Source organism: Haliotis rubra, unplaced genomic scaffold (genome assembly GCF_003918875.1).
Source record: "Haliotis rubra isolate DU_JTF1 unplaced genomic scaffold, ASM391887v1 Scf742, whole genome shotgun sequence".
NCBI lineage: Eukaryota > Metazoa > Mollusca > Gastropoda > Lepetellida > Haliotidae > Haliotis > Haliotis rubra.
Genome location: NW_025767460.1, coordinates 291,546 through 435,724, shown reverse-complemented (window position 1 = coordinate 435,724; position 144,179 = coordinate 291,546). Strand labels below are relative to the sequence as shown.

General features: G+C 43.1%; 3 protein-coding genes and 2 long non-coding RNA genes across 6 annotated transcripts; 3 read left to right on the top strand and 2 right to left on the bottom strand.

Annotated features, from left to right (window-relative positions):
• Window positions 1–34,008: 34,008 nt before the first annotated feature.
• Window positions 34,009–45,873, bottom strand: LOC124259929 (CDP-diacylglycerol--inositol 3-phosphatidyltransferase 1-like). Its single transcript, XM_046694156.1, has 7 exons — window positions 45,682–45,873; window positions 43,614–43,709; window positions 38,812–38,867; window positions 38,428–38,484; window positions 37,605–37,725; window positions 36,719–36,891; window positions 34,009–34,818 (listed from the first exon to the last, which is right to left on the bottom strand). The coding sequence occupies exons 1-7, from the start codon at window positions 45,719–45,721 to the stop codon at window positions 34,765–34,767; spliced, it is 597 nt and encodes a 198-aa protein (XP_046550112.1). The 5' UTR covers window positions 45,722–45,873; the 3' UTR covers window positions 34,009–34,764.
• Window positions 45,874–45,968: 95 nt separating this feature from the next.
• LOC124259925 (carboxypeptidase D-like) lies at window positions 45,969–103,707 on the top strand. The gene is made up of 26 exons (XM_046694152.1): window positions 45,969–46,785; window positions 49,116–49,258; window positions 60,433–60,602; window positions 61,194–61,277; window positions 61,934–62,217; window positions 62,630–62,821; window positions 63,575–63,861; window positions 64,018–64,117; window positions 65,865–66,007; window positions 66,750–66,919; window positions 73,860–74,242; window positions 74,396–74,556; window positions 74,839–74,927; window positions 76,008–76,274; window positions 76,683–76,792; window positions 86,674–87,135; window positions 87,668–87,836; window positions 87,946–88,132; window positions 88,515–88,647; window positions 88,757–88,894; window positions 90,546–90,653; window positions 92,191–92,252; window positions 92,480–92,611; window positions 96,839–97,027; window positions 99,043–99,136; window positions 99,915–103,707. Exons 1-26 carry the CDS (start codon window positions 46,359–46,361, stop codon window positions 100,142–100,144), a joined length of 4,914 nt encoding a protein of 1,637 aa, XP_046550108.1. The 5' UTR covers window positions 45,969–46,358; the 3' UTR covers window positions 100,145–103,707.
• Window positions 103,708–104,769: 1,062 nt separating this feature from the next.
• LOC124259931 lies at window positions 104,770–105,008 on the bottom strand. Its single transcript, XR_006893963.1, has 2 exons — window positions 104,911–105,008; window positions 104,770–104,826 (listed from the first exon to the last, which is right to left on the bottom strand). It is a non-coding gene; the product is annotated as an uncharacterized LOC124259931 (long non-coding RNA).
• Window positions 104,972–106,250, top strand: LOC124259930. Of its 2 annotated transcripts, none has more exons than XR_006893962.1 (2): window positions 104,972–105,054; window positions 105,237–106,250. It is a non-coding gene; the product is annotated as an uncharacterized LOC124259930 (long non-coding RNA). The 2 variants fall into 2 exon arrangements; XR_006893961.1 differs by having other exon boundaries at window positions 105,154–106,250.
• Window positions 106,251–109,365: 3,115 nt separating this feature from the next.
• Window positions 109,366–119,692, top strand: LOC124259933 (solute carrier family 13 member 5-like). The gene is made up of 14 exons (XM_046694157.1): window positions 109,366–109,693; window positions 110,050–110,199; window positions 110,348–110,463; window positions 112,341–112,495; window positions 112,619–112,706; window positions 113,460–113,627; window positions 114,599–114,718; window positions 114,881–114,976; window positions 116,566–116,670; window positions 116,990–117,087; window positions 117,306–117,424; window positions 118,340–118,501; window positions 118,765–118,902; window positions 119,392–119,692. Exons 1-14 carry the CDS (start codon window positions 109,595–109,597, stop codon window positions 119,578–119,580), a joined length of 1,803 nt encoding a protein of 600 aa, XP_046550113.1. The 5' UTR covers window positions 109,366–109,594; the 3' UTR covers window positions 119,581–119,692.
• Window positions 119,693–144,179: the final 24,487 nt, after the last annotated feature.

Genomic DNA, 144,179 nt, shown 5'->3' with positions numbered 1-144,179 from the left:
TACCGCTAACTTGTAAGATCGTCCTGACAGTAAACTTCAGGCAGGTGTACCGCTAACTTGTAAGATCGTCCTGACAGTAAACTTCAGGCAGGTGTAAACTTGTAAGATCGTCCTGAGTAAACTCTGCAGGCAGGCGTACCGCTAACTTGTAAGATCGTCCTGACAGTAAACTTCAGGCAGGTGTACCGCTAACTTGTAAGATCGTCCTGACAGTAAACTTCAGGCAGGTGTACCGCTAACTTGTAAGATCGTCCTGACAGTAAACTTCAGGCAGGTGTACCGCTAACTTGTAAGATCGTCCTGACAGTAAACTTCAGGCAGGTGTACCGCTAACTTGTAAGATCGTCCTGACAGTAAACTTCAGGCAGGTGTACCGCTAACTTGTAAGATCGTCCTGACAGTAAACTTCAGGCAGGTGTACCGCTAACTTGTAAGATCGTCCTGACAGTAAACTTCAGGCAGGTGTACCGCTAACTTGTAAGATCGTCCTGACAGTAAACTTCAGGCAGGTGTACCGCTAACTTGTAAGATCATCCTGACAGTAAACTTCAGGCAGGTGTACCGCTAACTTGTAAGATCGTCCTGACAGTAAACTTCAGGCAGGTGTACCGCTAACTTGTAAGATCATCCTGACAGTAAACTTCAGGCAGGTGTACCGCTAACTTGTAAGATCGTCCTGACAGTAAACTTCCAGGTAAGTGTACCGCTAACTTGTAAGATCATCCTGACAGTAAACTTCAGGCAGGTGTACCGCTAACTTGTAAGATCGTCCTGACAGTAAACTTCAGGCAGGTGTACCGCTAACTTGTAAGATCGTCCTGACAGTAAACTTCAGGCAGGTGTACCGCTAACTTGTAAGATCGTCCTGACAGTAAACTTCAGGCAGGTGTACCGCTAACTTGTAAGATCGTCCTGACAGTAAACTTCAGGCAGGTGTACCGCTTAACTTGTAAGATCGTCCTGACAGTAAACTTCAGGCAGGTGTACCGCTAACTTGTAAGATCGTCCTGACAGTAAACTTCGGGCAGTGTACCGCTAACTTGTAAGATCGTCCCGACAGTAAACTTCAGGCAGGTGTACCGCTAACTTGTAAGATCGTCCTGACAGTAAACTTCAGGCAGGTGTACCGCTAACTTGTAAGATCGTCCTGACAGTAAACTTCAGGCAGGTGTACCGCTAACTTGTAAGATCATCCTGACAGTAAACTTCAGGCAGGTGTACCGCTAACTTGTAAGATCGTCCTGACAGTAAACTTCCAGGCAGGTGTACCGCTAACTTGTAAAGATCGTCCTGACAGTAAACTTCAGGCAGGTGTACCGCTAACTTGTAAGATCGTCCCTGACAGTAAACTTCAGGCAGGTGTACCGCTAACTTGTAAGATCGTCCTGACAGTAAACTTCCAGGCAGGTGTACCGCTAACTTGTAAGATCGTCCTGACAGTAAACTTCAGGCAGGTGTACCGCTAACTTGTAAGATCGTCCTGACAGTAAACTTCAGGCAGCAGGTGGCGGTACCGCTAACTTGTCCTGACAGTAAACTTCGGCAGGTGTACCGCTAACTTGTAAGATCATCCTGACAGTAAACTTCAGGCAGGTGTACCGCTAACTTGTAAGATCGTCCTGACAGTAAACTTCAGGCAGGTGTACCGCTAACTTGTAAGATCGTCCTGACAGTAAAACTTCAGGCAGGTGTACCGCTAACTTGTAAGATCGTCCTGACAGTAAACTTCAGGCAGGTGTACCGCTTAACTTGTAAGATCGTCCTGACAGTAAACTTCAGGCAGGTGTACCGCTAACTTGTAAGATCGTCCTGACAGTAAACTTCAGGCAGGTGTACCGCTAACTTGTAAGATCGTCCTGACAGTAAACTTCAGGCAGGTGTACCGCTTAACTTGTAAGATCGTCCTGACAGTAAACTTCCAGGTAGGTACAACTTGTAAGATCATCCTGACAGTAAACTTCAGGCAGGTGTAACTAACTTGTAAGATCGTCCTGACAGTAAACTTCAGGCAGGTGTACCGCTAACTTGTAAGATCGTCCTGACAGTAAACTTCAGGCAGGTGTACCGCTAACTTGTAAGATCGTCCTGACAGTAAACTTCAGGCAGGTGTACCGCTAACTTGTAAAATCGTCCTGACAGTAAACTTCAGGCAGGTGTACCGCTAACTTGTAAGATCGTCCTGACAGTAAACTTCAGGCAGGTGTACCGCTAACTTGTAAGATCGTCCTGACAGTAAACTTCAGGCAGGTGTACCGCTAACTTGTAAGATCGTCCTGACAGTAAACTTCAGGGCAGGTGTACCGCTAACTTGTAAGATCGTCCTGACAGTAAACTTCAGGCAGGTGTACCGCTAACTTGTAAGATCGTCCTGACAGTAAACTTCAGGCAGGTGTACCGCTAACTTGTAAGATCGTCCTGACAGTAAACTTCAGGCAAGGTGTACCGCTAACTTGTAAGATCGTCCTGACAGTAAACTTCAGGCAGGTGTACCGCTAACTTGTAAGATCGTCCTGACAGTAAACTTCAGGCAGGTGTACCGCTAACTTGTAAGATCGTCCTGACAGTAAACTTCAGGCAGGTGTACCGCTAACTTGTAAGATCGTCCTGACAGTAAACTTCAGGCAAGGTGTACCACTAACTTGTAAGATCGTCCTGACAGTAAACTTCAGGCAGGTGTACCGCTAACTTGTAAGATCGTCCTGACAGTAAACTTCAGGCAGGTGTACCGCTAACTTGTAAGATCGTCCTGACGAGTAAACTTCAGGCAGGTGTACCGCTAACTTGTAAGATCGTCCTGACAGTAAACTTCCAGGCAGGTGTACCGCTAACTTGTAAGATCATCCTGACAGTAAACTTCAGGCAGGTGTACCGCTAACTTGTAAAATCGTCCTGACAGTAAACTTCCAGGTAACTTGTAAGATCGTCCTGACAGTAAACTTCAGGCAGGTGTACCGCTAACTTGTAAGATCGTCCTGACAGTAAACTTCAGGCAGGTGTACCGCTAACTTGTAAGATCGTCCTGACAGTAAACTTCCAGGCAGGTGTACCGCTAACTTGTAAGATGATCGTCCTGACAGTAAACTTCAGGCAGGTGTACCGCTAACTTGTAAGATCGTCCTGACAGTAAACTTCCAGGTAAGTGTACCGCTAACTTGTAAGATCGTCCTGACAGTAAACTTCAGGCAGGTGCTTAACTTGGCAAGATCGTCCTGACAGTAAACTTCCAGGCAGGTGTACCGGTATTAACTTGTAACTTGTAGGTGATCGTCCTGACAGTAAACTTCAGGCAGGTGTACCGCGAACTTGTAAGATCGTCCCGACTAACTTGTAAGATCGTCCTGACAGTAAACTTCCAGGCAGGTGTACCGCTAACTTGTAAGATCGTCCCGACAGTAAACTCTTCAGGCAAGTGTACAATCGCTTAACTTGTAAGATCGTCCTGACAGTAAACTTCAGGCAGGTGTACCGCTAACTTGTAAGATCGTCCTGACAGTAAACTTCTTGTGGTGGTGTACCGCTAACTTGTAAGATCGTCCTGACAGTAAACTTCAGGCAGGTGTACCGCTAACTTGTAAGATCGTCCTGACAGTAAACTTCGTGTACCGGGTAACTTGTAAGATCGTCTGACAGTAAACTTCAGGCAAGTGTACCGCTAACTTGTAAGATCATCCTGACAGTAAACTTCAGGCAGGTGTACCGCTAACTTGTAAGATCGTCCTGACAGTAAACTTCAGGCAGGTGTACCGCTAACTTGTAAGATCGTCCTGACAGTAAACTTCAGGCAGGTGTACCGCTAACTTGTAAGATCGTCCCTGACAGTAAACTTCAGGCAGGTGTACCGCTAACTTGTAAGATCGTCCTGACAGTAAACTTCAGGCAGGTGTACCGCTAACTTGTAAGATCGTCCTGACAGTAAACTTCAGGCAAAAATACCGCTAACTTGTAAGATCGTCCTGACAGTAAACTTCAGGCAGGTGTACCGCTAACTTGTAAGATCGTCCTGACAGTAAACTTCAGGCAGGTGTACCGCTAACTTGTAAGATCGTCCTGACAGTAAACTTCAGGCAGGTGTACCGCTAACTTGTAAGATCGTCCTGACAGTAAACTTCAGGCAGGTGTACCGCTAACTTGTAAAATCGTCCTGACAGTAAACTTCAGGCAGGTGTACCGCTAACTTGTAAGATCGTCCTGACAGTAAACTTCAGGCAAGTGTACCGCTAACTTGTAAGATCGTCCTGACAGTAAACTTCCAGGTAAGTGTACCGCTAACTTGTAAGATCATCCTGACAGTAAACTTCAGGCAGGTGTACCGCTAACTTGTAAGATCGTCCTGACAGTAAACTTCAGGCAGGTGTCGTAACTGACATCCTGACGAAGTAAACTTCCAGGTAAGTGTACCGCTTCTTGTAAGATCATCCTGACAGTAAACTTCAGGCAGGTGTACCGCTAACTTGTAAGATCGTCCTGACAGTAAACTTCAGGCAGGTGTACCGCTAACTTGTAAGATCGTCCTGACAGTAAACTTCAGGCAGGTGTACCGCTAACTTGTAAGATCGTCCTGACAGTAAACTTCAGGCAGGTGTACCGCTAACTTGTAAGATCGTCCTGACAGTAAACTTCCAGGCAGGTGTACCGCTAACTTGTAAGATCATCCTGACAGTAAACTTCAGGCAGGTGTACCGCTAACTTGCCAAGATCTCCCAAGTAACTTGTAAACTTGTATCGTCCTGACAGTAAACTTCAGGCAAGTGTACCGCTAACTTGTAAGATCATCCTGACAGTAAACTTCAGGCAGGTGTACCGCTAACTTGTAAGATCGTCCTGACAGTAAACTTCAGGCAGGTGTACCGCTAACTTGTAAGATCGTCCTGACAGTAAACTTCAGGCAGGTGTACCGCTTAACTTGTAAGATCGTCCTGACAGTAAACTTCAGGCAGGTGTACCGCTAACTTGTAAGATCGTCCTGACAGTAAACTTCAGGCAGGTGTACCGCTAACTTGTAAGATCGTCCTGACAGTAAACTTCAGGCAGGTGTACCGCTAACTTGTAAAGATCGTCCTGACAGTAAACTTCAGGCAAGTGTACCCGCTAACTTGTAAGATCATCCTGACAGTAAACTTCAGGCAGGTGTACCGCTAACTTGTAAGATCGTCCTGACAGTAAACTTCAGGTACGCAGGTGTACCGCTAACTTGTAAGATCGTCCTGACAGTAAACTTCAGGCAGGTGTACCGCTAACTTGTAAGATCGTCCTGACAGTAAACTTCAGGCAGGTGTACCGCTAACTTGTAAGATCGTCCTGACAGTAAACTTCCCAGGCAGGTGTACGTAGCTAACTTGTAAGATCGTCCTGACAGTAAACTTCAGGCAGGTGTACCGCTAACTTGTAAGATCGTCCTGACAGTAAACTTCAGGCAGGTGTACCGCTTAACTTGTAAGATCGTGACAGTAAACTTCAGGCAGGTGTACCTGCTAACTTGTAACGTCCTGACAGTAAACTTCAGGCAGGTGTACCCGCTAACTTGTAAGATCGTCCTGACAGTAAACTTCAGGGCAGGTGTACCGCTAACTTGTAAGATCGTCCTGACAGTAAACTTCAGGCAGGTGTACCGCTAACTTGTAAGATCGTCCTGACAGTAAACTTCAGGCAGGTGTACCGCTTAACTTGTAAGATCGTCCTGACAGTAAACTTCAGGCAGGTGTACCGCTAACTTGTAAGATCGTCCTGACAGTAAACTTCAGGCAGGTGTACCGCTAACTTGTAAGATCGTCCTGACAGTAAACTTCAGGCAGGTGTACCGCTAACTTGTAAGATCGTCCTGACAGTAAACTTCCAGGCAGGTGTACCGCTAACTTGTAAGATCGTCCCTGACAGTAAACTTCAGGCAGGTGTACCGCTAACTTGTAAGATCGTCCCTGACAGTAAACTTCAGGCAGGTGTACCGCTAACTTGTAAGATCGTCCTGACAGTAAACTTCAGGCAGGTGTACCGCTAACTTGTAAGATCGTCCTGACAGTAAACTTCCAGGCAGGTGTACCGCTAACTTGTAAGATCGTCCTGACAGTAAACTTCAGGCAGGTGTACCGCTAACTTGTAAGATCGTCCTGACAGTAAACTTCAGGCAGGTGTACCGCTAACTTGTAAGATCGTCCTGACAGTAAACTTCAGGCAGGTGTACCGCTAACTTGTAAGATCGTCCTGACAGTAAACTTCAGGCAGGTGTACCGCTAACTTGTAAGATCGTCCTGACAGTAAACTTCAGGCAGGTGTACCGCTAACTTGTAAGATCGTCCTGACAGTAAACTTCAGGCAGGTGTACCGCTAACTTGTAAGATCGTCCTGACAGTAAACTTCAGGCAGGTGTACCGCTAACTTGTAAGATCGTCCTGACAGTAAACTTCCAGGTAAGTGTACCGCTAACTTGTAAGATCATCCTGACAGTAAACTTCAGGCAGGTGTACCGCTAACTTGTAAGATCGTCCTGACAGTAAACTTCAGGCAGGTGTACCGCTAACTTGTAAGATCGTCCTGACAGTAAACTTCAGGCAGGTGTACCGCTAACTTGTAAGATCGTCCTGACAGTAAACTTCAGGCAGGTGTACCGCTAACTTGTAAGATCGTCCTGACAGTAAACTTCAGGCAGGTGTACCGCTAACTTGTAAGATCGTCCTGACAGTAAACTTCAGGCAGGTGTACCGCTAACTTGTAAGATCGTCCTGACAGTAAACTTCAGGCAGGTGTACCGCTAACTTGTAAGATCGTCCTGACAGTAAACTTCAGGCAGGTGTACCGCTAACTTGTAAGATCGTCCTGACAGTAAACTTCAGGCAGGTGTACCGCTAACTTGTAAGATCGTCCTGACAGTAAACTTCAGGCAGGTGTACCGCTAACTTGTAAGATCGTCCTGACAGTAAACTTCAGGCAAGTGTACCGCTAACTTGTAAGATCGTCCTGACAGTAAACTTCAGGCAGGTGTACCGCTAACTTGTAAGATCGTCCTGACAGTAAACTTCAGGCAGGTGTACCGCTAACTTGTAAGATCGTCCTGACAGTAAACTTCAGGCAGGTGTACCGCTAACTTGTAAGATCGTCCTGACAGTAAACTTCAGGCAGGTGTACCGCTAACTTGTAAGATCGTCCTGACAGTAAACTTCAGGCAGGTGTACCGCTAACTTGTAAGATCGTCCTGACAGTAAACTTCAGGCAGGTGTACCGCTAACTTGTAAGATCGTCCTGACAGTAAACTTCAGGCAGGTGTACCGCTAACTTGTAAGATCGTCCTGACAGTAAACTTCAGGCAGGTGTACCGCTAACTTGTAAGATCGTCCTGACAGTAAACTTCAGGCAGGTGTACCGCTAACTTGTAAGATCGTCCTGACAGTCCTGACAGTAAACTCCTGACAGTAAACTTCAGCAGGTGTACCGCTAACTTGTAAGATCGTCCTGACAGTAAACTTCAGGCAGGTGTACCGCTAACTTGTAAGATCGTCCTGACAGTAAACTTCAGGCAGGTGTACCGCTAACTTGTAAGATCGTCCTGACAGTAAACTTCAGGCAGGTGTACCGCTAACTTGTAAGATCGTCCTGACAGTAAACTTCAGGCAGGTGTACCGCTAACTTGTAAGATCGTCCTGACAGTAAACTTCAGGCAGGTGTACCGCTAACTTGTAAGATCGTCCTGACAGTAAACTTCAGGCAGGTGTACCGCTAACTTGTAAGATCGTCCTGACAGTAAACTTCAGGCAGGTGTACCGCTAACTTGTAAGATCGTCCTGACAGTAAACTTCAGGCAGGTGTACCGCTAACTTGTAAGATCGTCCTGACAGTAAACTTCCAGGTAAGTGTACCGCTAACTTGTAAGATCATCCTGACAGTAAACTTCAGGCAGGTGTACCGCTAACTTGTAAGATCGTCCTGACAGTAAACTTCCAGGCAAGTGTACCGCTAACTTGTAAGATCATCCTGACAGTAAACTTCAGGCAGGTGTACCGCTAACTTGTAAGATCGTCCTGACAGTAAACTTCAGGCAGGTGTACCGCTAACTTGTAAGATCGTCCTGACAGTAAACTTCAGGCAGGTGTACCGCTAACTTGTAAGATCGTCCTGACAGTAAACTTCAGGCAGGTGTACCGCTTAACTTGTAAGATCGTCCTGACAGTAAACTTCAGGCAGGTGTACCGCTAACTTGTAAGATCGTCCTGACAGTAAACTTCAGGCAGGTGTACCGCTAACTTGTAAGATCGTCCTGACAGTAAACTTCAGGCAGGTGTACCGCTAACTTGTAAGATCGTCCTGACAGTAAACTTCAGGCAGGTGTACCGCTTAACTTGTAAGATCGTCCTGACAGTAAACTTCAGGCAGGTGTACCTGACTTGTAAGTCGTCCTGACAGTAAACTTCAGGCAGGTGTACCGCTAACTTGTAAGATCGTCCTGACAGTAAACTTCAGGCAGGTGTACCGCTAACTTGTAAGATCGTCCTGACAGTAAACTTCAGGCAGGTGTACCACTAACTTGTAAGATCGTCCTGACAGTAAACTTCAGGCAGGTGTACCGCTAACTTGTAAGATCGTCCTGACAGTAAACTTCAGGCAGGTGTACCGCTAACTTGTAAGATCGTCCTGACAGTAAACTTCAGGCAGGTGTACCGCTAACTTGTAAGATCGTCCTGACAGTAAACTTCAGGCAGGTGTACCGCTAACTTGTAAGATCGTCCTGACAGTAAACTTCAGGCAGGTGTACCGCTAACTTGTAAGATCGTCCTGACAGTAAACTTCAGGCAGGTGTACCGCTAACTTGTAAGATCGTCCTGACAGTAAACTTCAGGCAGGTGTACCGCTAACTTGTAAGATCGTCCTGACAGTAAACTTCAGGCAGGTGTACCGCTAACTTGTAAGATCGTCCTGACAGTAAACTTCAGGCAGGTGTACCGCTAACTTGTAAGATCGTCCTGACAGTAAACTTCCAGGCAGGTGTACCGCTAACTTGTAAGATCGTCCTGACAGTAAACTTCAGGCAGGTGTACCGCTAACTTGTAAGATCGTCCTGACAGTAAACTTCAGGCAGGTGTACCGCTAACTTGTAAGATCGTCCTGACAGTAAACTTCAGGCAGGTGTACCGCTAACTTGTAAGATCGTCCTGACAGTAAACTTCAGGCAGGTGTACCGCTAACTTGTAAGATCGTCCTGACAGTAAACTTCAGGCAGGTGTACCGCTAACTTGTAAGATCGTCCTGACAGTAAACTTCAGGCAGGTGTACCGCTAACTTGTAAGATCGTCCTGACAGTAAACTTCAGGCAGGTGTACCGCTAACTTGTAAGATCGTCCTGACAGTAAACTTCAGGCAGGTGTACCGCTAACTTGTAAGATCGTCCTGACAGTAAACTTCAGGCAGGTGTACCGCTAACTTGTAAGATCATCCTGACAGTAAACTTCAGGCAGGTGTACCGCTAACTTGTAAGATCGTCCTGACAGTAAACTTCAGGCAGGTGTACCACTAACTTGTAAGATCGTCCTGACAGTAAACTTCAGGCAGGTGTACCGCTAACTTGTAAGATCGTCCTGACAGTAAACTTCAGGCAGGTGTACCGCTAACTTGTAAGATCGTCCTGACAGTAAACTTCAGGCAGGTGTACCGCTAACTTGTAAGATCGTCCTGACAGTAAACTTCAGGCAGGTGTACCGCTAACTTGTAAGATCGTCCTGACAGTAAACTTCAGGCAGGTGTACCGCTAACTTGTAAGATCGTCCTGACAGTAAACTTCAGGCAGGTGTACCGCTAACTTGTAAGATCGTCCTGACAGTAAACTTCAGGCAGGTGTACCGCTAACTTGTAAAATCGTCCTGACAGTAAACTTCAGGCAGGTGTACCGCTAACTTGTAAGATCGTCCTGACAGTAAACTTCAGGCAGGTGTACCGCTAACTTGTAAGATCGTCCTGACAGTAAACTTCCAGGCAAGTGTACCGCTAACTTGTAAGATCATCCTGACAGTAAACTTCAGGCAGGTGTACCGCTAACTTGTAAGATCGTCCTGACAGTAAACTTCAGGCAGGTGTACCGCTAACTTGTAAGATCGTCCTGACAGTAAACTTCAGGCAGGTGTACCGCTAACTTGTAAGATCGTCCTGACAGTAAACTTCAGGCAGGTGTACCGCTAACTTGTAAGATCGTCCTGACAGTAAACTTCAGGCAGGTGTACCGCTAACTTGTAAGATCGTCCTGACAGTAAACTTCAGGCAGGTGTACCGCTAACTTGTAAGATCGTCCTGACAGTAAACTTCAGGCAGGTGTACCGCTAACTTGTAAGATCGTCCTGACAGTAAACTTCAGGCAGGTGTACCACTAACTTGTAAGGTCGTCCTGACAGTAAACTTCAGGCAGGTGTACCGCTAACTTGTAAGATCGTCCTGACAGTAAACTTCAGGCAGGTGTACCGCTAACTTGTAAGATCGTCCTGACAGTAAACTTCAGGCAGGTGTACCGCTAACTTGTAAGATCGTCCTGACAGTAAACTTCCAGGTAAGGTGTACCGCTAACTTGTAAGATCATCCTGACAGTAAACTTCAGGCAGGTGTACCGCTAACTTGTAAGATCGTCCTGACAGTAAACTTCAGGCAGGTGTACCGCTAACTTGTAAGATCGTCCTGACAGTAAACTTCAGGCAGGTGTACCGCTAACTTGTAAGATCGTCCTGACAGTAAACTTCAGGCAGGTGTACCGCTAACTTGTAAAATCGTCCTGACAGTAAACTTCAGGCAGGTGTACCGCTAACTTGTAAGATCGTCCTGACAGTAAACTTCAGGCAGGTGTGTACCGCTAACTTGTAAGATCGTCCTGACAGTAAACTTCCAGGTAAGTGTACCGCTAACTTGTAAGATCATCCTGACAGTAAACTTCAGGCAGGTGTACCGCTAACTTGTAAGATCGTCCTGACAGTAAACTTCAGGCAGGTGTACCGCTAACTTGTAAGATCGTCCTGACAGTAAACTTCAGGCAGGTGTACCGCTAACTTGTAAGATCGTCCTGACAGTAAACTTCAGGCAGGTGTACCGCTAACTTGTAAGATCGTCCTGACAGTAAACTTCAGGCAGGTGTACCGCTAACTTGTAAGATCGTCCTGACAGTAAACTTCAGGCAGGTGTACCGCTAACTTGTAAGATCGTCCTGACAGTAAACTTCAGGCAGGTGTACCGCTAACTTGTAAGATCGTCCTGACAGTAAACTTCAGGCAGGTGTACCACTAACTTGTAAGATCGTCCTGACAGTAAACTTCAGGCAGGTGTACCGCTAACTTGTAAGATCGTCCTGACAGTAAACTTCAGGCAGGTGTACCACTAACTTGTAAGATCGTCCTGACAGTAAACTTCAGGCAGGTGTACCGCTAACTTGTAAGATCGTCCTGACAGTAAACTTCAGGCAGGTGTACCGCTAACTTGTAAGATCGTCCTGACAGTAAACTTCAGGCAGGTGTACCTTGTAAGATCGTCTTGTAAGATCGTCCTGACAGTAAACTTCCAGGCAGGTGTACCGCTAACTTGTAAGATCATCCTGACAGTAAACTTCAGGCAGGTGTACCGCTAACTTGTAAGATCGTCCTGACAGTAAACTTCAGGCAGGTGTACCGCTAACTTGTAAGATCGTCCTGACAGTAAACTTCAGGCAGGTGTACCGCTAACTTGTAAGATCGTCCTGACAGTAAACTTCAGGCAGGTGTACCGCTAACTTGTAAGATCGTCCTGACAGTAAACTTCAGGCAGGTGTACCGCTAACTTGTAAGATCGTCCTGACAGTAAACTTCAGGCAGGTGTACCGCTAACTTGTAAAATCGTCCTGACAGTAAACTTCAGGCAGGTGTACCGCTAACTTGTAAGATCATCCTGACAGTAAACTTCAGGCAGGTGTACCGCTAACTTGTAAGATCGTCCTGACAGTAAACTTCAGGCAGGTGTACCGCTAACTTGTAAGATCGTCCTGACAGTAAACTTCAGGCAGGTGTACCGCTAACTTGTAAGATCGTCCTGACAGTAAACTTCAGGCAGGTGTACCGCTAACTTGTAAGATCGTCCTGACAGTAAACTTCAGGCAGGTGTACCGCTAACTTGTAAGATCGTCCTGACAGTAAACTTCAGGCAGGTGTACCGCTAACTTGTAAGATCGTCCTGACAGTAAACTTCAGGCAGGTGTACCGCTAACTTGTAAGATCGTCCTGACAGTAAACTTCAGGCAGGTGTACCGCTAACTTGTAAGATCGTCCTGACAGTAAACTTCAGGCAGGTGTACCGCTAACTTGTAAGATCGTCCTGACAGTAAACTTCAGGCAGGTGTACCGCTAACTTGTAAGATCGTCCTGACAGTAAACTTCAGGCAGGTGTACCGCTAACTTGTAAGATCGTCCTGACAGTAAACTTCAGGCAGGTGTACCGCTAACTTGTAAGATCGTCCTGACAGTAAACTTCAGGCAGGTGTACCGCTAACTTGTAAGATCGTCCTGACAGTAAACTTCAGGCAGGTGTACCGCTAACTTGTAAGATCGTCCTGACAGTAAACTTCAGGCAGGTGTACCGCTAACTTGTAAGATCGTCCTGACAGTAAACTTCAGGCAGGTGTACCGCTAACTTGTAAAATCGTCCTGACAGTAAACTTCCAGGCAGGTGTACCGCTAACTTGTAAGATCGTCCTGACAGTAAACTTCAGGCAGGTGTACCGCTAACTTGTAAGATCGTCCTGACAGTAAACTTCAGGCAGGTGTACCGCTAACTTGTAAGATCGTCCTGACAGTAAACTTCAGGCAGGTGTACCGCTAACTTGTAAGATCGTCCTGACAGTAAACTTCAGGCAGGTGTACCGCTAACTTGTAAGATCGTCCTGACAGTAAACTTCAGGCAGGTGTACCGCTAACTTGTAAGATCGTCCTGACAGTAAACTTCAGGCAGGTGTACCGTGTACCGCTAACTTGTAAGATCGTCCTCGTCCTGACAGTAAACTTCAGGCAGGTGTACCGCTAACTTGTAAGATCGTCCTGACAGTAAACTTCAGGCAGGTGTACCGCTAACTTGTAAGATCGTCCTGACAGTAAACTTCAGGCAGGTGTACCGCTAACTTGTAAGATCGTCCTGACAGTAAACTTCCAGGCAGGTGTACCGCTAACTTGTAAGATCGTCCTGACAGTAAACTTCAGGCAGGTGTACCGCTAACTTGTAAGGTCATCCTGACAGTAAACTTCAGGCAGGTGTACCGCTAACTTGTAAGATCGTCCTGACAGTAAACTTCAGGCAGGTGTACCGCTAACTTGTAAGATCATCCTGACAGTAAACTTCAGGCAGGTGTACCGCTAACTTGTAAGATCGTCCTGACAGTAAACTTCAGGCAGGTGTACCACTAACTTGTAAGATCGTCCTGACAGTAAACTTCAGGCAGGTGTACCGCTAACTTGTAAGATCGTCCTGACAGTAAACTTCAGGCAGGTGTACCGCTAACTTGTAAGATCGTCCTGACAGTAAACTTCAGGCAGGTGTACCGCTAACTTGTAAGATCGTCCTGACAGTAAACTTCAGGCAGGTGTACCGCTAACTTGTAAGATCGTCCTGACAGTAAACTTCAGGCAGGTGTACCGCTAACTTGTAAGATCGTCCTGACAGTAAACTTCAGGCAGGTGTACCGCTAACTTGTAAGATCGTCCTGACAGTAAACTTCAGGCAGGTGTACCGCTAACTTGTAAGATCGTCCTGACAGTAAACTTCAGGCAGGTGTACCGCTAACTTGTAAGATCGTCCTGACAGTAAACTTCAGGCAGGTGTACCGCTAACTTGTAAGATCGTCCTGACAGTAAACTTCAGGCAGGTGTACCGCTAACTTGTAAGATCGTCCTGACAGTAAACTTCAGGCAAGTGTACCTCTAACTTGTAAGATCGTCCTGACAGTAAACTTCCAGGTAAGTGTACCGCTAACTTGTAAGATCGTCCTGACAGTAAACTTCAGGCAGGTGTACCGCTAACTTGTAAGATCATCCTGACAGTAAACTTCAGGCAGGTGTACCGCTAACTTGTAAGATCGTCCTGACAGTAAACTTCAGGCAAGTGTACCGCTAACTTGTAAGATCGTCCTGACAGTAAACTTCAGGCAGGTGTACCGCTAACTTGTAAGATCGTCCTGACAGTAAACTTCAGGCAGGTGTACCGCTAACTTGTAAGATCGTCCTGACAGTAAACTTCAGGCAGGTGTACCGCTAACTTGTAAGATCGTCCTGACAGTAAACTTCCAGGCAGGTGTACCGCTAACTTGTAAGATCATCCTGACAGTAAACTTCAGGCAGGTGTACCGCTAACTTGTAAGATCGTCCTGACAGTAAACTTCAGGCAGGTGTACCGCTAACTTGTAAGATCGTCCTGACAGTAAACTTCAGGCAGGTGTACCACTAACTTGTAAGATCGTCCTGACAGTAAACTTCAGGCAGGTGTACCGCTAACTTGTAAGATCGTCCTGACAGTAAACTTCAGGCAGGTGTACCGCTAACTTGTAAGATCGTCCTGACAGTAAACTTCAGGCAGGTGTACCGCTAACTTGTAAGATCGTCCTGACAGTAAACTTCAGGCAGGTGTACCGCTAACTTGTAAAATCGTCCTGACAGTAAACTTCCAGGCAAGGTGTACCGCTAACTTGTAAGATCATCCTGACAGTAAACTTCAGGCAGGTGTACCGCTAACTTGTAAGATCGTCCTGACAGTAAACTTCAGGCAGGTGTACCGCTAACTTGTAAGATCGTCCTGACAGTAAACTTCAGGCAAGTGTACCGCTAACTTGTAAGATCGTCCTGACAGTAAACTTCAGGCAGGTGTACCGCTAACTTGTAAGATCGTCCTGACAGTAAACTTCAGGCAGGTGTACCGCTAACTTGTAAGATCATCCTGACAGTAAACTTCAGGCAGGTGTACCGCTAACTTGTAAGATCGTCCTGACAGTAAACTTCAGGCAGGTGTACCGCTAACTTGTAAGATCGTCCTGACAGTAAACTTCAGGCAGGTGTACCGCTAACTTGTAAGATCGTCCTGACAGTAAACTTCAGGCAGGTGTACCGCTAACTTGTAAGATCGTCCTGACAGTAAACTTCAGGCAGGTGTACCGCTAACTTGTAAGATCGTCCTGACAGTAAACTTCAGGCAGGTGTACCGCTAACTTGTAAGATCGTCCTGACAGTAAACTTCCAGGTAAGTGTACCGCTAACTTGTAAGATCATCCTGACAGTAAACTTCAGGCAGGTGTACCGCTAACTTGTAACTTGTAAGATCGTCCTGACAGTAAACTTCAGGCAGGTGTACCGCTAACTTGTAAGATCGTCCTGACAGTAAACTTCAGGCAGGTGTACCGCTAACTTGTAAGATCGTCCTGACAGTAAACTTCAGGCAGGTGTACCGCTAACTTGTAAGATCGTCCTGACAGTAAACTTCCAGGTAAGTGTACCGCTAACTTGTAAGATCGTCCTGACAGTAAACTTCAGGCAGGTGTACCGCTAACTTGTAAGATCGTCCTGACAGTAAACTTCAGGCAGGTGTACCGCTAACTTGTAAGATCGTCCTGACAGTAAACTTCAGGCAGGTGTACCGCTAACTTGTAAGATCGTCCTGACAGTAAACTTCAGGCAGGTGTACCGCTAACTTGTAAAATCGTCCTGACAGTAAACTTCAGGCAGGTGTACCGCTAACTTGTAAGATCGTCCTGACAGTAAACTTCAGGCAGGTGTACCGCTAACTTGTAAGATCGTCCTGACAGTAAACTTCAGGCAGGTGTACCGCTAACTTGTAAGATCGTCCTGACAGTAAACTTCAGGCAGGTGTACCGCTAACTTGTAAGATCGTCCTGACAGTAAACTTCAGGCAGGTGTACCGCTAACTTGTAAGATCGTCCTGACAGTAAACTTCAGGCAGGTGTACCGCTAACTTGTAAGATCGTCCTGACAGTAAACTTCAGGCAGGTGTACCGCTAACTTGTAAGATCGTCCTGACAGTAAACTTCAGGCAGGTGTACCGCTAACTTGTAAAGATCGTCCTGACAGTAAACTTCCAGGTAAGTGTACCGCTAACTTGTAAGATCATCCTGACAGTAAACTTCAGGCAGGTGTACCGCTAACTTGTAAGATCGTCCTGACAGTAAACTTCCAGGCAGGTGTACCGCTAACTTGTAAGATCATCCTGACAGTAAACTTCAGGCAGGTGTACCGCTAACTTGTAAGATCGTCCTGACAGTAAACTTCAGGCAGGTGTACCGCTAACTTGTAAGATCGTCCTGACAGTAAACTTCAGGCAGGTGTACCGCTAACTTGTAAGATCGTCCTGACAGTAAACTTCAGGCAGGTGTACCGCTAACTTGTAAAATCGTCCTGACAGTAAACTTCAGGCAGGTGTACCGCTAACTTGTAAGATCGTCCTGACAGTAAACTTCAGGCAAGTGTACCGCTAACTTGTAAGATCGTCCTGACAGTAAACTTCAGGCAGGTGTACCGCTAACTTGTAAGATCATCCTGACAGTAAACTTCAGGCAGGTGTACCGCTAACTTGTAAGATCGTCCTGACAGTAAACTTCCAGGTAAGTGTACCGCTAACTTGTAAGATCATCCTGACAGTAAACTTCAGGCAGGTGTACCGCTAACTTGTAAGATCGTCCTGACAGTAAACTTCAGGCAGGTGTACCGCTAACTTGTAAGATCGTCCTGACAGTAAACTTCAGGCAGGTGTACCGCTAACTTGTAAGATCGTCCTGACAGTAAACTTCAGGCAGGTGTACCGCTAACTTGTAAGATCGTCCTGACAGTAAACTTCAGGCAGGTGTACCGCTAACTTGTAAGATCGTCCTGACAGTAAACTTCAGGCAGGTGTACCGCTAACTTGTAAGATCGTCCTGACAGTAAACTTCAGGCAGGTGTACCGCTAACTTGTAAGATCGTCCTGACAGTAAACTTCAGGCAGGTGTACCGCTAACTTGTAAGATCGTCCTGACAGTAAACTTCAGGCAGGTGTACCGCTAACTTGTAAGATCGTCCTGACAGTAAACTTCAGGCAGGTGTACCGCTAACTTGTAAGATCGTCCTGACAGTAAACTTCAGGCAGGTGTACCGCTAACTTGTAAGATCGTCCTGACAGTAAACTTCAGGCAGGTGTACCGCTAACTTGTAAGATCGTCCTGACAGTAAACTTCAGGCAGGTGTACCACTAACTTGTAAGATCGTCCTGACAGTAAACTTCAGGCAGGTGTACCGCTAACTTGTAAGATCGTCCTGACAGTAAACTTCAGGCAGGTGTACCGCTAACTTGTAAGATCGTCCTGACAGTAAACTTCAGGCAGGTGTACCGCTAACTTGTAAGATCGTCCTGACAGTAAACTTCAGGCAGGTGTACCGCTAACTTGTAAGATCGTCCTGACAGTAAACTTCAGGCAGGTGTACCGCTAACTTGTAAGATCGTCCTGACAGTAAACTTCAGGCAGGTGTACCGCTAACTTGTAAGATCGTCCTGACAGTAAACTTCAGGCAGGTGTACCGCTAACTTGTAAGATCGTCCTGACAGTAAACTTCAGGCAGGTGTACCGCTAACTTGTAAGATCGTCCTGACAGTAAACTTCCAGGTAAGTGTACCGCTAACTTGTAAGATCGTCCTGACAGTAAACTTCAGGCAGGTGTACCGCTAACTTGTAAGATCGTCCTGACAGTAAACTTCCAGGTAAGTGTACCGCTAACTTGTAAGATCATCCTGACAGTAAACTTCAGGCAGGTGTACCGCTAACTTGTAAGATCGTCCTGACAGTAAACTTCAGGCAAGTGTACCGCTAACTTGTAAGATCGTCCTGACAGTAAACTTCAGGCAGGTGTACCGCTAACTTGTAAGATCGTCCTGACAGTAAACTTCAGGCAGGTGTACCGCTAACTTGTAAGATCGTCCTGACAGTAAACTTCAGGCAGGTGTACCGCTAACTTGTAAGATCGTCCTGACAGTAAACTTCCAGGCAAGTGTACCGCTAACTTGTAAGATCCTCCTGACAGTAAACTTCAGGCAGGTGTACCGCTAACTTGTAAGGTCGTCCTGACAGTAAACTTCAGGCAGGTGTACCGCTAACTTGTAAGATCGTCCTGACAGTAAACTTCAGGCAGGTGTACCGCTAACTTGTAAGGTCGTCCTGACAGTAAACTTCAGGCAGGTGTACCGCTAACTTGTAAGATCGTCCTGACAGTAAACTTCAGGCAGGTGTACCACTAACTTGTAAGATCGTCCTGACAGTAAACTTCAGGCAGGTGTACCGCTAACTTGTAAGGTCGTCCTGACAGTAAACTTCAGGCAGGTGTACCGCTAACTTGTAAGATCGTCCTGACAGTAAACTTCAGGCAGGTGTACCGCTAACTTGTAAAATCGTCCTGACAGTAAACTTCCAGGTAAGTGTACCTCTAACTTGTAAGATCATCCTGACAGTAAACTTCAGGCAGGTGTACCGCTAACTTGTAAGATCGTCCTGACAGTAAACTTCAGGCAGGTGTACCGCTAACTTGTAAGATCGTCCTGACAGTAAACTTCAGGCAGGTGTACCGCTAACTTGTAAGATCGTCCTGACAGTAAACTTCAGGCAGGTGTACCGCTAACTTGTAAGATCGTCCTGACAGTAAACTTCAGGCAGGTGTACCGCTAACTTGTAAGATCGTCCTGACAGTAAACTTCAGGCAGGTGTACCGCTAACTTGTAAGATCGTCCTGACAGTAAACTTCAGGCAGGTGTACCGCTAACTTGTAAGATCGTCCTGACAGTAAACTTCAGGGTAGGTGTACCGTGTACCGCATCCTGACAGTAAACTTCAGGCAGGTGTACCGCTAACTTGTAAGATCGTCCTGACAGTAAACTTCAGGCAGGTGTACCGCTAACTTGTAAGATCATCCTGACAGTAAACTTCAGGCAGGTGTACCGCTAACTTGTAAGATCGTCCTGACAGTAAACTTCAGGCAGGTGTACCGCTAACTTGTAAGATCGTCCTGACAGTAAACTTCAGGCAGGTGTACCGCTAACTTGTAAGATCGTCCTGACAGTAAACTTCAGGCAGGTGTACCGCTAACTTGTAAGATCGTCCTGACAGTAAACTTCAGGCAGGTGTACCGCTAACTTGTAAGATCGTCCTGACAGTAAACTTCAGGCAGGTGTACCGCTAACTTGTAAGATCGTCCTGACAGTAAACTTCAGGCAGGTGTACCTCTAACTTGTAAGATCGTCCTGACAGTAAACTTCCAGGCAAGTGTACCGCTAACTTGTAAGATCGTCCTGACAGTAAACTTCAGGCAGGTGTACCGCTAACTTGTAAGGTCGTCCTGACAGTAAACTTCAGGCAGGTGTACCGCTAACTTGTAAGATCGTCCTGACAGTAAACTTCAGGCAGGTGTACCGCTAACTTGTAAGATCGTCCTGACAGTAAACTTCAGGCAGGTGTACCGCTAACTTGTAAGATCGTCCTGACAGTAAACTTCAGGCAGGTGTACCGCTAACTTGTAAGATCGTCCTGACAGTAAACTTCAGGCAGGTGTACCGCTAACTTGTAAGGTCGTCCTGACAGTAAACTTCAGGCAGGTGTACCACTAACTTGTAAGATCGTCCTGACAGTAAACTTCAGGCAGGTGTACCGCTAACTTGTAAGATCGTCCTGACAGTAAACTTCAGGCAGGTGTACCGCTAACTTGTAAGATCATCCTGACAGTAAACTTCAGGCAGGTGTACCGCTAACTTGTAAGATCGTCCTGACAGTAAACTTCAGGCAGGTGTACCGCTAACTTGTAAGATCGTCCTGACAGTAAACTTCAGGCAGGTGTACCGCTAACTTGTAAGATCGTCCTGACAGTAAACTTCAGGCAGGTGTACCGCTAACTTGTAAGATCGTCCTGACAGTAAACTTCAGGCAGGTGTACCGCTAACTTGTAAGATCGTCCTGACAGTAAACTTCAGGCAAGTGTACCTCTAACTTGTAAGATCGTCCTGACAGTAAACTTCAGGCAAGTGTACCGCTAACTTGTAAGATCGTCCTGACAGTAAACTTCAGGCAGGTGTACCGCTAACTTGTAAGATCGTCCTGACAGTAAACTTCAGGCAAGTGTACCGCTAACTTGTAAGATCATCCTGACAGTAAACTTCAGGCAGGTGTACCGCTAACTTGTAAGATCGTCCTGACAGTAAACTTCAGGCAAGTGTACCGCTAACTTGTAAGATCGTCCTGACAGTAAACTTCAGGCAGGTGTACCGCTAACTTGTAAGATCGTCCTGACAGTAAACTTCAGGCAGGTGTACCGCTAACTTGTAAGATCGTCCTGACAGTAAACTTCAGGCAGGTGTACCGCTAACTTGTAAGATCGTCCTGACAGTAAACTTCCAGGCAAGTGTACCGCTAACTTGTAAGATCGTCCTGACAGTAAACTTCAGGCAGGTGTACCGCTAACTTGTAAGGTCGTCCTGACAGTAAACTTCAGGCAGGTGTACCACTAACTTGTAAGGTCGTCCTGACAGTAAACTTCAGGCAGGTGTACCGCTAACTTGTAAGATCGTCCTGACAGTAAACTTCAGGCAGGTGTACCCGCTAACTTGTAAGATCGTCCTGACAGTAAACTTCAGGCAGGTGTACCACTAACTTGTAAGATCGTCCTGACAGTAAACTTCAGGCAGGTGTACCGCTAACTTGTAAGGTCGTCCTGACAGTAAACTTCAGGCAGGTGTACCGCTAACTTGTAAGATCGTCCTGACAGTAAACTTCAGGCAGGTGTACCGCTAACTTGTAAGATCGTCCTGACAGTAAACTTCCAGGTAAGTGTACCTCTAACTTGTAAGATCATCTTGACAGTAAACTTCAGGCAGGTGTACCGCTAACTTGTAAGATCGTCCTGACAGTAAACTTCAGGCAGGTGTACCACTAACTTGTAAGATCGTCCTGACAGTAAACTTCAGGCAGGTGTACCGCTAACTTGTAAGATCGTCCTGACAGTAAACTTCAGGCAGGTGTACCGCTAACTTGTAAGATCGTCCTGACAGTAAACTTCAGGCAGGTGTACCGCTAACTTGTAAGATCGTCCTGACAGTAAACTTCAGGCAGGTGTACCGCTAACTTGTAAGATCGTCCTGACAGTAAACTTCAGGCAGGTGTACCGCTAACTTGTAAGATCGTCCTGACAGTAAACTTCCAGGTAAGTGTACCGCTAACTTGTAAGATCATCCTGACAGTAAACTTCAGGCAGGTGTACCGCTAACTTGTAAGATCGTCCTGACAGTAAACTTCAGGCAGGTGTACCGCTAACTTGTAAGGTCATCCTGACAGTAAACTTCAGGCAGGTGTACCGCTAACTTGTAAGATCGTCCTGACAGTAAACTTCAGGCAGGTGTACCGCTAACTTGTAAGATCGTCCTGACAGTAAACTTCAGGCAGGTGTACCGCTAACTTGTAAGATCGTCCTGACAGTAAACTTCAGGCAGGTGTACCGCTAACTTGTAAGATCGTCCTGACAGTAAACTTCAGGCAGGTGTACCGCTAACTTGTAAAATCGTCCTGACAGTAAACTTCAGGCAGGTGTACCGCTAACTTGTAAGATCGTCCTGACAGTAAACTTCAGGCAAGGTGTACCTCTAACTTGTAAGATCGTCCTGACAGTAAACTTCCAGGCAGGTGTACCGCTAACTTGTAAGATCGTCCTGACAGTAAACTTCAGGCAGGTGTACCGCTAACTTGTAAGATCGTCCTGACAGTAAACTTCCAGGCAAGTGTACCGCTAACTTGTAAGATCATCCTGACAGTAAACTTCAGGCAGGTGTACCGCTAACTTGTAAGATCGTCCTGACAGTAAACTTCAGGCAGGTGTACCGCTAACTTGTAAGATCGTCCTGACAGTAAACTTCCAGGTAAGTGTACCGCTAACTTGTAAGATCATCCTGACAGTAAACTTCAGGCAGGTGTACCGCTAACTTGTAAGATCGTCCTGACAGTAAACTTCAGGCAGGTGTACCGCTAACTTGTAAGATCATCCTGACAGTAAACTTCAGGCAGGTGTACCGCTAACTTGTAAGATCGTCCTGACAGTAAACTTCAGGCAGGTGTACCACTAACTTGTAAGGTCGTCCTGACAGTAAACTTCAGGCAGGTGTACCGCTAACTTGTAAGGTCGTCCTGACAGTAAACTTCAGGCAGGTGTACCCCTAACTTGTAAGATCGTCCTGACAGTAAACTTCCAGGTAAGTGTACCGCTAACTTGTAAGATCGTCCTGACAGTAAACTTCAGGCAGGTGTACCGCTAACTTGTAAGATCGTCCTGACAGTAAACTTCCAGGCAGGTGTACCGCTAACTTGTAAGATCATCCTGACAGTAAACTTCAGGCAGGTGTACCGCTAACTTGTAAGATCGTCCTGACAGTAAACTTCAGGCAGGTGTACCGCTAACTTGTAAGATCGTCCTGACAGTAAACTTCAGGCAGGTGTACCGCTAACTTGTAAGATCGTCCTGACAGTAAACTTCAGGCAGGTGTACCGCTAACTTGTAAGATCGTCCTGACAGTAAACTTCAGGCAGGTGTACCGCTAACTTGTAAGATCGTCCTGACAGTAAACTTCAGGCAGGTGTACCGCTAACTTGTAAGATCGTCCTGACAGTAAACTTCCAGGTAAGTGTACCTCTAACTTGTAAGATCATCCTGACAGTAAACTTCAGGCAGGTGTACCGCTAACTTGTAAGATCGTCCTGACAGTAAACTTCAGGCAGGTGTACCGCTAACTTGTAAGGTCGTCCTGACAGTAAACTTCAGGCAGGTGTACCGCTAACTTGTAAGATCGTCCTGACAGTAAACTTCAGGCAGGTGTACCGCTAACTTGTAAGATCATCCTGACAGTAAACTTCAGGCAGGTGTACCGCTAACTTGTAAGATCGTCCTGACAGTAAACTTCAGGCAGGTGTACCGCTAACTTGTAAGATCATCCTGACAGTAAACTTCAGGCAGGTGTACCGCTAACTTGTAAGATCGTCCTGACAGTAAACTTCAGGCAGGTGTACCTCTAACTTGTAAGATCGTCCTGACAGTAAACTTCAGGCAGGTGTACCGCTAACTTGTAAGATCGTCCTGACAGTAAACTTCAGGCAGGTGTACCGCTAACTTGTAAAATCGTCCTGACAGTAAACTTCAGGCAGGTGTACCGCTAACTTGTAAGATCGTCCTGACAGTAAACTTCAGGCAGGTGTACCTCTAACTTGTAAGATCGTCCTGACAGTAAACTTCCAGGTAAGTGTACCGCTAACTTGTAAGATCATCCTGACAGTAAACTTCAGGCAGGTGTACCGCTAACTTGTAAGATCGTCCTGACAGTAAACTTCCAGGTAAGTGTACCGCTAACTTGTAAGATCATCCTGACAGTAAACTTCAGGCAGGTGTACCGCTAACTTGTAAGATCGTCCTGACAGTAAACTTCAGGCAAGTGTACCGCTAACTTGTAAGATCGTCCTGACAGTAAACTTCAGGCAGGTGTACCGCTAACTTGTAAGATCGTCCTGACAGTAAACTTCAGGCAGGTGTACCGCTAACTTGTAAGATCGTCCTGACAGTAAACTTCAGGCAGGTGTACCGCTAACTTGTAAGGTCGTCCTGACAGTAAACTTCAGGCAGGTGTACCGCTAACTTGTAAGATCGTCCTGACAGTAAACTTCAGGCAGGTGTACCGCTAACTTGTAAGATCATCCTGACAGTAAACTTCAGGCAGGTGTACCGCTAACTTGTAAGATCGTCCTGACAGTAAACTTCCAGGTAAGTGTACCGCTAACTTGTAAGATCATCCTGACAGTAAACTTCAGGCAGGTGTACCGCTAACTTGTAAGATCGTCCTGACAGTAAACTTCAGGCAAGTGTACCGCTAACTTGTAAGATCGTCCTGACAGTAAACTTCAGGCAGGTGTACCGCTAACTTGTAAGATCGTCCTGACAGTAAACTTCAGGCAGGTGTACCTCTAACTTGTAAGATCGTCCTGACAGTAAACTTCAGGCAGGTGTACCGCTAACTTGTAAGATCGTCCTGACAGTAAACTTCAGGCAGGTGTACCGCTAACTTGTAAGATCGTCCTGACAGTAAACTTCAGGCAGGTGTACCGCTAACTTGTAAGGTCGTCCTGACAGTAAACTTCAGGCAGGTGTACCGCTAACTTGTAAGATCGTCCTGACAGTAAACTTCAGGCAGGTGTACCGCTAACTTGTAAGGTCGTCCTGACAGTAAACTTCAGGCAGGTGTACCGCTAACTTGTAAGATCGTCCTGACAGTAAACTTCAGGCAGGTGTACCGCTAACTTGTAAGATCGTCCTGACAGTAAACTTCAGGCAGGTGTACCGCTAACTTGTAAGATCGTCCTGACAGTAAACTTCAGGCAGGTGTACCACTAACTTGTAAGGTCGTCCTGACAGTAAACTTCAGGCAGGTGTACCGCTAACTTGTAAGATCGTCCTGACAGTAAACTTCAGGCAGGTGTACCGCTAACTTGTAAGATCGTCCTGACAGTAAACTTCAGGCAGGTGTACCGCTAACTTGTAAGATCGTCCTGACAGTAAACTTCAGGCAGGTGTACCACTAACTTGTAAGATCGTCCTGACAGTAAACTTCAGGCAGGTGTACCGCTAACTTGTAAGATCGTCCTGACAGTAAACTTCAGGCAGGTGTACCGCTAACTTGTAAGATCGTCCTGACAGTAAACTTCAGGCAGGTGTACCGCTAACTTGTAAAATCGTCCTGACAGTAAACTTCCAGGTAAGTGTACCGCTAACTTGTAAGATCATCCTGACAGTAAACTTCAGGCAGGTGTACCGCTAACTTGTAAGATCGTCCTGACAGTAAACTTCCAGGCAAGTGTACCGCTAACTTGTAAGATCATCCTGACAGTAAACTTCAGGCAGGTGTACCGCTAACTTGTAAGATCGTCCTGACAGTAAACTTCAGGCAGGTGTACCACTAACTTGTAAGATCGTCCTGACAGTAAACTTCAGGCAGGTGTACCGCTAACTTGTAAGATCGTCCTGACAGTAAACTTCAGGCAGGTGTACTGCTAACTTGTAAGATCGTCCTGACAGTAAACTTCAGGCAGGTGTACCGCTAACTTGTAAGATCGTCCTGACAGTAAACTTCCAGGTAAGTGTACCGCTAACTTGTAAGATCATCCTGACAGTAAACTTCAGGCAGGTGTACCGCTAACTTGTAAGATCATCCTGACAGTAAACTTCAGGCAGGTGTACCGCTAACTTGTAAGATCATCCTGACAGTAAACTTCAGGCAGGTGTACCGCTAACTTGTAAGATCGTCCTGACAGTAAACTTCAGGCAGGTGTACCGCTAACTTGTAAGATCGTCCTGACAGTAAACTTCCAGGCAGGTGTACCGCTAACTTGTAAGATCGTCCTGACAGTAAACTTCAGGCAGGTGTACCGCTAACTTGTAAGATCGTCCTGACAGTAAACTTCAGGCAGGTGTACCGCTAACTTGTAAGATCGTCCTGACAGTAAACTTCCAGGCAGGTGTACCGCTAACTTGTAAGATCATCCTGACAGTAAACTTCAGGCAGGTGTACCGCTAACTTGTAAGATCGTCCTGACAGTAAACTTCAGGCAAGTGTACCGCTAACTTGTAAGATCGTCCTGACAGTAAACTTCAGGCAGGTGTACCGCTAACTTGTAAGATCGTCCTGACAGTAAACTTCAGGCAGGTGTACCGCTAACTTGTAAGATCGTCCTGACAGTAAACTTCAGGCAGGTGTACCGCTAACTTGTAAGATCGTCCTGACAGTAAACTTCAGGCAGGTGTACCGCTAACTTGTAAGATCATCCTGACAGTAAACTTCAGGCAGGTGTACCGCTAACTTGTAAGATCGTCCTGACAGTAAACTTCAGGCAGGTGTACCACTAACTTGTAAGGTCGTCCTGACAGTAAACTTCAGGCAGGTGTACCGCTAACTTGTAAGGTCGTCCTGACAGTAAACTTCAGGCAGGTGTACCGCTAACTTGTAAGATCGTCCTGACAGTAAACTTCAGGCAGGTGTACCACTAACTTGTAAGGTCGTCCTGACAGTAAACTTCAGGCAGGTGTACCGCTAACTTGTAAGGTCGTCCTGACAGTAAACTTCAGGCAGGTGTACCGCTAACTTGTAAGGTCATCCTGACAGTAAACTTCAGGCAGGTGTACCGCTAACTTGTAAGGTCGTCCTGACAGTAAACTTCAGGCAGGTGTACCGCTAACTTGTAAGATCGTCCTGACAGTAAACTTCAGGCAGGTGTACCACTAACTTGTAAGATCGTCCTGACAGTAAACTTCAGGCAGGTGTACCGCTAACTTGTAAGATCGTCCTGACAGTAAACTTCAGGCAGGTGTACCGCTAACTTGTAAGATCGTCCTGACAGTAAACTTCAGGCAGGTGTACCGCTAACTTGTAAGATCGTCCTGACAGTAAACTTCAGGCAGGTGTACCGCTAACTTGTAAAATCGTCCTGACAGTAAACTTCCAGGTAAGTGTACCGCTAACTTGTAAGATCATCCTGACAGTAAACTTCAGGCAGGTGTACCGCTAACTTGTAAGATCGTCCTGACAGTAAACTTCCAGGTAAGTGTACCGCTAACTTGTAAGATCATCCTGACAGTAAAATTCAGGCAGGTGTACCGCTAACTTGTAAGATCGTCCTGACAGTAAACTTCAGGCAAGTGTACCACTAACTTGTAAGATCGTCCTGACAGTAAACTTCAGGCAGGTGTACCGCTAACTTGTAAGATCGTCCTGACAGTAAACTTCAGGCAGGTGTACTGCTAACTTGTAAGATCGTCCTGACAGTAAACTTCAGGCAGGTGTACCGCTAACTTGTAAGATCGTCCTGACAGTAAACTTCCAGGTAAGTGTACCGCTAACTTGTAAGATCATCCTGACAGTAAACTTCAGGCAGGTGTACCGCTAACTTGTAAGAGATCATCCTGACAGTAAACTTCAGGCAGGTGTACCGCTAACTTGTAAGGTCATCCTGACAGTAAACTTCAGGCAGGTGTACCACTAACTTGTAAGATCGTCCTGACAGTAAACTTCAGGCAGGTGTACCGCTAACTTGTAAGATCGTCCTGACAGTAAACTTCAGGCAGGTGTACCGCTAACTTGTAAGATCGTCCTGACAGTAAACTTCAGGCAGGTGTACCGCTAACTTGTAAGATCGTCCTGACAGTAAACTTCAGGCAGGTGTACCGCTAACTTGTAAGATCGTCCTGACAGTAAACTTCAGGCAGGTGTACCGCTAACTTGTAAGATCATCCTGACAGTAAACTTCAGGCAGGTGTACCGCTAACTTGTAAGATCGTCCTGACAGTAAACTTCAGGCAGGTGTACCGCTAACTTGTAAGATCGTCCTGACAGTAAACTTCAGGCAGGTGTACCGCTAACTTGTAAGATCGTCCTGACAGTAAACTTCAGGCAGGTGTACCGCTAACTTGTAAGATCGTCCTGACAGTAAACTTCAGGCAGGTGTACCGCTAACTTGTAAGATCGTCCTGACAGTAAACTTCAGGCAGGTGTACCGCTAACTTGTAAGATCGTCCTGACAGTAAACTTCAGGCAGGTGTACCGCTAACTTGTAAGATCATCCTGACAGTAAACTTCAGGCAGGTGTACCGCTAACTTGTAAGATCGTCCTGACAGTAAACTTCAGGCAGGTGTACCGCTAACTTGTAAGATCGTCCTGACAGTAAACTTCAGGCAGGTGTACCGCTAACTTGTAAGATCGTCCTGACAGTAAACTTCAGGCAGGTGTACCGCTAACTTGTAAGATCGTCCTGACAGTAAACTTCAGGCAGGTGTACCGCTAACTTGTAAGATCGTCCTGACAGTAAACTTCAGGCAGGTGTACCGCTAACTTGTAAGATCATCCTGACAGTAAACTTCAGGCAGGTGTACCGCTAACTTGTAAGATCGTCCTGACAGTAAACTTCAGGCAGGTGTACCGCTAACTTGTAAGATCGTCCTGACAGTAAACTTCAGGCAGGTGTACCGCTAACTTGTAAGATCGTCCTGACAGTAAACTTCAGGCAGGTGTACCGCTAACTTGTAAGATCGTCCTGACAGTAAACTTCAGGCAGGTGTACCGCTAACTTGTAAGATCGTCCTGACAGTAAACTTCAGGCAGGTGTACCGCTAACTTGTAAGATCGTCCTGACAGTAAACTTCAGGCAGGTGTACCGCTAACTTGTAAGATCGTCCTGACAGTAAACTTCCAGGCAAGTGTACCGCTAACTTGTAAGATCATCCTGACAGTAAACTTCCAGGCAGGTGTACCGCTAACTTGTAAGATCATCCTGACAGTAAACTTCAGGCAGGTGTACCGCTAACTTGTAAGATCATCCTGACAGTAAACTTCAGGCAGGTGTACCTCTAACTTGTAAGATCGTCCTGACAGTAAACTTCAGGCAGGTGTACCGCTAACTTGTAAGATCGTCCTGACAGTAAACTTCAGGCAGGTGTACCGCTAACTTGTAAAATCGTCCTGACAGAAAACTTCAGGCAGGTGTACCGCTAACTTGTAAGATCGTCCTGACAGTAAACTTCAGGCAGGTGTACCGCTAACTTGTAAGATCGTCCTGACAGTAAACTTCCAGGTAAGTGTACCGCTAACTTGTAAGATCATCCTGACAGTAAACTTCAGGCAGGTGTACCGCTAACTTGTAAGATCGTCCTGACAGTAAACTTCCAGGCAAGTGTACCGCTAACTTGTAAGATCGTCCTGACAGTAAACTTCAGGCAGGTGTACCGCTAACTTGTAAGATCGTCCTGACAGTAAACTTCAGGCAAGTGTACGTACCGCTAACTTGTAAGATCGTCCTGACAGTAAACTTCAGGCAGGTGTACCGCTAACTTGTAAGATCGTCCTGACAGTAAACTTCAGGCAAGTGTACCGCTAACTTGTAAGTAAACTTCAGGCAGGTCCGCTAACTGACACAGTAAACTTCAGGCAGGTGTACCACTAACTTGTAAAGATCGTCCTGACAGTAAACTTCAGGCAAGTGTACCGCTAACTTGTAAGATCGTCCTGACAGTAAACTTCAGGCAGGTGTACCGCTAACTTGTAAGATCGTCCTGACAGTAAACTTCAGGCAGGTGTACCACTAACTTGTAAGGTCGTCCTGACAGTAAACTTCAGGCAGGTGTACCGCTTAACTTGTAAGGTCGTCCTGACAGTAAACTTCAGGCAGGTGTACCACTAACTTGTAAGGTCGTCCTGACAGTAAACTTCAGGCAGGTGTACGCTAACTTGTAAGTCGTCCTGACAGTAAACTTCAGGCAGGTGTACCCTAACTTGTAAGATCGTCCTGACAGTAAACTTCAGGCAGGTGTACCACTAACTTGTAAGGTCGTCCTGACAGTAAACTTCAGGCAGGTGTACCGCTAACTTGTAAGATCGTCCTGACAGTAAACTTCAGGCAGGTGTACCGCTAACTTGTAAGATCGTCCTGACAGTAAACTTCAGGCAGGTGTACCGCTAACTTGTAAGATCGTCCTGACAGTAAACTTCAGGCAGGTGTACCGCTAACTTGTAAAATCGTCCTGACAGTAAACTTCCAGGTAAGTGTACCGCTAACTTGTAAGATCATCCTGACAGTAAACTTCAGGCAGGTGTACCGCTAACTTGTAAGATCGTCCTGACAGTAAACTTCCAGGTTAGTGTACCGCTAACTTGTAAGATCATCCTGACAGTAAAATTCAGGCAGGTGTACCGCTAACTTGTAAGATCGTCCTGACAGTAAACTTCAGGCAAGTGTACCACTAACTTGTAAGATCGTCCTGACAGTAAACTTCAGGCAGGTGTACCGCTAACTTGTAAGATCGTCCTGACAGTAAACTTCAGGCAGGTGTACTGCTAACTTGTAAGATCATCCTGACAGTAAACTTCAGGCAGGTGTACCGCTAACTTGTAAAATCGTCCTGACAGTAAACTTCCAGGTAAGTGTACCGCTAACTTGTAAGATCATCCTGACAGTAAACTTCAGGCAGGTGTACCGCTAACTTGTAAGATCATCCTGACAGTAAACTTCAGGCAGGTGTACCACTAACTTGTAAGGTCATCCTGACAGTAAACTTCAGGCAGGTGTACCACTAACTTGTAAGATCGTCCTGACAGTAAACTTCAGGCAGGTGTACCGCTAACTTGTAAGATCGTCCTGACAGTAAACTTCCATTCAGGTGTACCGCTAACTTGTAAGATCATCCTGACAGTAAACTTCAGGCAGGTGTTCCGCTAACTTGTAAGATCGTCCTGACAGTAAACTTCCAGGCAGGTGTTGATGGCTGCCATAGCCCATAGTACTGGTAAGATATACAGTTTTGCTGGATAAAAACCCCAAGATCATTCCATGATTTTTTCATGATTTCATACAATTGTTTTCAATTTCCATGATTTTTCCAAGACTGGAAAATGGTGTGTGAAAGTTCCAGGTTTTCCAGGTCTTGTGGGAACCCTGATGTCAATACAACTTGGTATGTATTTGACTTTCAATCAGGGGAGGTGAAAATCTGATGTGATTATTTGACTGACAATCATGTTGATTATGTCACAGAAATACAAGTCAGAAAGATACTGATAAAAAATATTTATTAAAAAGGAATAAAAATACAAAACATTGTTACATGTTTCTAAAAAAATATATTCAAAATGTAATGTAGCCCGGTTAAAATAAGGGTCTTGCTTACCCACTGCCAGTCTAACTGGCATTTGTTCTTATTATGCAAAACTCTCAGCCGACTTTCCAGGTTGTAATGGACATCCCAGAAACTACGCTGCAACCAGATGAGCAACAGACAGTCAGATTGCACATTTCACATAGCGCCCCATACAGCTGATGTTGGGTGTGTCACGTCCTATCAGTTCATAATTCCTTAACATGAGTGACAGTGTTGATAAATATATTAAAAGTGATCTCATATCACCATATCACAATAAGTGGTAGATACAGAACACAATAAATATCATGTTCTGAACTTGAGGATAACATTCGATGTGAAACCATTAAGCACATGTACAATGCCATAATTCAGTATGCATAACTCAGTTGACTTCAAGAATGTCCCTCTTGTGAATGAATACACTACTCCTGCATGTCACAAGAAGATTTTGGTACATAAAGAAAAATCATTTGACACTTTCTGTGTTCTAATTGCTTGTATGGTAATGGTTAGGCCACATACAAAAATATTCTTGTTTCTCATCCCTTTTTCCAAAATAAATATCAGCTGGGCAGGTGGGTGAATTTATTTTTACATTTTAATTTATTTTTTGTCCAAAAACCCCTTGACTTCTGTGGAAATTTACACCTTTTCTCCAACAAAAAATCAAAACTTAAAAGGGTAATAAAATCCATGCACATTTTCAAAGTCAAAGATGCTTTTTTTTCTAGTGTAAATTTTTTTTAAATATCTCGGGTCGGACGAATTTTTGGTCGAGCGATAATGAAAAACTTGAATATTTGTATATATGGCCTCTCTGGTCCCAATGGATCTCAGACAGTACAGACACTGTACTGTGTGATCTTACTGATTACATGTGATCATGGACATTGTTCATCAACCACTGGTATGTAGAGCCCTGATTGGATTAGCCACACTGAGATATGTGATCACTGCCCCTGCCAGCTGTAGAGGGGACACACAGGAGGGAGCCAACCCCCTCCTTTAGGCACCTGGATGATACTTGTCCAGAAGTGTACACAGCTACCACAGGTATATTGGACTGGACCTTTCCACACAGAATGCATAACCATGCAAGTTCATGATAATTTACAGATTTGTTGCACTTTGGAATAATAAACACAAAATATTTCTGAACATTGAAATACACCTGTACATGTGGGAGGTATGTAATCTCTTTGACTGCATACCAACAAGACCATGGTAAACATGTCAAATACAGGGATGAGAGCATTGTAAAACAGCTCTCCCATAGGGATGAGAGCATGGTAAAGCGACTATCCTATAGGGATGAGAGCATGGTAAAGCAACTCTCCTATAGGGATGAGACACAGGTCAGGATTGTATAACTATTAAAATATACATATAATATAATATGGATTTCTTAAATCTGAAATTACTGCTGTAAAAAAAAATTGTTTTGAAATAATAATGATTGTAAATACTGTACGATACACGAAAGCTATCATGTATTATTTCATTATGAAAATCAATGTCTGTGTAGTTAACTTGAATCAACAGTGTCATTTCCACACACTTTAAAACACAGCATTTCATTTAAATCTGTGGCGCACATTCTCATCAATTCATGTCACACACACAAATGCCCAAATTAAGGCCACTCTCTCTTAAAGGTCAGTTAAACTTGAGGTGAGTGATTCAAAATGACATGTGACTCTGCAACAACTACTTGTGTCTGGGACACAATGTCAGCGACACATGCTTGTGTCTGAGACACAATGTCAGTGACACATGCTTGTGTCTGAGACACAATGTCAGCAACACATGCTTGTGTCTGAGACACAATGTCAGTGACACATGCTTGTGTCTGAGACACAATGTCAGTGACACATGCTTGTGTCTCAGACACAATGTCAGTAACACATGCTTGTGTCTGAGACACAATGTCAGTAAAACATGCTTGAGTCTGAGACACACTGTGTGTGTTATTAGAACCAACCTTTTTAAAAAGGTCCATCTACATGAAAGTTGTTACCACCAATCAACAATCAGCATTATTCTGTATCATCAAAGATGATTTCATATCACAGATAATGGTCGCTAGTCAGACTACACTCTAGAAATAAATACTACTAATTGACAGCATTCTCAACCACGTCTTGCCTGGCTGCTACATCTCTTGACTCTACTTAGTGATCAACAACTTTTCATCTTGAGTACTGAAAATGTGTTAAAAGAATCATAACTATCTGACTGCATCCTACATCAGTAACCGCACATGCTGGTGAGATCAGCCACTGTTCTCACTTCTCTCCGTCCAGATGAATAAGCCATGTATGTTTTCTAAACTCCTATTTGGCAATACTCACACTCACTGTGCCTTTTACAATTGTGTACAAATTATGAGGTGAGGTGAAATTGAATTTAACGTCGTGCTTAAGAATATTTCGCTCATATGACGACGTGCATGCGTGTGTATGTGTATGTGCGGCTGCTTGTACTAGCCTAGACTGAAGCTGGTTTTATAGTACTAGCCCACTGAGATACCATGCCGCAGTGAAGCATGAATACCCCACACAGACACATTATACGCACTCCGAGCCGACCAGTCCTTGTTGTACCCATTAATGCCGAGCGCCAGGCAGGGACCAACAAGTACCATATTTTAACGTCTTTTGGTATGACGCGGTCAGGGATCGAACCCTCAACCTTCCGCTCTCCGAGCGGACGCTCCAACCACTACACCACGGAGGTGGTCGTAAAAACTATGAAAGGATGAGGTATGGTATAGGGAATCAAAATATGCATCATTTAAGAAATTAACAAAGCATTTAGAAATGAAAGTTTCCTGACACACATATATATACATGAATGAGTATTAGACTTTGATAATGTCACCACATGTATATTTTGGAGAGCACTAAGGACAAATGTAACAAAAGGTTGATCTCATGCGTTTTCCAGTATAGTTTATAAATATACACAAAGAACTTAGTTAAGCTCCCCCTGACATAGCTCACGATTGAATGAGCCTTGATCTTAACCCTTTGGACTGCATATCTGGGCCATGACTGGTCGTTGTGTGCAACAAAGGGATCCTCCTGTACAGAACCTGGCCAAATTGGAAGCTGCTTTCAGAATGCCCCTTCAGAGGAACAGGAGGCTGACAGGGGGTATGTGGAGGAGAGTGCTGGCTGTCATACAGTCACATGGAGATTACACTCATATTGACCTTGAATCATGTAAGATATGCAAAATGACATTTCGAATGTTCACATTCACCAATAAATTCAACATTAAACATTCCAGGATCATACTTGTACATACATGCTTTTGAAAATCAGTGTTGTTGTTTTTAAAATGAGCAATTATCATCATAAAATCAACATGGATTGCAATCACTTTGTCATTTTTGATGAGTCGAAGGATCATACGGGTGAAAACAAACTCCTGTTTTTCCATTGTGGTCACCATGAGAAGTTTTGTGTAGGTGTTGAAAACCTATCTTTGCAAAAATACAGGGGGTGCTTAATTAAGTACTTTGTGTATATATGAACACGAGCTAGTTTTTAATCCATGCTGATATTCTTAGGAAATGTGTGGAGAGATAAACCATGCTGGATTCTTTACTTGTTCATAGTTTGACTTAGTCATCTATTCATGTGAACTTGAACAAGCCAGTTGAATACCCACTTGGAGTGTTTAAGGAAGAAAAGGTTGGTATCCACCACTTTACCATACATACATTAGTAGGAAGTGTTCCACAAAAACTAACTGTAACTATACCACATGAGCCCTTGTCTACCTCACACTAACATTGGGGATATACTTCTCAAATAAAATAAACGTTTGCATCAGAACACATCTGGAATGTCAATATAAACATGATGTAAAATAACAAATATATATCATGCCTTGTGCCTGCTAAAGTATAAGGTCAACAAATTATAAAACAGTCATAATATTTTCTTGTTTCTACATCGAGTGAGTAAAGTAACTTCTGTTTATGTTGCATGGCAACATTTCAGTTCGTTTTCTTGTTGCTATGGATGTTGATTGAAGTTTCTAAATGCAGCTGTTCAGCTACTTCTCATGGCAGTCGACCAGGTGTTTGATGTAGTGGTACACATAGAACACCTGAAACACACAACAGTGACATATACAGACATACATCGCCAAACTATAACAGTGAGTGAGTATGGTTTTACACCGATTTTATCAATATTCCAGCGATATCACGGCGGGGGACACCAGAAATGGGCTTCACACATTCTGCCTATGTGAAGAATCGAACCCGGGTCTTCGGCATGACAAGCTTAAGCTTTAACCACTAAGCTACCCCTTCCCATGAACTATACATTCATTTGGGAAATGACCTTCAATTGAGACAATTCAAGGAGAAAGAAAATATTGCAATGGTATTGCAATAGTTGGTCTCAATATCACAATAGCAATGTAGTATGTTGCAATAGTTGGTCACAATATCACAATAGTAACGTAGTATGTTGCAATAGTTGGTCACAATATCACAATAGCAATGTAGTATGTTGCAATAGTTGGTCACAATATCACAATAGTAATGTAGTATGTTGCAATAGTTGGTCACAATATCACAATAGTAACGTAGTATGTTGCAATAGTTGGTCACAATATCACAATAGCAATGTAGTATGTTGCAATAGTTGGTCACAATATCACAATAGCAATGTAGTATGTTGCAATAGTTGGTCACAATATCACAATAGTAACGTAGTATGTTGTAATAGTTGGTCACAATATCACAATAGAAATGTAGTATGTTGCAATAGTTGGTCACAATATCACAATAGTAACGTAGTATGTTGCAATAGTTGGTCACAATATCACAATAGCAATGTAGTATGTTGCAATAGTTGGTCACAATATCACAATAGCAATGTAGTATGTTGCAATAGTTGGTCACAATATCACAATAGCAATGTAGTATGTTGCAATAGTTGGTCACAATATCACAATAGCAACGTAGTATGTTGCAATAGTTGGTCACAATATCACAATAGCAATGTAGTATGTTGCAATAGTTGGTCACAATATCACAATAGTAACGTAGTATGTTGCAATAGTTGGTCACAATATCACAATAGTAATGTAGTATGTTGCAATAGTTGGTCACAATATCACAATAGCAATGTAGTATGTTGCAATAGTTGGTCACAATATCACAATAGCAATGTAGTATGTTGCAATAGTTGGTCACAATATCACAATAGTAACGTGAGTATGTTGTAATAGTTGGTCACAATATCACAATAGCAATGTAGTATGTTGCAATAGTTGGTCACAATATCACAATAGTAACGTGAGTATGTTGCAATAGTTGGTCACAATATCACAATAGTAACGTAGTATGTTGCAATAGTTGGTCACAATATCACAATAGTAATGTAGTATGTTGCAATAGTTGGTCACAATATCACAATAGTAACGTAGTATGTTGCAAAAGTTGGTCACAATATCACAATAGCAATGTAGTATGTTGCAATAGTTGGTCACAATATCACAATAGCAATGTAGTATGTTGCAATAGTTGGTCACAATATCACAATAGTAATGTAGTATGTTGCAATAGTTGGTCACAATATCGCAATAGTAATGTAGTATGTTGCAATAGTTGGTCACAATATCGCAACAGTACAGCAGTGTAACGAATAATACTGAGCCTAAGTTTACTTAGACTGTAAAATAAATCAGCTGCCTGCTGATAACCCGTTGACTTGAGAGAGTGAGTTAGTGAGTTAAAATTTAACATCACCTCGGCAATATTTCAGCCATATAGTGATGACTTGAGAGATGACAAATAGTGCACTTCAAAACGAGGGAGAGATATTACTCCGCATGTGCAATAATTTGGGTACCCTGCATTGAGTAACACATTTTACACAAAGTATTGCAGTTATTATTTTTGCCACATAAACAAAATTTGTTTGAAGGAAACAAATGACATGCAATAACATGTGCTATTTGCTAGAGATAATACAATGAATTGCAGACTTCTTACCTCTACACTTAAGCAGATAGTTCGTCCTATGGTGAAGACTGCGATGCCCACGTAAACGAAGACATCTGGTACCCCTAGTGTGAGACTCAGCACCCCCATCTCATACATGTACATCCATATGGGCAGGATGTGCAGGCTCCCGACTGCATAGCATCCCAGGGGGCTCTTGAAGCCTGCAATACAGAGTTATACTTTGTAGCACACCCACATACATTCCTCTAGTACACTTTGTTCAAGTTGGACGAGTGTGCGGAACTCACCATTAGCCATGACCAGTTGGACGAGGGTAGGGAACTCACCATTAGCCATGACAGTTTGACAAGAGTAGGGAACTCACTATTAGCCATAACCAGTTGGACGAGGGTAGTGAACTCACCATTAGCCATGACAGTTAAACGAGAGTAGGGCACTCACCATTAGCCATGACCAGATGGACAGTAGTAGGGAACTCACCATTAGCCATAACCAGTTGGACGAGGGTAGTGAACTCACCATTAGCCATGACAGTTACAAGAGAGTAGGGCACTCACCATTAGCCATGACCTGACCAGTTGGATGAGGGAAGGGAGCTCACCATTAGCCATGACCAGATGGACAGTAGTAGGGAACTCATCGTTAGCCATGACCAGTTGGACAAGGGTAGGTAACTCACCATTAGCCATGACCAGTTGGACAAGGGTAGGGAACTCACCATTAGCCATGACCAGTTGGATGAGGGTAGGGAACTCACCATTAGCCATGACCAGTTGGACAGTAGTAGGGAACTCACCATTAGCCATGACCAGTTGGACAAGGGTAGAGAACTCACCATTAACCATGACCAGTTGGACGAGGGTAGGGAACTGACCATTAGTCATGACCAGTTGGACAAGGGTAGGGAACTCACCATTAGCCATGACCAGTTGGACGAGGGTAGGGAAATGCTCCTCTGTCACCTTCCAGTTGGAGCCCCTGCTGTGTGTGCTCATGAATGTAATCCATTCTACAAACACCACCAGGTAGCCCCACTGAAACACATGAAGCACTCCACATCAGTGTACCAGCTTCATACACAGCTGATCAACATACAGGGCAGGCTCCACAATGTCCAGTAGGTCAGTCGCTAGAGCAACATAATCTACTAGGAGATTCTCATTTAGCCATATCTCATCAAGATAAACAATCTGATATACTATATATTGGTTATACAGATGACTATGAACATCTTCCTCAACACTTGCCACTTTGTGAAAAAATCCCATTTCCGCAGGTGCAACAGTGAGTGAGTTTAGATTTAAGCTGCTTTCAGCAATATTCCAGCAATATCATGGTGGGTGACACCAGAAATGGGCTTCACACATTGTACCCAAGTTTGGAAATGAACCAAGGTCTTCATCGTGACAAGCAAACACTTGAACCACTAGGCTACCAAGACATACCTCCAACAGTAAGAGTTATTGTATCTGTGATCTCTACTCAGATGGTGATCATATTGTAGTTTCTTACAGGTAGTCCAGGATCATTCTGTTACTTACAACAATCATACCATTGGGATATGTGATTGACTGACTTACTTTGTTTGAAAATTTCAATATGACAAAAAACACATTTTGTTCTGGTCTGATTCCCTGTGATGGCTGTGACCAGTAATCCAACCCTATTTTCACCTCATACACACAAAATGGCCACACTTTGAGGGCCCCGACTGCTATACCACCGTGTCCCCATACCTTGTACAGTGAACACCAGAGCAGGCCTCGGCTGAAGTTGTCAATCACAATGTCAAACTGGAAATAAAGAGACCAGAATGCACAACAAAGCTACATAAGTTGTGTAAGTGTCACCCAGCAAGTGATATCATGAAGGCACAACAAGAGTCTATCATTTAGAATTACCTCTCTGCTGAATCAATGTCATTTGACCAATTCTAATTACTTACTTCGACATTATATACAGTGAAGTTCTGTTAGACCAGAAACCAACAAACCAAGGGAGATTACTCTGTGCCCATTGAACTTTATGACCGGGCCCTTGTTTATCAGGACACTCACTGGGCAGAGTAGCATATGGATTAAAAGGGTGTCACTGTTTTATATAATGAATGTTGCTATTACCCATGCTCCGAAGATCGACGTCTGGTTTAGTTTCCTTGCTGCATACCCATCAATTCCTAGGAGAAAAACACAAAATGATTGTTATTATATTTGGCAAACATGGATGCAATTTCTGTGTAACTTCTTTAACTTCCTTCAGGCCTAACTATTTTACTTCCTGCTGGTGAGCGAGTTGGTATAAGCAGAGCAAGGCTCTTACAAACACTGAATCATAAGATTGGGGGGAAGGGGGGAGAATTTCTACTGACATAAGATTTCATTTTCTTCCAAAACTGTCTTGAATTGTTCCAGTTTAATGTCAACATCGCCTTAGAATCATTCTTCATTTGAATTGACATTCTTTTCTACATCTATTTCTGCAATCATTAATCAATGATTGACCAATGGAATTTGTCCTTGGTGACCTTGAACTCTGACCTATGCCTGTCACACAGGAGGTCATCAGCCTTCAGTTGACTAGTGAGGCTCTCAGTCAATCACACAACAGAGTAGGGGTGAAACGGTATACCGCGGTATTAGTAGAACCGCGGTATTTTGCCTTTTGTTCAGTATATCGTAATGCAATCCGAAAATTCGGTATTTTCAGTTTTCGTACCGTCATTTTATTAACCTTTTTAAACCTTTTCAAAAATCAAATCATTTTGTCAAAATCTATGCATTTCTTTGCTAGATGGCCGCTATTTTCCCGGAAGTAATTTCTCATACACCGAACCGAAACGGACCGAACCAATGGCCTTGTACCACAATATGTACCATACCGTGGTAAGAGCGCACCGTTTCACCCCTACAACTGAGCTGTTTTAATACAAATAGACACCTGTTCGTTTACAGTAGTACACAGGTTTATTTGTGTTTGTTTTTGTTTTGTTTTTAAATTGCTTTATTGCTGTTGAGTACATGAACTTAAAAAACTGTACAACATTATGAGATATCTTGGTACACAAGCTATGGTGGATTTGAGATACCCATGATCACCTCAATGAACACACACTGTGCAAAGATGGCATTGGTAATGGTCGACAACACTAATGTACACTGAGGCTTGTCTCCATGTGACAACACTAATGTACACTGAGGCTTGTCTCCATGTGACAACACACTGTACACTGAGGCTTGTCTCCATGACAACACTAATGTACACTGAGTGACAACACTAATGTACACTGAGGCTTGTCTCCATGTGACAACACTAATGTACACTGAGGCTTGTCTCCATCCAACAACACTAATGTACACTGAGGCTTGTCTCCATGTGACAACACTAATGTACACTGAGGCTTGTCTCCATGTGACAACACTAATGTACACTGAGGCTTGTCTCCATGTGACAACACTAATGTACACTGAGGCTTGTCTCCATGGACTTGTCTCCATGTGACAACACTAATGTACACTGAGGCTTGTCTCCATGTACACTCTTGTCTCCATGTGACAACACTAATGTACACTGAGGCTTGTCTCCATGTGACAACACTAATGTACACTGAGGCTTGTCTCCATGTGACAACACTAATGTACACTGAGGCTTGTCTCCATGTGACAACACTAATGTACACTGAGGCTTGTCTCCATGTGACAACACTAATGTACACTGAGGCTTGTCTCCATGTGACAACACTAAATGTGTCTCCATGTGACAACACTAATGTACACTGAGGCTTGTCTCCATGTGACAACACTAAGGCTTGTCTCCATGTGACAACACTAATGTACACTGAGGCTTGTCTCCATGTGACAACACTAATGTACACTGAGGCTTGTCTCCATGTGACAACACTAATGTACACTGAGGCTTGTCTCCATGTGACAACACTAATGTACACTGAGGCTTGTCTCCATGTGACAACACTAATGTACACTGAGGCTTGTCTCCATGTGACAACACTAATGTACACTGAGGCTTGTCTCCATGTGACAACACTGAGGCTTGTCTCCATGTGACAACACTAATGTACACTGAGGCTTGTCTCCATGTGACAACACTAATGTACACTGAGGCTTGTCTCCATGTGACAACACTAATGTACACTGAGGCTTGTCTCCATGTGACAACACTAATGTACACTGAGGCTTGTCTCCATGTGACAACACTAATGTACACTGAGGCTTGTCTTGTCTCCATGTGACAACACTAATGTACACTGAGGCTTGTCTCCATGTGACAACACTAATGTACACTGAGGCTTGTCTCCATGTGACAACACTAATGTACACTGAGGCTTGTCTCCATGTGACAACACTAATGTACACTGAGGCTTGTCTCCATGTGACAACACTAATGTACACTGAGGCTTGTCTCCATGTGACAACACTAATGTACACTGATGTACACTGAGGCTTGTCTCCATGTGACAACACTAATGTCTCCATGTGACACACTAATGTACACTGTCTCCATGTGACAACACTAATGTACACTGCTTGTCTCCATGTGACAACAACACTAATGTGACAACACTAAGGCTTGTCTCCATGTGACAACACTAATGTACACTGAGGCTTGTCTCCATGTGACAACACTAATGTACACTGAGGCTTGTCTCCATGTGACAACACTAATGTACGCTGAGGCTTGTCTCCATGTGACAACACTAATGTACACTGAGGCTTGTCTCCATGTGACAACACTAATGTACACTGAGGCTTGTCTCCATGTGACAACACTAATGTACACTGAGGCTTGTCTCCATGTGACAACACTAATGTACACTGAGGCTTGTCTCCATGTGACAACACTAATGTACACTGAGGCTTGTCTCCATGTGAACACTAATGTACACTGAGGCTTGTCTCCATGTGACAACACTAATGTACACTGAGGCTTGTCTCCATGTGACAACACTAATGTACACTGAGGCTCTCCATGTGACAACACTAATGTACACTGAGGCTTGTCTCCATGTGACAACACTAATGTACACTGAGGCTTGTCTCCATGTGACAACACTAATGTACACTGAGGCTTGTCTCCATGTGACAACACTAATGTACACTGAGGCTTGTCTCCATGTGACAACACTAATGTACACTGAGGCTTGTCTCCACAACACTAAAGTAAGGCTTGTCTCCATGTGACAACACTAATGTACACTGAGGCTTGTCTCCATGTGACAACACTAATGTACACTGAAGGGCTTGTCTCCATGTGACAACACTAATGTACACTGAGGCTTGTCTCCATGTGACAACACTAATGTACACTGAGGCTTGTCTCCATGTGACAACACTAATGTACACTGAGGCTTGTCTCCATGTGACAACACTAATGTACATGTGACAACACTAATGTACACTGAGGCTTGTCTGAGGCTTGTCTCCATGTGACAACACTAATGTACACTGTACACTGAGGCTTGTCTGCAAGCTCTGTTTCCCACAAGCATGTCTCCTGCAACATATCTGTTAGGTACCATTGCTTACCATCTAGAAGTGCTGAAATTCCATAAAGGATGGTGCAAGCGATAGGATGGTGGAAGAATATAATGGCAACATATAATGATACCAAAAATGTCGCACTCATTGCCATAAAGAAGTTGACTATCCATAGAACTTGGTTTTTCCTTCATCTCTACAACTTCTAAAATGCCTCTCAAAGAACTGATGTCTGATAAGTCGATTCATTATTGAGACGTATGTACATATTTCTATAAATGTTGACTGCTTCTGGTGTCATAGCTTTCCATGGTGTCTCACAGCTGTCTAAATGCACACAGAACTGCAGAAAATATAAAAGGAAAGTTGAAATACATAAATCTACTGTCAAACAAAGTTTCCAGCTATATCACAGCAGTAAATAATGAAGTCTGGATCGTGCAGACCAGTGGATATACGAGCAATGTTGTTGGGGTATGATGGTATGGTGACATACCACCCAGTGATTGAGTTGACTACCCGTCCAACAAGTGACCTCGTACAACCAGCATTACACTCCCATTATTAATTATTCTAAAGAAGTATTCTACTTAATAATACCTGTGAGAAGTATTTACAAGTCAGTGTTGTATCAAAGTAAAATTAACATGCAGCAAACACTGTGAAGATCTGAAAATTTGCATCCTTAAATATATATCAGTTTTAGATTAACTGACAAGCTGGTGAGATTAGAGACAATAGATGACTTATCACCACTCTGGGATCTGGGTATCAGTGCCCATCACATGAGTCAACTACAAAGGGCAACATCACGGTATCTACAATGGCTATGTACACATTATATGAAATAACATCAGCTACGAGCCTTCCTATACACTTGCTGATGAAGACAGCGACAAGGTCATGACTTGTGGAACAACATTGATTTGGAAATGACAAAAAGATTCAGGGCTTGAAAACTTCAAACATCTGTACTCACCCTGTAGGGCGAGTAATATGAACTTTCCACTCGTCTTTCTAAAATTGTACTTTCCCTATAGATCTTGCATCACAATGAATGTAACATTAATTTATTTTATTTCAAAATGTTTGCTTGGAATAAAACTACAATAAACAGTACTTACTTTGCCTTCTGTACAAAATCTTTGACAAAATTGAATTCGTTCACCATTTAAGATAGCTGAAGGAAAAAGAAAAATGTTACTTTAGGGTCAGAAAACGTACTCGTCCTCTAGGACGAGCAAATTATGTTTTTCACTCGCCCGAAACAAATTTTACTCGTCAATACGAGCGGAGTGGAATTTTCGAGCCCTGAAGATTTTAATCAGTTATATTATACCAACACTAATATTCATGAATATCAATCACATCTCTCCAAACCTTATAAGTGACCACACAAAATAAGAGGCATTGTTGAAAACATAGCTTACCATCTAAAAGTACTGAAATTCCATAAAGGATGGTGCAAGCAACAGGATGGTGGAAGAATATAATGGCAACACTGGCCAACACTATTCTGACGTAACCTGCAACACAAAAACAATTAATAATGAATTTCAGCATTATTTTCCATTGCAGAATTTCTAGAACTCTGTCTACCAGACCCTTGAGAATGAATTACAACTGAATCCAGCTCAAGTCAACTGATTTTGCAAGTATAGATTGCCTCAGCAAAAAAGCAAGAAAAGCATCATTCTAAGCTTTGTTTGGATTTTACTTTTATCTGTTAGATAACTTTACTTCTGTGAGTACATGTTGCTTTAAGTTTCTACGACAACTTTATTGATACTTGGGGTCACTTACTTTTTACATAAATTTGGGTGGTGTGTGTGTGTGTGTGGGGGGGTGTCATTCACAATGTACGCTTCTCCATAAAAATCATCATTATACCAGATATCACTGTGTACTGAAGGAAATCAACATACGCAAAATGGACATCGCCAACGTTAATTATTGTCTGTTCATCTACAGTTCTTTGCTTTATGTAATGACATACTAATTTTAAATATATGAATGAATGTGTGAGTTAAGTTTTACGTCACACTCAGCAATATTACAGCTATATGGCGGCAGCCTGTAAATAATCGAGTCTGGACCAGACAATCCAGTGATCAACAGCATGAGCATCGATCTGCGCAACTGGGAACCGATGACATGTGTCAACCAAGCCAGCAAGCCTGACCCCCCCCGATCCTGTTAGTCGCCTCTTACGACAAGCATGGGTTACTGAAGGTTCATTCTAACCCGGACCTTCACGGGTGACTAAATATATGAATAATATTTCATTGTACACATTGGCAATGTGAAATGTTTATGTCTATTTTTAAACAGGTATTATTTGACTCCTTGAGCCTGGAATGGCACTGTATTACTTCACATTTGAGCAAGTGTCAAACTTATTGTCAATTTAAAACTATGTTACATGTTGAGTCTTATCTATCAATTGACATTCCACAACATTTAAGAACTATTATCTGTAAATCCAGGTGTAATAATTTCAGGCTAGCAATTGAAACAGGAAGGCATTGCAATTGAAAGATTTTGCTTATATTGTCATAATAAAAATTTATTTCTTGTTGAAGATGAATTTCATGTCTTGATGATCTGTCAGCGTTATGAAGCCGAAAGAAAATAATGTCTTCATAGTAGTATAAGGAATAGCCCTTCTATGGACAATTTTGTTAAAATTTTGTCAAGTACTGATCAAAATGTAATATTAAGTTTGGCAAGGTTTTTATATAAAGTCTTTAGGATAAAAAACCAACAAATTATAATTGGATCTTCAGTATTTATGCTGAAAAATTGCTTGATAGTTTAGTGTAGCATCTCTATTGTTATTTTACGAGAGCTTTTTTTTGTCTCGTCCGGTGACAATTAAGATACCTGTAACATGACCAGCATGAATACACTTGTTAAAACCCATTTGTAATATGGGCCATGGCCTTGAATACTCAAAATAAATTGTCTGTCTGTCTGTAGTTCCAACATATATTTTGATTTCCAATGCACACAGTTTCTGTTTGTGGCTAGTATAATATTAAAAAACCCACAGAGAACTAGTTACATTTATTGATATCATAATGTCTGTTATGAAAGCAGCATATATATGTTTTATGTATGAAAACCACATCTTCCTCTGCATCATAATTAAACCTTAATTTGCATCAGATGAATATATATTTTTTCTGTTGGTGGTATGTTTGTCTTAAAACCTGTACTGCAGTAAATCTGAGCAATGCGGAACCGGGAGTGTTGCCACGAAGAGATTACATAATATTACTCATCTCGTTAGACTGCAATATATAAAACTTGCCTCAAGCTCAGAGTTGGCCATTATCTCCTTAAACAAAAGATGCGCATTTGACATGTGTGGTGAATACGGTCTGTGTCAACAAGCCGAACTTCTGTCTGACAGTCTTCATTATAAACACGACATGACATGTACCCGTAACTGTAACACCCGTAATGGTGGTGCTCAGCTTTCGATTGCTGACTTACCTATAATATTAGGCACAAACAGCAGCACCTCCCATCCCATCGTGAAGTTTAAACTGGTGGAGGTAAAGGTGACCTCTCACATGATATTACCAGTCATCAGACTCAGCTGTCGTGTAACCCATTGCTTGATGGGAGTTTGTGTTGTCAGCTATTAAGGGTTGTACAAACAACCACGGCTTAGAGGTTACAGCCTTCACCCTTCAAACTGGGCGCTCAAGGTGAAGGTCGCAGTTGTTGGCCAACATGGCGATCAGGAACTACGGGGTGTTTAGTCCCGTGATGTTGTCAACAGTTGTTACAGTTGTGCTATTGGTATCTCATTCCGTCATAGCTTTGCCGAATGTGCGGAGCGAGAGAGAAACATTGATACAAGTAAATATTACCATTACGATGACTTGACAAACTTTCTTCACAATATGGTGAACCAAAACCCAACTATTTCTAAACTTCATGCAGTTGGACAAAGTGTTCAAAACCGGACTCTTTGGGCAATACAGATCTCCGATAAGATCAACGAAACAGAAGTGGGAGAACCAATGTTCAAATATGTTGGAAATATGCACGGAAATGAAGTGATAAGTAAGCAGGTTTTGATATATCTCATACAGTATCTTTTGGAGCAGTATGGACAAGATTCAAGAGTTACACATATTGTTGACAGCACGAATATATTCATCATGCCGACAATGAACCCTGATGGCTTTGAGAACGCCGTTGACGGACAGTGTACAGGTGTTGTTGGAAGACCAAATGCCAATAGCGTGGATCTTAATAGGAATTTTCCAGATCAGTTTCTGAGTCAGCCAGAAAAACCTATGCAGCCAGAAACTCTCACAATGATCAACTGGATTGAATCCAACCCATTCGTCTTATCAGCCAACTTGCATGGTGGCAGTGTTGTAGCTAGCTACCCATTTGATGACTCCAGACTTCACCGACAAGCAGGAAAATACAGTAAAGCAGCCGATGACAGTGTATTCAGGCTCCTAGCTCACACTTATGCTGATAACCATTTGCACATGCACGAAGGCAATATTTGTGATGGTGACAACTTTGTTGCTGAGAGAGGGATAACTAATGGTGCTGAATGGTATGATGTCCCAGGTAAGCAGATATTACAGCACATCATTCTGGCCTAATCAAACCTGTACCAAAAGGTTAAAGTGTGCCACAAACAAATAGAACAAAAAAACATACAGGATTTCGATTTTGATGCTAATTTAATGCGTTATTTCATACTTCATTAACAATATGGCATCGTTTACTTAACAAGATGTTTTGTAATAAAAAAATTGTCTAATTGTATTTTGTAAACAAACATGGCTACCCAGGTAACTGCAATCAACGTCAATGACCTGGTCAAGGTGGACGGATATATTACTAGATGTGTAATGAGAATAATACAACCACTAAATTCCTTTCACATGTATGTGATAAACACTGAACATGGTGAAATGGAAGTCGCAAGGTATAGACTGTAAGTGTTCCCGGGAATGATACAGAGCGAGTCGGCATCTTGCCAAAGTCCCCACTTACCGGAGAGTGTGTTAGATGACGGGGGTCTGGTAATTAAAATCGCCATCAAACGAATTTGGAAACTGTTGAATAGTGTTGTTTTTCATGCTGTTTTCTACAGTACTATATCGTGGTTCGAATGGGATTCCATTAACGTGATTAAGCTTGAGCAGTTTGGTTTCATCTGTGCATTAATACAGATCAGCTGATTTAGTTGTAAACACTTTGAGTTCATTAATACTGTTTTCTCGGATTAATTACAGAATGGGTAATAAATAGAATAACCCACGAGGTACAAGTGATTACGGGAAATATGTCCCTCGGACAAATTTCCCGTAATGACTCATACCTCGTGGGTTCTTCTCTAACTCTTTGTACCTGAACTGAATCCTGTACCTATTGAATCCTTGTGTCTGTACCTATTGCATCCTTATGTCTGTACCTATTGAATCCTTATGTCTGTACCTACTGAATCCTTGTGTCTGTACCTACTGAATCCTTGTGTCTGTACCTACTTATGTCCTTATGTCTGTACCTACTGAATGACCACCTCCGTGGTGTAGTGGTAAGAGCGTCCGCCTGGAGAGCGGAAGGTCGCGGGTTCAATCCCCGACCGCTTCATACCAAAAGACGTTAAAATATGGTACTTGTTGGTCCCTGCCTGGCGCTCGGCATTAATGGGTACAACAAGGACTGGTCGGCTCGGAGTGAGTATAATGTGTCTGTGTGGGGTATTCATGCTTCACTGCGGCATGGTATCTCAGTGAGCTAGCACTCCAAAACCAGCTAAGTCTGGGCTAGTACAAGCAGCCGCACATACACATACACACGCATTCACGTCGTCATATGAGGGAAATATTCTCAAGCACGACGTTAAACCCAATTTCACCTCACCTCACCTACTGAATCCTTGTGTCTGTACCTACTGAATCCTTATGTCTGTACCTACTTATGTCCTTGTGTCTGTACCTACTTATCTCCTTGTGTCTGTACCTACTTACGTCCTTGTGTCTGTACCTACTGAATCCTTGTGTCTGTACCTACTTACGTCCTTGTGTCTGTACCTACTGAATCCTTGTGTCTGTACCTACTTATGTCCTTGTGTCTGTACCTACTGAATCCTTGTGTCTGTACCTACTGAATCCCTGTGTCTGTACCTACTTACGTCCTTGTGTCTGTACCTACTTGCGTACTTGTGTCTGTACCTACTTATGTCCTTGTGTCTGTATCTACTTATGTCCTTGTGTCTGTACCTTCTTATGTCCTTGTGTCTGTACCTACTTATGTCCTTGTGTCTGTACCTATCGAATCCTTGTGTCTGTATCTACTTATGTCCTTGTGTCTGTACCTACTTATGTCCTTGTGTCTGTATCTACTTATGTCCTTGTGTCTGTACCTACTTATGTCCTTGTGTCTGTACCTACTTATGTCCTTGTGTCTGTACCTACTTATGGCCTTGTGTCTGTACCTACTTATGGCCTTGTGTCTGTACCTACTTATGTCCTTGTGTCTGTACCTACTTATGTCCTTGTGTCTGTACCTACTTATGTCCTTGTGTCTGTACCTACTTATGTCCTTGTGTCTGTACCTACTTATGTCCTTGTGTCTGTACCTACTTATGTCCTTGTGTCTGTACCCTACTTATGTCCTTGTGTCTTATGTCCTGTCCTTGTGTCTGTACCTACTTATGTCCTTGTATCTGTACCTACTTATGTCCTTGTGTCTGTACCTACTTATGTCCTTGTGTCTGTACCTACTTATGTCCTTGTCCTTGTGTCTGTACCTACTTATGTCCTTGTGTCTGTACCTACTTATGTCCTTGTGTCTGTACCTACTTATGTCCTTGTCCTTGTGTCTGTACCTACTTATGTCCTTGTGTCTGTACCTACTTATGTCCTTGTGTCTGTAACCTCCCCCAGGTGGTATGCAGGACTACAACTACCTCCACAGCAACTGCTTCGAGATCACCCTGGAGTTGTCCTGCTGCAAATACCCCCCAGCCTCGGCTCTCCCCACAGAGTGGGAAAACAACAAACTGGCTTTGCTGGCCTACATGGAAATGGTGAAGATAATTTTTATTGTTTTATTTATTTTTAATCTACATTGTTCAAAGGCGATATTATCTGAACTGTTGGTTGAATTGTCATTTTACTACCCACACCTAATGATGAAGTGTGGTAATCATAATCATCATGATCATATGAAACCAGTACACTCTCCCTGTCATGTGTGCTGGTGACAGCTATCAGTACAGCAGATAACCCTTACTATCTCTAATACATTCAGTTACACCTGTCTGACTGACTGTGATCACGGCGGGGAACACCAGAAATGGGCTTCACACATTGTACCCATGTGGGGATTCGAACCCGGGACACCTGTCAGAGGTGAAGGGAGGTGGTCAGCATGGTCAAAGATGGCTAGTTTATGAATGAAACCAAGATGGAGCAAACCATTTAATGTGACAGCAGACCGGTTAGTGTTGCAGTGCTTGCTGTCTACGTTGGTGTCTGCGTCTAGTGACTTACATGACTCTGTCAACTGTTATATATTTCTCATATATTCTATTCAGCTGGTTTAAAATTCCTAAATTTTGATTATGTTTACAGCCTATAAAATCCTTTAAGAGAAGGCATTAAACATGATCTCATTGATCTGTGTTTTGTGGCCTAGCAGTTGGGGAGTTATGATATCTGAAAAGTTACACCACCAAACCAGCATATAGTTCTATGAGCACATGAGGGCAGAAAGTGGTACATTGCGCTCTTGACAAGTTTGGCACAGAGTGAGTGAGTATGGTTTTGCACCATAGTGACATGGTGGAGTAGTGACCTGGTGGAGTAGTGACCTGGTGGAGTAGTGACTGGATGGAGTAGTGACATGGTGGAGTAGTGACCGGGTGGAGTAGTGACATGGTTGAGTAGTGACCGGGTGGAGTAGTGACCGGGTGGAGTAGTGACATGGTGGAGTAGTGACCGGGTGGAGTAGTGACATGGTTGAGTAGTGACTGTATGTAGTAGTGACATGGAGTAGTGACCGGGTGGAGTAGTGACCGGGTGGAGTAGTGACCAGGTGAATTAGTGACAGGATGGAGTAGTGACTGGGTTTAGTAGTGACCGGGTGGAGTAGTGACCGGGTGGCGTTGTGACAGGATGTAGTAGTGACCTGGTGGCATTGTGAGAGGATGGAGTGGTAACTGGGTGGAGTAATGACCTGGTGGCATTGTGACAGGATGGAGTGGTGACTGGGTGGAGTAGTGACCTGGTGGAGTAGTGAACGGGTGGGGTAGTGACCGGGTGGAGTAATGACCGGGTGGAGTAGTGACTGGGTGGAGTTGTGACATGTTAGACATGCTCTTTACGATAAGTACGGGTTGCTGATGACCAATGCCAACCTGGACCTTCACGGTGCTATCATCTGAGAGTGAGAACAATGAGGACTGTGGTAGAGGACCCACCCCACCAAGCAACATATTTCAGGCAGGGTTCATTTACAATAATGAGTCCAATTGTTCAATTAAAAATACATACCATGCATTGGTATTTTTTGTTATGTACACCAGCAACTCAAAGAATGACAATATTAACATAATCACCACAATAATTAAGTATAAACAATCAGATGTGATTATGAAATCAATTCTTTTGTTGTCAAATAACAATCAGCTACAATTAGCTCTCTGTCCATTTTTACACAGGATAATATATGGTTGACAGTGGTTGGTTGTTTGGGAAGAATTTGTGGTAAATCTGGAAACGTGACTGCTAATGACCTATATTTTCATTAACAGTGAGCACATGCTGATAACATGTATATGTGTATGGACATCTTACATACAGTATGGACATCTTACATACAGTATGGACATCTTACATACAGTATGGACACCTTACATACAGTCTGCACAAGTGTCTTTGTGATCCCACATGGAATTGTCTGATCTTATTCTGACATTTTACCTCTACGGTACGGACATCTTACATACGATCTCTCACATTTTGTAAACTATTCTGGAACAAATGTGAAAGTAATGAAAAATAGGGGGAACACCTAGTGATACAGTTTTAAACTAAGGGACTGTTCATAATTTATGACTTGTGTGGATGATGATTTATATGGAGAAGCATGTACAATGTGAGTGAGTTTAGTTTTACGCCGCACTCAGCAATATTCCAGCTATATGGCGGTGGTCTGTAAATAATCGAGCGGTCCCTAAGTTCACATATTTATTCCAATGTTTTGCAGCTGTGCCATGTGATCATCTTTACCCAAGCATTCAATTGATTATCTTCTATCTGTAAACGATAAAATCTACATTCATAACAAATTAACACCTGGGATCCATATGATCGTAATGAAATGATTCATGTGGGAATATATTTTTCATTCAGAGTTTTCTAATCTAAAGAACCATATTATGAGTTAATCATTTACATAAACATAATGGAACATGTGAGTTTGTAGAAACTGGACCAGGCAGTTAACAATAGACCTTTCACGACAACCACTAGCAGCTTCACATGTACACAGTGGTACTGTCTGGTGTTTCTGGTCTAGTACATGCATACACACACACATACATACATACAGACAGACAGACAGACAGACATGCTCAAAGGCACTTTGTTTTTCCCTTGATCACTGGATGTCAATCTCAACGGCACGTCGTATTATCAATCTCAACTCACTGGGGATGATACAACTCTTGCAGCCACTAAGCGCAACGAGTTAGTGTGGCTTTCCCATCCTTATGAGGTACCCATTCACCGCTGGGTGGACTGGGACACATAGTCACAGTACTTTGTCCAAGTGTACTGCACGTTGCTGTACCCACAACTAGGTGTTTGCACGTATTCATGTCAGGCCTACCAAAGAAAACTTTCCCACTGTGCAGAAAAACGCAGAAAAGCCCACATTAATCGTGGAAATAGCAACATAAACACATTACCTCGCTACTGAAACAGTAAAAACGGCAACGAAAAACCATGAAACTGCAACATTTTTATATCAGTGAACTTTGACCTCTACTGCGCATGCGCATTACGATCCGGGCGTCTTTCCATATTCTGAGCAACCGTGAATCGCTTCACGTAGAAAAAGTATTAAATATGTCGAAATAATTGCTGTCAATCGTTTCATACGAATGAAACGTAAACTAAACAAGTGTGCACACAAGTATCATGATGATAAATGCCAAATAACACAACAGAAATACTTAAAAAGGAATGTAGCATTTGCCCAAGCTGGAAAATGTCAACATGCGGTCGAGACTTCCTCTTCCATGTGCGCATGCGCAAAATTGAAGTTGTGGGCTCCGCGTTTTATGATGCAGTGTTAGCGATTTGAAGTTGCCGTTTTTACTGTTTCAGTAGCGAGGTAATGTGTTTATGTTGCTATTTCCACGATTAATGTGGGCTTTTCTGCGTTTTTCTGCACAGTGGGAAAGTTTTCTTTGGTAGGCCTGCATGTGGCCACCATCTGGTCATATACCAACGGATTTGTGGGTTCTTTTAAGTGCACAGGGTTGTGTACTGTACACTAGGGGTTGTGACAACACTGAAAGAGTCTGCACACAAAGTTGACTCCAGGGTTTTTACACCCTGTCACAGGTGGGCTCGATCCTGGCACCTCAAGCTTGCTTGATCACTAGCCTGGCGCCTTAGCCAGCTCGCCCACCACGCCCCCATACATAGTATTGAGGTACCGGTATTCCCAACTGAGTGGAATCATCCACAGGCAGTCACTCAGTTTCGCTTGCCTCTTTCAAATCTCCATAGTACAAAAATCTATATATACTATTCACACTTTGCTAAGGATCAAATCATTGATTCAACAGAAAACTATGAGGTGGGGTCAAGTTTGGTTTAAATATCTAAGCTAATTGTAAGCATGGATCCTAGATTTCAGTATGTCCCTGCATCTTGTGGATCCCATACCTGCTATTGACAGGTGTAGTGTACTTGTCATTGACTCGTTCCATGATTTGCAAAATTGTTGATTGGTGCCATGAAAACCATTTTTATGGTTTTTCATGTATCAGGTGCATAAGGTTAGATTAAAGTGGCTGTTTTCCTGAAGAAGGGCTGCCATATTATTATTTATCCAGTTTTAAATGGAGACAATTTCAAATTATAAATCTATGTTTAAGTAGTGTTGGGAATTTTTGTGACCCTTAGCAAAGTGTGAGTAGAATCTAGTATAGTTTGACAAAGGTTTGCAATTCCAGATCTTTTCTGCATTTGCTTGAGGCAGTTTTGCAAAACAGCATATGTTACAGTTATAACTAATAGACTAACGCTTAGTTTCTGAATATATATAATTTTCATTGAAACAAATAAACCCATTTAAATTGAAAAGGAGCCACAGGGAGATAAGAGATTTAGAACCTGGGGAAATCTAGACTTGATTCATTTAGGGCTTTAGCATTGCAGGGAAGGCTAGGATGTTGAGGAAATAATATGGTTCAGGGACTGTGAGACTGTTAATAGTGTTATAAGTAGTTACATGACAGTAAAATAATTATGATTACCATATTCAGCATGCACAACTGATCTGGAACACCTGTGGCGGTGTGGGTATGGTCCTCCATACATCACAGTGTTAATCAGCATAACAGTACAGCACAGATGCTTTCAATGACAACATTGTAAGATTGATTTTCAGTACTTGGTATAAAGAGACTGCTATTGTCCTGTCCCCCAGTCTGTATGTGATGTACACAGCATGAAAGTAATAAGTACTTTGTTTGTCTTTACTTGTCTGTATGTATGTCTGTGTTTAACACTCACCTATAGTCTGTGTGGGGAAACATTTCTTCATGTGTCAGATTGAATCGGAGGTTTAGAAGGATTCAACAGTTTCTAAAAGTGTGAATGAGAATTTATGTACTAGAATACATTTATAAGATCCCATATGATAATTTGTTAATCATGTTATCAGCAATGAGAATTGGTATTATTTGACATAGTTCCTACTTCAGGCGGATGTACATGAAAAGAACAACTGCACTGTGTATGTACTACGTTTGCACACCTATACACTGGTGGATCAAGGGTGGGTGGTCAGGGGGTTCGAACACCACCACCAGCCGCCTCCCCCCCCACACACACTCTCCGAGTCGGGCACCTAATTGCCTGCACACAAAGTCAGCCATCTAACCCACTCAGACACCACAGTGTTACATTGGACCACCTTCTCAATGGCATAGTGTATTCCCAAGTAATGGTTCTGTTATAAGTCTTGTAAGGTTTGCAGTGTCTCTACACCAAACTGAGGTCTTCAAGGTAAAACTGTCAGTAAACCCGGTGCCTTGAGCATGTGCTAGTTGTGTGGATATGTGCGCTGTATAAATATCCTATAATAAGCTGACTCTCAACAGAAGTATGTTACAATATCTTTTCTAACATCTTCAATACTAAAATTTATATTGTGTTACGTGATCATACACATAAAATCATAAAATCCGGTGAAAAACTCACTTACTAAGCTTGTATATGTATCTGGTATCACATGTAAAACAATCCTCTGTCATGATAATAATCTCTAGCTCTATGCTGCTTTCTCATTGGCTTGTATGTGTATGCAAATTGTGCAAGATATTATCTTTTCATGGTGCTTGCATTTTCCACATTAGTAAGATGGTAACCACAAATACTGCCATATTTTGGAGCATAAGAAATTTTTTAAAAACATTCCCGCTCTTCTGAAATTCAGTTGTATATCATTATCGAGTCACTATTGTCACTACTTTTTGTGCATTGTTTTCAGTCTGCTTTGATTGGAATTATGTTAAATGTGAATGTTTTAAAAAATATAGTGACAATTGGATATGGCAGACCAGTCAACATTCATGATACTGGCAAACTGCCCCTTCCCACATCCCATGCTTCTGACTGAATGTATCGTGTGGACCTTGCTCATGTCAGTCACTAGCTTGTCTGGCACAGTCTCAGTTACGTACAGGTGTTTGTCAAATGGCTGGATTACGGCTTTGTTCACTGCACAGACGGTGAAGGCACAGAGAAGTCACGCTGACATGTTTTTTGCATTGTGTAAGTAGACATAGTTGAAGCTGCACATTAACACAAATAATCGCGGCCCGCCCAACCAGCCCCCCCACTGTGTGTAGGCTCAGGGTCAGCAGCAACCATGTTAACATGACCTTGCTTAATATGGTGATTGTCTGCAGTGAAATAGTCTGTCTCCCAGTCCCTCAACCACATTAGGTTTCCTACTGCCTAGCCCTCCCTGCAATGCTAAAGCCCTAAATGAAGCAAGTCTAGATTTCCCCAGGTTCCCAACCCACTGGATCTCCTTTTCAATTTAAATGGGTTTATATGTTACTTTCAAAATGATATATATTCAAGGACTAAGCGTTAGTCTAGCAGTGAAACTGTGTTAGATCAGACAACAGCTAATGTTGGTTCAGATGGCAGGTTTTGTGTGATGTGTTATGGAGTGTTGGTCACTGACAGGTACTATAAAACACACACACCATGGCATTCCAGGTAATAACTGGTCCGCAGTGACTTGTGCTGTTCATGAGAGGTCACAAAATGGATCGGGTCATCAGGCTTGTCCCTACACTTCAGTGTTGTACATGATGCTCTCAGTATTTGTTACTAGATTGTCAGTGTCGGAATCAGATGTCTACACACACATCGCATCTATTGCAATCAGAAGTTGTCTATCAATAGAAAGGTTTCCTTTTCATCATGCCAGCTTCTAAATGCCACTTCAAGGAGAAAACATTGTCACAAAATATCCACTGAAATAAATAAATGTATATGCTGATGTGTAAATATATGAATATCACAGTCAGGTGTTTTTCCCACATTTTCATAAGGAGGCCATATTTCATGGTTATAATTGATATATGGCACCAAAGATACCTGCTATTCTAGTACTTAATGATTAATGTAGGAAACTGATCACAGATGTATGCCCCTCCCCACTGACCACATATGTATGCCCCTCCCCACTGAGCACAGATGTAAGTCCCTCCCCACTGACCACATATGTATGCCCCTCCCCACTCCCAGATGTATGCCCCCCTCCCCACTGATCACAGATGTATGCCCTCCCCACTGACCACAGATGTATGCCCCCCCACTGATCACAGATGTATGCCCCTCCCCACTGACCACAGGTGTATGCCCTCCCCACTGTACAGATGCCCCTCCCCACTGATCACAGATGTATGCCTCTCCCCACTGACCACAGATGTATGCTCCCCACTGACCACAGATGTATGCCCCTCCCACTGATCACAGGTGTATGCCCCTTCCCACTCCACAGATGTATGCCACTGTATGCCCCTCCCCACTGATCACAGGTGTATGCCCCTCCCACTGATCACACAGATGTATGCCCCTCTCCCCACTGACCACAGATGTATGCCCTCCCCACTGACCACAGATGTATGCCCTCCCCACTGATCACAGGTGTATGCCCTCCCCCACTGACCACAGATGTATGCCCCTCCCCACTGATCACAGATGTATGCCCCTCACTGACCACAGATGTATGCCCCTCTCCCCACTGATCACAGATGTATGCCCCTCCCCACTGATCACACATGTATGCCCCTCCCCACTGATCACAGATGTATGCCCCCACTGACCACAGATGTATGCCCTCTCCCCACTGATCACAGATGTATGCCCCTCCCTGATTGATCACAGATGTATGCTGCCCTCCCACTGACCACAGATGTATGCCCTCCCCACTGATCACAGATGTATGCCCCTCCCCACTGATCACAGATGTATGCCCCACTCACCACCACATGTATGCCCCTATGCCCCAGGTCCCCTCCCCACTGATCACAGATGTATGCCCCTCCCCACTGATCACAGATGTATTCCTCCCCCACTGATCACACTGATCACAGATGGACCATGTATGCTCCCCACTGATCACAGATGTATGCTCCCCACTGACACAGATGTATGCCCCACTCCCTACTGATGCCCACCCTACTGTATGCCCTCCCCACTGACCACAGGTGTATGCCATTCACTGACCACACATATGCCCCCCTCCCCACTGATCACACATGTAAGTCCCTCCCCCACTGACCACCAGATGTATGCCCTCCCCACTGATCACTGATGGATGCCATTCCTCACTGACCACATGTGTATGCCCCTCCCCACTGACCACAGATGTATGCCCTCCCCACTGACCACAGATGTATGCCCTCTCCCACTGATCACAGATGGATGCCATTCCCTCACTGACCACACATGTATGCCCTCCCCCACTGATCACAGATGTATGCCCTCCCCCACTGACCACAGGTGTATGCCATTCCTCACTGACCACACATGTATGCCCCCTCCCCACTGATCACACAGATGTGTATGCCCCTCCCCACTGATCACATATGTATGCCCTCCCCACTGATCACAGATGTATGCCATTCCTCACTGACCACACATGTATGCCCCTCCCCACTGATCACAGATGTATGCCCCTCCCCACTGATCACAGATGGATGCCATTCCTCACTGACCATGTGTATGCTCCTCCCTACTGACCACAAATTTATGCCCCTCCCTACTGATCACAGATTTATGCCCCTCCCCACTGACCACAGGTGTATGCCATTCCTCACTGACCACACATGTATGCCCCTCCCCACTGATCACACATGTATGCCCCTCCCCACTGATCACATATGTATGCCCCTCCCCACTGATCACATATGGATGCCATTCCTCACTGGCCACACATGTATGCCCCTCCCCACTGATCACAGATGGATGCCATTCCTCACTGACCACATGTGTATGCTCCTCCCTACTGACCACAAATTTATGCCCCTCCCTACTGATCACAGATTTATGCCCCTCCCTACTGATCACAGATGTATGCCCGTCCCCACTTACCACACATGTATGCTCCCCACTGACCACAGATGTATGTCCCTCCCCACTGATCACAGATTTATGCCCCTCCCTACTGTTCACAGATTTATGCCCCTCCCTACTGATCACAGATGTATGCCCCTCCCCACTGATCACAGATGTATGCCCCTCCCCACTGATCACAGATGTATGCCCCTCCCCACTGATCACAGATGTATGCCCCTCCCCACTGATCACAGATTGATGCCCCTCCCTACTGATCACAGATGTATGCCCCTCCCCACTGACCACAGGTGTATGCCATTCCTCACTGACCACACATGTATGCCCCTCCCCACTGATCACATGTATGCCCCTCCCACTGACCACACAGATGTATGCCCCTCCCCACTGATCCACAGATGTATGCCCCTCCCCACTGACCACAGATGTATGCCCCTCCCCACTGATCACAGATGGATGCCATTCCTCACTGACCACATGTGTATGCCCCTCCCCACTGACCACAGATGTATGCCCCTCCCCACTGACCACATATGTATGCCCCTCCCCACTGATCACAGATGGATGCCATTACTCACTGACCACAGATTTGTCCCCCTCCTCACTGACCACAGATTTGTGCCCCTGACCACAGACGTATGCCCATCCCTACTGATGACAGATGTATGCCCCTCCCCACTGATCACAGATGTATGCCCGTCCCCACTGACCACAGATTTGTGCCCCTGACCACAGATGTATACCCCTCCCCACTGACCACAGATTTGTGCCCCTGACCACAGATGTATGCCCATCCCTACTGATGACAGACATATGCCTCTCCCCAACTGAGCACAGATTTGTGCCCCTCCTCGCTCTCCATGAAGTCCCTGTGACTAATCACATATGGATATCCATCTCATTGTGAAATTACAAGGCATCATATTGTTTTTGTCCCACTGAGATGCCTACACCTTGTGTTATGGGAATTGATATTCCATCACATGACACCACATTACAGTTATACTCCTAGTGTTACTCTTTGGTTTGCATGTTATACCGGTTATGTCCTTGGAACTTAGAGTATGGACAAGAGATTTATTGAGGTCAGCTGCTCGCCTGTCTCTTGTTTGGTCTTTGATGTCATTATATTATTTTTCTCACTCAAAGGTAAAATACAGATTATATCCTAATATATTGTCTTGATTATAGCCACTTTGGTATAAAATTTAAATTTTACAATTTTATGCAAAACAAGTATTTTGTTGCATTTGAAGAATTATTTGGCAGAGGAAATTATGTGTTGAGAATCTTGACATTAAGTGTACCATTACTATTTTTCATCTTCCTGCTTTCTGCATCCGTTAGTCTCTATCAAATTCTCACCTCTCAAGCTTCTTGAACATTGCACAATACAGAGATGTACAGCATTTGTCATGTCTAAATAGTCTGCAGAGTTATTTTTTACAAGTAACTGACACATAACTAGATTCTGGGGGAAACGTAATAGTCCCTTGAAACTTTCACTAGTCTCCGACTATTGGCCAAGTGGTGGAGTCACTCAATGTAACAGCTCCAGTTTGAAGCATGGACCTTACCTGACCCAACAGATTCCAAATCAGTTATGTTTTCAACCACAGGCAGTTAGTATATTTTCTGCCTCCAACATACTCCCTCGGAAGTTGCTGGGCATGGGAAGCACAAAATAACATAGATCTGGGTCTCGACATCATCTTCAAACCTTTTATAATGTATTGCTCAGAACAACTGACAGCTGAAGTTCTTGCATCATGAACCAAAGATGTATGACTTCAGATTCTGTTGAAGATACTTCCTTTCATTGATTGCAATTTTCATAGATTTCCGCTGATTTTATTTCAAATTTATCAATTCATAGCCCCCCCCTGAACCCCCCAGTCGATGAAAGCACAATAACATTTTAGCTGAAATTTGATTTTCCTGTTGCCATCCCTGTTCCTTTGTGAAAACATCTTCCATGTTTCAGCATGGTCAGGATGAAAATGACATTGCAGACTTGAGTAGCGTGGAGGCTAGATGTCTTTACTGCATGCCGGCATCATAGTTGTAGTCGGTAGTATTTTAAGCTGCTTTAACATGTTTGAATATAAAGTTTTCTATGTATTATACCCATGTACAGTTTAGACCCCTTCAAGGGACCTCTCTATACTGGTTGTAACATCTAGGACCTGTGTGTGTGTGCTGGACATTGTTAACAACACTCAGGTTGAAAGTGAACAGACCTTTGTTTCAGGTTATGTATATTTTGTTGGAGCTGCTGTCAAGAAACACACAATGCCATACAGGTTGAGGAGGTTGAATCTGTTGGACCATATGTAATGTAACTGTACGATGACTGTTTCAGGTCCATATCGGCATCCACGGCTTTGTGAAGGACAGCAAAACTGGTGACGGAATCCAAGATGCCGTGGTGATGGTAGAGGACATCAAGCACAACATCACGTCGGTGGATGGCGGGGCCTACTGGAGACTGCTGAGTCCAGGCAACCATACTGTCACCGTACATGCTGACGGGTAAGGCTGTAACTGGGAAGATCAAGCACTTGTGTTTTCTGAGAGATAGTTTTGTACAATACATCATACCTTTTTATGTTTCCTACCCGTGAAGGTCCGGGTTAGAATATTGATCTTCAGTAAACCATGCTTGTGGTAAGAGGTAACTAAAGGAGCGGGTGGTCAGGCTCGCTGACTTGTTTGACACATGTCATCGGTTCCCAATTGCGCAGATCGATGCTCATGCTGTTGACCACTGGATTGTCTGGTCCAGACTCGATTATTTACAGACCGCCGCCATATAGTTGGTATATTGCTGAGTGCGGCGTAAAACTAAACTCACTCACTTACTCACTTTTATGTTTCCTAACATTTCCTGAGGTATTAGATGTTTGTCCTGTACTGTTAAGCAGCACAAATGAAACATACAACCTTATAGATGACAACTTCTTGTTTACTGCATGAAGCAACATTTGCTTAAAGCAATAAATGACAAGTTGTCATCCACAAAGTGATATGTTTCATTTTTGACTCACCGACTTCTAAAATACCGATCAAACAATTTGAAAAGCAACAAGCCATCAAACTTGATAATGAGTTATGTGTGTGTAGGTACGAGGCGCTGACACTCTCGGTGGAGGTACCTGAAGGTCCTGGTATAACACAGGACTTCCGGCTGAACAAGCCACAAGAAAGGTGGGTACCCATAGTAGCACCATCAGTACAACCAACCACCTCTCCCACCTTAACACATGTGATACCAGGGCCGACTGAAGAGTGTGTTTCCACTGTGTCCTCTAGTTGTGTTGACCTTGGTGACTCATTCCTATAACTGACGTGTCCCAGCTGGATCATTTCCAGGAATATGTTGCTGTCTGCACTGTCTCATCTCATTTGGAACTGGAGACTAGATTTGCTATATTGTATATATATATATGAATGTTTTTGGGCTAAACCTGAGCTCTTTTAATGTGCCATTAATTGTTGATGAGTACTCAAGAGCCCAACTGAAGTCTCCGATCTGAAAATCTTGGTCTTCTTGTTGTCCCACACTTTAGTCCAGTGGCAAGTTTGGTGATCGATCATTTCAGGTGGCAGGACCCACTCTCTGGAATCAACTTTTTCCACTGGAGTTAAGGACAGTTAACAACCTGGAGATTTTCAATCTAAACTGAAGATATACCTTTTTAAAAAAACATACAGTGTCTAACTTTTCACTCTCAAGTTGTTCGGAGAGCACTGCTCTATGTAAATCTTTTTATGATGATGATGATGATAATGAATGCAATGAACTTGATTAGTATAATGAAGGTAGTTGCCCAGTATAAACCTGATGAGACTGCTCACTTCAGCTTGACCCCCCCAAGTTCTCCACCCTCGCAACCAACAGAGGATCCCCTGGACAAGCTGAATGAGTTTGTGAGCCGCTTCCAGGTGGCCGAGCACCGGGAGAAGATGTCGTTCAGGGAGCCACAACAGTTTGTCCACCATCATTATGATAAACTCACAAATTTCCTCTATGACCTGGCTGAGAAATACCCAAACATCACTCACTTGTATTCTGTTGGAAAGACGGTCCAGAACAGGGACCTGTGGGTGATGGAAGTCAGCGACAACCCAGGCAGACATGAACCAGGTCAGTGGGGAAAAACAGGATGGAGCCACTTGGTCTCAACAATGAAGTGAAACACTGTTAAATTGTTTAGATGGATAACTTTGTATTTGGCACATGTGAAAACAGCCTGCCTTGATACCAGGAGAGACTAGTTGACTCGTCTCCCACTTTTTGCTTGAAATGATTGTATGTTACTTAATGCTATATTTCACAATGCAGTTGCTATTCCTTGACCTTTGCAATGATTGTCCACGGAACATGAATATTCTATATTCTAACTGGTCCAGATTTCAGTGACTAAATATAACATGGATACAATATCTGCTTTCTTAGACATGAAGAAAGAAAAGAATAAGATGTCCAAGTGTACTAAACTGATGCTTCACATCATTAGTTGTATCTTGCAAGGCCTATTTCTCTTTGTGTTGTTCAGGAGAACCTGAGTTCAAGTACATTGGTAACATGCATGGTAACGAAGTGGTTGGTCGGGAACTGCTGCTGCAGCTACTGGAACTACTGTGCAGTAACTATGGTAACAATGATTTCATCACATTGATGGTTGATCTGACCCGGATACACATCATGCCAACCATGAACCCCGACGGCTATGAGATAGCTGTTGAAGGTGAGCCAGTTGCAGCAGATGCTCAACACTTTCTGCCCTCATACTGGGGTTTACTGACATGTACGTTTTTTCTGCTGCCATTGTAGGTGTGTTAGTGCCTTTGTGTTGGGGTCTTACTGCTCTCATGTTGGTGTTTTACTGCTCTCATGTTGGTGTTTTACTGCTCTCATGTTGGTGTTTTACTGCTCTCATGTAAGGTCTAACTGCCATTACGTAGGTTTTTTTTGGTAACCTGTAGTTTTTCTGCCACAAGGTAGAATTTTCTTTGTTATCATGTGTGGTTGTCACGGTAAGCTGTACATTAACATTTGTCTGTGCCACAATCAGCTCCATGTTATCATGGAGGGAATCACTTTCAGCTCAATGTTATGTTGTATTGAAGTCACTGTCAACATCATGTTATCGTTCGCTTGTGTCACTGTCAGCTTTATGTCATCATGTATGTGAGACACTGTCAGCCCTAAAGTACCATGTGTCTACTCTCTTGTCATGTATGTGACTTACTGTCAGCTCTGTGTTACCGTGTGAGAGTCATTTTCAGCTCTCTGTCATTGTATAAGGGAATCTCTGCCAGCTGTTTGTTATTCTGTATTGGTTTCGCCATCAGTTGTATGACATCATGTACTTAGGTAAGATTTGCTGCTATATCCCACTGTAGACCAAACAGAGGAAGTGTAAGAAATGAGATCTGTGCTGACATTTGACAGTATGTACAGGTAATATGAGCTAGTCTGTGACTGTTTCCATGTACAGGTGATGTACAAGGAGTGCGAGGCCGACCCAACAGCCACAACATGGACCTGAACAGGAACTTTCCTGACCAGTACAAGACATTATATACCAATGCAGAGCAGGAGCCTGAGACAAAGGCTGTAATGAAGTGGGTCCAGTCCCTCCCATTTGTTCTGTCTGCCAACCTCCATGGTGGGTCCCTGGTGGCCAACTACCCCTATGATGACTTCGCTCCTAATGGTCACGCTGTGTACAGCCGATGTCCCGATGACCAGACCTTCCAACTGTTGTCTGAAGCCTACTCTTTTGTAAGTAGCTTGTGGGTTTTCAGGTCATCAGTTTTGGGAATTGAAAAATATCTTCACATTGACATTTTGTGTATTTTGCATGTATATATAAGTGAGGCCTAACAAACTAGGTCTACTTGCTGCACAGTTTGTTCCAATACTGCTGTTTGTCCCCAGGCTCACTCTCAGATGCACCTTGGACACCCATGCCCTGCCATCAGTAACGAGTACTTCAAGGACGGAATTGTCAATGGCTCTAAGTGGTACAGTGTTGCAGGTATGTGCAATGTATCTGTCACAGATTAGTAATCAGTATCACAGTAAACTTATTATGTGTCTGATCACAGAAACTTGTGTGTCTGACAGAGATCACAGAAACTTGTGTGTCTGACAGAGATCACAGAAACTTGTGTGTCTGAAAGAGATCACAGAAACATATGTATCTGACAGAGATCACAGAAACATGTGTCTGACAGATCACAGAAACATATGTGTCTGACAGAGATCACAGAAACATCTGTATCTGACAGAGATCACAGAAACATGTGTCTGACAGAGATCACAGAAACATGTGTCTGACAGAGATCACAGAAACGTATGTGTCTGACAGAGATCACAGAAACGTATGTGTCTGACAGAGATCACAGAAACGTATGTGTCTGACAGTGATCACAGAAACGTATGTGTCTGACAGATCACAGAAACGTATGTGTCTGACAGAGATCACAGAAACGTATGTGTCTGACAGAGATCACAGAAACGTATGTGTCTGACAGAGATCACAGAAACGTATGTGTCTGACAGAGATCACAGAAACGCATGTGTCCGGCAGAGATCACAGAAACGTATGTGTCTGACAGAGATCACAGAAACATATGTATCTGACAGATCACAGAAACGTATGTGTCTGACAAAGATCACAGTAACTTTTTGTGTGTCTGACAGAGATCACAGTAACTTCTGTGTCTGACAGAGATCACAGAAACGTATGTGTCTCACAGAGATCACAGAAACTTCTGTGTCTCACAGAGATCACAGATACGTTTGTGTCCGACAGAGATCACAGATTTGTATGTGTCCGACAGAGATCACAGAAACTTGTGTGTCTGGCAGAGATCACAGAAACATGTGTCTGACAGAGATCACAGAAACATGTGTCTGACAGAGATCACAAACATATGTGTCTGACAGAGATCACAGAAACTTGTGTGTCTGGCAGAGATTACAGAAACGTATGTGTCTGGCAGAGATCACAGAAACGTGTCTGACCGAGATCACAGAAACACATGTGTCTGACAGAGATCACAGAAACATATGTGTCTGATAGATCTCAGATATGTATGTGTCTGACAGAGATCACAGAAACTTGTGTGTCTGACACATGCTTTGTCTTCTTGTATCAAAGATGAGTATACTTGCTATCTGATGGAGATGCTTTGTCTTCTTGTTGTATCAAAGATGAGTATACTTGCTATCTTATGTAATGCTTTGTCTTCTTGTATCAAAGATGAGTATACTTGCTATCTGATGGACATGCTTTGTCTTCCTGTTGTATCAAAGATGAGTATACTTGCTATCTGATGGAGATGCTTTGTCTTCTTGTTGGATCAAAGATGAGTATACTTGCTATCTGATGGACATGCTTTGTCTTCCTGTTGTATCAAAGATGAGTATACTTGCTATCTGATGGAGATGCTTTGTCTTCTTGTTGTATCAAAGATGAGTATACTTGCTATCTGATGGAGATGCTTTGTCTTCTTGTTGTATCAAAGATGAGTATACTTGCTTTCTGATGGAGATGCTTTGTCTTCTTGTTGTATCAAAGATGAGTATACTTGCTATCTGATGGACTTGCTTTGTCTTCTTGTTGTATTAAAGATGAGTATACTTGCTATCTGATGGAGATGCTTTGTCTTCTTGTTGTATCAAAGATGAGTATACTTGCTATCTGATGGACATGCTTTGTCTTCTTGTTGTATTAAAGATTAGTATACTTGCTATCTGATGGAGATGCTTTGTTACAGGCGGGATGCAGGACTGGAACTACCTCCACACCAACTGTTTTGAGATCACCCTTGAGCTGGGATGTACAAAGTACCCCATGGAGTCTGAGCTGCCAAAGTACTGGGCCACCAACAAGTTCCCCCTGCTGGTCTACATGGGACAGGTAGCCTCACAGATCACGTAGGACAGATCAGAAAATACAGCTTTGTCAAGTGTGAACACCAAGAGCTAACCATGACTTAATGGTCACACTTGATCCTCCTGCTGCATCTTCCCTGCCAGCAGCCCAAGCATCATGTTTGAGTTGTTTAAATGTTACCAGAGATCCTGGCCTCTCTTTAGCCCTAGGCACATCTATCATTCTATGACAGAATCCCCAGGGACTGATTGTAGGAACAGATCTCAGAAAACTGGTTACATGGTCGTGTATACTGTGTAGGATTATCAACATTAGTTAAACTATGTCAACAGGGTTTTATGCAACACGTAAATGTGTATCCAGTACACACAAATATAGAGAATGGATGCAGAAAAAACATTCCAGAGGGACTCACAATATTATTCAACGTACCCACAACACATCTATGACTTTGTTCAATGTTTGACTGTTTCTTTCAGAGTTACATCGATCATTTCATCCCTCAGTCCACATGATCAATGATACATTCCAGGTTCTAAAGAAATTATCAAAATGTACAGTTCTCTACACCTCCACTTCACAGGACCATCATATTGTCATCAAGGACCCTTTAAACTAATAATGGAGAGTCACTGGGACCCTGATTTTTGGGTTAACCTAAGTCATGGAATTTATTCTATTGGCCCAGTAAATATATCTGAAAATCTGGTTGAGAATATTGTTGACCTTTTGCCTGTATCTGAACCTGACTGTTAATGGTGTGCAGGTTCACAAGGGTGTGAGAGGTTTTGTTCTGGAGGAAGACAGCCAGCATGGTGTGGCCAACGCTTCCATCCAGGTGAAGGGCATCAACCACACCATCATCTCGGCCCAGGCCGGCGACTACTGGAGACTCCTAGCCCCTGGGCAGTACATCATCACCGCCAGCAAACAGGGGTGAGTATATCCTGTATCCAACACCTATATAGACCTACCTGAGGGTTAGCCTAGTGGTTGAAGTGGTTGCTCATCATGCCAAAAACCTGGTTCGATTCCCCACATGGGTACAACATGTAAAGCCCATTATTTTTCCTTATCCTGACTCATGCTTATTTGCTTGTCTTCTTCTTCTTTGCGAACACAGTGGAACACTTGTATCTCCCAATTGAAGTTCCCTTCAATGTAAAATCACTAATTAGTACTCACCACGAGTTATCTTTCCCCTCGCAAGCGCGGGAACGAGGGCGCCACCTCCCACCATGTGCCTCACTCTCTCCTTCTTCGCCCAGTGAGCTGGACATGAGAGCGCCTGTGTCTCCCTACACACTATATCCTTTATATATATTTAGTTTGGTACCTCTTATATTCTTCTATAGAGGTGTAACTAGTATCCTTATTCAACATGCATTGATAATTATTCGTGTTTCTGCTGCTTTATTCACGGTTCACCGTGTTTGCTCAGCAGTTTGCGTTAATGAAAATCTGCACTGTTTGTAAATTACGTTACTCTGCTGCCGATCCGCATTTAATATGCCCTAGTTGCATAACTCCATGCTCTATTGTTTCACGCTGCAAATTATGTATTAATTTGTCTAATTCTGCCTTTGATAAATATTTATATTCCGTCTTGAGACGGGCGGCAGATAGATCTCGGAAACAATCTTCAGTCATGGCTAATAGATCAGAGTCAGATATTCCCTGTCAACCGTTGGCGGGGGCCCTCTACCGTCTGGTGTTCCGCCTGAGTTACCTTCGGGGGATAAGCGTGGGGACGAGTCCGCTATATCCAAGAAGTTTACCTGCATCCCAGGACGCTCCATCATCACAGTCTAAGACTAGAAGAGCTTCCACGCCGCCTCAACATACAGCTCCACCCCCAGGTCTACAGCTTCATTAAAAGGGAAATCCACTGAAGGCTACTAAAAACTTTGCTTCTGACATTCTACCTGTTTCAGAATTGTGTTTATATGATGATGACATTCCGATTATCATTCCAGATGTACGCCATAAGAAGCTTACCAGTATCAGCTACCGCCACTTCAGCGCAGATCAACACGCAACCAGAGATGCCTCTACGCTGACGCTTGAGATTATAACTGAGGGTCCCGTCACTATCACAGAGAGGACACCCTCAACGCCAGCGCAGACCGTCCCAGACGACCTGGTTAACCAAATCATGATGTTGATGGAAGACCGATACGGTTTACAGAGGCTCAGAGCCAAGGGCCCCAGAGCCCAACCCATAATAAGTCAAACAGGGCCCCAGAGCCCGCCTTTGACTTCTCACTGTGAGGGCCCTAGAGCCCACAAACGCTTCCACGAAGGGCAACCCAGCCCGTGAGCGAAGCCTTCGCTAAGAACATCCCAGGCCCTCCACGAAGGATCCAGAGCCTCACCAGTTGGCGGGGCTTCACAGAGGAGGAGTGCTTCACCGAGCTCACACCCTGTAGAACACAGAGGTCGCTCACTAAGCAGGCTCCCATATAATGATTCAGACTCTGACTCGATACCTTCCCCGGGCCTTCACGAAGGTTAAGTGGCTCCAAGTCATCTTCACCCACAAGATCTAGAAGGGATTCATCGAGAGCTTCACGAAGCCACCAGCTGCTCACGAGGAAGTCTCCTCCAAGGTCTCCCTATACTAGCCACTGGCCAGTCCGCTTCACCACAATCTTCGTCGATCTTCTTACAGATCTAGGACTCCACCTCACTCTATTATATGTGATCCTACGTCAGAAGAGGAAGAAGGTATCGTATTCTCAGATGCAGAAATTAGATACTGGATGGTGAATGGATTAGAACTTGCTTCCCCGTCTAAGAACGAGAACTCAGCTCATACTTATTTGATGAAGGAAGATGATGCGGACACTTATCACCTTACCTCCTATTGACCCGATAGCAGCGGTTCCAGCTAATCTGGATACAGCCTTTACCAAATCTATGAAATTTCAATCAACACATTTCCCGGTTTTCAACGCCAAGAAATTTGCAGGTCACAATATGGACTCCTTTTTCAAGGCCCAAGAGATTGATGACAACTTTAAGTTAATCAGTGATGCCAAGTCCAGAAATTACAGAATAGACGATCGCAAACTAGCCCAGTTGGATACCATTTCTAGGAGAATGTTTTTTGGATTGAATAGATCTAGAACTGTCAATGAAACTCTCATCACCAAGTTCAAAGATTCTACAGAGCAGGAAGATAGAATGATCTACTCGGCTCTACTCATGCAGAAAAGAGACCATCAGTTCCTTACAGATCACTTGTCAGCTCTTACTGAAGCTACTACCATGGCTCGTCGTCAGGGTCTACTAGCCTCCTGCAATTGGGATAATCAATTTACGGAATCACTCTACGCTGCCCCATGGTCATCGCCCTTACTATTTGGTGGTAACATAGACAAGGTCTCCAAAGAGGTGTCTAAGGACTCTAGAGAGGTGCTTATGATCAAGTCCATGGATACGTAAGCGAACGTCATTAAGCAATCATCCTTGAGATACTCTGGCAAGTCTAAAATTTCTGGACTACAGAAAGCACGGGACAAGAAATTGGCTACAGCAAAGGTCCCAGGGAATCTTTTAAATAAGCCCATACAGCAGTTTCAGAGGAGGATCAGCAAGAGGCAGATCATCCAGAGGTTCCCGCGGATTGAGACGATGAAATTCAGGTTCGGAACGACTGGAGTCTTCCACCCACAGCCGTTCCAGTACAACCTTCTCAAGTGGGTGGACGCCTTCAGCTGCACTGGGAAAACTGGGGACTACTACAAGATCCTTATGTATCCAACATCCTACAGCACGGATATCAAATACAACTCAAGGCCACACCTCCGTTAACAGTCATCCTTCCAAGGTTCGACTTTCAACCGGCACAACTACCTATGTTAAGAGAAACAGTAGCTACTCTGCTAAGCAAACAGGCCTTAGAAGTTCTGGATCAGCTTAAACATCGTACCAGGTTTCTCCTCCCCCAGTTTTCCTAGTGCCCAAGAAAAATTCCAAGGAAAAGTTTCGCCTCATATACAACATGAGCATCTTCAACAAAGACTATCTAAAGCAAACCGCCAGCGCTTTGCATGATACACTTACCTCAACTTCGCACTTAATTCGTCCCAAAGATTACATGGCCAGCATAGATTTGCAAGATGCATATCTACACATTCCGATTCATCCCAATTCAAGGAAATATCTAAGATTTATCCTAGACGGAAACACTACCAATGGAAAGTACTTCCTTCGAATCACATCGCCCCTTTGGGTATTCACAAGAGTGACGAAGCCTATTGTCGATACCTACATCGTCAAGGTCTTCCGAGCGCATTTTACCTAGACGACGGGATACAAGTGGATCCAGATCCACAGCATCTCAGACTACAGCTGAACTTTATAATCAAGTTACTAACACAACTAGGATGGTTAGTAAATCTACTCAAGTCGGACCTAGAACCAACGCAAGATCTGCATTTTCTAGGTATACGATTTCTAACAGCCCAGAATCGTATAGTAGTCCCGTAGGACAGATGGATCAAGATCCAACAGTTAATCCCACAAGCCTTACTCTCTCCGCTACCACTACGACAGTGGCAGATCCTATTGGGACTACTCACATCAGCCCAAGATTTGACAGTCAGAGGCAGGCTTCAATTACGTCCGTTACAAGTCCTCATCAATGCGCATCTCGAGGACCCTCTACCGTTCAGTCTACCAGATCACGTCAAACCTCATCTACTCTGGTGGACCAAGAGATTGAATGTTTGCGTAGGCGTCTCCTTATTAGAGCCGGAATCGGAAACACATCTCTACGTAGACGCGTCACTACAAGGTTGGGGAGCCCACCTCGCCTACAAGACAGCGTCAGGCCTATGGAGCAATCAAGAGAGCAAATGTCACATAAATCTGCTAGAGATGCAAGCAGTCATAAACGCCATAAGTCACTGGAGCAACCTACTACAGAACGCTCAGTTGATGATTCACACAGACAATTCGACAGTGGCGTTTTATGTGAACAAACAAGGCTCAACAAGGTCACCGAACCTACTGTCCCTATGTTTCCGATTATTCGATCTAATCGACAATCTAAACATACATGTCAGGGCTTGCCACATTCCAGGAGCAAAGAATGTATTAGCAGACGCTCTCTCTCGGCCACACCTACCGTCGCCGACAGAATGGATGCTCCACACAGAGATATTCACTCAAATAATCATGGAAATAGGATCTCCACTAGTAGACCTATTCGCCACTCGATTCAACAAACAACTGACAACCTTCGTATCGCCAGTTCCAGACCCACTAGCATGGGCAACGGACGCACTAAGCATATCGTGGGAGGGACGCAACGCGTACGCTTTCCCGCCACCAGCGCTAATCCCACAAGTCTTACGGAAAATCAGTCAAACGCAGAGCTTCCATCTGATTTTGGTCGCGCCCTACTGGCCAGCAAGAACGTGGTTTCCAAATCTTATTCAAGAAATCAGACAACCAATTCTACAACTTCCAGAACGCTCAAATCCATTGATACATCCGCACACCAAACAAGTGCACGGAAAACCAGAAGTATTCCAACTTCACGTATGGATTGTATCAAGGCATGTCTGAATAAGAGAGGTTATTCAGCCAGAGCGGCAAAAGCAGTGAATAAGAGAGGTTATTCAGCCAGAGCGGCAAAAGCAGTCACGCTTGCACTGCGTAACTCAACTCGCAACTTATACGATGACAAATGGCACAGTTTTGTCAATTATGCTGCAAAGAAAGGATTTACAGCCAGATATGCTACTCATCCTCAAGTGGCGGACTACTTATGTTATCTACGACAAACTAAGAATCTAAAAGGCTCAACTTTGTCCACTTATCTTGCAGCATTAAGCTCTGTCATAACTATGAGAACGGGCGTCAAGTTAACAAAGACCCCAGAGTTACTCGCTTTGCTACGAGCATTCCGATTGGAGGATCACAAGCGGAAGTTTCACGCTCCAGCTTGGGATCTAAATATAGTACTCCAACACCTCACAAGTGAGGCTTATGAACCGTTAGAATCTACATCGTTTGAATCACTGACCCAGAAAACTTTGTTCCTGTTAGCGCTAGCTACGGCTGCCAGGATGTCAGAGATTCACGCTTTGGATTACGAGAGAATACGCTTTGATGATATTCATAACATCGTACATCTGGGACTACGCTGGGATTTTATAGCTAAGAACCAATTGCCAGGTCAACCAGACTGATTATTCCACGTCCCAGCTCTCTCATCCATTCTTGGACCTCATGATACGATGGATCTATCACTATGCCCAGTAAGAGCACTGAAAATATATCTCCACCGATCCAAACAGAGGAGAGGAAAATTCAAGAGATTATTTATCCCTCTATCTACAGCTACGCCAGACGGAAGTCTCACGTACTACTATCTCAATTTGGATCAGAACTGTCATACTACGTGCCTACAAGGCTGCAGGACTCGACCCTCCAAGAGCATCTAATCCTCATGAAATTAGAGCGCTAGCATCAACACTTGCTCTACACGGCAACTGCTCTTTGAATACCATAATGGAGGGTTGTTTCTGGAGATCCGATATGGTGTTTGCCAACCACTATCTGAGAGATATTACCACCAAGGACGTCTCAGGTATCCACCATTTCGGGTCCCATGGTCCTCGCTCAACAGTTGACAGTTCCTCGGAGAAGATAAGTCAATCTTACAGATTTATACTTATCTGATATCAGTATTAAATAGCTACATGCTATATATATATTTTGTTTAAGTTCAATCTATTATCTTAAGCTCAGTACTATGGTTATTATATCATACAATATATTAGCTAACAACTCAAGAAGTTTTGCTATTATATTTAGCTTAAGTTTCATCATATCTTAAGCTCAGTAATATGGTCACATTTTATATATATATTAGCTAACAAACGCTACGGAGTTTTTGCTATTATATAGCTTAAGTTAAATTATATCTTAAGCACAGTACTATACTCATATAGCTTAAGTTTATGCATATCTTAAGCTTAGTACTTTGGTTACTTCATAAAGTATATTAACTATAAACTCAAGGAGTTTATGCTATCACATTAACAACTTAAGTCTACTAGTCTTAAGCTTTGTACTAATGTTGTATATACTTTATCATAATAAGTATATTGTAATAGTTATATTGTAATAACCCATATATGGCAGCTGATAAGTTAGCAGCAGGAATTCATCAGTTCAGTGCCTTTATGAAGTTCCCATAGGGTTATTACAGTCATTACAATTCAAATCACTAATTATCCAAATCCAAAGTATTATATATTCCCACCTCCATAGCCGTCGGATTCTACAAGCAAATAAGCATGAGTCAGGATAAGGAAAAATATGTAATTTTCTGAGTAAAATTGATATTTTATACTTATCCTGACTCATGAGGTAAGCCCTCCCGTCCTCCCCACATAACACTTTGGATTTCCCTGTAAATTCAAGTGTTGGGCTCGCTACAAAAGGAGAGAGTGAGGCACATGGTGGGAGGTGGCGCCCTCGTTCCCGCGCTTGCGAGGGGAAAGATAACTCGTGGTGAGTACTAATTAGTGATTTTACATTGAAGGGGAACTTCAATTGGGAGATACAAGTGTTCCACTGTGTTCGCAAAGAAGAAGAAGACAAGCAAATAAGCATGAGTCAGGATAAGGAAAAATATCAATTTTACTCAGAAAATTACATTCTTGTGTCCCCCCACTGTGATATTGCTAGAATATTGCTAAAAGCGGTGTGAAACTAAACTCACACACTCACTCACTCACTCACCCTACTCAGGACACATACATCACAGCCGACAAAGAAGTGTGACTATATATCCTACATGTTAGCAGCCGACTCCCTGAGATGCAGCACTGATGTGTGTTGATGACTGTTTCAGCTACCACCCCCAGTCAGTCACAGTTCGGGTGACAGATGGCACTGCTGTAGTTGTTAATTTCACGCTGAAGCTCGCAGACGGGCAGCGTTGGTCACAGTCTTTTGACTTTGACATCGCTGAGAACTTAGAGGGTATGTCCTACCTGACAACACATGGTATCCAGGATGAGGTGAACCAGCTGGCCCGACTGAACCCAGCGTTTGTGACTGCCGACACGCTGCACATGAACCGCAAGGGGAAGTCCGTGACGGCCCTTCACATGTCTTCAGACATGGACCAGCATGAAGAGAACAAAGCCCATGTACTGTTGCTAGGCGGACTGAATGGAGACGACCCTGTCAGCACGGAGCTGCTCATGAGGCTTGCCAGACATCTGATTAAAGGTAGGACCACATGTGGCAGGTTGGCTGACTCTAGTTTAAGGTTTAGAAAATGATTAACCCGTTTATTTCCAAATGAAGAATTGGTCTTCTCTGCTAATATTCACTGATTACTGACTGCCTGTCTGTGTGACACTGTTTCCCTCGCTGTGCCAGGCTACAACCAGAAACACCCCCACTGTGTGAAGCTGATAGAACACAGTCACATCCATATCATCCCACACGTCAACATTGAAGGTGCCAGCAAGGCTGTTCCTGGTGACTGTGGAGGTGAACACTACTCGGGACAACGATTTGCTGATCTTGTCAAAAACAATGTAAGTATGGAGCAGTGGTATGTGGATAGATAGCATTAGGGAGTGTAATAGGTGATCAAGTTTAATTATGTTTCCGTATCCTGGCTCATAGTGATTGCTTCTCTCTCCGTTAACCTGAGATATATTGGAAACTTTCTGTAGTATGTTCATCAACAACAGCCAAAACATCTCAGCCGAACACATCCCTCCACTGTGCATGCACCCTGGACACATGTGACCAATATGGTTAGTTAACAGATATAGTTCCTTTGCCCCACCTCATTGTGCCTCCTTCCGTTTCAGGACACAGTCGTTGCTGCCCTGAAGAGTCAGTTTGACGTGCACCAGTTTGAGTTTGTGCTGGCCCTGGAGGGAGGAGGGATGTACATGGTGTAAGTGTTGGTCCTACTCACAGCTGGCTGGCTACACTTTAGGCATGTTGGCGACATCTGCAGCTTGTCAGACATACCCACAGCTAGCTGGCTACACCTGCAGCTTGTCTGACATACACACAGCTAGCTGGATACACCTGCAGCTTGTCTTACATACTCACAGCTGGCTGGCTACACTTTAGGCATGTTGGCGACATCTGCAGCTTGTCAGACATACCCACAGCTAGCTGGCTACACCTGCAGCTTGTCTGACATACACACAGCTAGCTGGCTACACCTGCAGCTTGTCTGACATACACACAGCTAGCTGGCTACACCTGCAGCTTGTCTGACATACACACAGCTAGCTGGATACACCTGCAGCTTGTCTGACATACTCACAGCTGGCTGGCTACACTTTAGGCATGTTAACCCGGCTCACAGCTTGTTAGCCATACCCACAGATTGCTTGCAAAACCTCGCAACTTGAGCTTGTCATAAACACCCCACAGTCTGCTAGTGGGAAATACCCAGAGTTTGTTGAGTCCACCAACAGGTAGCTGACCTGATCCACACCTTGCTGGACACACAGACAGATTACAGCTTGTGAAACAATCAGGTCAAACACCTGACTCTCGTTCCCCAGGCTCCCAGTCCATGAAACAGTCATAGCACTAAGTTGATACTAAATCCCACACTTCAAGATAGACTTATGCCTGTCGTAGCGCTACGATTGCTTTGTGGAATGGGGCCTAGTTCTTTTACTTACTGTAAGAGACAGCCCAAATGGTTGGTTGTGCTTAGTACCATCACACCGTCATACCCAGTGAGACAGAATTGGTATCTGGTTGGTTGAAAAAGGCAATTTAACTGACTGACTGATGGTGTAAGTGATTAGCTTGTTTCAAAGCTCCATGCTTGGGTTGATAGTGTGACAGTGTTCCCCAAAGCTGGATAGCTGCTGATGATATCAATCACCGGATTGTCTGGTCCAGATTCTAACATTTACAGGCAACTGTCATGTAGCCTGAGTAACTAGTATATTGGTCTTCAGTGACTTTACCCTATGGCTATTCAGTCACCACCCACTTCCTCTTTCAGCATCCCGCGCAGCTCTGAGGTGATGGGTGAGTCAGGGATATACACAGCCTTGACAGAGGACGACCCAGTGCTGCAGATGCTAGCCCACACCTACGCCGCAGCCAACACCGCCATGTACGAGTCGGGAACCTGTGGGGGGGCGGTCCTGGAGGGGGTGAAGCATGGAGCTGACATCAACCCTGATGGCAAGGCAGCACCCCTGATGGACTGGGCTTATGATCAACACCACACTTTCATGGTCAGTAGAGGAATGTCTGCAGGCGCTTGGTACTGGGGAAGGGTTCATTTCTTTATATGGGAACTGAAACTTATGTCCTCATGTAATGAGTATATCTGTGGGGTGCATCTGGAAAATTAAGCATTGTTTATGCTATTGCTCCAATATCCCTGTGGTAAACTGTTATGTGTAAGATATGACGTTTTCATGTAGATAATCAAATGATAAATGATTCCTTTACGTCTCTGCAGTAAACATGGTTAATTAGAATCCCAAATGTGAAACAGCCATTATATCTTAGCATTAAGACAGTAGATTTAACTGTACATGCTTCGGTGTGATTTTGGTTTGTTAACTGCCAAATTACTGCCTTAACCAACAGGAATAGATACATGTTTGGATGTAGAACTTTGAAGGTGAGATAATGCAGGCAGTACCAGAGTGAGTATCTGTTCCAGTTGTACGCCTACATCAGCTGTTGTAAATACCCCCCCTCCAGACATGCTGCCCAGTCTATGGATGTCCAACCTCAACCCACTGATGAACACTCTTCTTAAAACACTGCAGGGTAGGTCTGAGTAACGCTTCAAATGTAGTTAAAATATGCTATCTGAAAGGAGAATTGGTTTGTTAATGTATAAGTAGTTTCAAGTACATGTTCTTGCGTTGACAAGTTTATCAGCCATGAGATATTTATGATGGTATATTTATTGCAGTGTTAAATTTGTCTCCCTTTGTCAGTGACCTACAGGTCTGGGTAATAAAATATGTAACAGCAGGTTTGATCCAGTTTGATGTCATATTTTTTGTACTGGCTTACTTTCACGTACATCCTGTTGGGACAGCATGTGGAAGCCAAGGCATGAATGGCCCCTGAGTCAGCTGGGTGTTATGGACGGAAATGATTCGGACTTAGTGTCAAAAGGGAGGGGCGGACTTCATTTCTGGAGCACAACTCAAAACCCGTTCAATATATTTTAACAAAACCTGCCACATACGTCAAACAGATGCTGAAGTAGTTGCCTTGTGCTATTTAGGACTTTTAAGAAAAAGAATTTGTTTCCCCGTTTCCATGGCAACATGTTTGACTTTGACTCTGATCATAGTCGTGTGTTTGTCCAGATCATGTCTCTAGAACTAATAGGTATTATTTTTCCTTATCCTGACTCATGCTAATTATACTCATGCTAATAATGCTTGTCTCCTTCCTCTTACGAATGATAGTGGAACACTTGAAATCCCTTGAAGTTCCCTTTGAAAAAGCGGACGTAAAATCACTCACCCAAGAGTAGCGTCCCTTTCCTCCCTTTGGTGCCCAAATGGCCACATGATCGGCCATATTTGTCACTCTCTTCTTCTTCGCCCTTGAGGACGGTTGTGAGAGCACCTGGGACCCTATACGGTACATATCCTTTTATATTTTCGGACCTTACATCAAAATTATTGTTGTATACGTTTTTTAGGATTATATTCTACATTACGGTTTGAAATTTGTTCTAAATTTTCCATTGTTTGACATGTGTTTTCTTCATGTTTATAATTGATGAAAACTTGTATTCGTTGTAGGTACCGAGTGTCTGCAGCTGACCCTCATTTATTATGTCCTAACAGCGGTTTCATGTTCTTTCGGCTCTCGCTGTAAGTATTGTGTAAAATTAAATTCGGTTGAATTAAATAATTACCTTTTTTCCATCCCTAGATGTGCTAAGGACTGGATACGTAGGTATTCACAAGTCATGTCTAAATCGAGTGATTGCGCTGATAACCGTGTGTTAACCACTGCTGCAGATATTCATAATTCTATTGAATTGCTGAACGTTTCTCAGGAGCAGGTCGATGTACCAGGGGTGAATGCCGGAGGCCATAAGAGATCATCGTCTACTGAGCTGACCTCATCGCAGATGAAGAAGACGAAATCTTCATCTTCGCAGAAAAAGAAGGCTACTACCATGAAGACTTCAGCGAAGTCTAAGATCAGCTCTACACAGAAGACAAGGTCTTTCTCAGCCTAGATTGTTCCTCCGGAAGAAGCAGATGTTTATGATGATCCACCCATCCTCTTACCTGAAGTCACCATCGTCAGTAAGAAGACGAAGCCTGCTTCTACAGCTACATCGACATTGGTATCAGCCCAGACATTCACAGAAGACCTACTATCAACGCAGACATCGGGTACCAGAGATAGCAGCAGCATCAACTCTTCATGACTCATTAACTCCTGGATCGCCAATGGCTAGGACTTATCATCACCTTCTAAGGACACAGATGAGGCGTTTACCTACAAGATGTCCAAAGATGATTTCGACACACTCACCTTTCCACCGACCAACCCGATCTCTCAAGTACCAGACAACCTCAATGCAGCTTTTGATAAAGCCACCAAGTCGCAGAGTCAGCACATCCTGACATTCAATGCCAGGAAATTCCCTCTACATAGGATGGAACCCTTCCTGAAGGCTCCAGAGGTTGATGATGACTATAAGATTATCACCGATTCCCGTCAAAGAACTTACAAGATTGAGGAAAAGAAGTTAGCGCAGCTGGATACAACCACCAGACGTACTTTCTTCGGATTGGCCAGATCGAGGGCTATCAACGAAACACTCATCTCGAAGTTCAAGAATTCCTCGGCCAAAGAAGACCGGATGATATACTCTACTCTACTTATGCAGAAGAGAGACCATCAATTTATGCCGGAGCACCTAGCATCCACCTCAGCGGGCTTGACTCTCCTGAGAAGACAAGGGTTATATTCAGCATGCACTTGGAGTGAACGCTTCACCAAGTCTCTATACAGAGCCCCAGGGTCATCATCTTACATCTTCGGAGGAGGAATTGAAGAAGTCGCCAGAGAAGTCTCTCACAACTCTAGGGAAGTTATGATGACTAAATCCATCGACACTTTGGCTAACGTGATTCGCCAACAAATCTAAGTTTGCAGGAGTCCAGAGAGCCAGAGAAAAGAAGTATTCCAGTATGAAAGGAGGAAGAGGCTCCTTTCGTCGTTCAACCAGAGGTCCTAGAGGTAACCCCGGAAGTGGCCGAGCACCCAGCGGTGCAAGAGGAAGCAAGCATTGAAGGCCAGGTTCGGAACGACTGGAGTCTTCCACCCCCAGCCGTTCCTGTACAACCTTGGACAGTGGGTTGACGTCTTCATCAGTACTGGGAGAATTGGGGGATACTACAGGACGACTACATATCCCAGATACTGCGCAAAGGGTACAAGATACAGTTGGAAGCCACCCCGCCGCTCACAAACAACCCGATGGCCTTCAACTACGCAGCCGACCAGATAGGAAAACTGGACGAGGCTATCAAGACCCTACTCGACAAAGAGGCAGTAGAAGAGATAGATCAAGATCTCATCACGTCCGGGTTCTACTCCCCAATTTTCCTGGTACCGAAGAAGAATTCCAAGGAGAAATTTCGGCTCATCTACAACATGAGGAAGTTCAACCTGGAGTATCTACGCAGACCAGCAAAATTCAAGATGTCACATCTTCCTCAGCTCGTTAGTCGTTCTCGTTCGTCCACTACCTCGCCAGCATAGATCTGCAAGATGCGTACCTTCACATCCCGATACATCCAGACTCAAGGAAATACCTACATTTCCTTTTCAACGGACAGCACTTCCATTGGAAGGTTCTACCGTTTGGAATATCGTCGGCCCCCTGGTTGTTTACTCGAGTGACCAAGCCCATCGTCACATATCTACATCGTCGAGGTCTACGCAGTGCTTTCTACCTGGACAACAGGATTCAAGCTCATCAAGATCCCAGTCAACTCAGACTGCAACTAGATTTCACCATCAGGCTGCTCACTCAACTAGGATGGCTAGTGAATCTCCTCAAGTCGGAACTGGAGCCGAAACAAGATCTGCAATTCCTAGGAATTTGACTCATCACACCAGTGAATCGTATAGTCGTTCCAGAGGATCGTTGGGTCAAAATACAACAGATGATATCTCACCTCAGCTCAAGACATGACTCGCAGAGGGAGCTTACAGTTGCGCCCACTACAAGTATTTGTGAACGCCCACCTAGACAGCCTAGATCCGTTAATACTACCGGACAGCTTGAAACCATATCTCCTATGGTGGACTCGGAAGTCGAACGTTTGCGGAGGGACCTTTTTGTCAGAGCCGGTTTGCAACACTCATCTCTACGTGGATGCCTCCCTACAAGGATGGGGTGGACACTTCAACAACGAAGTGGCAGCAGGGAAGTGGTCGAGTCAGGATCAGAAATCACACATCAATCTGTTGGAGATGAAAGCAGTAGTTAACGCTTTACAACATTGGTCCAGCATCCTAAAGAACGCACAACTCATGGTACACACAGACAACTCCACAGTGGCGTTTTACATCAACAAACAAGGGTCAACAAGATAAACAAGTCTTCTACAACTCAGCTTTCTCCTGTTCAGCATAGTCGACGACCTGAACATCTACATGAAGGCATGCCACATTCCGGGAGCAAAGAATGTCATAGCAGACGCCCTATCTCGTCCACTACAACCATCCCCGACGGAATGGATGTTGCATCCAGAAGCATTCCAGTTCATCAGACAGACTTTAGGATCCCCACTAATAGACCTGTTTGCAACAAAGTTCAACAAACAGCTACCAACGTTCGTCTCACTGATTCCAGATCCTCAGGCATGGGCAACAGATGCTGTAAGCATCTCATGGGAAGGACTAAATGCTTACGCGTTTCCGCCTCCTGCACTACTACCACAAGTACTACAGAAAATCAAGCAGACGACTACGTTGCAACTGATTTTGGTCGCGCCCTACTGGCCAGTGAGGGTATGGTTTCCCATCCTCATACAAGAACTCGGAAGTCCAACCCTGAAACTACCAGAGTGGTCGAACCTACTCGTCCATCCACACACCAAGCAAGCTCACGGGAACCCGACACTGTTCCAGCTACACACGTGGAGTGTATTAAAGCTTGCCTGAAGTCTAGAGGGTACTCCGCCAGAGCAGCGAAAGCAGTAACACTATTTCTACGCAGATCAACTCGCAACTTGTACGACGACAAGTGGCAGAGATTTGAACAATATTCAAAGAGGAAAGGCTTTACAGCGGTGAAAGCAACACATCCTCAAGTGGCGGAATACTTATGTCATCTACGACAGACGAGACACTTAAAAGGTTCAACACTCTCAACGTACTTAGCTGCCCTCAGTACAGTTATCACCATGAAAACAGGTATCAAGCTGACCAAAGTACCAGAGCTTCTGGCACTACTACGCTCGTAGTAGGCCTATAAAGCAGCAGGACTTGAGCCTCCACGAGCCTCCAATCCACACGAAGTCAGAGCCCTGGCATCAACACTTGCTCTGCATGGAAACTGCTCGATTACAACTATAATGGAGGGTTGCTTTTGGAGATCGAACACGGTGTTTGCCAACCACTACCTCAGAGACGTTGCCACTGAAGACGTCTCAGGCATTCACCAGTTTGGGCCACTTGTTGTAGCACAACAACTAACGGTTCCACAAAGGCGCTGAGAAAATCTCACCCTTTTTATCACGTGACTTGTGAAAACTAACGCTCTGGAGAGCAAATGGTTAAAGTCCATGCACACGTCTAGGACAGACTAGCATGAGTGATAGACCCTGTACTTGTATAGGACATGCTTATACATGAAGAAGGGTCGTATCTCCACTTGATGAGTGCATCAAGAGATGGAGTTACAATAGATAACTAATGGAATATTAGTATATCTAAAATCCACACGAAAACGTCAGGAGAAGTTTCGGAAGAAATTTGACAAGTTGTGGTCCCCCCCAGACTCATCAGAGAGAAGTTGAAAGAATCTTCAACAGTGCCGTCATAAGTTCCCAAGGGGGGTAATACAGGACGTAAATCTACAACCAGGGAATCCAGAATGTGGCTTGACCCACCACCGTTTCCGACGGATTCTTCAAGCATAATTAGCATGAGTCAGGATAAGGAAAAATATGTAATTTTCTGACTAGAATTCATATTTTATACTTATCCTGACTCATGAGGTTAGCCCTCCCAACCTCCCCTCTTATGGCACTCTGGATTTCCCTGTAAACCCGGGTGTCGGGCTTACATACGGAGAGAGTGACAAATATGGCCGATCGTGTGACCATTTGGACACCAAAGGGAGGAAAGGGACGCTACTCTTGGGTGAGTGAATTTACGTCTGCTTTTTTAAAGGGAACTTCAAGGGATTTCAAGTGTTCCACTATCATTCGCAAGAGGAAGGAGACAAGCATAATTAGCATGAGTATAATTAGCATGAGTCAGGATAAGTATAAGTAGTTATAATGGGGGTTCTATTACAGGGTACCTTATAGGCTTATTTCTACGTAATTCTGCTCCCAGCGCCTAGTATGAAATAGAGACATCGTTCGATGTACAGCCAAGCTAGCCAGTTTAGACTCATTTTCGCTAGGGCTACCCATTTTTTCAGCAACTACTGACTAGACCTCGACATGGAGTGGAGTTTCTACCGTTTGGTATCCATGGGCGACAGCGAGGTCTTGTTGAGAGTGATGCCATAGATGTTGTGTTTGAAAAGAAACATTTCTGCGAACGGTGCCTGCATGGGTATTCTGATTTATTAGAATCACACCGGGAGGATTGCCCAGGCGTGGGCGAGATGGCGATCAGAATCGATATGCTTCAAGAAAATAAAAACATCTTAAAATTCATCAACCACAAACATCAAATGCCCGTGCCCTACGTCATCTACCCTGACTTCAAAGCTCTCATCTAACAGGTGAACACCGTCGCGCCATCCCCTCAAAAAAGTTTCACGTACAAAACGCAAGAACACCAAGCCTGCGGGTTTGGGTACGTGGTCGTCCGATGCGATGGAAAAATGGAACCACCGATGATTTACCAAGGTCCTGGCGTGGCTGAAACATTTCTCACGTTCTTACAACGCGAAGAGAGAAACATCAGGGAAGCTTTGTCGGATCCTGCCTCCATGGATATGACGCCAGAGGATGAGTTCGCTCATCTACGAACTAGATATTGTCACGTATGTCGAGGACCCCTGAACGGTGATTCAGTGAGAGATCATTGTCACATCACCGGTCGATACCTAGGCGCCGCTCACAACGTGTGCAACTTAAAACTTAGAATCAATCCCAAAAATACATCTCGTTCCTGCTCAACGGTCTGAGATTTATCGATAGCGCTCAGGTCCTCCTGTCGTCGCTCGACAGTTTGGTCAAGGCCAACGATACCTTCACCATCACCCATCGATACACCAATGAGACAACTCGACCTCTGCTGCTCAAAAAGGGTGTGTACCCGTACGAGTACATGGACGATTGGTCTAAGTTCGACGAGACGCAATTACCTCCCCTCGACCGATTTTACAGCAACTTAACCCAATCCAGTATCTCCCAGGACGATTACGACCACGCCCAGAACGTGTGGGAGAAACTGGGTTGCAAGAATCTGGGCGACTACCACGACCTGTACTTGAAAACGGACATGCTGCTGCTGGCCGACGTGTTTGAGACGTTCAGAACGACGTGTTTGAAACAGTATCAACTTGACCCCGCGTGGTACTACACCAGCCCCGGTCTCTCGTGGGATGCGCTGCTGAAGAAAACGGGCGTCAAACTGGAATTGTTCACCGATTACGACATGCACCTGACTGTCGAGAAAGGCATGCGCGGCAGGATTTCCATGGTCTTCAAACGGTACGCGAAAGCGAACAACCCGTACGTGAAAAACTACGATTCGAACAAGCCCACCAACCATCTCCTCTATCTCGACGCCAACAACCTGTACAGCTGGGCTATGAGTCAGTATTTGCCTACGGGCGGGTTCAAGTGGGTTAATAGCAAGCATTTAAATACGAAGAACATTATGGCCATCCCCGACAACTTCGAGATAGGCTACCTGCTCGAAGTGGATTTGGAGTACCCCAAAGCATTGCACGAATTGCACAACAGTTATCCGCTGGCACCCGACCGATTGACGGTGAATCGAGACTGGATGTCCGACTATCAGCGAGACTTGTGGGGAGAAAACACCATGGCTAACGAGGAAAAACTCGTCCCGAACTTGATGAACAAAACCAAGTACGTCGTGCACTATTGCAACCTGCAGCTGTACCTGTCGCTGGGTATGAAGCTGACCAAAATACACCGAGTGCTCAAATTTGATCAAAAACCCTGGATGGAACCGTACATTCAGTTGAACACCGAATTGAGAAAACAAGCCACAACGACTTCGAGAAAAACCTCTACAAACTCATGAACAATTCGGTATTCAGTAAAACCATGGAAAACTTGAGGAAACGCGTCAACGTGAAACTAGTGCGATCGCACCAGGAGGAAAAACTCAGCCAGTCCGGCATTCAACCGAAGCAAGCTATTCGATAACGACTTGGCAGCGCTCCACATGAACAAAAGCCACATCAAGCTCAACCAGCCCGTCTACGTGGGGATGAGCATCCTCGACATGTCCAAACATCTCATGTACGATTTCTACTACAACCAACTCAAACAACAGTACGGCGATTGATGCGAGCTGCTGTACAGGGACATCGATTCCTTGTTGAATATACGTACTGAAGACGTGTACGAGGACATGGCGAAACACAGCCACTTGTACGATACCAGCTATACCCCCAAGACCACACCCTACACAGCACGACCAATAAAAAGGTCCTCGGCAAGATGAAGGACGAATGCGCGGACACACCCATCGCCGAATACGTCGGATTGAGACCCAAGATGTATTCCATCCTGAAAGCCGACAACGGTGAGAGCCGAAAGGCGAAAGGGGTCAAGATATATGTGGTGAAACAACACATCAAACACGCCCTCTTCAAACAAGCTCTGTTCAAGAATTAAACATTCAAACACCGAATGAATGCGTTGAGAAGCGACAAACACAACATCTATGGCATCACTCTGAACAAGACCTCCTTGTCGCCCATGGATACCAAACGGTGGATCGCCATCGAAGGCGTCACGACTAACGCATACGGACACACGCGCATAAACCACTGATTAGACCTCGACGCATTGGGAGTTTCCGAGACCCCCAATCAAGGAAACTCCACTCGGCATGTCAAGGTCTAGTCAGTAGTTGCTGAAAAAATGGGTAGCCCTAGCGAAACTGAGATGAGGGTCTAGGCTGGCGAGCTCGGCTGTACATCGAACGATGTCTCTGCTCGAAAATCACTATTTTATACTAGGCGCTGGGAGCACAATTACGTAGAAATAAGCCTATAAAGTACCCTGTACTAGAGCCCCCATTATATAACTACTGTATAAAATATCAATTTTAGTCAGAAAATTACATCCTTCATGAAACTGTGCACACAAAGACCAGAGCTCCGTTACACAAAGCTCTCGTAAGCCTAAGATCTCGTAACTTTCCTCGTAGCATTCCTACCTCCTATACTGTAATATTGACTTACGATAGTCGTAGCACTACGAGAGCTTTGTGAAACGGGGCCCAGGTTGTCAAATGGTACCTTGTGATTCTTGGGTTGTTAAGAATTTATGTTTTGTCTGTTTCAATGGCAGCAAGTTTAACTTTGACTCTGTTCATTGTGGTGTGTTTGTCAGGACCACATCTCGAAAGAGAACAAGGTATTCCTGTCATAAAACTGCGCACAAACAGGTTGTCAACTAATGCTTTTTGCTATTAGGGATTTTAATAGTTTTTATTTTTACCTGTGACTTTGATGTTGGTGTGTACCAGATATAGAAATACAAAGTTACGAATCCCAATTCCATGTTATTGTTAGGTCAATAACTACTCTTGTATATGGAAGGACAGATTACACAGAAATTCTCTCATCAAGTTGGAATTGAAGTAACTGTCAGATGCTTAGGATACTCTTATGAAACTCTTGTTTCTTAGGTCTTTAATTGTTGTACCAGATATATACTTCCCATCAAAAGTTTAGACTCACTAGTGTAAATATAGCCATGTACTTCAGGCAACTGTTCTAAACTAGATTTTGCAAAATATTCCCTACTGTTTAAAGGAACTGTTTACACATGAACTGATGTATTGTAAAACAAATTGGTAATGTTGAAAAGATTATTGTCATGAGTTCCATAAATGATAATACTCAGTGAAAATTGGCGAGTTCTCAACAAAACTTTACACCCAAACGCAGCTGTTCACATGCACGATATTTGCACATGCTTTTCAGCAATTTGATGCATTATCCTTGTGCAATTCATCTGCATAAGGTTTCCAGTTTGTCCCCCCTAGTTAGTGGAGAAATCAATCTTCGATGTAACCATATATACTAGAATATATATATATATGTATATATATGTACATAACATATAGTGACTGTTTTAAGTGAGTCTAAACTTTTGATGGGAAGTATATTTACCACAGTATTGATGTATAGTTTGTAAGTCCTTCACACAGACACTGTTGTTGGATGTATCCTCACAAGACTAAGTTACCTGTACTAGGTGTCCAGGGGCAAGTGGCCGACATCAGTAGCAGCCCCATCAAGGAGGCCATCATCAAGCTGGACAACAGAGAGTTCACCGCCTCCGAGGATGGCACATTCTTCTTCCTCCTTAATGAAGGCTTCCACACCATTGAAGCAGATACACCAGGTAATGCATGCACTGACACCATTGAAGCAGATATACCAGGTAATGCATGCACTGCCACCATTGAAGCAGATACATCAGGTAATGCATGCACTGACACCACTGAAGCAGATACACCAGGTGATGCATGCACTGACACCACTGAAGCAGATACACCAGGTGATGCATGCACTGCCACCATTGAAGCAGATACACTAGGTAATGCATGCACTGACACCATTGAAGCAGATACACCAGGTAATGCATGCACTTACACTATTGAAGCAGATACACCAGGTGATGCATGCACTGCCACCATTGAAGCAGATACACCAGGTAATGCATGCACTGACACCTTTGAAGGAGATACACCAGGTAATGCATGCACTGACACCACTTAAGCAGATACACCAGGTAATGCATGCACTGACACCATTGAAGGAGATACCACCCGTGAAAATCCGAGATAAAATAGGTCTTCAGCAACCCATGCTTGCCACAAAAGGCGCCTATGCTTGTCGTAAGAGGCGACTAACGGGATCGGGTGGTCAGGCTCGCTGACTTGTTTGACACATGTCAATTCCCAATTTCGCAGATCGATGCTCATGCTGTTGATCACTGGATTGTCTGGTCCAAACTCGATTATTTACAGTCCGCCGCCATATAGCTGGAATATTGCTGAGAGCGGCATAAAACTTAACTCACTCACTCACTCACTGAAGCAGATACACTAGGTAATGCATGCACTGACACCATTACAGAAATTATGAAGTATTTTATAGATCTTTATATAAATAGATTGTGTCACCCTATTTGGTCACCCTATTAGAAAAAGGCAAACAAGGTTATGAAGTGATATGTTCTACAGGTTACGAGTCCCTCAACAAGAAGTTCCTCGTGGAGAGTGATGTGACAAGCGAGGTGAACTTGATGTTGACGCCTGAAGCAGACTCACTGGAATACCATGATTACCAGCAAACCAAGGACATGCTGCAGGGGCTCACCAATACATGCAAGGGCATAGTAAAGATACACAGGTGAGAGCAATGGCTGCTGCATGGCTGACGACCCTGGATATGCTCAACAAGTATTGTGTCTGTGTGTGTCTGTGTGTGTGTTTTACATGTCGCTGTGCTGTTGTTGCAGTATTGGAACCAGCAGCCTGAAGCGAGACCTCCTCATGGCCGATTTCCACAAGCCAGGGAAGAACAGCACCCCAGGGGTTTTGTTTGTGGGCAATATCCATGGCAACGAGGCAGTTGGCAGGGAGCTGCTGTTGCTGCTGGCTGATGACATCTGCCGAAATTATGGGAAGGATTCTTACATAACTGATGTAAGTATGTACATGGTATAGAAGAAAATTGGTTATGTGTGAAAGCAATTAGATATACCTCAAAAGTTAAAGAACATCTGACTTTTTTCATTTGACAAGAGTTATCTGTCCAGGTAGGTTGGCATCCCAACACAGCCTTCCTATTGTGAGGTATTTGTTTGTTGAAATCCAGTTGATCCTTGCTCTGTATCCATTCCCTGCATCACCATGATCAACTACTCATCACTTTTAGTGGATTGTGCCCATGTGTTTCATTACAGTTACTCTTTTCTTTTTTTGTCTTGATGCATATAAGATAACAGGATTCCACATCCCCTAAAACAATGAAATATTCAGAAAGTGATGTGAGTCTTGTAAATGCCTCCGTGGTCGTGTTTTTCAGCTTGTAGACAACACCCGTCTGTATCTCCTGCCGTCCCTCAACCCTGATGGAATGGCGTTGTCAAAAGAGGGTTGTGAGTCCACACAAGGACACAAGAATGGGAGGGAGATTGACCTGGACATGGCTTTCCCAGGTAAGTTTGTCAATATGCAGTAAGTGTAATTGGCGGACATCATTTGTTGACAAATTTTGTTGTGTGTTTGCACGGGTGGGAATTTTGACAACTGAACATAATTGTGCAGGTATTGAGGCCGACTTGAGGCAGATCCTGGAGCCAGAGGTGGCATCTCTCACCCAATGGATGGCTGGCACGGATCTGTCTACTGCCATCAGCCTACAGAATGGAGACCTGGTTGTTACATATCCTCACAGGAGAACAGGTAGGTACACTTTCTTTATGTCAGGCAGGTAGATAGATACCTGTGTTTGACAACCATACCCTATTGTCTCGTTTCTGTGTTTAACAACCATACCCTATTGTCTGTTTCTGTGTTTGACAACCATACCCTATTGTCTCATTTCTGTGTTTGACAACCGTACCCTATTGATTTGTTTCTGTTTTGACAACAATAGCCTATTGTCTTGTTTCTGTGTTTGAAAACTATACCCTATTGTCTCGTTTCTGTGTTTGACAACCATACCCTATTGTGTTGTTTCTGTGTTTGACAACCATACCCTATTGTGTTGTTTCTGTGTTTGACAACCATACCCTATTGTCTCGTTTCTGTGTTTAACAACCATACCCTATTGTCTGTTTCTGTGTTTGACAACCATACCCTCTTGTCTCATTTCTGTGTTTGACAACCGTACCCTATTGATTTGTTTCTGTTTTGACAACAATAGCCTATTGTCTTGTTTCTGTGTTTGACAACTATACCCTATTGTCTCGTTTCTGTGTTTGACAACCATACCCTATTGTGTTGTTATCTGTGTTTGACAACCATACCCTATTGTGTTGTTTCTGTGTTTGACAACCGTACCCTATTGTCTCATTTCTGTGTTTGACAACCGTTCCCTATTGTGTTGTTTCTGTGTTTGACAACAATAGCTTATATTGTGTTGTTTCTGTGTTTGACAACCATACCCTATTGTCTTGTTTCTGTTTGACAACCATACCCTATTGTCTCGTTTCTGTGTTTGACAACCGTACCCTATTGTGTTGTTTCTGTTTGACAACCATACCCTATTGTGTTGTTTCTGTTTGACATCCATACCTTATTGTGTTGTTTCTGTTTGACAACCATACTCTATTATCTTGTTTCTGACCGCCGTGATATTGCTGGAATATTGCTAAAAGCGGTTAGACAACCATACTCAGTTAGTCAGTATCTTGTTTCTGTGTTAGACAACCATAGCCTATTGTTTTGTTTCTGTGTTTGTCAACCATACCCTATTGTCTTGTTTCTGTGTTTGACAACCATACCCTATTGTCTTGTTTCTGTTTGACAACCATACCCTATTGTCTTGTTTCTGTGTTTGACAACCATACCCTATTGTCTTGTTTCTGTTTGACAACCATACCCTCTTGTCTTGTTTCTGTGTTATACAACCATAGCCTATTGTCTTGTTTCTGTTTGACAACCATACCCTATTATCTTGTTTCTGTGTTAGACAACCATACCCTATTGTCTTGTTTCTGTGTTAGACAACCATACCCTATTATCTTGTTTCTGTGTTAGACAACCATACCCTATTTTCTTGTTTCTGTGTTTGACATCCATACCCTACTGTGTTGTTTCTGTTTTGACATCCATACCCTACTGTGTTGTTTCTGTGTTTGACAACCATAGCCTATTGTCTTGTTTCTGTGTTTGATATCCATACCCTATTGTGTTGTTTCTGTTTTGACAACCATACCCTATTGTGTTGTTTCTGTTTGACAACCATACCCTATTGTGTTGTTTCTGTGTTTGACATCCATACCCTATTGTCTTGTTTCTGTGTTTGACAACCGTACCCTATTGTCTTGTTAACCGCACCCTTTTGTCTTGTTTCTGTGTTTGACATCCATGTACTATTGTGGTGTTTCAGCCCTGACTATGAAGGCAGATGAGGCCACCCTGAAGAAACTTGCCTCTGCCTACGTAAGCAACCACCCCCAGCTGAAGTCCGGGGCAGCCGGCTGTGACAACACCACAGGTAGGTTATGTATTGACTTGCACAACACTGGTAGCTAGCTACTTGAAGAACCTGTACCTGAGTGTTTGCAGACATGTCTTCAAGGGTGAACAAATATATGTGCCTTTACTTCAAAGCCAGGACCGTTTAAGAGTCAGTTACAACACTAGGTTCTGGTAGGGAAACTAAAATCTCAAGGTCAAGAAAAGCCTTCATACGATGTGTTACATTTACATCCAGAACCTTGGAGTCGTGTTTTAACATAACTTACAACCACAGACTTGCAGTGGTCAGGTAGGATCAATATCAGTGGCACATTGCTCACTGAGATGTTTTCCCAACATATATATACATACTCTTCATAAAAAGAAATGCAAACCCATATCTTAGTGATATTGGAACTAAGAATTCATTCCGGATTGATAACAGAGAGTCCAGATTGTGCCTGATGGTCCTCGGTTGTACCAAGCTCCTATTCACAGAGTGGCAGTCCAGGTGTACAAGCTCCTGGTCACCTGCAGTCAATAATGTGTATGTCCCTAGCATTAAGACCTGCTTGACACCCTCTGCCCACAGACACAATCAAAGATTGAATTATGGAGAATGGCGGCCACTTGGTTTGAAACACCAGACATGGGAGAGTCTGTGGCTGTGGTTGTTGTCCCACAAATGTTCTCTTGGATTCAAATCTGGCAATGTAGAGGGCCAAGTGAGGACATCAATGTCATTGTTGTATAGGTATGCAGCCATTACCAGTGTGTGAAATAGCCACTGGCCTGCTCGCCAGTGACTAGTAAAAATCCAGTCGGGCCTGTAAATCTCCAGTCACTGGCCAGACTGGCTAATGATTTTTTATGGGGTCCTTTTGTAAATATATCACTCTCTCTGACTTGTTCAGTTATAATACACTTTTAAATAATGCAATGGCCTGATAAAAATGTTCATCATATTAGCAGCTTAATGATGAAACCGGCGTCTACATGCAGATTTCAGGCTAGTGAATTATTTTGTGGGCTAGTAACTTTCAAGCATAGCTTGCCCAACTGCCTAGCAAAATTTGGAAACTATTTCACACACTGGCCGTTACATGTGCTGTGTGAGGCCTGGTGTTGTCTTGCTGGAATACAGCGTTGATGTTTGCCATGACAAGGATGACGTGAGGCCACAGGATCTGATCCATGTAGTTTTGCACCATTTGGTTGCCTCTATTGCTTCTCTGCCCTATGTTCACCCAAATACAGTCCCCAGGAAAGGAAATGCCATGTCTTTGCCACATGCAAATCAGACATGTTTATTTGGCTATGTTTTGTCAATTTAAACAATGGTAATTTTACTGACATCCAAATTCATATCTAAATGACTAGGTCCATCATTCAGACTTTATCATTATCATTTATACATATTTTTGTGTTGTGTTGAAACTCCATTGAGTGGTTAAGAAGATATACATAGGTCCCTTCAACTTCAGCACTATAATGTTTGACTGTATAGACATGTGTATGTAGCCATATGTCCAGGTACAGATGCCACGAACACTCTGTCCTGTTGAATGTTGCAGGTAAATACCCTGGAGGAATGGTCAGTGCCTTCAAACAACACAACCACTCTGGGAGTTTGATGGTGAGTACCTTCACTCATACATACTGCAGGTATTGACAGCAGGACTTGCATGTATCCTGTAACAGAAGTTGGTGTGCCATAATACATGTAAACATTGCTGTCTCTGGATTGTATAGTGTTATTCTGGGTGTACTGTATGATGTGAAAGTTCCTTTGGGTGTACTCTATAACATGAAAGTTACTGTGTACTTTATAACATGCCGTTTTATTCATGTCTCTCTCTCAAGGACTACATCTACGACAGCCAGCACATCCCCACCATCACCGTCTACACCGGCTGCTGTGTCTACCCACCGTCCTCCTTGCTCATTGACCTCTGGCACGCCAACAAGAAGTCCCTGCTTGCTGTCATACAGGAGGTGAGTCTCACACAAGAGGGCCACTCTAAGAGTCTTCCTATCAGGGCACAGGATAGCTGGAGTCTTCCTTGTTATCAAGGCACAGCATAACTAGAGACTTTCTTGATGTCACAGGATATCAGGTTTGAATATCTAGAGTCAACCTAGTTGACATGAGCCTTTATATCTTACAGGAGCAACAATATTAAGTGTCTGCCAAGATATCAAAGGGATAGCAGCAAAGTATTGGATCTAGATTTCAGAGGTTGGGATAACACATAACTTAAGCTTAAGATTTGCACATAAATATCTGGGATTGTGTTGGAATTGAATTTACATATGTCAGAGTATGAGGTAGCCACTAAACATTAGGGGTTGGGATGGCACCTAGATGTGGAGGGTTGGGATGGCACCTAGATGTGGAGGGTTGGGATGGCATCTAGATGTGGAGGGTTGGGATGGCATCTAGATGTGGAGGGTTGGGATGGCATCTAGATGTGGAGGGTTGGGATGGCATCTAGATGTGGAGGGGATGGCATCTAGGTGGAGGGTTGGGATGGCATCTAGATGTGGAGGGTTGGGATGGCATCTAGATGTGGAGGGTTGGGATGGCATCTAGATGTGGAGGGTGGGATGGGGTTGGGATGGCATCTAGATGTGGAGGGTTGGGATGGCATCTAGATGTGGAGGGGTTGGGATGGCATCTAGATGTGGAGGGTTGGGATGGCATCTAGATGTGGAGGGTTGGGATGGCATCTAGATGTGGAGGGTTGGGATGGCATCTAGATGTGGAGGGTTGGGATGGCATCTAGATGTGGAGGGTTGGGATGGCATCTAGATGTGGAGGGTTGGGATGGCATCTAGATGTGGAGGGTTGGGATGGCATCTAGATGTGGAGGGTTGGGATGGGATGGCATCTAGATGTGGAGGGTTGGGATGGCATCTAGATGTGAAGGGTTGGGATGGCATCCTAGATGTGGAGGTTGGGATGGCATCTGGGATGGCATCTAGATGTGGAGGGTTAGGATGGCATCTAGATGTGGATGGATGGCATCTAGATGTGGAGATGGGAGGGTTGGGATGGCACCTACTAGATGTGTGGGAGGCTAGGATGGCATCTAGATGTGGGATGGATGTGGAGGGTTGATGTGAGGGCTGGGATGGCATCTAGATGTGGAGGGTTGGGATGGCATCTAGATGTGGAGGGTTGGGATGGCATCTAGATGTGGAGGGTTGGGGATGGCATCCTAGATGTGGAGGGTTGGGATGGCACCTAGGGCACCTACATGTGGAGGGTTGGGATGGCATCTAGATGTGGAGGGTTGGGATGGCATCTAGATGTGGAGGGTTGGGATGGCATCTAGATGTGGAGGGTTGGGATGGCATGGCATGTGGAGGGCACCTAGATGTGAGGGTTGGGATGGCATCTAGATGTGGGTTGGGATGTGGAGGAGGTTGGGTTGGGATGGCATCTAGATGTGGAGGGTTGGGATGGCACCTAGATGTGGAGGGTTGGGATGGCACCTAGATGTGGATGGTATCTAGATGTGGAGGGTTGGGATGGCATCTAGATGTGGAGGGGGATGGGATGGCATCTAGATGTGGAGGGTTGGGATGGCATCTAGATGTGGAGGGGGGATGGCACCTGGGATTGGGATGGCATCTAGATGTGGAGGGTTGGGATGGCATCTAGATGTGGAGGGATTGGGATGGCATCTAGATGTGGAGGGTTGGGATGGCATCTAGATGTGGAGGGTTGGGGATGGCATCTAGATGTGGAGGGTTGGGATGGCATCTAGATGTGGAGGGGGATTGGGATGGCATCTAGATGTGGAGGGTTGGGATGGCATCTAGATGTGGAGGGTTGGGATGGCATCTAGATGTGGAGGGGATTGGGATGGCATCTAGATGTGGAGGGGGGATTGGGATGGCATCTAGATGTGGAGGGTTGGGATGGCATCTAGATGTGGAGGGTTGGGATGGCATCTAGATGTGGAGGGTTGGGATGGCATCTAGATGTGGAGGGATCTAGTTGGGATGGTAGGGTCTAGATGTGGAGGGATGGGATGGCATCTAGATGTGGAGGGGGATGGCATCTAGATTGGGATGGCATCTAGATGTGGAGGGTTGGGATGGCATCTAGATGTGGAGGGTTGGGGATGGCATCTAGATGTGGAGGGTTGGGATGGCATCTAGATGTGGAGGGTTGGGATGGCATCTACATGTGGATGTGGAGGATCTAGATGGGATGGCATCTAGATGTGGAGGAGGGGATGGGATGGCATCCTAGATGTGGAGGGTTGGGATGGCATCTAGATGGGAGGGTTGGGATGGCACCTAGATGTGGAGGAGTTGGATGGGTTGGGATGGAGGGTTGGGATGGCATCCTAGATGTGGGAGGGTTGGGATGGCATCTAGATGTGGAGGAGGGTTGGGATGGCATCTAGATGTGGATGTGGGATGGCATCTAGATGTGGAGGGTTGGGATGGCATCTAGATGTGGAGGGTTGGGATGGCATCTAGATGTGGAGGGGTTGGGATGGCATCTACATGTGGAGGGGTTGGGATGGCATCTAGATGTGGAGGATGGGGTTGGGATGGCATCTAGATGTGGAGGATGGGATGGCATCTAGATGTGGAGGAGATGGCATCTTGGGATGGGATGGCATCTAGATGTGGAGGTTGGGATGGCATCTAGATGTGGAGGGAGAGGGTTGGATGGCATCTAGATGTGGAGGCACCTAGATGTGGGGGATGGCATCTAGATGTGGAGGGTTGGGATGGCATCTAGATGTGGAGGGTTGGGATGGCATCTAGATGTGGAGGGTGGAGTTGGGATGGCATGTAGATGATGGAGGGGGATGGGATGGCATCTAGATGTGGAGGGTTGGGATGGCATCTAGATGTGGAGGTTGGGATGGCATCTAGATGTGGAGGGTTGGGATGGCATCTAGATGTGGAGGGATTGGGATGGCATCTAGATGTGGAGGGATGGCATGGGATGTGGATCTAGATGTGGAGGGAGTTGGGATGGCATCTAGATGTGGAGATGGCATCTAGATGTGGAGGGTTAAGGATGGGATGGATGCATCTAGATGTGGAGGAGGGATGGGATGGCATCTAGATGTGGAGGGATTGGGATGGGATGGCATCTAGATGTGGAGGGTTGGGATGGCATCTAGATGTGGAGGGTTGGGATGGCATCTAGATGTGGAGGGTTGGGATGGTATCTAGATGTGGAGGGATGGGATGGCATCTAGATGTGGAGGGTTGGGATGGCACCTAGATGTGGAGGTTGGGATGGCATCTAGATGTGGAGGGTTGGGATGGCATCTAGATGTGGAGGGTTGGGATGGCATCTAGATGTGGAGGGTTGGGATGGCACCTAGATGTGGAGGGTTGGGATGGCATCTAGATGTGGAGGGTTGGGATGGCATCTAGATGTGGAGGGTTGGGATGGCATCTAGATGTGGAGGGTTGGGATGGGATGGCATCTAGATGTGGAGGGAGGTGGGATGGCATCTAGATGTGGAGGGGGGATTGGGATGGCATCTAGATGTGGAGGGGTTGGGATGATGCATCTAGATGTGGAGGGGTTGGGAGGTTGGGATGGCATCTAGATGTGGAGGGTTGGGATGGCATGTGGAGGGTTAGGATGGCATCTAGATGTGGAGGGTTGGGATGGCATCTAGATGTGGAGGGTTGGGATGGCACCTAGATGTGGAGGGTTGGGATGGCATCTAGATGTGGAGGGATGGGATGGCACCTAGATGTGGAGGGTTGGGATGGCACCTAGATGTGGAGGGTTGGGATGGCACCTAGATGTGGAGGGTTGGGATGGCATCTAGATGTGGAGGGTTGGGATGGCATCTAGATGTGGAGGGTTGGGATGGCATCTAGATGTGGAGGGTTGGGATGGCATCTAGATGTGGAGGGGTTGGGATGGCATCTAGATGTGGAGGGTTGGGATGGCATCTAGATGTGGAGGGTTGGGATGGCATCTAGATGTGGAGGGTTGGGATGGCATCTAGATGTGGAGGGTTGGGATGGCATCTAGATGTGGAGTGGTTGGGATGGCATCTAGATGTGGAGGGATTGGGATGGCCATTATCTGGCTGGACATTATAGGTTATATGTGAAGTCAAGTGAAGTCTGCATCCAGCAAATGTTTTAGGGATATCACATGAAATGTTTGAATGGTTTAAGCTAGCTCCACCCTTAATGATCTATTTTCATATTCTGCTTCAGTCCCACTACGGGGTGTCAGGCGTGGTGGTCAATAAGCCCGGTACTGGTATGTCTGGTGTCGTCATATACGTGAAGGACTCAGGAACATTCCAGACACTGGCTGACCCTCACGGTTACTTCCACATGTACCTCGCCCCAGGCAAATACTCTCTGAAGACCTTCAGTCCAGAATTCCCGCAACACACCATGGTAAAGGAGAAATTACATGTATTCATATTTGTGACTGTTAACGTCTTGTCATATTCTCTATTACTTGATGATTGGAGCTTTTAACTTCATCTTTATGATATAAACCTTCGTGTCTCTGATCAGAGCTAGTTATGTTTGAGGAGAGTACGGGGAAGAATTGGTTGATGCCATAATGTTGACCACATTTTTGTGAGTGTAATACTTGGTGCACCATCATATCCTAGGATCTTTGCCTCTGCCACCAACCACAGGGTTGTCTGGCTCACTGTGGACGTACCGGGACTGCACATTACTACGATTTTTGCCTGTTTTGACAGGGTAACAATTGACTTGAATTTAAGCTCAGCCCTTAAAGAACAAAATAACTACCAAATGATTAAAGTAACAAGAAGATTCAGTGCTGTGGCAGATGAGAACGTGTTGGTTTATTGGACACGATTAGCACTAAGGGTGCAATACTGATTGAACTTTCCATGTAAAAATGTTTCAGCAATCATCCAGTAAGGGAGATCACACCATTTACTTAAAGATTAGATACAACATAATTAAAACACAATTATCATTTATTCATGACATATAATATACATTGCTGATTATGAAAAAACAAATGAACAAAATTATAAGCATACAATTGCAAATCAAAAGTGCAATATTTGGTACTTAGGTTTACTTCCCTCGAAACGAAGCAGCCGGGATACTGAACCCAGTCAGAGCGGGTGGGCCTGCACTTAAGTGTAACAAACACTTTCATTAGCTGGTTCATTTGCTGATACACTCAGGGCTTTATGTGTGTGTATAGAGATGTTGGGTTTTTTGAATACATGCTCATTTTTTGTGTATAACATTTTGAAATCAACAGAAAACATAACATGTCAATTGTCCAAGTATCACACCTGCCTGTCTGTGTAATTACATAATGTGACAGAGACCGAACTCCGATTTCATGGGTGGGGGTTCATTGAGTTATTTTTCAACTTTATAAGTTGAATTTGCATTTTTGCTAATTTGTTACTGTACTGAAAGGTCCATACTGAAAGGTATCAGAATCTGCAAAGTTGTGTTTTGCGTTGCATGTAAGCTTTAAATATGTGCAGTGTCGGTACAGGTCACAAGGATGTTGCTATAATATACCTCACCCTCTATCACACAGCATCTTCCCTGTTAAACACATCTGAGATGGTATTCTGTTGAGTGTGCCGTCTTTGTAAGGGTGGAAGACTTAAAATAGACCATAGGACTGGATGCTTGAATATGTTACTGATCCTTGTCAAAAGTTGCCAGTCCCAAATCTTATGGAGTCAAAAAAGTGATGATGATACTCTGTGTTGTTGTCCCGGGGACTCTGTATTCAGCGCGTCAGTACGTACGTCCCGATTCTTGTTAACGCGATATCTCATGAAGTGTTGTACCCAATGTCTTCAAATTTGGTGACAGCCTACATTGGGGGATTACGCAGACACCAGTCGACTTGAGTGACTTTGACATTATTTTCAAGGTCACCACGACGCTTTGGCCACTTTTCAAACTCTTGTTAATGCAATATCTCATGAACTGTTGTACCCAATGTTTTCAAGTTTGGTGACAGCCTACATTGGGGGATTACGCAGACCTGTCATTTTGGGTGACCTTGACCTTATCGTCAAGGTCACCACAACACTTTGACCACTTTTCATATCTCTTAAAACATTGCACCTAATGTCTTCAATTATGTCAACAGCCTACATTGGGTGATTGTGCAGACACCAGTGATATCAGGCATCTTGTATGTGACCAAAAAATAAAAAGTAGTAAAATGTTATAAATATTCCATTCTTTAGCAGCGGGGGACACTTGTTGTCTATTACTGTGAACTTGTATGAGGGAGATGATGGAGTACATGATGGCGATATGTAGTAGTAACTGGGCAGGTAGAATCAGATCATTCACAGGATTCTCATTTCACCCATCCTTGGAACTCACCAATCACAAATGGTGAAACCCTTGTTTAGTTGCATCTCTGATTTATTATGTTACAGAGTGTCACAGTGGGAGCTGATTCAGATCAAGGAAAAGAAGTTAGAATTGTCATGTCAAAAACAACATCAAAGACACTTCTGGTTGTTGCAGCAGGTGAGAGATTCGTGATGTTTCCATACTGAAGTAAAGAACACTTGCTGGTCAAGTGCAGGACCTAACCATTGTTGTAATAGGCACAGCAAGATACATTACTGTACATCTGACCCGTGAAGATCCCGGTTAGAATTGGTCTTTAGTAACCCATGCCTGTCGTAAAAGGCGACTAACTGGATCAGGTGGTCAGGCTCGTTCACTTGGTAGACACCTGTGATTGTATCCCAGTTGCATAGCTTGATGCTGATGATGTTGATTACTAGATTGTCTGGACTCGATAATTTACAGACCGCCGCCATATAGCTGGAATACTGCTGAGTAACATAACTTGCCTGTCACACTTCCATGGCTAACAAGAAACTTGATCTGATGTAGTCTTTCGGGCGGTGGGGTAGCTTAATGGTTAAAGCGTTGGCTCGTCACGCCGAAGACCCGGGTTCGATTCCCCACATGGGTACAATGTGTGAAGCCCATTTCTGGTGTCCCCTGCCGTGATGTTGCTGGAATATTGCTAAAAGCGGCGTAAAACCAAACTCAGTCAGTGATGTAGTCTTTCCTTTGTACTGCTGATACGCGAGTTTTGTTTCCATTTCAAACAATAAGTCTTCTATTACAGATGTATTGTTTCGGTTTTAGAGGATTTTGTTGCAGTTTTGGAAGTTTATTTTCCTATTTTGGTGATTTTTGTTCTGTTTTGGTGTATTTGAGTTCAGTTTTGATGATTTGTTTACCGTTTGTATGGTAGGCCTGTACTGAGACTATGTGTATGTATGCCCAGGTGTTATCAGTTTCGTGGTCATCATCGCCATCACAGCCATCATCTGCTTGAAGACCGGGAAGAACAAGAAGTATGACAACATTGGCTTCCATCGCCTCAACGGGGAAGCTGAGGATGAAGATGAGATCGAATTTTTTCAGCAGAAGAATAAATATAATACAAAGGAATATCACGACTACAGCTCAGATGATGAACACGATCTTTATGATGGACGATTATTGAGACGATAGTCACATTTCATCAATTATACTCAAAAGTAACATGTTAGAGATATGTTACCAAAAACCTCGGGGGTTATACTGTAAGTCATGAAATTAATGCATGTTGGTCATGAGATAATTGAGACTGCTTGCTTGCTTTGTTAAGGTGAGCCTTTTTTACCTGAATGTTGATAATGCTATTGCCATGTGAGGTGAACTGCACAAGCTGGGAATCAGCATTGTTAGGCTGTAAATTAAATATGATTTATCAATAGACAATTAAGTGAAGCACTGGACACAGCGTTTCTCAGTTCTAGTTTGGGCGGTAGGGTAGCCTGGAAGTGAAAGCATTCCCCCTAAAACACTGAAGGCCCAGGGTATATTCCCCACATGGATATATTGTGAAGCCCATACTGGTGCCCCACACCATGATATTGCTGAAATATTGCTAAAAGCAGTGTCAAACCATGTCCTGCTACAGCACATGATCATGATTTTGAGATTAAACGTGTGCTTTAAACAACAGCACATGTAGTGATGTGTAATATATACTGAACATTGCTGCTATTCCACACTCTAAAGATACCACCAACACTTCTTCATTGTTTGACAAAGTTGGTCTCATCTTAAGTGCTTCAGCTGGCAATTTCTGTTGTTCACATCAGGGAACAAATAAAGTTCCTTTTTAATCAGATAGTGTTTTCTAATTTCAGAGCTACCACCTTTATCTGATGAAAAACTTTAAACTTGGGGTGAAGCATAAATTTGATGCCATGAGTTTCATGATTTGCAGTATGTTGCTGACAACGGAGGGGGGTAGTTGAAGCTGTGTTGACAGTCTCCCCATTGTTACAAGCACAAGCCAGTATGTTGGATCCATGCTGGGTGTTCTGTGTAATCAGCTTCCATCCTGTGATCAGATTGTTTGAGGCTGCACACAGATACATATGACGATACAATGTGTAACTGATTACGGTCTTACTGACTGTTTACTATCTCTACCAGTCGGTGGGGCAATGGGGCACTGTATTGTTTGCCCCTCATGCCAAAAACCTGGTCGATTCCCCACCTGGGTACATTGTATGAAGCCCATATGTGGTGTCTATGATATTGGTAAAAGCAGTGTGATTGAGGCATTTACCATGTCATGTCAGAGGTCATGTTCCACATCATGTTGGTATTCATGTACCATGTCATGTCGTTGGTCATGTACCATGTCATGTTGTTGGGCATGTACCATGTCATGTTGTTGGGCATGTACCATGTCATGTTGTTGGGCATGTCATGTCGGTGGTCATGTACCATGTCATGTCGGTGATCATGTAACATGTCATGTTGTTGGGCATGTACCATGTCATGTTGTTGGGCATGTACCATGTCATGTTGTTGGGCATGTCATGTCGGTGGTCATGTACCATGTCATGTCGGTGATCATGTAACATATCATGTTGGTGTCATGTACCATGTCATGTTGGGCATGTACCATGTCATGTCGGTGGTCATGTACCATGTCATGTCGGTGGTCATGTAACATGTCATGTTGGCGTCATGTACCATGTCATGTCGATGGTTATGTAACATGTCATGTCGGTGGTCATGTACCATGTCATGTCGTTGGTCATGTACCATTTCATGTCGTTGGTCATGTACCATGTTATGTCGTTGGTCATGTACCATGTCATGTTGGTGGTCATGTAACATGTCATGTTGGTGGGCATGTACCATGTCATATTGTGGGGCATGTACCATGTCATGTTGCTTTCATGTACCACGTCTTGTCGATGGTAATGTACCATGTCATGTTGTTGGGCATGTACCATGTCATGTCGGTGGTCATGTACCATGTCATGTTGGTGGTCATGTAACATGTCATGTCGGTGGTCATGTTCAATGTCATGTCGCTTGTAATGCTGTACATCATGTTAATGGTCATATGCAATGTCATGTCAGTCATCTTCCATGTCAAGTTGGTGGTCATGGCAGCTACAAGCTACTCACATTAACATGGACGATGAACAAAGGGACATATTCTCTGTGTACAGCCTCAAAAGTCTGGCTCCAATATTGCATAAGAAGTGTACATAGTTTATTTTGTGATAGTTTTGCATGAGTCAAGTGAGGTGATGGATATGAAGATGTGTGTCCAATGTAATGTATTTTGTCGGGGAATGCAGGGTGGAACATATCCAAATGAAACAGATTAGTATATTTTGGTTTTTTCCTAATTTGAAGTCAGCAGTGATAGACAGTGGTATACTGGTGGAGACTTGTGGAGGAGCTCCAGCTGGCTGGGTACAGTAGGGCTGATGTTGGTATCAGGGATTACTTAAACAGATATTTGTTGTTGTAAGACATGCCTTGCACAACACAGTTTATAGTAAACCTGAAATATCAGTTGTTTAGAATCTCCATGGACTAACCCATGTTTCAGTGGATGAAACAGACCCAGAAGGAAGGCATATCCATGTGTATAAAACCAGTGTATGAAACAAGCCAAAAAACCCTGCCACACATCAGGGTTGGGAACTTCAAAATGGTACCAGCCCAAAATAAATTTAACCAGACCAGACAATCCAAAGAAAATAACTCAATTTTTAGTTACCATGAATAATGTAATGAACCTGAGAGATGTATTTACTGCAGAACACGATAGGTACATCGATATGTGTTGCTCGTTTAGCGGTAATATATGTCAACGCAGTGCTTTGACATTGCGATACAATAGTTCAAAGGTCAAACAATAATGTCAAGTCTAATTTTAACGCTCAATTTGAAAAATAGATTTTCAGATATGGTGAATTTACTCAGATGTATGGAACATGTTATCTATATTTTTACCAGACCATCGGGATGGCTAGCTGTGAATTTACACCGTCCGTCAGAAATCTAGCCTGTGTCAGGCAGTCAGACAGGCCTTATTTCATACACTGATATAACCTGCCCTACAGTGAGATGCAGATATATTTATGGGGTTTATATGGTCTGGCAAACTTTATTCAATGTATGTATATATATTTAGTAACATGTATCAATATGTTTCCAGTGTTTGTAGTCGATGTTCATAGAGTAACTATTTTGGTTGAGGGTGTATGGGTAAGCATGCCTCACAGATTTAGCCAGGAGATTTGCCTTACTGTAGTCAATAGGTGATCCACTGGAGTACAACAGTGGTTCTCTCCAGTTGTGCCAGGTTGTTGGTGAAGAAATACTTAGACGTGCATCACACTAATGTTAAATGGCTTCAGATGGGCATTTTTTCACTGATGTCTCAACCCCAAACCCAAACATTCCGATTGGTCAGTCATCAATTATGCGAAGGCTTCCAGAAGTTTACACATCTAGCTCAGCCTGTATGATATGCCTCATGTAAACTATTCCTACATATGTCGTTTTTACCCGTTTGACTTCATGTTAACAGCTTTTCTCCTGAAATGTTTTGTTAGCTTTGTTTGCAGCCATGTTGGCACCAGGATGCTACACGTTGCTGACTTGTCCATTCCTGGTCCATTCCTGGTCCAATAGTTCTGTGTTTTACTGTAAATGCCACATTATACACAGTGCATCATTTGTAAAATAAAAGCTGGAATTCATCTTAAAATGAAGATTCTCAAATGGAAACAGGGTGTACAGAGAAGAGAAAATGTATAAAAAAAATTTGTCATTAAGTCATGACATGATTTATTTGGTCACATGCTCAGCAGGAACACCCTGTGGTAGCTAGATTGTGTTTTCATGTATAATGTGTACAGCAATGAATGTTTTCCTCCCTGCTGCTGGTGATGTGATGGAAACTACCACACACATAACCATGTCTTTTTCAATATGATCTTATGTTATTACTGAATGAAGATAATTTTATGGATATACAACCATTCACAGAACAAAGAAGTTGTATATCCCTAAAATTATCTTCATTCTTCATTGCCTGTTATTACTTATAACTACATGTATATTTTCTGCTGTGAAACAACGTGACACTGACACAGATCCTGGCCTGTTACTGGACTGTCCAGCCTGTTGCAGGTATACAGCTATACGGCTATACAGCTATACAGCAGTAGGAAACAAACGTGACACTGACACAGATCCTGGCCTGTTACTGGACTGTCCAGCCTGTTGCAGGTATACAGCTATACGGCTATACAGCTATACAGCAGTAGGAAACAAACGTGACACTGACACAGATCCTGGCCTGTTACTGGACTGTCCAGCCTGTTGCAGGTATACAGCTATACAGCAGTAGGAAACAAACGTGACACTGACACAGATCCTGGCCTGTTACTGGACTGTCCAGCCTGTTGCAGGTATACAGCTATACAGCAGTAGGAAACAAACGCGTGACACTGACACAGATCCTGGCCTGTTACTGGACTGTCCAGCCTGTTGCAGGTATACAGCTATACGGCAGTAGAAACAAGCGTGACACTGACACAGATCCTGGCCTGTTACTGGACTGTCCAGCCTGTTGCAGGTATACAGCTATACGTAGGAAAACAACAAGCGTGACACTGACACAGATCCTGGCCTGTTACTGGACTGTCCAGCCTGTTGCAGGTATACAGCTATACACAGCTGGCCTGTTACTGGACTGTCCAGCCTGTAGGAAACAACGCGTGAAACACTGACACAGATCCTGGCCTGTTACTGGACTGTCCAGCCTGTTGCAGGTATACAGGTATACAGCTATACAGCAGTAGGAAACAAACGTGACACTGACACAGATCCTGGCCTGTTACTGGACTGTCCAGCCTGTTGCAGGTATACAGCTATACGGCAGTAGGAAACAAATGTGACACTGACACAGATCCTGGCCTGTTACTGGACTGTCCAGCCTGTTGCAGGTATACAGCTATACGGCTATACGGCTATACAGCAGTAGGAAACAAACGTGACACTGACACAGATCCTGGCCTGTTACTGGACTGTCCAGCCTGTTGCAGGTATACAGCTATACGGCTATACGGCTATACAGCAGTAGGAAACAAACGTGACACTGACACAGATCCTGGCCTGTTACTGGACTGTCCAGCCTGTTGCAGGTATACAGCTATACGGCAGTAGGAAACAAACGTGACACTGACACAGATCCTGGCCTGTTACTGGACTGTCCAGCCTGTTGCAGGTATACAGCTATACAGCAGTAGGAAACAAACGTGACACTGACAAAGATCCTGGCCTGTTACTGGACTGTCCAGCCTGTTGCAGGTATACAGCTATACAGCAGTAGGAAACAAACGTGACACTGACACAGATCCTGGCCTGTTACTGGACTGTCCAGCCTGTTGCAGGTATACAGCTATACAGCAGTAGGAAACAAACGTGACACTGACACAGATCCTGGCCTGTTACTGGACTGTCCAGCCTGTTGCAGGTATACTGCTATACGGCTATACAGCTATACAGCAGTAGGAAACAAACCCATTTTCTGATGTATTTTTTGTTGTTTTGTTTTTGCCCTAAGGGACACTTTTGTAATCTATGCACTTGCGAATTACCTTATTTTGGATATGCTTAACAGTTTTTATACAAGTTCTCTGCAATGTATGCTTGCCAGATTAATATTTCATTGATTGGGATTTCAGTAGTTTTACAGATAGATAAAGTATATTTTGAGTGTATGTCATTATTTTAGACCAAAGGTTTCCAAACTTAGTGTGCTCATTTTTTTGTATCATTGAGCAATGATTTTGTCTTTCATGATATGATTTGAGAGTGATTTGTGAACTATTTCATTGTTCTCAAAAGGACAGATTTAGATTTACATGTATACACTGTCAATGCACATATAATGTGCCACTGACATATTTTGGAATTTCAGGTGTCAAGTTGTGAGATCATCTGATTCCCAATAGTACATCAGAGAAGAAACTTAAGTTTGCTCATTTTATCATTTACAACATAATTATTCAGTTTTGACATTCCACTTATGTAATATCTGATCTGAAACCTGCTCATTACAAACCTGTGTTAACGCTGGTGGTGTTGGTACAGATGTTGGAGGCCACCACAACAGTGGAATCAGACATGAAGTCTCAGGCATGTCTGTACAAGTGGAAATAATTCATAAAGTGTTTTGAATATTTTGATGGAAGTGTATGACAGCTTTATGATGCTTGTTAATAAAATGTTAATTGTATAGATAGTTGTCTGTGGTTATTTCCCCACAGTGTGTATATTCATGGGCTCAGGCATTAGAATGATCAGACACAGGTGATTTGTAGTCTGTCGTTCGTTATGCGCGTGACAGATAGTCAGGAAGTTGTCTGTGGCTGCTTCTGCACACGACAGTCAGAGAGTCGTCTGTGATTACTTCTGCACATGACAGATAGTCAGGAAGTTGTCTGTGGCTGCTTCTGCACACGACAGTCAGAGAGTCGTCTGTGATTACTTCTGCACATGACAGATAGTCAGGGAGTCTGTACCTGTGAAGTTCCGGGTTGGAATATTGATCTTCAGTAACCCATGCTTGTCGTAAGAGGCGACTAACGGGATCGGGTGGTCAGACTCGCTGACTGTTGACACATGTCATCGGTTCCCAATTATGCAGATCCATGCTCATACTGTTGATCACTGGATTGTCTGGTCCAGACTGGATTATTTACAGACCGCCGCCATATAGCTGTAATATTGCTGAGTGCGGCGTAAAACTAAACTCACTCACTCAGGGAGTCTGTAGTTACTTCTGCACACGACAGATAGTTAGGGAGTCATCTGTAGTTACTTCTGGACATGATAGATAGTCAGGAGTCATTTCGTGTTACTTCTGTACATGACATAGTTAGGGAGTCATCTGTGGTTACTTCTGGACATGATAAGATAGTCAGGGAGTCATCCGTGGTTACTTCTGATGCATGATAGATAGTCAGGGAGTCGTATGTGGTTACTTCTGTACATGATAGATAGTCAGGAGTCATTTCGTGTTACTTCTGTACATGACATAGTTAGGGAGTCATCTGTGGTTACTTCTGGACATGATAAGATAGTCAGGGAGTCATCCGTGGTTACTTCTGGACATGACAGATAGTCAGGGAGTCATCCGTGGTTACTTCTGGACATGACAGATAGTCAGGGAGTCATCTGTGGTTACTTCTGGACATGACAGATAGTCAGGGAGTCATCTGTGGTTACTTCTGGACATGACAAATAGTTAGGGAGTCATCTGTGGTTACTTCTGGACATGACAGATAGTCAGGGAGTCATCCGTGGTTACTTCTGGACATGACAGATAGTCAGGGAGTCATCTGTGGTTACTTCTGGACATGATAGATAGTCAGGAGTCATTTCGTGTTATTTCTGTACATGACATAGTTAGGGAGTCATCTGTGGTTACTTCTGGACATGATAAGATAGTCAAGGAGTCATCCGTGGTTACTTCTGATGCATGATAGATAGTCAGGGAGTCGTATGTGGTTACTTCTGTACATGATAGATAGTCAGGAGTCATTTCGTGTTACTTCTGTACATGACATAGTTAGGGAGTCATCTGTGGTTACTTCTGGACATGATAAGATAGTCAGGGAGTCATCCGTGGTTACTTCTGGACATTACAGATAGTCAGGGAGTCATCCGTGGTTACTTCTGGACATGACAGATAGTCAGGGAGTCATCCGTGGTTTCTTCTGGACATGACAGATAGTCAGGGAGTCATCCGTGGTTACTTCTGGACATGATAAGATAGTCAGGGAGTCATCCGTGGTTACTTCTGGACATGACAGTTAGTCAGGGAGTCATCCGTGGTTACTTCTGGACATAACAGATAGTCAGGGAGGCATCCGTGGTTACTTCTGGACATGACAGATAGTCAGGAGGCATCCGTGGTTACTTCTGGACATGACAGAAAGTCAGGGAGTCATCCGTGGTTACTTCTGGACATAACAGATAGTCAGGGAGTCATCCGTGGTTACTTCTGGACATGACAGATAGTCAGGGAGTCATCTGTGGTTACTTCTGGACATGACAAATAGTTAGGGAGTCATCTGTGGTTACTTCTGGACATGACAGATAGTTAGGGAGTCATCCATGGTTACTTCTGGACATGACAGATAGTCAGGGAGTCATCTGTGGTTACTTCTGGACATGACAAATAGTTAGGGAGTCATCTGTGGTTACTTCTGGACATGACAGATAGTCAGGGAGTCATCTGTGGTTACTTCTGGACATGACAAATAGTTAGGGAGTCATCTGTGGTTACTTCTGGACATGACAGATAGTCAGGGAGTCATCCGTGGTTACTTCTGGACATGACAGATAGTCAGGAGTCATCCGTGGTTACTTCTGGACATGACAGATAGTCAGGGAGTCATCCGTGGTTACTTCTGGACATGACAGATAGTCAGGGAGTCATCCGTGGTTACTTCTGGACATGACAGATAGTCAGGGAGTCATCCGTGGTTACTTCTGGACATGACAGATAGTCAAGGAGTCATCTGTGGTTACTTCTGGACATGACAATTAGTTCGGGAGTCATCTGTGGTTACTTCTGGACATGACAGATAGTTAGGGAGTCATCCATGGTTACTTCTGGACATGACAGATAGTCAGGGAGTCATCTGTGGTTACTTCTGGACATGACAAATAGTTAGGGAGTCATCCGTGGTTACTTCTGGACATGATAGATAGTCAGGGAGTCATCTGTGGTTACTTCTGGACATGACAGATAGTCAGGGAGTCATCTGTGGTTACTTCTGGACATGACAAATAGTTAGGGAGTCATCCGTGGTCACTTCTGGACATGACAAATAGTTAGGGAGTCATCTGTGGTTACTTCTGGACATGACAGATAGTCAGGGAGTCATCTGTGGTTACTTCTGGACATGGCAGATAGTCAGGGAGTCATCTGTGGTTACTTCTGGACATGACAGATAGTCAGGGAGCCATCTGTGGTTACTTCTGGACATGACAAATAGTTAGGGAGTCATCTGTGGTTTCTTCTGTACATGATAAGATAGTCACGGAGTAATCTTTCATTACTTCTGCACATAACATAGAGTCAAACAGTTGTATGTTTCTACTTCTGCAGATGGCGGTTAGTCAGGGAGTAGGGCCACGACACATGTCATATTCTCAGTGGCGTCATGGTTTGTAGATTGTGAATCAGACACTGACGGATTTTGTTTAAGACGGTGTATTCAGTGGCTGTTGAAGGCAGGGTAGATAACCTGTAGCTGTATCAGGAGAACTTGTCGCACTGTACCTGCGGCATTATCACAATTATCACTGAGGCTTCAACTGAAATATTCGTCACGACTGCACGTGACGTTCCATATCTCGCATAGGTAGACAAATCTAATCATAGACATATCTTGAACAACATTTGCATAGCCAATGTGTGTAGTTCCACACAACTCTAATTTACCTCACGCTCAGGCATAACTAGAGGTGAATGTTAACCTTCCAGTCAACCAACATCAGTCTCTTCATTCACGTATTATTGTCAAGCGTCCAGATCAACTGTTCCACCCTGGAGACATATATACTGCCATGGCTGTTATCACCCACCTCAAGGCCTGCTGGAGAACTCTGGTTGTTGTGGCAACACCATTACTGCTGTCTCCGCTCGTCGTCCCGGGGACGTCTTCGGTACGTTAATGTTTATGCACGTGTGGTTGGCTTACATTTCATAAAGATATTTTCAACATTATAATCGCATTGCTGCCTAGGCGGTAAAGTTGATGGTATTATACACAGCTATCTACATGATATATAATAATTGTATAATTACACCTTTCGATTTCATAACGTGGTTCCTATGCCGAGAAACACATGTAGTAACTGGTGGTAAGCCTGACTCCAAACAGCTGCCTCATGAGGTGATTAGCTCTCACTATATACTTCGACATTACATTTACATCAGATGTGCGACAGAATATCTATGGTGAACATCAACAGTCATCAAACTATATAGTACATTTCCATAACATATGTTTCGTTTGTAGGTATCCAAGTGTGGCTTTGGTCTAGTAATGATGGCGGTGTTCTGGTTGACGGAGGCACTTCCTCTACCAGTAACGGCCCTTCTTCCGGTTTTACTGTTCCCGTTGATGGGAATAGTTCCATCAAAAGAAGTGTCACGGTTTTACTTGATGGTATATCTGTTGTATTTGTTTAAACGAAGTAAAAACGATTGATCTCAGTACTGGCAAACATTCTTCTACATGTGCAAAGGTAATGTCTTGTTAAATCAGATGATATCTATCTCGTCACAGTTAGTGAGACAAAGATTCATTTTTACAGGATATAAACTTCCTGCTGATGGGGGGCTTGTGTGTTGCGATGGCCATTGAGGAATGCAACCTACACAAACGCTTCGCCTTGAGATTGTTGCTGTTCCTCGGAGTACAGCCACGACGGTAGGCACTGCTTGAAGCGACCGTCCTACTGGCATACACAATTGTTGTACACATGGCTTGTTTCTGTGAAAATGTATACTTTTTCGGATCATTCTTTAAAAAAAACCTTTGTTCTGAAGAAGCGAGTGACTAATGTCTATGTGTGTCTGAGATCGTGTGATATGTGATTGAGACCTTTTGGTGAGGCGTATTTGATACCTGTTTTATATCTCTGGGTGATATGTGATTGAGACCTTTTGGTGAGGCGTATTTGATACCTGTTTTATATCCCTGGGTGATATGTGATAGAGACCTTTTGATGATGCGTATTTGATACCTATTTTATATCTCTGGGTGATTTGTGATTGAGACCTTTTGGTGAGGCGTATTTGATACCTATTTTATATCTCTGGGTGATATGTGATTGAGACCTTTTGGTGAGGCGTATTTGATACCTATTTTATATCTCTGCGTGATATGTGATTGAGACCTTTTGGTGAGGCGTATTTGATACGTATTTTATATCTCTGGGTGATATGTGATTGAGACCTTTTGGTGATGCGTATTTGATACCTGTTTTATATCCCTGGGTGATATGTGATTGAGACCTTTTGGTGAGGCGTATTTGATACCTGTTTAATATCTCTAGGTGATATGGGATTGAGACCTTTTGGTGAGGCGTATTTGATACCTATTTTATATCTCTGGGTGGTATGTGATTGAGACCTTTTGATGATGCGTATTTGATACCTATTTTATATCTCTGCGTGATATGTGATTGAGACCTTTTGGTGAGGCGTATTTGATACCTATTTTATATCTCTGGGTGATATGTGATTGAGACCTTTTGGTGAGGCGTATTTGATACCTGTTTTATATCTCTGGGTGATATGTGATTGAGACCTTTTGGTGAGGCGTATTTGATACCTATTTTATATCTCTGCGTGATATGTGATTGAGACCTTTTGGTGAGGCGTATTTGATACCTATTTTATATCTCTGCGTGATATGTGATTGAGACCTTTTGGTGAGGCGTATTTGATACCTGTTTTATATCTCTGGGTGATATGTGATTGAGACCTTTTGGTGAGGCGTATTTGATACCTGTTTTATATCTCTGGGTGATATGTGATTGAGACCTTTTGGTGAGGCGTATTTGATACCTGTTTTATATCTCTGGGTGATATGTGATTGAGACCTTTTGGTGAGGCGTATTTGATACCTGTTTTATATCTCTGGGTGATATGTGATTGAGACCTTTTGGTGAGGCGTATTTGATACCTATTTTATATCCCTGGGTGATATGTGATTGAGACCTTTTGGTGAGGCGTATTTGATACCTGTTTTATATCTCTGGGTGATATGTGATTGAGACCTTTTGGTGAGGCGTATTTGATACCTATTTTATATCTCTGGGTGATATGTGATTGAGACCTTTTGATGATGCGTATTTGATACCTATTTTATGTCTCTGCGTGATATGTGATTGAGACCTTTTGGTGAGGCGTATTTGATACCTGTTTTTATATCTCTGGGTGATATGTGATTGAGACCTTTTGGTGAGGCGTATTTGATACCTATTTTATGTCCCTGGGTGATATGTGATTGAGACCTTTTGTGAGGCGTATTTGATACCTGTTTTATATCTCTGGTCGATATGTGATTGAGAGCTTTTGGTGGACGTATTTGATACCTGTTTTATGTCCCTGGGTGATATGTGATTGAGACCTTTTGGTGAGGCGTATTTGATACCTGTTTTATATCTCTGGGTGATATGTGATTGAGACCTTTTGGTGAGGCGTATTTGATACCTGTCAGCGATGAGTGTTTATGGCGTGTTGATGGCGCCATGCGACACACCCTTGTTACCTATGTGATTTAGTGCTGCCATGTTTCAGACTGATGCTAGGCTTTATGCTGGCGACTGGCGTACTGTCCATGTGGATCAGCAACACGGCGTCCACGGCCATGATGTTGCCTGTTGCTCGCGCTCTGTTTGCGAGACTTGTTGTCCTGAAGAGGAGGAGGAATGCGGGGAAGCAGTCTCGTGTAGGTGAGCGTCATGTTTCGAGATTCGTGCCACCTGCTAGTAGGACCTCCAACATGAGAAACACTCCATTTATAGGTCGCAAGTTGTTTTGTTTTCATATTTATATAAAAAAATGTATTGTTACAGCAATAATGGTTGACAGCACTGAACATACTGAGCTGATGGTGAAAGAGCCACCAGAGAACACGGCCAACATGGAGGAAGACCCAAGTCGGTAAGGTGGTAAGCAACAGGTGGCACGTATATACTAACTGGTGTTACTAGCAATTGCACACAACTAAACAGCATCACGTCTGTATTAATGTCAGTCTAAACATAATGTTCTATGAATTATTCGACCGACCCTTCACAGTGAAATTGTGTATATGCACAAAAACTTAGTTAAGCACCCCTGACATATCTCACGATAGAATGAGTCCCGATCTTAACCCTTTGGAGCATATCTGGGACATGATTGGTCGTCGTGTGCAAAAAAGAGATCCTCCTGTACAGAACCTGGCCCAATTGGAAGCTGCTTTCCACGAGGATTGGTGTAGGTTGCCCCTTCAGAGTCTCAATAGCTGACAGGGGTATGAGGAGGAGAGTGCTGGCTGTCATGCAGTAACATGGAGGTTACACTCGATATTGACCTTGAATCGTGTAAGACACGCAAAATGACATTTTGAATGTTCACATTCACCAATAAATTCAACATTAAACATTCCACAGCCATACTTGTACAGACATGGTTTTGTATGAAATCAGTGTTAAACATGAGCAATTATCATAAAAAATCAACATGGTTTCCAATCATTTTGTCGTTTTATTCATGAGTCACAGGATCATACGGGTCAGAAAAACTCATGTTTTTCCATCGTGATCACCATGAGAAGTTTCATGTACGCGTTGAAAACCTACCATTGCCAAAATACAGGGGTTGCTTAATTGAGTTCTTTGTGTATATATAAGATAAATTACATACTGGCAGACAGCCTGCTGTGACGGAGGACGTTGTGGACTTCAATCACCTGGACCCCGAGTCGCTGGGCCTGCTGAAAGCCCTGTGTCTGTGCGTCTGTTACTCCGCCAACTGTGGGGGAGTAGGGACCCTCACCGGGTCGGCGCCGCAGCTCGTGTTGAAGGGCCAGATGGACAGGTTAGTACAGAGCTGGTCGTGCGGGCCTATTTTCTGGATCAGACCGATCTCCTGTAAAAATCTGTTGATGATGTTTCAATGAATCCCTGATCAGTTTGCCAGCGAAGGTCATTGACCGGGTTACAACTAAATTTTGCATCAACGCATCAGAATGGCTGAATGTACGATGCATCTTTTTGTAAAGTGCCCAAAGACCGAAGTTTACTGTTGGCGTCAAGACACCATCCACATGGTATACTGACCGTTGTCCTCTGTGTTGCTATACAGTATAGACGGTGGTCGGGGCACGCTGTCCTTTACCTCCTACAGGGTGTACTGACCGTTGTCCTCTGTGTTACTATACAGTATAGACGGTGGTCGGGGCATGCTGTCCTTTACCTCCTACATGGTGTACTGACCGTTGTTCTCTGTGTTACTATACAGTATAGACGGTGGTCGGGGCACGCTGTCCTTTACCTCCTACAGGGTATACTGACCGTTGTCCTCTGTGTTACTATACAGTATAGACGGTGGTCGGGGCATGCTGTCCTTTACCTCCTACATGGTGTACTGACCGTTGTTCTCTGTGTTACTATACAGTATATAGACGGTGGTCGGGGCACGCTGTCCTTTACCTCCTACAGGGTGTACTGACCGTTGTCCTCTGTGTTGCTATACAGTATAGACGGTGGTCGGGGCACGCTGTCCTTTACCTCCTACAGGGTGTACTGACCGTTGTCCTCTGTGTTGCTATACAGTATAGACGGTGGTCGAGGCACGCTGTCCTTTACGTCCTACAGGGTGTACTGACCGTTGTCCTCTATGTTGCTATACAGTATAGACGGTGGTCGGGGCACGCTGTCCTTTACCTCCTACAGGGTGTACTGACCGTTGTCCTCTGTGTTGCTATACAGTATAGACGGTGGTCGGGGCACGCTGTCCTTTACGTCCTACAGGGTGTACTGATCGTTGTCCTCTGTGTTGCTATACAGTATAGATGGCGGTCGGGGCACGCTGTCCTTTACCTCCTACATGGTGTACGCCTTGCCACTGTCAGCGTTGTGCCTTGTGTGTGTGTGGCTGCTCCTCCAGATCACCTGCTTCGGATTCAGGTAACATACGTTCAGCCATGTCTAATTTTGGAAATTTGAGGAATATTTGTAATGGTCGTAAACCGTATCAGTAAAGTGCAATATTTACGTGATATTTCACTGAGGTATACAAAATACCGTTTGATTGATCCGTGTATTCATCTATAACCATTCTTATTTCAGGAAAACATTTTCATGCCGAGGATCAGAAATTGCCGAAGATGAAACAGAAATAAGGAATTTAATAAAGAGGGATTACAAAGCTCTTGGTCCATTGAGGTAAGTTTCAATCTATTACTACGACTACCATTCTGCCATCGTTATGTGTACAAATATTCTACTCAAGACATTACTCATATTCAAAAGTGGAGAAAGACCTTTTGTTCATGCACTTGGTATTCGTGTTGACTGATTATAGGACCTTGGTACCTGTGTTCACTGTTGACGTGTCCTTGATACCTGTGTTGACTGATTATAGGACCTTGGTACCTGTGTTGACTGATTATAGGACCTTGATACCTGCGTTTGCTGTTGACGTGTCCTTGGTACCTGCGTTCACTGCTGACGTGTCCTTGGTGCCTGTGTTCACTGTTGACGTGTCCTTGATACCTCTGTTCACAGTTGACGTGTCCTTGATACCTGTGTTCACTGTTGACGTGCCCTCGATACCTGTGTAGACTGCTGACGTGTCCTTGATACCTGCGTTCACTGCTGACGTGTCTTTGATACCTGCGTTCACTGTTGGCGTGTTCTTGGTATCGGTGTTCACTGTTGACGTGTCCTTGATGCCTGTGTTCACTGTTGACATGTCCTTGATACCTGTGTTCACTGTTGACGTGTCCTTGATACCTGTGTTCACTGTTGACGTGTCCTTGGTACCTGTGTTCACTGTTGACGTGTCCTTGATACCTATGTTCACTGTTGACATGGGTTTATAGACGTGTACATATGTTGACTGTTGTGTATAGACGTGTACATATGTTGACTGTTGTTTATAGACGTGTACGTGTGTTGACTGTTGTTTATAGACGTATACGTGTGTTGACTGTTGTTTATAGACGTGTACGTGTATTGACTGTTGTTTATAGACGTGTACGTGTGTTGACTGTTGTTTATAGACGTGTACGTGTGTTGACTGTTGTTTATAGACGTGTACATATGTTGACTGTTGTTTATAAACGTGTACATATGTTGACTGTTGTTTATAGACGTGTACGTGTGTTGACTGTTGTTTATAGACGTGTACGTGTGTTGACTGTTGTTTATAGACGTGTACATGTGTTGACTGTTGTTTATAGACGTGTACATATGTTGACTGTTGTTTATAAACGTGTACATATGTTGACTGTTGTTTATAGACGTGTACGTGTATTGACTGTTGTTTATAGATGTTTACGTGTGTTGGCTGTTGTTTATAGACGTATACGTGTGTTGACTGTTGTTTATAGACGTGTACATATGTTGACTGTTGTTTATAGACGTGTACATATGTTGACTGTTGTTTATAGACGTGTACGTGTGTTGACTGTTGTTTATAGACGTGTACGTGTGTTGACTGTTGTTTATAGACGTGTACGTGTGTTGACTGTTGTTTATAGACGTGTACATATGTTGACTGTTGTTTATAGACGTGTACATATGTTGACTGTTGTTTATAGACGTGTACGTGTGTTGACTGTTGTTTATAGACGTGTACGTGTGTTGACTGTTGTTTATAGACGTGTACGTATGTTGACTGTTGTTTATAGACGTGTACATATGTTGACTGTTGTTTATAGACGTGTACGTGTATTGACTGTTGTTTATAGACGTGTACGTGTGTACATTGTGTATATCCATGTAACGTTGTTTATTGACACACTTGTCAGTTTTGCAGAGTGGATCGTGATGCTCCACTTCATAGTACTGGTGTTATTGTGGCTGACCCGGCAGCCAGGGTTCTTCACTGGATGGTCACATCTGTTCCTGAACGGGTATGAAGGCAACTTACTGCTGTAATCTAACATCTTTAACACCAATAGCATATATTTGTGGTACTAATCGAAAAGCTGTTGGAAGTGGTATGTAGAACACTTGAATGTGATAACGTAATTAGCCAGCAACACCAGAGGAAGGTTTGTCTGCCTGTCTGTCTGTCAGTCTGTCTGTGACCAAGTGTGTGTGTGTGTGTGTGTGACTTTCTGTTTCTGTGCGTGTGTCTGTGTGCGCGTGTGTGTGTGTCTGTGTGCGTGCGTGCGTGTGTGCTCTCCTCATCCTGTTGTTCCTGAGTTCCATCTCTCCCCTTTTCCCCAGCTACTTGAGTGACGCTGTTCCCGCCATCCTTGTATCCTGCAGTCTATTCATCTGTCCACGACAAAGGCCAAACGTTCTGTTCTTCAGGAGGAAAGGGGGTACGTTGTCACCCGTTGGACTAATAGCTGCGATTAGTCGCGTTTACACAAATTGTGCACCACATATTGACAGCGATAACTTGCCATCAGATTAGTATGTATACTGTTCTAAAAGTTCACAGTGGACACTTTTACTTGTTAGAGTCAACTCATGTTGCCTGGACATAATTTGACTCTGGCCCTTAAGTGTGATGAGTATTTGCTATGTTTCATATCAGACACAAGTGAACCTGTATCCCAAGAGGCAATCCTACAGTGGTCTGTGGTGAGTTCAAGGTTCCCCTGGGGCGTTCTTCTGTTGCTTGGCGGAGGATTCGCTCTGGCTGATGCATGTCAGGTGAGTACATGTCTATGAATGTAAAGGTCTGGTTACATATCCCGATCCCTCACAACTCCACCTCTCCAGTGCTCCCTATGGTTCTCGTCTATGTAGGAGACTGGGTCCAGCATTATCAGCCCCGGTGTTGCTAAGTGACATGTTCCTATCCCCTATGGTTCTCGTCTACGTAGGGGACTGGGTCCAGCATTATCAGCCCCGGTGTTGCCAAGTGACATGTTCCTATCCCCTATTGTTCTCGTCTATTTAGGAGACAGGATCCGATATTATCAGCCCCGGTGTTGCTAAGTGATATGATCCTATCCCCTATTGTTCTCGTCTATGTAGGAGACAGGATACGATATTATCAGCCCCGGTGTTGCTAAGTGATATGTTCCTATCCCCTATGGTTCTCGTCTACGTAGGGGACTGGGTCCAGCATTATCAGCCCCGGTGTTGCTAAGTGACATGTTCCTATCCCCTATTGTTCTCGTCTATGTAGGAGACAGGATCCGATATTATCAGCCCCGGTGTTGCTAAGTGATATGTTCCTATCCCCTATGGTTCTCGTCTATGTAGGAGACAGGATCCGATACTATCAGCCCCGGTGTTGCTAAGTGATATGTTCCTATCCTCTATGGTTCTCGTCTATGTAGGAGACAGGATCCGATATTATCAGCCCCGGTGTTGCTAAGTGATATGTTCCTATCCCCTATGGTTCTCGTCTATGTAGGGGACTGGGTCCAGCATTATCAGCCCCGGTGTTGCTAAGTGACATGTTCCTATCCCCTATGGTTCTCGTCTCTGTAGGGGACAGGATCTGACCATATGCTTCGCGACACTTTCCACTCCACTGATGTCTGTGCTTCTTGTCCAATCTACTTATATTGTCTGGGCCATGTGGAACTCACAAATTAAGTTTAAACCTAATTGCAGAAATCTGGCATGTCTCGAGCAGTGGCTGAGCAGCTGGTCTTTGTTAAATCTATGTCTCCGACAGCAGCAGGAATCATGGTGACGCTTATCTCGGCTGTGAGCACAGAGTTTATAGCCAACACAGTTGTCGCAACCCTACTGCTACCAATAATCATTGAAGTGGTAAGTATTGAAGGTACTGTAGCATCTTTCAGTTGTGAAGCAAGAGTGAATAAATATTTCATATCACCCACATATGTAGAACGAGCGTACATACGTTCCTCCACGATTTGATAACGCCTTCAACCCACCCAGTTACCCCCCGGTGATATTTCGCCATCGATACAGCAATATCGCATAATATGAAGACTTCACCAGACATTCTGGTAAACATATGTAAGTACACATGTATCAAACAATAGGCTATGTATTTGTTTTCACTTCAGGCGCGCAGTATGGTCGTCCACCCATTGTACATCATGCTTCCTGCTACCATTGTGACGTCATGTGCATTTATGTTGCCAGTGGCAACCCCTCCTAATGCTATAGCATTTGCTGGCGGCGACATCCGAGTCATCGATATGGTAATTCCATGGTTTACACTTTATGTCACATTACGATGTCAGTTTGCAAATATGTTTACTGTATTGTCTGGTCCTGACTCGATTATTTACAGACATATACCTGGAATATTGCTGAGTGCGGCGTAAAACTAAACTCACTCACTCAGTTTCCAAATATGTTATAACTGGTTCATCCAATAGAACGCTATCCCTGATCAGACACCATACACATCAAGCATAACGTTCGGATACACGGAGAAGCAGACTATATGTCACATGTCAACAGACGTCCTAACACATAATGACCGCATTCATCACTACCTTTCCTGCCTGTCATCCTCGATATTCTCCGGGGAGAGTGATCGTAACGTATACCCTGGAGATTATCGAGGATGCCTGCCTATCTGATTAAAGCTTTCCACGATTAGATCCAGTAACTGTCAGAAATATAGCATCAACACCAGCAACTAACTACAGGTTGAAACGCATCACATACTTGTTTTTATTAAGGTGAAGAGCGGCTTCGTCATCAAGATCGTCACCATGCTGTGTGTCTTACTGTCAGTCAACACGTGGGGCACAGCGTACTTCCAACTTCATCACGTCCCGACATGGTTTGCCCCTGCCACGGAATCTTACAACTCATCCTTCCACCTCCAGATTGAGAACAACACTCTACCCATGCACATGCTTCTGTAATATATGTACTTCCATACGGACATCCACTAACAAAAATTACATCTCCAAACTGTTATGATGTAATACATATAGAAACGCATCAACCACCAAAATATACTATCTCCAAACTGTTCTCGTGTCATTGTTCCTTCTATATAAAGTTCTTCCTTAGCAGACGTTACCATCCTCAAACTGTTACCATTGTTCCGTTTACTCATAGACACGTCCGTAATACACACAAAACCACTTCCACCACGTAGAACTGTCCTTCTCAAAGGACTTTGTACATGCGACAATAATGAAACTGGGGATCTACCTAGGAATGGCCATGATGAAACTAGGGATATACCTAGGAATGGCCATGATGAAACTAGGGATCTACCTAGGAATGGCCATGATGAAACTAGGGATCTACCTAGGAATGGCCATGATGACACTAGGGATCTACCTAGGAATGGCCATGATGAAACTAGGGATCTACCTAGGAATGGCCATGATGAAACTAGGGATCTACCAAGGAATGGCCATGATGAAACTAGGGATCTACCTAGGAATGGCCATGATGAAACTAGGGATCTACCTAGGAATGTCCGTGATGAAACTAGGGATCTACCTAGGAATTAGGAAGAGTTACCCGCCCTTTGGGGTTGATGACACGTTTAGGAAGGCTCTGTATTTTTCTCTGAAAATCTACAACACAAAAGGCAACTTGAAGTGGCGAATGTGTGTGATCAAAGGTCTACACACCAGTGTCCGTTTGAGTTATACAGAGCGAGAATAGGAACTTTTCACCACCCACCCGGTACACGGCAGGTGAGCCATGTTGACAGATACACGCCATTCACTCAACGCCGCGATCATGATATTGATACCATGCCTTATCGTTTGATAATATGCGCTCTGATCTTCACAGTGCATTTGTCACTCTCTGCCCTCATCATATGTAACCAGCAGGCTATTCTCAATTACTCATTCGATAATTTTGTGCCGAAAGAAACAACATTTTATTGTGTTACGTGTGACGTCACCAACTCGAACTGTGACCTAATTCTGTCTATATACCATGCCTCTCATGCTGCCCATGCACGAGCTTTGTGTCTACTTGGGGACGACACGCTTCCCGCGCGAGTCGTCATTCAGCGACTGTTGTGCTCTAATGATGTTGAGACAAACCCGGGACCCGTCACACTTGAACAAGTTCAAGATAACTTACTCAGCGCAATTGAAAACATGAAAGCAGAATTAGCTACCGCCAAAAATGACCTAAGTTCACAGATCTCCTCTCTTCGGAAAGACATTAGTGCTATTAGTTCCAAGTGTGAACACCTCGAACACTCTGTAACAGATATTCGTGGAGATATAGATATCATCAAACAAAATCATGATATTGTGAACGACGACATTGATGCCCTCGCGGAGAAAGTCGATTCTGTGATCGAAAACATGTCCAACGTAGATACCGAACTAGACCGGCTGGAATCTTACAGCAGACGTGACAATATCATAATTCATGGTATACCCGAGGCTGACGGCGAGGAGAAGTCTATGACATGCAAGCAGACAGCGTTATCCACTCTTAACGAGCACGCTACTTTCAAGACGTGGGGAACGTCTGACGTTATCCGCGCACATTGGCTTGGCGTTAGGCGGGTTAATGCTACCAGACCTCGACCAATGATTGTAAAGCTGCACATGTCTGACGATAAGGTGCGCTCCCTGAAAGCAAGACCGGCATTCAAGGCAGCGGGACTTGGTATCTCCAGTGACCTAACGTCACGTCAACGTCAGCAACTTCAGGCTTTGAAGGGGACAAACATGTTCGGCTATTTCAAGAATGGCCAGCTGGTGACAGTACCTCGCTCAGCCAGTGGAGCTACCGGATCCACCAACGTACGGGATACCAGAGTTCTCACCAAAACGAGGAAACGGCAAGCGAGGCCGAAATCAACCCTGCCGTAGGATTTGGGCCGAGGCCCGGATCGTATCTCACAGGGTACTGCTGACAATGACACCTGCATTACACCCACTGAACACAGCTTGTGCAACGAAACTCTCTCATTTCTGTGTTGGAATATAAACGGACTTCGTAATAAATCAGGAGATGATGACTTTATAGATTATATTAGAAAATTTAATATTATTTGCCTTCTCGAAACCTTTGTTGACTTTAATTACGACATGAATTGGTTGGTTGATTACAAAGTTTTTTCAAGTTCAGCTGTGAAACTGTCTGATTATGGCAGACTTTCGGGAGCTGTGTGCGTGTGTATACATCAGTCTATAAGCATAAATTCATAACTACAGATATCGACAATTTGATATGTATACACATGTCAGAAGCTTTATTTGCTATTGATAAGCATGTTATTTTGATATGCACATATATACCACCTGAAGGCTCTCCTTATTACAACCATGTTGATACCAGTTGTAGTCTAGATAAACTTGAGGAATTTTTATTAGATATACAATCGGAACTTAGTGATTCACATACTGTTTTGTGTGGTGATCTAAATTCCCGAACTGGTAATGCAAATAACCCTTCAACATCCTCACGTGATGATATATTACATAGATACTTTCCATTTCATGAAGATGATGATGTTAGTGTTGAAAATCGGAAGTCTCACGATACATCTACAAACAAATTTGGCCAGAAACTTTTAGATATATGTTACGCATTGCAATTGTTTATCGTTAATGGGAGAGTATATGGCGATTTACAAGGGGAATATACATTTTGTGCGAATCAAGGTGCTAGTGTCAATGATTATTTTATATGCTCGCCCGATTTCATCCAGTACATAGGCAGGTTGAATATTGGGGATCGGCATAAATCTGACCATTTACCTCTTGAATTAACTTGTATGTTCCCCAATATTTATCATAGCATGAACGATGATAACGGGTCCACAAATATCCAACGACTTGTGTGGAATGATAATTTTGCAAGCACTTTCTTATCGAACGTGAAAGAAAACATAACTTCGTTTGGAGGAATTCTACTCGAAACAATTGATACAGATGTAATTGGAGCCATAAATGACTTTGTGGAACTGTTATCGACTTCAGCTAATTGTATGCTCAAAAATGTCAATCGCAAAGACCGAACAAATACTCTAAATACAGATTGTAGAAATGCGCGACGCAATGCTCGTAAACATCGTCGTAGATTCAGAGTGACTCGTAGTAATTATGATAGACGGAAATATTGCGAAAGTAGAAATAAGTATAAAGCTTGTTGTCGAAAGTATAAGTTTGATATGAGAATCCGCAGACAAGAAAGGTTAGAAAGATCTATAAACAGCCCGTCTGCATTTTGGAAAAGTATCCGCCATTTACAAAAAAGAAATACGTCCGGAAATAGCATAACTAAAACTCAATGGTTAAATCATTTCAAAGATGTATATTCAAACGGTGAGATATTAGACTTCGACGATGAAATTAATAATGACTATTATACAGAAGTAGATCAACTTGTACTAGACAGTCCTATTGCCGAACAGGAAATATTAGAAGCGATAAATCATCTTAAAAATGGGAAGGCTGCTGGACCTGACTTTATCATAATAGAAATGATAAAGTGTTCTAAATTCGAAATTATGCCGTTCCTTACGAAATGTTTCAATAAGCTGTATGAACATGGAATTTTTCCCTGCAGTTGGTCAAGCTCTATAATAAATTCACTTCATAAAAAGGGCGACAGAAACGATCCAGATAATTATCGGGGTATATCATTAATGAGTATCTTGGGGAAAGTATTTACGTTGATATTGAACAATAGACTATCAAACTGGGCGAATATGCGTGATAAGATTCCTGAATCCCAGGCAGGATTTAGAAAGGCATATTCTACCACTGATCATATATTTACTCTGTATGCACAAGTCCAAAAATCACTATCAAAAAGAAAACATAAGTTGTACATAGCATTTGTAGATTTTAAAAAGGCATTCGACTCAGTCAATCGTTTTAAATTATGGCAGTGTTTACGCAAGGCAGGTTTACGAGGGAAAATGGTTAGCATTCTCAAATCAATGTATTCTAACGTTCGATCCTGTGTGCGTTGCAAAGACGGGGTTACAGATTTTTTCGATTGCCCACTTGGTTTAAGACAAGCTGGTTGCTGCTTAAGTCCACTCCTATTTTCCTTCTTCATTAGTGAATTATATCACGATATCAATTTAGCTGGAAAACATGGAATCCAAATGTACCCAGATCTTGTAGAAGTCCTAATGCTCCTTTTTGCTGACGACGTTATTTTAGTTTCGGATACTGTGGTCGGTTTACAAAATCAATTAAATATCTTAGAAAGTTATACTAAAGAATGGAAGTTAACAGTAAATTTAAGCAAAACAGAAATTGTGATATTTAGGAGGGGCGGTCCCGTGGCCATAAACGAACGCTGGTTTTTTGATGGTCAGTTGATTACTGTATCCGATCAATATTCTTACTTAGGGTTTTTGTTTTCAAACAGAATGAACTTGAATAAATGTGCACATAACTTAACTTTACGTGGAAAAAGGCTTTAATACAAGTTTTATCGGTTTTATACAAAGTTGGAACTATGTCACCCAATGTGTTTTTTAAGATATTTAATTCTCAGATTCAACCCATTTTATTATATGGATCTGAAATATGGGGTTTTCAGCGTTTTGATTGTATTGAGAGAGTGCATCTTTTAGCCTGTAAAACGTACCTCAATGTAAGCTCAAAGACACCTAACTGCATGGTATATGGCGAATGTGGCAGATTTCCTTTGTATATCAATTCTCACATAAGATGTTTAAAATATTGGTTTAAGGTTCTAAATATGCACGAACAACGTCTGCCAAAATTAGCTTACAATATGCTTTTAAATCTGGATAATTTGGGAAAACACACTTGGGTAACTGATATCAGAAATTTATTATTTTCTCACGGTTTCGGTTTCGTATGGTTGAACCAAACAATTGGCGATGTGAACTGGTTTATTAATGAATTTCGTGTTAGATCAATAGATATGTTCAATCAAGAATGGAAATCCACCCTAGATTCAAGCTCACGATATGAATATTACAGGACCTTTAAAACGTTACTCCAGCCAGAAAAATACTTATCAATAATTTCAACATATAGTTTAAGAACAATGTTCGTAAAGTATCGTTTAGGTTTGTTATCTTTAATGATTAATGAGGGTAGAAAAACCTCTGTCCAGAAAGAACGTCGATATTGTCCTTTATGTAACGTTGGAATAGAAAATGAAATTCATTTTACCCTGATATGTCCTTGTTATCACGAATTAAGACAGAAATATATACCGCACCATCTTCTTGCAAAGCAGCCCCATTATGCATATATATCTTTGTTACAAACCAATAATGAAAATATTCTTGCTCAATTGTCCTTATATATAAAATATGCATTAGCTAAAAGAGATCTTCTTATAAAGCGAATTGTATACCCTTAACTATATATGTAAATATCCAGAATATTCCTTTATCACTGTAACTCTCATGTATATGGGCCGGAGGCCTTTCATACAATAAACATCTTTTGACTTTGACTTTGAATGGCCATGGTGAAACTGAGGATCTACCTAGGAATGGCCATGATGAAACTGAGGATCTACCTAGGAATGGCCATGATGAAACTGGGGATCTACCTAGGAATGTCCGTGATGAAACTCGGGATATACCTAGGAATGGCCATGATGAAACTGAAGATCTACCTAGGAATGGCCATGGTGAAACTAGAGATATACCTAGGAATGGCCATGATGAAACTAGGGATCTACCTAGGAATGTCCGTGATTAAACTAGGGATATACCTAGGAATGGCCATGGTGAAACTGAGGATCTACCTAGGAATGGCCATGATGAAACTAGGGATATACGTAGGAATGTCCGTGATGAAACTAGGGATCTACCTAGGAATGGCCATGATGAAACTAGGGATCTACCTAGGAATGGCCATGATAAAAATGGGGATCTACCTAGGAATGGCCATGATGAAACTGAGGATCTACCTAGGAATGTCAATGTTTCCATGATGAAACTAGGGATCTACCTAGGAATGGCCATGATGAAACTAGGGATCTACCTAGGAATGGCCATGATGAAACTAGGGATCTACCTAGGAATGGCCATGATGAAACTGAGGATCCACCTAGGAATAGCCATGATGAAACTGGGGATATACCTAGGAATGGCCATGATGAAAATGGGGATCTACCTAGGAATGGCCATGATGAAAATGGGGATCTACCTAGGAATGGCTATGATGAAACTGAGGATCTACCTAGGAATGGCCATGATGAAACTAGGGGTCTACCTAGGAATGGCCATGATGAAACTAGGGATCTACCTAGGAATGGCCATGATGAAACTAGGGATCTACCTAGGAATGGCCATGATGAAACTGGGGATCTACCTAGGAATGGCCATGATGAAACTAAGGATCTACCTAGGAATGGCCATGATGAAAATGGGGATCTACCTAGGAATGGCTATGATGAAACTTAGGATCTACCTAGGAATGGCCATGATGAAACTGGGGATCTATCTAGGAATGGCCATGATGAAACTGAGGATCTACCTAGGAATGGCCATGTTGAAACTGAGGATCTACCTAGGAATGGGCATGGTGAAACTGAGGATCAACCTAGGAATGGCCATGATGAAACTGGGGATCTACCTAGGAATGGCCATGATGAAACTGAGGATCTACCTAGGAATGGCCATGATGAAACTGAGGATCTACGTAGGAATGTCAATGTTTTCATGATGAAACTAGGGATCTACCTAGGAATAGCCATGATAAAACTAGGGATCTACCTAGGAATGGCCATGATGAAACTGGGGATCTACCTAGGAATGGCCATAATGAAACTGGGGATCTACCTAGGAATGGCCATGATGAAACTAGGGATCTACCTAGGAATGGCCATGATGAAACTAGGGATCTACCTAGGAATGGCCATGATGAAACTAGGGATCTACCTAGGAATGGCCATGATGAAACTAGGGATCTACCTAGGAATGGCCATGATGAAACTGGGGATCTACCTAGGAATGGCCATGATGAAACTGGGGATCTACCTAGGAATGGCCATGATGAAACTGGGGATCTACCTAGGAATGGCCATGATGAAACTGGGGATCTAGCTAGGAATGGCCATGATGAAACTAGCCCCTTTGGACAAAAGCCAACACTAAATATCTGACAACTTCGTGTAGCGCCCTCCTGTCCTGGTCATACTTACGCTGTGTGGATGTTGATTGTCAGCAAGCCGTGGCATTGCATAAAGATTACTTACGTTTGAAAAGTTGTGTTAATGAGCACTTAATAGCTAAGCAATGAAATTTGTGTGCAGTTCTCATTCAAAGACAACCTGGTGAGTATCATGCTTCCAAAAAATATCTAAACTGTGCGCGGTGCATGAACATTTACGTGCTAATTGCCAATCACGAACTTACAGGACATATATTGAACATCAACTTCTTTACATATTTTATATGTTGAAACAAATCATACCTATTTACATAAGTGATTTTATTGCTATCTGAAAATCAACAAACAACATCTCTAAGCCCCCAACGTATGCATATCGTACCCTGTTTCCTACCTGGGTTCAGGCTCATAACGCCGACCTTTCGACCAAACTTCACGGTTGAGTGGAAAAAAAATATCGGCGTCCTGAGACTAATTTCATTTTGCCAATTAATAAAGGATTACGAGGACAATGAAGGATCAACGAGTCGTTAGAGGATAATCCGGATTATGCGGATGAGAGCACACCTAATGAGAAGACGACAACAGTTTATATTTATATCAGTTTATTTCCATACTTGAAGCACTCATCAACAAACTCAGTTGACAGATTTTAACATTTTTTACAATGATTCACATAAGTAAATACGTGACATTTTTAATAAATACATCGCATATCCAATGCGTATTCATGATACATATAGCACACATTTTTCACAGAGATTGATCCACAGATTTTAACCCAAATGCAACAGGTGGAATGCTGAATCAGCAAACTGTCTCACGGACAGTGTTCCTTGTCTGAGCTGGTGACGGATGTGATCCAGTCGTCGCTCCAAGCCCCTGTATTTCTTGTTCTTGGACGGACGCTTCTGGCCAGCAGCGTACTGGACCAGATTGTTTTCCGTGTTCGTCTGTTCTCGTGACAGGAACGGCACGATCTCGAAGATGTTTGGGTGAGCCTTGCCGACGTATCTCTTCAGACGTAAATGCCACTCTTCTGATGATGATGATTTGGGGTTTAACGTCGGCTTTTAGCTGCAGCCAATGTCGCCGACGGGGTAGGTGGTAGGTAAGATAATAATAAATAGGTTTAGAATAAGGAGTAAACCACCGTACCCAAAAAAATATAAATGATGGGGCATTAACCTAAGTGGGATTTTGAAGTGAAAAACTTTAAAAACATGAAAAAAATAAATAAAAAGCCGATATTATGAAGGGAAAGGGAGAGAAAAAGAAAAAGCAATACACTTGAATTTATTAGTGGTAAGAGATAGAGTTATAACTAAATAGTAATGGTGAAAATGTTGGGCCTATGGTGGTGGGGGTGGGGGGTAGTGGTGGGGAGGAGATGATAAGGAAGTATAGCATAGTGGGGCATGTATAGGAATGCAGGTAAGCTGCATAATTAATATAAGGGATTTAATAAGGAAAGAAAAATGGGTTAAGTTGGTGGGGTGGGATTGGGGTAAGGAGCGAAGAAGGCTGTGGGTAAAGGGCCGTGGCTGTCGGTAAAGATTGCAGGTAAGCTGGCTTGGGTGGATGGCATTGACCTTGCGTTAGAGGGGTTGGGCTGCTTTGTTTACGTTTTAGTGGACTGTGATTGGCTAGGGGATGGGCGCGGACCTCGCAGCGGATTTAGAGCACTATAGATGAATGAAATTGAGTCCCAGGACTAAATGTGTAGGCATGTGCTGGTGGTAGAGTGATAGTAAGGGTAAATTGAATTTTGACGCCTGATCTAAATATATAAACTAGAAGTGAGTGGTAATGAGAGGGTTTGTTTGGGAGGTTCTAAATTTTTTGGAGTAAGTTAGAGTTTTCAAGGAAGGTGGCTATGGCATGGAATATATTGGGCGGGTTGTGGGGGTTGAGAAGGAGGTTTATGTTATTGTGGTATTTCGTGGGAATGTTGTTGTGTAATTGCTTAATGTTTGTTTGTTGCAGCTGGCAGTGTGTGAATATGTGGTTTATGTCTTCCTGTGTGTTGCAGTGTGTGCATAATCCGTCTGGATGTCTGTTTTGTTTATAGAGTGTGTAGTTTAAGTTAGTGATGCCTGTGATTAGTCTGGTTATTGCCGTGTCAATGTTTTTGATGTTTGAATATTTGGGAATTTTTCTTATTGGGGATTTAATAATGGATGTGACCCAGGTTGATCTGTTTGTGTTGATGTTGTGTTGAAAGTTGGTATTTGATATGTTTGTTTTAATGAGTTTTTTTATTTCTGATTTGGATGTGTGGAAGTTGAGGTTTGGTGATATATGGGATGTGGCGAGTTTGGCTGCTGTATCGGCGGTGTCATTTCCTGTGATGTTTGAGTGGCTGGGTATCCATGTGAATGTGATATTTTTGTTTGAGCGTGTGAGTGAGTCTGTTTGGATTATTATATTGTGTATGAGGTCTGGGCGCGATTTAGAATGCATGTTGTGAAGTTGTTTGATAGAATTGAGTGAATCGGATAGTATAAGGAAGTTTGTTTGGGGAAGGGAGGGTATTAGGTGTAGTGCAGTGAGAATAGCAGTGAGTTCGGCAGTGTTTATTGTGGTGTAGTTGGTATAGTGAAAATTTGTTGTGATGGGAGGGGTTTGTTGAACGTGAATGCCTAGGCCTGTGGGTTTGTTAGTGCTGACTGATGCATCTGTATATATGTGTGTGTGTTTGGGGTAGTTTGTATTTAAAGGTCACATAAACCCTAGGGGGTACAAATGCATAAATCACTAACTGGCATCGTTATAAATGAAACCCCGTCATTAAAACTACTCATTTCGACCTTTAATTGACTTAAATCGACCTTTTTGACAACAGTGCACAATTCTCACCCGCGAACGAAAGTTCAACCAATCAGAGCGGCGCGCCTCTGTGACGTCATATGGGGAATAGCTTTGAGGGCCGATGCAGAATTCATCTACATTTTAGGGGTTAAATTATCTTGTTTACAGGCTTGTATAAACCTGAAATCGTGACAATTGTTGTGGAAAATGAAAGCTATATGTTCTCACAATCTACTGTCATTTAATTTTGTCTCCTGCTTTGCCTAGTTTCCGAGTTACAACTTGTTTTCATAGACGATTCCGTCAAAATCGATTGGTGTCGTTAGGCCCTATTTGTATAATGACTGATCCAAATTGATCCCATTTCTGTGTTTTTTTTACCTCGATATTTAATCATGTCATGTAAAAAATCTGTTTGTATTCTCAAAACAGTGTCGGCCCATAAGTTTTCACATGCAATACAGCAATTAATACTCCCTTTGTTGTAACCCGTGTTAGGTGGTATAAACCTACACATGTTATTTGTCATCATTCACTTGATGGTCAGTTATTGAATTTATAACAGGTATAATTAGTGGTAACACACTTAGATTACCTGACAAAGGTTCCCATTTGGCATTTCTTGTGTCTGGAGTAAATATTCAACATTATAAACATCGATCAAAGGATTAACCGATAACACGCTGATTGATTAATTACTTTTATCCTACACAGCGGAATTGTCAAAAGGTAGTGTTTATGTATGTAGATTTACTAATCTATACTGAATACACTCTGTCGTGTCGGTGTCTGCGTAAAACAACGTCCTTCTTTCAAAGGATTAACCGGCAATACATTGATTGATTGCCCATTATTGGCTAACTAAATTACTGTTTTTAAAGAAAGGCGGACATTATGCAATTAGTTGCCAGGTGTGCTATCTTGGGTGACCAATGAGACTATACACCAATACCTGAAAAGATTTATCACTTTTTCGTATATTAAACTGTTAAAAGACACATCATTTGGAACAGTTTTGTGGATATTGATGGATACATTCCTCGAACAAGGTAATGGCCTGATATTGTTCCTATAACTTTAATCTGTTTAAATTTTAATATTTGCATTTTGTTTTTATTCATTTGTCGTAGCATTCAACAGAATCATTGTTTTCGCCGTGAAGTGTAATGAGACAGACAACATGCACTAGGGTGTGTGTGCGAATTATGATTCACACTGGCAAACTATAAAATGTCTAGATATTACAGATCGGTTATAAATTCACCATAAGTATCAGCAGATCGTCTGCTTTTTATTTAGTTTCAAAATGCATACAAGTATGATAATAAACTAATTAGGATTATAAGACCAAATATAAAGACACACATTGACTAGTATCTACATACTGGTGAGTGGACATTAACCATGAGAATGTAGCAAGAAATTTATCGCGCAGTATTGTGACTTCGACCCCCACCTCGCTTCCGTGGAAGAAATCGTTATGTTATAAGTTGTGTCATGCAAAATCCGTTTGGTTATGATTCCAATACATATTTAACTACGAGTAGAAAGTAGTTTTGATTTTCAAACTTGATGAAAAACAAACTATAATCTCATTAATTCTAACGGATTTTTTTATTTTTAAAAATGGCGGCGCCCTATCGGGAACATCCGCCAGTCTGAGGATAAATGGTATTTAGGTTTGTTTTCACCGAGTTACAAAATCAAAACTACTTTCTACTGGTAGTAAAATATGTATTTTATTGATGGCCAATAGGATTTTGCATGACATAGCGTATAACATAACAATTTCTCTCGTGGCAGCGAGGTGGGTGTCAATATAATACTACTTACAATATTATTGTTACTTCGACCACAACCTGACTTCCGAGGAAGAAATCGTTATGTTACAAGTTGTGTCATAGAAAATCTTTATGGTCATCAATCATATGCATATTTTACTACAACTAGTAAGTAGTTTTGATTCTTTAACTTCCGTGAAGCGATCTGAACACAAGTAAGATATCGTTTCAGGCTTCCACAACGCTCGCTTCGCACTCACAAACATAACCCATTTAGAACGAACTGCGGGGTCCTGTGGAAATCTGTGCATGGGGACACCATCGCCCGACCCTAGGAGCAATTGACGACAAAGCAACGATTCGGCATGTCGTCGTTCATGTCGAAAAATCATCAAAATGATGAGCGTGCTACACATGTTCTATACAACTAACTGAAAATCGTTCCTCATATGACGTCACTGCAGTGCTCTGGCGACAGAGTTACGTAACCTGTCTGCGGTTTCGTTGGCGGGCGAGAGGGAAGAAGGCGACTTTTTGGCCACTTTTAATCGCTCGTAATTAATTAACCACAAGTTTTTAAAGAATAAATTTGGTGTTCCGCATAAGACTAAACACAAATCTTTCATATGTAATGGTTAAAAGAGTAACAAAAAACAAAGTTTATTGGTTCTTTAAGTAGTTGTTTGTGATATTAGTTATGGTGGTTTGACGGGTGTTTTTAGGTAGTTGTTTGAGGATTGTGTCAAGGGACATGTCTGTGATGGGTGGGGGTTTGTCGTGAATGTAGCTTGTAATGGGAGGTGTGTGTTGTATGGTGATTAGCTGTTGTGCATGTAGCAGACTATATAGGTGGGTAAGGCATGATGCTTTAAGTGGGTTTGATTTGAATTTTTTAAGTGTAGATTTTTTAATGTTTTTATATTTGTTTGTGATTAATTTAAATATGGGGTTGTGTTGGGCCCCAGCCCAGTAAGTGAGTGTGGTTTGGTTTATTCTTTGTGTGATTGAAGAGGTGCCTGTGAGAAGAAGTAGTGTGTTAAGAGAGGTACCACTCCTCGCGCCGAGGGCTAGTTTAAGGGCTTTAAATTGGATGGAATTAAGTTTTTGAAGATTATGGGAGGGGAGGTTGTGGAGAACCGGTGCGGCGTAGTCCAATCTCGATAATATGAGAGTTTTATATATATTAATGAGGGTATGTTTGTCGGCACCCCAGTTTGTGCCGCTGATGGCTCGCATTAAGTTTAGATCTTTTTGACATGAATTGACCAAGTTATTAATGTGGGGTGTCCATGTCATGTGGTGGTCGAAAGTTACTCCTAGAAATTTCGCTTCTTTTTTTAATTCAATTTCTTGGTTGTTTTAGTGTAGTTTGGGGTATAATTTTGCATATGCTGTGTTTTGAATAATATGCCCACGGTTTTTTTAACGTTGATGTGGAACCCCAATTTTTGGGCCCAATTTTGAATGGAATTTAGCATTTTTTGAATTTTGAGTGATGCCTGTTTAACTGAGGTTGAGGAAGTCCAAAATGAGATATCGTCTGCGAATTTGGCTGTAGTGATTTCAGGCCATTTATCTGGAAAAATGTCATTAATCATAAAGTTGAATAAAGTTGGGGATAATATGCTCCCTTGGGGGGTTCCATTTTCTAGAGGGTATGGGTCCGAGATGGTGTTGTGAGATTTGATTGTTATTTGTCTCTCGTTTAGGAAAGAGTGAATGAAATTTAGTATTCGACCGTGAATGGCATGTTTTTGAAGTTTTTGTAGAAGGCCGTTATGCCAAACCATGTCGAATGCTTTGCTGAAATCAATAAAAATGGCCATAGTGTATTGTTTCTGTGCTTGACACAGAACCCGCCTCGCCGACTGGCTAGACCAACACAACCTAACTTCCTTAAATGACAATCAACCCACCCGTTACCCCCTCTCCCACCTCCAAACACCCACAGCCATAGACATCACATTCACCACCCCCATCCTAACACAAGCTTGTATCTGGGAGGTACACACCGACACCTGGGGCAGCGACCACTGCCCCATCAAAATCACCATTACCTCACACATTCTCACACATTCCCACCCATGCAACCACCCCCACCCCCACCCACACCCACACACCCACAGAAACCAGATACAACATTAACAAAGCAGACTGGAAAAAAAATTCACAACATTATGCAAGCAAGTAAATACCTCAGCCATTTACAGCCCCGACATAAACACATTTAACAGCAATCTTACAAACATAATTCTAAATATCACACACAAATGCATCCCTACTTTTCGGCCCAACCCCGCACAAAAAACAGTCCCGTGGTGGAGCCATGAAATTATAAATGCCAGAAAGGCTAGAAAAAAGGGCCTAAATCAATCAAAAAGGGACCGCTCAAAATTACATTTAGCTAAACAACTACGTAACAAAAACTAAACAAATTATCAAGGCAGCAAAATCACCCATTGAGAAATTTCTGTTCTACCCTCAGGCAATCTCATCGAAATCCCCTGGACCTTGTGGAATAAATTTAAAAGCCATAAAGGGCATTTCAAAAAAAACCATTTCACCTACCTTTCCGGACCAAACCACAAACAAAGAAAAAGCAAATGCATTTGCTGCCCACTTCTCGGCTACAAGCAGCTCCACCAACTACCCACCCACCTTCCAAAACACTATTAAAAACCACCCCCTTACACCCCACAACCTCCCCCCACACAGACAAACCCATAAATAAAATAATCATCATACATGAACTCAAATCTGCACTCAAAAACAAACAATCAGCCTCAGCCCCAGGTCCAGATACCATCACATACACAATACTAAATAAATTACCTCCCAACATGCTTAACCTCACACTTACCCTCTTCAACCATATCTGGACCACAGGAACTATCCCCAACAGCTGGAAAACAGCCAGAGTGGTACCAATCCTCAAACCAGGGAAACCCAATAATGAGCCTGACTCATACCGCCCCATCTCACTTACCTCCCACCTCTGTAAAACCCTTGAAACAATTATAAACAACAGGCTCAAACACCTTATTTTAACCAACAACTTACTTAAGGAGGACCAGAGCGGCTTTACTCCAAATCGACAAACTTTAGACCACATTCTACATTTAGAACAAGATGTTAAAGTAGCATGCCACCCTTCCAGGTGGTTGTTGGTTCTTATCCCATCTGAGTTGTGGTGGTTCCATATCGTTCCACTGCGATATGTTTACCTAGTGCGACGAGTTCACCTTATCAAAACATCTAGAGTAGATTATCCGCAACCCTAATTACGCCTAATCAGAACCTAACCTTCAAAGGAAACCGCAGGTCGGCGTCCTGAGACTAGTGGAAAATCGAAAGGTCGGCGTCCTGAGACGACACCCCTACCTGATGCCTAGCAAATTAATTAAACTCATATGGCTTCACCAATCACCTCTTAATCCACTGTAACATCATCATCTCTACCCTATGTATGTCATCTCTGCTATTGTATATGAATTAGACCACCATCCACCCGTTTTGTACATCAATTATACTCACTGGCTTCTATCACTTATCCACTTAATCTACTGTAACAACAACATATCTGCTTTTGTATATTTATTTTCTTGGTGTCCGCCCGGGAAAGCCACATTTGAAAAACACCAATTGCCGCTAAAGCCACATTTCAAGTACAACCCTCATTGACGCCAATCGGCGCGAAAGCCACACTGAGTAACGGAATCAATACCGTTTTTTTTCAAATAAGCGTCACCCATTGATCCCAGTGGATTAAAATTGTATTGTTTTAGTGACTTGTCCTTTGTTTTGTTTAGTTAACATACACTAAACGCCAAAAGAAACGTTACCCTCCTACATTTATGAATTACTTAAAAACTATCAAAGATATTTTAGAAGGTTTTAGTTTACAAGAAAGCTTACCAACACGGCTTTATGCAAATCACGAAAAACAGTAATCAAATGCATTCATATTTGAGTGAAATGCATCTTTTCGAGAAGAGTTAAATTGTCCTATATTCGTCCATGCCGAAATAAACCAATAACAGTTATTCAGATGTCCTAAAGAAAGGTTGAAATACAATTCTGGTTTGAGACATAGATAAACCATTTAAAGTCACCATTGTTCAACTATTAAAACAAGAAACAACTGTTGTAGAGTGTGTAAAATTGTAAAATAATCATTCCTATGATTTCAGTCTTTTAAAACATTTTCTGCCGAGTTGCATTGGAGAAAACAAGTAAAACGTGTCTTTGATATTGTGAAAAAATGTTTAGGAACATTTATAATTATCTTTGTTAACATTTTTGCTTGCAAAGTAACATTTTTCCATTTTCTGTTTACACATAGCAATATCAATCGCCAAAACGCAGCAATATTCAAGCAGTATTTGCATCCATTTCACATGTAGAATGATTCTATAGGGTATAAAGAGAGCCTAGAATTCATGATATGACACACACGTACGAGAAATATGCCACGATTAACAGCTAAAGAGAGAGCAAGAACCATTGTAATGGTGCAGATGGGGTCGACATACAATGATGTTGCCAACGCCCTCGGATGCCATCGTATCACGGTTATAAGACTTATTCAGGGCTTCAGACAGACTGGGGTCACCGTAGACAGACCAAGAAGTGGACGTCCACGCATCACAACGCCAGCTGAAGATAGGTACCTCCGTCATTAAGGAAGGAGGGTAACGTTTCTTTAGGCGTTTAGTGTATATGATGGGGGGCTTCTTTATTCTTGTTGATGTTATTAGTTGACATATGATAACCTTAATCTTTTTATGTATATTTTCTTCTTTAATCTTGAATTCTCTGCTTTTATTGTATGTGTAGAATCTGTTCCGAGACAAAATGATACATGCTAATGGGTCATTCTATAGAAAAGGGCAATTTCAGCTTTTGCTCTTAAGAAAAAATTGTTTATTTTTTGTATTGCATGTATTGCATCAGCAGAATTTGGACAAGAATTTCCCATAAAATTTAATGTGACGATTCAACTTTAAATCAAAACGTCTTTACCGCAACGGCTGCAAAAATACTGATTTCTTGAAAATCTAATCATAAATCTTGCTTAAAAACAGCTATGAAATGGAAAGAGTTGTTAGGCGTCACATATGTGGATGTTTATAAGGATATTTGTGATATAAATGGACATTCTTCTAAATTGTTTTGTTTTTTGTTTGTTTTAGTTTTTAGCATGAATTTAAGCATAATAACTGAGGCAAAAATAGCTCTTATGTCAAACTGTTATAAGAAAAGGATAACACATTGAATTAATTTGACTCTCCCATAAGTTAAAATGCTTCAAAGAAATAATTGGTTGTATAATCGTATAAGGTGTTTGAGTACCTACGCTAGGTAGCTAGTTTGTGTGATCTGGACTTTTCTCCACGAACAATTCAAATGGATTTCTAGATTTTACATAGTGAATATTTTAATAATTCATACCCATTATTTACGGTAATATGGATCAGCTAATAGCGCATTGCCGGGAGAGACACATTCATACGAAAAACATATAGTCATAATATTTGTCAGTTACATGTAAGTACGGGGAGATTATCTGGGAGTACATCGATATCAACTATTCAGTCAAAACCCCACGGGAAATATTTCTAAAAAAATCGCAAGAAAATACGAGGGGTAATCGACCACAAGAATCTGAATAGGATTTATGAAGGCGGTGTCCTCGGCCGCGATGCAGGGGCATGTCTTGACAGTAAAGGACCGCGTCGCGGCTCTCGGCTAGCTGTGAACATGCTCCTCCAAATTTCCCGGTGATTCGGTTAAAAGATAGGCCACAGTGTAATAACTTCAGCTTTAATGCCGTGATTGGAAAATATAAATCTGAAAGTATTATTTACAGGAACAATAAAATGGTCTGATACTTTTAAGGGATGTAACTATATTGACAAGTCAACGATGAGGTTCCCGTGCTCGCGACATGGTCAACCGCCATTTTCCGAACCGGAAGTGCCCATATGAGGACCCGCAATGGATATTGATATGTTATATTGTATTATTCAAGGAGATATATTAAAACACTATTGATATCTTTAAATAAAATGCAGATATATTTAAAACAATTGAAGATATCTGTAATTTAATAAATGTGAAAACGGCTTGCCATATGCACGTATCGTAGATCTGGGCGTGTTATAATACCATCAGTAGCGATATGGAGCAAAATCGGCAGGCGAGCAGAAGAGATTACCATATAAAATTCAGGTAACACTTTTATCAGATCTGACAAAAAGGACATATTAAGCAGAAATGGTACTCTGTTTCAATACAGGGAACAATGCATAGATGACAAAGTCGTTGATCTTTAGGAATATGAATTGTTATATATTCCTCTATCAATAATCTGTGATTTGAACACCTAAATTAAGTAAGGGCTATTCTATATGAAGTAACATTCACAACTGACAAATATTCTTCACAACATTATTCCTTCTTTAGAGATTGATATACTTAGTACAATACGTTTGGGAAACGAACATATTAATTCAACAATGACTGTTGATCAATTGATGTATACCTTTGTTTAAAATGAAATAAGAACTTATTTATACAACTTACATCCTGATTGTGGCACACATAACTAAAACCATATTTATTTTACAATTGTTTTACATAATGGGCTCAACATTGTCTACCAACTTCTTCTAATTTATATTGATAACGGTATGTGTGGTATAATATTACATTATCCTTTTGGTATAATAACCGTGTTATTATTGTTATTTCTAGTTTTGGTATAATAACCGTGTATAATAACCTAGTTTTGGTTATTATAATTGTTATATATTGTCTAGTTTTGGTATAATAACCGTGTTATAATTGTTATATATTGTCTAGTTTTGGTATAATAACCGTGTTATAATTGTTATATATTGTCTAGTTTTGGTATAATAACCCTGTTATAATTGTTATATATTGTCTAGTTTTGGTATAATAACCCTGTTATAATTGTTATATATTGTCTAGTTTTGGTATAATAACCGTGTATTAATAATAACCCTGTCATATTGTTATATATGTGTCTAGTTTTGGTATAATAACCGTCTAGTTTTGGATATAATTGTTATATATTGTCTAGTTTTGGTATAATAACCGTGTTATAATTGTTATATATTGTCTATAATTGTTTTGTCTAGTATAATAACCGTTATAATTGTTATTATTGTAATTTTGGTATAATAACCCTGTTATAATTGTTATATATTGTCTAGTTTTGGTATAATATCCGTGTTATAATTGTTATATATTGTCTAGTTTTGAAAGATAAACATCCATAAAGTTCGGTGCATTTTCTACCAAGAAAAGGAATTTGCTGTAAGACATTATTGTATAGTCTGTCTGCATCTAGTGAGGGATGAAATCCCCATATTTCTGAGCCGCAAGCTAAAGTTGGGAATACTTTGTGGTCAAAGATGTTAATTTTCTGAAATTTGATAGCTGGGAACGTAAAATATTTAACACTTTCTGGACATGACAAATTTTTTGGTGTTATACGCCATGACCCACTGCATGAGAAATGAACTCTCAACTATTTGTAAGAAGACACAATTTCTAGTTGGGTATCATTAAAATATTGTTTTTCGTATTTCTTTAATATACTACCTTTCCTGAAAACCATACATTTAGTTTTACTAACACTGACGGTTAAAGACCACTTTTTACAATATATTGCAGGATTATTCAATCTTTTTCCGTAAACCTCGGACAGTGCTATCAAACAGTAACATATCATCAGCGAAAAATAACATGAAAAGTCTACAGACACCAAGGTCAATGCATCTGTCTCCATCCACACCAAGCAATTCAGTAATATCATTAGCATACAATGAAACTTGCAATGGTGATAGTTGACAACCCTGTTTTATTCCGCTTACACAGTCAAACAGTTGTGTGTAGCCACCTTGCAATGATATACATGATTGAACATTTGTGTACATATTTCTAATTAATCTAAAAAAATTACCTTTGACATTGCCAGTCCAAATGTCCAAATCCAATGTAGCTGTAAGATCAACGAAACGACAGCATTGTCTGCCCTTATATAAAGACACATATTAGAGAACAGTGTATCTAACACAAATATGTTGTGCTTGAATGAGTTTATAGAGTTGATAAATTTTAAAAGGTTATCAAATTAAGATGACACTACACCCAATTTAAAAGATATATGAAGGTGATACTTCAAAAACTACACCCAATTTAAAAGGTATATGAAGGTGATACTTCAAAATAGACCAGATTTTTGTTTTCGTTTTCGTCTGCTATGCGAGTAGCAGACATCATTGTCGGTCTGTTGTCAAGGGTTATAACTCTGATTTTTGTTTGTGTGTGTGGTAACATTTTATATGACGAGTCGATACGTTCTAGGTTCGAGTCGGCGGTGTTGGAATGAAAAAACGTGTTTTTTTTAATTTTTGGTCGGCAATAAAATTAGGGTCTGTCAGGCGATGAGAAACACAACAAAAATAAACATTCTGCCAAAAGATAGTGCACAGGACACTTAACCCCCTGGATGCCGATGGTGTTTTTCATAAGATCTGAAAAGTTAACGCCTAAGCCCTAATTTTAACACAGTTCACTATTTGTTACGAGGGAGGAGTGCAAAGAGAGGAACAGACAGGTGTGCCAGAAAGGATGGAGGCATAGCACAGGTACATGAATCAATGTGAGCGTGCTTCATAGTGGACTGGATAAGTAATAGATTACGGTAAACGATCTTCTTAACGAACTGTGTGTTTTTTCTCGTCCGAGTACCTAAAGTAATAGTTCAGTCAAAATTGCGTTTGGCGTCAATTTGAGTTAGTTATATAACCGCAGTGTACTGAATATACTATGCACAAAAAGTAAGGGATAGTTAAATCATTTAAACATATCTCTTTGGTACTAGCAAATCGAATGCTATCATATCATATCTGCTTGGGTGTAGGAGATCAGACCAAATGTGTTCTTATGGCCGGCGTGATGAGATGGTGGTGCACTAGGTCGTTAAAACGTTTGTGGGCATAAATCCAAATTAGCATTTTCAGCCAAAGTCACTAATACCGAATGAAACCACCTGTTTGCCCGGTATGCATGAATTCTGTCATACATACGTCTGATGATTCGACCAAGGGTAGCTTCCCACTGACGTTGTACTAAGTATCATACCAGGCATGACTTGGTAAATTCTCGATTCTGATCGTGATTGACAAATGTCAGGGTTGCAAAATATTGATTTGTTCACAACATTACTGCGCATGAAAGTATACTTACCATAACTAGTCTTTACAAGATGGTATTGGTGGCACAATTTTAACACCTTTTGAAAAGATTTATGGATTTCAGAAAATGCAACTTGAACATTGACGTATGTTAACAGTTTATTCAACTTGAACTCGAAACCCCAAACTTCACCCCAACTGCATCTACTTTGCAGCAGACCTTAATTCAGCTTAACATTCAAATTTCCTAAACTGAACATGTCATATCCACCTTCTGCTCAGCTTGCATAATTGAAAATTGGAAACCAATTCGTTTCTCAAATACTGAGTCATTTCACGACAGAACTCCTGAACAGACGAATACAGCACACTTATTTGGTGGGATTTGAGCACGTGTGCACAATGGGTCTCCTTAATTCTCCTGCCAGTTTTGTAAACGATACCTTGATTTCCCCAACTGGCACGTGGATTGACCCTGTAACAAACTGCAGGGAGGACATGAGGTCTTCCTGATCCAGTCCCCTCACAAACTGTTGCAAGAAGTACAGGACTTCCTCCTCCTCAGGTCTGATATATTCCCCCTCGTCAATATACAATCTACCACCTCATAGGAGTAGGAAGCTGGGAGGTGATAAGACCTGAAACTTCGTCAATCGTCAACTGCCCCCAGAATGATGACTCCTATGAACTTGGAACACGAAGTCTCATTGCATCGTCGAGATGACGCGGGGTATCAAGCAACACTTTCTGGGCAATTTCTGCGATTTGATCCGAGATTTCCCGACAGTTCGGCATTCCGAAGTAGCCATTGATGCTGAAGAAAGTGATCAGCGAGTCCATCTCTTTATCATCAAGACTCATTATTTTTTTTTAAGGAGATGTTGCTCTGCCCTGATACAAATAAAATATCTTCTAAAAGGCATTGTTTGTCCACCTCGGATGCAAAGACAATTGCAATGATAGAGGTTCATAGGTGGCAGACAACTTGACATTGCCACCGAGTGAGTTTTGATGGAACCGATTGATTCATACTTCCACAACTCCTTCCTAATTCTGTGGACAGGTAGGCTTGGTATGAATCAAATACTCCTGTCCAAAATGCTGTGAACATATCTTAGCTCAACCCTCCAAAATCATCACCCGATTCTCTAGCGAAAGAAACATGGAGTCGTGATTGTAGATGGAAGGATCGTCGGCTAGGCCACATTGGAATGTGAAACTGTCATCTGCCTCTCCCCTTCCAGGTCGAGGAAGGTTTCGAGTGTCTACAATACTGAAAATGCATTTAGGAAAGTTCATTAATACGACTAGAGCTTAGATAGGTTTAGGCCATCTTTCTTATAGATAGATATAAGAGTGATACGTTGTCAAAAGAAGCATCATTAATGAACATTACTTTATAAAAAAAAAAATTCAAAAGTGCGTCTTTTGTAGAATGACAATTCCAGTGAATGCTACAACTATTCACATATGGCAGTGTTAATTCTAGTGAATGCCATAACATTTACATATGGCATAGTGGTACTTCTAGTGAATGTTATCACTATATATAAGGCAGATATATAATTCTAGTGAATGACATAACATTTACATATGGCAAAGTGATACTTCTAGTGAATGCTATAAGTATATATACGTGGCAGTGTGATAATTCTAGTGAATGCCATAACATTTACATATGACAGAGTGATAATTCTAGTGAATGCTAAAACTACACTAAACGCCAAAAGAAAAGTTTGCCTCCTTCCTTTATGACGGAGGTGCCTATCTTCAGCTGGCGTTGTAATGCGTGGAGGTTTACTTCTTGGTCTGTCTACGGTGATCCCAGTCTGTCTGAAGCCCCGAATACGTCTTATAACCGTGGTACGGTGGCATCCGTGGGCGTTGGCGTTTGTATGTCGACCCCATCTGCACCATCCCAATGGCTCTTTCTCTCCTTCAGCTGTTAAACATGGCATATTTCTCGTACTTGTGTATCAGATCATGTCTTCTAGGCTCTTCTACCCTATAGAATCATTCTGCATCTGAAATGGATGTAAATACTGTTTGATTATTGCTGTGTTTTGGCGATTGATATTGCTATGTGTAAGATGGAAATGGAACAATGTTACTTTGCAAGAAAAACATGAACAAAGATAATTGTAGATGTTCCTAAACATTTTTACACAATATCAAAGACACGTTTTATTGTTTTCACTAATGCAACTCGGCAGAAAATGTTTCAAAAGACTGAAATCATAGGAATGATTATTTTACAATTTTACACACTCTACAACAGTTGTTTCTTGTTTTAATAGTTGAAAAATGGTGACTTTAAATGGTTTATCATTGTCCCAAAGCAGAATTTTATTTCAAAATTACTATTATTGGTTTATTTCGGCATGGACAATTTAACTCTTCTGGAAAAGATGCATTTCACTCAAATATGAATGCATTTGATAATTGTTTTTCGTGATGTGCATAAAGCTGTGTTGTTAAGCTTTCTTGTAAACTAAAACCTTCTAAAATATCTTTGATAGTTTTTCAGTAATTCATAAATGTAGGAGGGTAACGTTTCTTTTGGCGTCTAGTGCATATATACAGTATATATGGGAGTGATAATTCTTGGAATGCCATAAAATTTACATATGGCAGACTGATAACTCCAGTTAAAGCCATAATATTTACATATGACAGAGAGATACTTCTAGTGAATGCTATTACTATATATTAATGGCAGAGTGATAATTCCAGTGAATGCCATAACATTTACATATGACAGAGAGATACTTCTAGTGAATGCTATAAGCATATATATATGGCAGTGTGATAATTCTAGTGAATGCCATAACATTTACAGATGGCAGAGGGATAAATCCAGTGAATGCTATATATATGGCAGAGTGATACTTCTAGTGAATGCTATATTAAAGTGGCAAAGTGACAAGGTAACAAAGTGACAAGGTAAAAAAGTGACGAGGTAACAAAGTGACAAGGTAACCAGCTAAGTAACAAGTAACTAACTAACCAAGTGTGCAGCGTGAACGTGCCGTTGGCATGCTGGAAACGGGAACGTCAGTAAGTGACGTTGCAAGGACAATGGGGTGCAGCCGTCGGACTGTTTATGATTTACAAACTCTACTGCAACAAACTGGCACCCTAGGCCAGGTCGACCACATGTGACGTCCCAGGCGGAGGACCGTCTATATAGCATAATTGTGTTACGTCACCTCCGTAACTGTTTTTTGACGACGACGAACCAGAAATGAGCTGTTTAGGGGTCGATTGTCTGCACAAACCATCCGAAACCGGCCGCGAGCTGCTAACCTTCGTGTTCGAAGACCATATCGCGGAACCATTTTGACGTCAGCGTTTGCTGTGGCCCGACGACACCTCCGATGGACTCAGAGAGACTGGAATCGAGTTGTCTTCAGTGATGAATCAAGATTCACCCTCAGATTCGCTGATGGTGGAATGAGGGTGTGGAGGCGTCGCCGTGAACGTTATGCCCAGTGTTGTGAACATGAACATGACAGATTTGGGGGTCAAGGTTTGGGGGTGCTTTCTATGGGATTGCCCGTTCCCGACTTCTGGTTATCTGTGGGAACCT

Coding starts and splice junctions, on each gene's coding strand:
- LOC124259929 (XM_046694156.1), bottom strand. CDS start 45,721: ATGGGATGGGAGGTGCTGCTGTTTGTGCCTAATATTATAG. Junction 38,485..38,811: donor CGTCGATCTTCGGAGCATGG/GTAATAGCAACA, acceptor CTTTATTTCCAG/TTTGACATTGTGATTGACAA. Junction 34,819..36,718: donor CTATCTGCTTAAGTGTAGAG/GTAAGAAGTCTG, acceptor TGTGTGTTTCAG/GTGTTCTATGTGTACCACTA.
- LOC124259925 (XM_046694152.1), top strand. CDS start 46,359: ATGCCGACAATGAACCCTGATGGCTTTGAGAACGCCGTTGACGGACAG. Junction 46,786..49,115: donor TGAATGGTATGATGTCCCAG/GTAAGCAGATAT, acceptor AACCTCCCCCAG/GTGGTATGCAGGACTACAAC. Junction 49,259..60,432: donor TGCTGGCCTACATGGAAATG/GTGAAGATAATT, acceptor TGACTGTTTCAG/GTCCATATCGGCATCCACGG.
- LOC124259933 (XM_046694157.1), top strand. CDS start 109,595: ATGGCTGTTATCACCCACCTCAAGGCCTGCTGGAGAACTCTGGTTGTT. Junction 110,464..112,340: donor CTCGGAGTACAGCCACGACG/GTAGGCACTGCT, acceptor GCCATGTTTCAG/ACTGATGCTAGGCTTTATGC. Junction 112,707..113,459: donor ATGGAGGAAGACCCAAGTCG/GTAAGGTGGTAA, acceptor ACATACTGGCAG/ACAGCCTGCTGTGACGGAGG.